We start from the raw sequence: 144,179 nt of genomic DNA on the forward strand, positions 1-144,179 counted from the left end.
TCCAATTATATTGGAATAGAGTTCTCAGAACATTAAAGCAATGAATTGGTTAAGTGGTCATCCATGTGGTCCTTAATTTTGAGTAAACAGCAAGATCTGGGGGTGGGTCTAGTGAGGATTTGAAGCAGTTAAAGGTATATCGAGGCACATGTCATCTGCAATCACTGTAATTCCATATGAAACATCCATAATTTCTACCAGTGACAAAATTACAGGCACTGGTAATTCGGCTGTGGCTTATTTCTTTCATTCCTGATCAAAGAGAGAGCTAGAGTTCATTAGAGATTAGTGAGTACAGAGTAGTAACTTTCCTCTCATTCAGGTTCATAGAGCTCCTGACTTCTATCCACAGAGCTCTGGGTTATAGAGATGATCATCACATTTGGGTAATTGCTCATTATCGCAGAAACCACGCTGAGGTAGATGCATGCTCACTGTTAGAAATGGAGGTTTGACATCCATGCATTTGCCATATCTATCCACGAATATTTTTTACTTAAAATTGCAGCTTTATTTTTTATTTATGTTCCTGTTGTTGAGGTGTAAGTTATATAGAGTAAAATGCACAGTTATGTAGTAGATGCTTTCAGGAAATTATGATGAACAGCGCCCCAGAAATTCCGCTCATGCCCCTCTCCGAGCCAACCCATCTTCTGATTATCATGTAACTGGAGAAGGACACCACATTTGGTAAAGTAGACGGTCAGGGAGTAAGAAGACCCTCAGTGAGATGGATTGACCCAGTGGCTTCAACAACAGGCTTAAGCATAACAATTGTGAGGATGGTGCAGGACCAGGCAGTGTTTTCTTCTGTGGTACATAGGGTTGCTATGAGTGACAACCGACTGGCCTGCATATAAGAAAAACAATAGCTTAGCTTTGTCTGTTCCAGAACTTGCTGAAACATAACTATCCAGTATGAACTATTCATCTGGCTTTACTCACTCGGGATTACCCGTGACAGTCGCCCATGCTGTCACATGGAACAGCAGTTTGTCCTTTTTCATGCCTGAATGACACTCTATCCTGTGAACCATCCTTCATATGACCGTAGAACAGGAACACTGGGTTGTTTCCAGTTTGGGGCTGTTTCTTAATCCAGCTGCTTTGAGTATGGCATTTTGAGTGTTGTTGTGGACTTGTTTTCATTGTTCTTGGGTAAATACCTAGGAGGGCGTTGCTGAGTGTATGGTGAGTGTGCATTTAACTTGATAAGAATCTGCCGTGTGGCTGGAAGGCCCCTGGTCTCACTGCCTGCCATTCCTGATTTTCAGGGTCTGCTGACTGTGTCTGCTGTTTACCTGCCCCTGTGCTCACCCTTGGCTCCCAGCCTCCAGGGCTGAAAGAAACCGGGCGAAGGGGAGAGTCCTACTGTTCAGTCTGCTGTTGGTGATGCCTGGTAGATGCCCTTCAGACACTCACCTGAGTTCAAGTCCCATAGGATTCCTCTAGCGGACGATCTTGCCGGAAGGAAATGATGGGAAGGACTTTGTTCTCGTTATTGTTAGGTGCCATCAAGATGTTTCCTACTTACAGGGACCCCGTGTACAACAGAACAAACACTGCCCAGTCCTGCACCATCTTCACAGTCCTTGTTATGTTTGAGCCCATTGTTGCAGCCACTGTGTCAATCCATCTCTTCAAGGGTCTTCCTCATTTTCACTGACCCTCTACTTTCTCCAAGGACTAATTCCTCCTGATGACATGTCCAACGTATGTGAGATGCAGTCTTGCCATTCTTGCTTCCAAGGAGTATTCTGGTTGTACTTCTTTCGAAACAGATTTGTTTGTTCTTTTGGTAGTCTACAGTATATTCGATATTCTTCGTCAACACCACAATTCGAAGGGGTCAATTCTTCTGTCTTTTTTATTCATCGTCCAGCTTTCCCACACATATGAGGTGATTGAAACACTACAGTTTGGATCGGGCACACCTTAAAAAATGACATCTTTGCTTCTCCACACGTTAAAGAGGTCTTTTGCAGAAGATCTGTGTGATGCAATGCATCTTCTGATTTCTTGACTGCTGCTTCCATGACTGTTGATTGTGAATCCAAGTAAATTGAAATCCTTGACAACTTCAATCTTCTCTCTGTTTATCGTGATGTTGCTTATTGGTCCAGTTGTGAGGATTTTTTTCTTTATGTTGAGGTGCAATCCATACTGAAGGCTGTGGTCTTTGATCTTCATCAGTAAGTGCTTCAAGTCCTCTTCACTTCCAGCAAGCAAGGTTGTGTCATTTGCATAACGCAGGTTGTTAGAGTCTTCCTCCAATCCTGATGTCCCGTTCTTCTTTATATAGTCTAGCTTCTTGGTTATTTGCTCAGCATACAGATTAAGTATAGTGAAAGGATACTACCCTGGTGCACACCTTTCCTGACTTTAAACCATGCAGTATCCCCTTGTTCCGTTCTAATGACTGCCTCTTGATCTATGTATAGGTTCCTCATGAGCACCATTCTGGAATTCCCATATTTTTCAACATTATTCCTAATTAGTTATGATCCACACAGTCTAATAGCTTTGCATAGTCAATAAAACACATGTAAACATCTTTGTGGTATTCTCTGCTTTCAGCCCAAATTCACCTGACATCAGCAATGATATTCACGGTTCCATGTCCTCTTCTGAAACCAGTTTGAATTTCTGGCAGTTCCCTGTCCATGTACTGCTGCAGTTGTTTTCGAACGATCTCTAAATTCAGGTGGGATATTCTCAAGGTCGTACTTTGGCTCTCGTGGACTTGTTCTAATTTTCTTCAGTTTCAACTTGAACTTGCATAGGAGCAATTGATGGTCCAATCAGCAGTTGGCCCCTGGCCTTATTCTGTCTGATGATACTGAGCTTTTCCATTAATTTGATCCCTATGTATTCCACCTGGATCAATGCATCCTGATTCTGTGTTTAATCAATTTCAGACTGCAGAAGCTGGTAAAAAAAAAGTTAACCCTTTATCTGAGATCAAGAATGAGCTGGTCTCCTAGCTGCCGCTCTGTTTCTTCCGTGAGTGAATCCACGTTCCATGGAGATAATTAGGATGTAGCCATCTAACAGCTGAACAATTTAATGCTGATGACCAGTCTCTGAGCTTCTGAGCTTTCTGTTAACACGTATCTGATAACCAGCCTCTTCCAGTACCACTGCCCCCATGCATTCTGCAAATACCACCTGGTGTGCCGGAGAGCAACTTAGTGGGGAACTTAAGGCGTTAGTAGAAAGTGAAGTGGAAAATTAATTCCTCTTACTTTTTCAAAAATAACACCGATGAATTAGTGGAAGCAATTTCCCTTCTTTGTGAAGCCTATGAATGTCCGTTGTACTTCCCATAAACGTTTCATTGACAAATAGTCTTGGAACAGTTCTTTCACCAGCAACAAACTGGAAAATTATACAAGTCCCTCTCGCTCTGATTTGGGAAAAAAGCATCTCTATGTAATGAGACGTTGTTTGGGGTAGTTTCTTTTTTTTTTTTAATTGAAAAAAATAAACGAGGCTGAATTTTGTTTGTAAAGATTGCAGCCTTAATGTTTCCATTTCCTCTGGCCAGACCACCTTGACCTTTATTCAGAGTGCCTCCTCTTTGAGCGAATTGTAATTTTTAAGTTTTTTTTTTTTAATGTATTTGAAGCAAACATAATATTTAATGGGGAGAAGTAGATAAGATATGACATATCACTGTTATTAAAACTGTTTTGTATTCACAAAAGAGATAACAGATAAGTGGTAACTTTGGTGAAGGGTAAGACAGTACACAATACTGGGGAAGCCAGCACAACCTGTACAAGGCAAGGCCATGTTAGCTCCATAGACACATCCAAACTCCCTGAGGGACCAAACTGCTGGGCTGAGGGCTGTGGGGACCATGGTCTTGGGGAACATCTAGCATTACATAGTTTATAAAGAAAATGTTCTATATTCTACTTTGGCGAGTAGCATCTGGGGTCTTAAAAGCCTGTGAGCAGCCATCTAGGATACTCCACTGGTCTTACCCCTTTGGGAGCAAGGAAGAATGAAGAAAACTAAAGATCCAAGGGAAAGATCAGTCCTTTGGATCACATCTACCATGGCCTCCGCCAGACTGAGCCCAGCACAACTAGATGGTGCCTGGCTACCACCACTGACTGCTCTAACAGGGATCACGATAGAGGGCCCTGGACAGAGCTCGAGCAAAACGCAGAACAAAATTCTAACTCAGAAAGAAAGACTAGACTTGCTGGCCTGACAGAGACTAGAGAAACCCTGAGAGTATGGCTTGCGGACACCGTTTCAGCTCAGGAATGAAGTTACTCCTGAGGTTTACCCTTTAGCCAAAGATTACACAGGCCCGTAAAACAAAACAAGACGAACGGGATACACCAGCCCAGGGGCAAGGACTAGAAGGCAGGAGGGACAAGAAAGCTGCCAATATTGAGCCCAAGGGTGAGAAGGGAGGGTGTTGTCATGTCCTGGGGTTGTTAACCAATGTCATAAAACAGTAAGTGCACTGTTTAATGAGAAACTAGTTTGTTCTGTAAACCTTCATCTAAAGTACAGAAAAAAAAGTAAAAAAAAAAAAAGTTTTGTATTTATGGGACTATTGCATTCAGAATGAATTTTAAGGATTTCAACACTGAACGTCAGAGAGCTGTGTGCAAGGCTGACTGGCACAGAATCCTACCAAATGCCAGGTGTCTTATCTAGTGCTGCTATAACAGAAATACCACAAATTGCCTGGCTTTAACAAACAAAAAATTAATTTTCTCAGTTTAGGAGACTAGAAGATGCCAAATTCAGGGTGCTGGCTCTAGGGTAAGGCTTTCTGTCTTCTCTGGAGGAAGGTCCTTGTGTTTCTTGAGCTTCCACTCCTGAGTGATCATGTGGCTTGCATGTGGCCCTCTCCCTGACCTACCATCTCTGCTTTGCTAGCTCTTTTAATCACTTTTGTATCTCAAAAGAGATTGGCTCAAGATACACCCTACACTATTCCTGCCTTATTAACATAACAAAGAGAAACCATTCCCAAAAGCGGTTATAACCACAGGCATAGAGGTTAGGATTTACAACACATATTTTGGGGGGGCATAAATTTTTTTTTTTAAGGGCAGTTCAAATCCACCAGGCGCTCCTTGGAAACTCTATGGGGCAGTTCTACTGTGTCCTATAGGGTCGCTATGAGTTGGAATTGACTCGACGGTACTGAATTTGGTTTTTTTTTTTGTTTGAATTCAATCCATAACATTGTACCTTTTGGTACCCCAAAATTCATGTTCTTGCCACATGCAAAACACTTTCACCTCATCACACCAGGTTGTGAATCCTTACATTTCTTCATCATTATTTGACCAGGAAAGAGCAAAACAGGGTGATTGCATAACAATGACCTTGTACTCATATTTAATTTTTCATGATGCAATCTAATCAACCAATCAATTGAAAAGGATTGTTTCCGTAGATTATGTTCTTCCTCCAAACTGTAAATAGGTATTTGGGCAGAACTCACTCTCTCTCTCCACTCTGCACCCTTTCTGTAGCCTGACCTACAGATCTTCAGACATAAACCTACAAAAGTCTCCAGCCTGCTGCCTGTCCCCACAATCAGGTGAGCCAATCTCTTAATTTTATCTGGTGGCACAGTGGTTAAGAGCTCGGCTGCTAACCAAAAGGTTGGCGGTTCAAATCCACTAGTTGCTCCTTGGAAACCCTGTGGGGCAGTTTTACTCTGTCCTGTAGGGTTGCTATGAGTTGGAATCGACTCCACAGCAATGACAGTCTTTTTTTGTTTTGTTTTTTAACCTGTATCCATCCGTCCACCTATCCATCTCTCCTCTATCTAGCGCTTATCCATTCATCTATCCATGTTAGACCTCCTGGATGATCCTGTGTCTCTCTGTTCTTGGCCTTTTGTTGTACTTTCTAGAACAGCCTTGATTTTACCTTCCACCCCGTCTTGGTCATCTAGTGCTGCTGTAACAGAAATACCACAAGTGGATGGCTTTAACAAAGAGAATTTTATTCTCTCAGAGTCCAGTAGGCTAAAGTCCAAATTCAGGGCATCAGCTCCAGGGGGAGGCTTTCTCTGTCAGCTCTGGAGGAAGGTCTTTGTCATCAATCTTCCCCTGGACTAGGAGTTTCTCCAAGCAGGAACCCCAGGTCCAAAGGATGTGCTCTATTCCAGTGCTGCTGTCTTGGTAGTATGAGGTCCCCCACTCTCTGCTTGCTTCCCTTTCACCTCCTGTAAGATAAAAGGTGGTACAGGCCACATCTCAGGGAAACTTCCTTTACAATGGATCAGGGAGGTGACCTTAGTAAGGGTCACCTTACTAAAATCGCACCCTAATCCTCAACATAATCTAATCTTGCCTCATTAACCACAGGCAGAGATTAGGGTTTACAACATATAGGAAAATTAGAATAACAAAATGGAGGACAACCACACAATACTGGGAATCATGGCCTAACCAAGTTGGCACATACTGGGGGACACAATTCAATCCATAATATACCCCTTCTACCAATGATTTGTCTTCTGACTTCCTAGAGCATTTTTTCTCAGTTTTGTTCCTGTAGCATCCTGTTGTCTTATGGATTTAACAGTTTTGTCTTTTCAACAGCTTTATCGAGATACAATGGATGTGCAATGAGCTGCCTATATTTAAAGTGTACGATTTGATGGGTTTTGACATATGTATATACAAGTGAAACCATCACAGCCAAGATAACGAAAGTATATCCATCAATCCCAAAGATTTCCTCATACCCTTTTATAAATCCTTCCTTCTCCACACCCCTAGGTGAACACTTATGTGTACCTAAGACAGTTGTTGTTGTTGTTAGGTGCAGTCGAGTCAGTTCCGACTCATAGCGACCCTACGCACAACAGAACGAAACACTGCCTGGTCCTGCGCCATCCTTACAATCATTGTTATGCTTGAGCTCATTGTTGCAGCCGCTGTGTCAATCCACCTCGCTGAGGATCTTCCTCTTTTCTGCTGACCCTGTACTCTGCCAAGCATGATGTCGTTCTCCGGGGACTGATCCCTCCTGACAACACATAATACAGTAGGTACTCTTTTATGTTTGGCCTCTTTTACATAGTAGAATGATTTTGAGATTCAGCCCATCACTGCTAGCATCAGCAGTTCATTGGTTGCTATGGCAGAGTGGTAGTCTGTTGCAGCGTCAGTGGCTCACTGGTCGCTATGGCAGGGTGGTAGTCTGTTGCAGCGTCAGTGGCTCACTGGTCGCTATGGCAGGGTGGTAGTCTGTTGCAGCGTCAGTGGCTCACTGGTCGCTATGGCAGGGTGGTAGTCTGTTGCAGCGTCAGTGGCTCACTGGTCGCTATGGCAGGGTGGTAGTCTGTTGCAGCGTCAGTGGCTCACTGGTCGCTATGGCAGGGTGGTAGTCTGTTGCAGCGTCAGTGGCTCACTGGTCGCTATGGCAGGGTGGTAGTCTGTTGCAGCGTCAGTGGCTCACTGGTCGCTATGGCAGGGTGGTAGTCTGTTGCAGCGTCAGTGGCTCACTGGTCGCTATGGCAGGGTGGTAGTCTGTTGCAGCGTCAGTGGCTCACTGGTCGCTATGGCAGGGTGGTAGTCTGTTGCAGCGTCAGTGGCTCACTGGTCGCTATGGCAGGGTGGTAGTCTGTTGCAGCGTCAGTGGCTCACTGGTCGCTATGGCAGGGTGGTAGTCTGTTGCAGCGTCAGTGGCTCACTGGTCGCTATGGCAGGGTGGTAGTCTGTTGCAGCGTCAGTGGCTCACTGGTCGCTATGGCAGGGTGGTAGTCTGTTGCAGCGTCAGTGGCTCACTGGTCGCTATGGCAGGGTGGTAGTCTGTTGCAGCGTCAGTGGCTCACTGGTCGCTATGGCAGGGTGGTAGTCTGTTGCAGCGTCAGTGGCTCACTGGTCGCTATGGCAGGGTGGTAGTCTGTTGCAGCGTCAGTGGCTCACTGGTCGCTATGGCAGGGTGGTAGTCTGTTGCAGCGTCAGTGGCTCACTGGTCGCTATGGCAGGGTGGTAGTCTGTTGCAGCGTCAGTGGCTCACTGGTCGCTATGGCAGGGTGGTAGTCTGTTGCAGCGTCAGTGGCTCACTGGTCGCTATGGCAGGGTGGTAGTCTGTTGCAGCGTCAGTGGCTCACTGGTCGCTATGGCAGGGTGGTAGTCTGTTGCAGCGTCAGTGGCTCACTGGTCGCTATGGCAGGGTGGTAGTCTGTTGCAGCGTCAGTGGCTCACTGGTCGCTATGGCAGGGTGGTAGTCTGTTGCAGCGTCAGTGGCTCACTGGTCGCTATGGCAGGGTGGTAGTCTGTTGCAGCGTCAGTGGCTCACTGGTCGCTATGGCAGGGTGGTAGTCTGTTGCAGCGTCAGTGGCTCACTGGTCGCTATGGCAGGGTGGTAGTCTGTTGCAGCGTCAGTGGCTCACTGGTCGCTATGGCAGGGTGGTAGTCTGTTGCAGCGTCAGTGGCTCACTGGTCGCTATGGCAGGGTGGTAGTCTGTTGCAGCGTCAGTGGCTCACTGGTCGCTATGGCAGGGTGGTAGTCTGTTGCAGCGTCAGTGGCTCACTGGTCGCTATGGCAGGGTGGTAGTCTGTTGCAGCGTCAGTGGCTCACTGGTCGCTATGGCAGGGTGGTAGTCTGTTGCAGCGTCAGTGGCTCACTGGTCGCTATGGCAGGGTGGTAGTCTGTTGCAGCGTCAGTGGCTCACTGGTCGCTATGGCAGGGTGGTAGTCTGTTGCAGCGTCAGTGGCTCACTGGTCGCTATGGCAGGGTGGTAGTCTGTTGCAGCGTCAGTGGCTCACTGGTCGCTATGGCAGGGTGGTAGTCTGTTGCAGCGTCAGTGGCTCACTGGTCGCTATGGCAGGGTGGTAGTCTGTTGCAGCGTCAGTGGCTCACTGGTCGCTATGGCAGGGTGGTAGTCTGTTGCAGCGTCAGTGGCTCACTGGTCGCTATGGCAGAGTAGTAGTCTGTTGCAGCGTCAGTGGCTCACTGGTCGCTATGGCAGGGTGGTAGTCTGTTGCAGCGTCAGTGGCTCACTGGTCGCTATGGCAGGGTGGTAGTCTGTTGCAGCGTCAGTAGCTCACTGGTCGCTATGGCAGAGTAGTAGTCTGTTGCAGCGTCAGTGGCTCACTGGTCGCTATGGCAGAGTAGTAGTCTGTTGCAGCGTCAGTGGCTCACTGGTCGCTATGGCAGGGTGGTAGTCTGTTGCAGCGTCAGTGGCTCACTGGTCGCTATGGCAGAGTAGTAGTCTGTTGCAGCGTCAGTGGCTCACTGGTCGCTATGGCAGAGTAGTAGTCTGTTGCAGCGTCAGTGGCTCACTGGTCGCTATGGCAGAGTAGTAGTCTGTTGCAGCGTCAGTGGCTCACTGGTCGCTATGGCAGAGTAGTAGTCTGTTGCAGCGTCAGTGGCTCACTGGTCGCTATGGCAGAGTAGTAGTCTATTGTATGGATAGACCATAATAAGTTTATTCATTCACCTGTTGATGGACATTTGAGTTGTTCCCCGTTTTTGACTGTTACAAATAAATCTGCTATTAAAAATTTGCTTTCATTTCTCTTGGGCAAACAACTAGGAGTGGAAGTTAGGATCAGATGTTTAACTTTTATCTAGGCTTAAATTTTAAGAAACCGCCAAGCTGCTTTCAACGTGGTTGTATCATTTTATATTCTCCCCCAGCAGTGTATGAAAGCTCCAGTTCTTCCATATTCTTGCCAACTCGTGGTCCGGTCATTCTTCTCACTTTAACTATTCTAATAGATGTGTGTGGTTGTTGGTAGGTGCCGTCCAGTCGGCTCCAACTCATAGCGACCTGATGTACAACAGAACGAAACACTGCCCAGTACTGTGCCACTCTCACCACCATCGTTATGCTTGAGCCCATTGTTGCAGCCACTGTGTCAGTCCATCTCATTAAGGGTCTTTTTCTTCTTTGCTAGCACTCTGCAAAGCATGATGTGCTTCTCCAGGGATTGGTCCCTCCTGATAACATGTCCAAAGTATGTAAGACGTAGTCTCACCATCCTTGCATCTAAGGAACATTCTAGTTGTGCTTCTTCCAAGACAGATTTGTTTGTTCTTTTGGCAGTCCATGGTATAGTCAACATTCTTTGGCAACACCACAACTTAAAGGCATCAATTCTTCTTTGGTTTTATTTACTAACTTTCACATGCATATGAGGCAATTGAAAACACCATGGCTTGCATCAGGCGCACCTTAGACTTCAAAGTTACATCCTTGCTTATTAACACTTTAGAGAGGAATTTTGCAGCACATGTGCCCACTGCAATGCATCTTTTGATTTCTTGACTGCTGCTTCCATGAGTGCTGACTGTGGATCCAAGTGAAAGGAAATCCTTGACAACTTCGATCTTTTCTCCGTTTATCATGTTACTTATTGGTCCAGTTGTGAGGATTTTTTATTTTCTTTATTTTGTGGTATAATCCATACTGAGAGCTGTGGCCTTTGATCTTCATCGGTAAGTGCTTCGTGTCCTCTTCACTTTCAGCAAGCAAGTTTGTGTCATTTGCATAACACAGTTTGTTAATGAGTTTTCCTCCAATCCTGATGCCCCATTCTTCATATAGTGCAGCTTCTTGGATTGTTTGCTCAGCATACAGATTGAATAGGTATGGTGAAAGGATACAACCCTGATGCACAACTTTCCTGACTTTAAACCACGCAGTATCCCCTTGTTCTGTTCAAACAATTGCCTCTTGATCCATGTACAGGTTCCTCATGAGCACAATTAATTCCCTTTCTTCTTAATTGTCTTAGTCATCTAGTGCTGCTATAACAGAAATACCACAAGTGGATGGCTTTAACAAAGAGAAGTTTATTCTCTCACAGTTTAGTAGGCTAAAAGTCCAAATTCAGGGCACTGGCTCCAGGGGAAGGCTTTCTTTGTTGGCTCTGGAGGAAGGTCCCTGTCATCAGTCTTCCCTTGGTCTGAGAGGATCTCAGCGCAGGAACCTCAGGTCCAAAGGATGTGCTTTTCTTCCAGTGCTGCTTTCTTGGTGGTATGAGGTCCCCATGTCTCTCTGCTCACTTCTCTCTTCTATATCTCAAAAAAGATTGGCTTAAAACACTGTCTAATCATGTAGAAGTCATCAGTATAACTGCCTCTAATTCAACTTATTACATCATAGTGATAAGATTTACAACACATAAGGAAATCACATAAAATGGTGGAGAATCACACGATACTGAGAATCAGGGCCCAGCTAAGTTGACAGATATTTTGGGGGGACACAATTCAAACCATGACAGCAATGTTATCCATAATGTTATAATCCACACAGTCGAGTGTCCTTGCATAGCCAATAAAACACGGGTAAACATCTTTCTAGTATTTTCTGCCATTAGCCAAGATCCATCTGACATCAGCTATGATATCTTGTTTCACAACCGTGTCTGAATCCAGCCTGAATTTCTGGCAGCTCCCTGTCAATATACTGCTGCTGCCTCTTTTGAATGATCTTCAGCAAAATTTTACTTGCGTGTGATATTAATGATATTGTTCGATAATTGCCACATTCGGTTGGATCACATTCTTGGAAATAGGCATAAATATGGATCTCTTCCAGTCGGTTAGCCACGTAGCTGTCTTCCAAATTTCTTGGCATGGACAAGTGAGTACTTCCAGCACTGCACCCGTTTGTTGAAACATCTCAATTGATATTCCATCAATTCCTGGTGCCTTGTTTTTTGCCAATGCCTTCAGTGCAGCTTGGATTTCTTCCTCCAGTACCATCGGTTCCTGATCATATGCTACCCCCTGAAATGGCAGAACATCGGCCAATTCCTTTTTGGTATATGACTGTGTATTCCTTCCATCTTCTTTTGATGCATCATTTAATATTTTCTCAATTTTTTTCTTCAGTTCTTTCAGCTTGAGAAATGCCAAGCGTGTTCTTCCCTTTTAGTTTTCCATCTCCAGGTCTTTGCACATGTCATTGTAATACCTTACTTTGTCTTCCCGAGCCGCCCTTTGAAATCTTCAGTTGTTTTACTTCATCATTTCTTCCTTTGGCTTTAGGTACTCGATGTTCAAGAGCAAGTTTAAGTCTCTTCTAACATTCATTTTGGTCTTTTCTTTCTTTCCTGTTTTTTTAAATGACTTTTTGCTTTCTATGTAATAGATAGGTAGTAATATTGTGGTTTTATTGGCATGTCCCTGAAGATGTTGAACATCTTCCCATACGCTCATCTTCTGTTTGTATGTATTTTTTGGTGACGTGTCCGTTCAAGTCTTTTCCTCATTCAAAAACATTGTTATAAAATATTTTATTGAATTTTGAGTTCTTCATGTATTGTGGATACATAACCTTTATCTGTGATTGGTATGTATATCACTAGTTCATTCCTTCACATTGGTGAGTATTATTCCAGTGTATGGCTGTCCCACAATTTGTTTATTCATTTACCTTTGATGTTGAGTCCCCCTGAAGTTATAATTAAAAAAAAAAAAATCCCGTTTTGTTCCTGGAATGATGTTTCCCGCAGAGTCATTCATTCATCCTTCATGACGCAGACTTTCCTAAGTACCCAGTGATCCTGGCCATCAAAGCTGTTTGGAAATGCTTAGTGGGAGTCTGTCTTTGTAGAGCCCCCAGGCTTTGCTAGGGGGAAGGCGACCAGCTGTTACGCTGGAGGATCCCTAAAGACCAAAATGTGCAGAATTTTTTTTTCTGGGATGCTAACACCTAGTGGTTCCGGATCTCCCCATAAGAAGAACCTGTTGCCGTCGTGTTGATGCCGACTCATAGCGACCCTAAGGAAAAGAGTAGAACTGCCCTATAGGGTTTCCAAGGAGTGCCTGGTGGATTCCAACTGGCAACCTTTTGATTAGCAGCTGTAGCTCTTAACCACTACGCCACCAGGGTTTCCTGGATCTCCCCAGGCAGTTAATTTTTACTTAAGAGAGAACTCCCCCCGCGCCCCCCCGCCCTGGGTTTTTGCCTGGGAATGGGCATATACCTGAGGCATGAGCATTGGTGCTGTGTGTAGGGCGGTGAGAGGGCCAGGGGATATACTGCCTCTGCTCTGTGAACAGCCTCTGGATCTGTCCTCTCTGTGGTTGCACATTTCAGCTCCACCCTGCATCAGCCCCCACCTCTGAGGACCTGCCCTGGGACAGGAAACACCCAGAACTCTCCAGGCCAAGGACCCTCCCACCCTGTGCCCTTAGGCCAGCTTCCCATGCCCTGGTTCATGAGCGATGGTGACTCACTTACATTGTCTTCTATGGGCCCATTCCTCTCCCATGAAAGTCCCTTACAGCAACTTTAATAGGGGCCAGATGGGGAGGGGGGAAGGAAAGGCAGATGTTCAGTGCATTATAGTAACGGAAGCTCACAAATGACCTTCTAAAACGCCTAAATGCAGTTACTAATAAAGAGGATTTTGTCCTTAAGGGAAGTTTCCTTTCCAAATCACCAAAGAGAACAAAGGAAGTTGTAAAAAAAAAAAAAAAGAATCCATAAAACATAAGAGATAGAACATTTCAGTGTGGCAATTAGAAGAGTGTGCAGTAACTTACTATACCATAAGGTGCACCTGGTGGCACGGTGGTTAAAAGCTTGGCTGCTAACTAAAAGGTCCAAAGTTTGAATCCACTTGCTGCTCCTTGGAAACCCTATGGGGTGGGCAGTTCTACCCTGTCCTACAGGGTCACTATGAGCTGGACGCAACAGCAATGAGTTTGGTTTGGTTAAAGCGGAGCGATGCTGTTTAATGACATATTAAAAAAAAATAATAATAAGACTGGGCAAAGGATTACCAGGTGTCTTGGATTGAATTATGCGCCCCCCCCAAAGTCTGTGTATCAGTTTGGTTGGGCCATGTGTGGTTGTCCTCCACTCTGTGATTGTAATTTTATGTTAAAAGGATTAGGGTGGGATTGTAACACCACCATTACTCAGGTCCCCTCCCTGATCCAAGGTAAAGGGAGTTCCCCTGGGGTGTGGCCTGTCCCACCTTTTATCTCTCAAGAGATAAAAGGAAAGGGAAGCAAGCAGAGAGTTGGGGACCTCATACCACCAAGAAAGCAGCACCAGGAGCAGAGTGCATCCTTTGGAAATAGGGTCCCTGTACCTGAGAAGCTCCTCAACCAAGGGAAGATTGAGGACAAGGACCTTCCTCCAGAGCCAAGAGAGAAAGCCGTCCCCTGGAACTGACACCTGAATTTGGACTTTTAGCGCACCTTACTGTGAGGAAATAAACTTCTCTTTGATAATGCCATCCACTTGTGTTACAGCAGCATTAGATGACTAAGACGCCAGGTGATTTACCAACAACAACAAAAGCACTCAGTGGCAACATTCTGATCAGAGCAGAATTCAAGGAAAGGAATATTCAACAGGAAGATCATTTTATACTGATAAAAGGAAACGAGTATTATGAAGGTCCACGAGTTCGTAAGTTTGTTGTACTGTGGTGGCTTTCACGTTGCTGTTGATTCTGGGAAGCTTTGCCACCAGAATTTCAAATACCAGCAGGGTCACCCTTGGTCGACAGGTTTCAGTGGAGCTTCCAGACTAAGACAGACTAGCAAGAAGAACCTGGTAGTCTACTTCTGAGAAAACTGGCCACTGAAAACCTTATGAATAGTAGTGGAACATTGTCTGATATTGTGCTGGAAAATAAGCCACTCAGGTTGGAAGGCACTCAAAATATGACTGGTAAAGAGCTGCTTCCTCAAAGTAGAGTTGGTGTTGATGACGTGGATGGAGTCACTCGAGTACAAATCAAATCAACTACATCTGTGGAAAGAGATGATGGGAAAGCTCAATATCATCAGTCAGAACAAGGCCAGGGGTGACTGCAGAACAGATCATCAGTTGCTCATATGAAAGTTCAAGTTGAAGCTGAAGAACATTAGAGCAAGTCCACAAGAGCCAAAATATGACCTTGAGTGTATCCCACCTGAATTTAGAGACCATCTGAAGATTAGATTTGATGCATTAAACACCAATGACTGAAGACTAGATGAGCTGTGGAATGACATCAAGGACATCATACATGAAGAAGGCAAGAGGTCATTAAAAAGACAGGAAAGAAAAGACCAAAATGAATGTCAGAAGAGACTCTGAAACTTGCTTTTGAACATCGAGTAGCTAAAGCGAAAGGAAGAAATGATGAAGTAAAAGAGCTGAACAGAAGATTTCAATGGGTGGCTCGAGAAAACAATTATAATGACATGTGCAAAGAGCTGGAGATAGAAAACAGAAAGGGAAGAACATGCTTGGCATTTCTCAAGTTAAAAGAACTGAAGAAAAATTCAAGCCTCAAGTTGCAATACTGAAGGATTCTACAGGGAAAATATTAAACAACGCAGGACACATCAAAAGAAGATAGAAGGAATACAGAGAGTCACTGTACTAAAAAGAAGCGGTCGATGTTCAGCCATTTCAGGAGGTAGCATATGATCAGGAACTGATGGTCCTGAAGAAAGAAGTTCAAGCTGCACTCAAGGCATTGTCGAAAAACAAGGCTCCAGGAATTGATGGGATACCGATTGAGATATTCTAACAACCAGATGCAGCGCTGGAGATGTTCACTTGTCTATGCCAAGAAATTTGGAAGACAGCTACCTGGCCAGCCGGCTGGAAGAGATCCATATTTATGCCTATTCCCAAGACAGGGGATCCAACCCAATGCAGAAATTGTCGAACGATATCATTAATATCACGTGCACATAAAATTTTGCTGATGATCATTCAAAAGACGCAGCAGCAGTATATCAACATGGAGCTGCCAGAAATTCAGGCCACATTCAGAAGAGAATATGGAACAAGGGATATCGCTGCTAACATCAGATGGATTCTAGCTGAACGCAGAGAACACCAGAAAGACGTTTACCTGTGTTTTATTGACTACCAAAGGCATTCGACTGTGTGGATCATTACAAATTATGGATTAACACTGCAAAGAATGGGAATTCCAAAGGAGTTAATTGTGCTTATGAAGAACCTGCACACGGATCAACAGGCAGTCATTCAAACAGAACAAGGGAATACTGCGTGGTTTAGTCAGGAAAGGTGTGCGTCAGGGTCGTATCCTTTCACCATACTTATTCAATCTGTATGCTGAGCAAATAGCCGGAGAAGCTGGAGTATACATAGAAGAACAGGGCAGGTGACAAAGCCTTGCTTGTTGAAAGTGAAGAGGATTTGAAGCACTTACTGACGAAGGTTAAAGACTACAGCCTTCGTTATGGATCACACTAAACATAAAACAAAAATCCTCACAACTGGACCAATAAGCAACATCACGATAAATGGAGAAAAAATTGAAATTGTCAAGGATTTCATTTTACTTGGATCCACAATCAACATCCAAAGAAGCAGCAGTCAAGAAATCTAAGGATGCATTGCACTGGGCAAATCTGCTGCAAAAGACCTCTTTAAAATATTAAAAAGTAAAGATGTCACTTTAAGGACTACAGTGCACCTGGCCCAATCCATGGTGTTTTCAATTGCCTCATATGCATGTGAAAGCTGGACAATGAATAAGGAAGACCAAGGGATTGATGCCTTTGAATTTACAATGTTGGCAAAGAATACTGACTATATCATGGACTGCCAAAAGAAGGAACAAATCTGCCTTGGAAGAAGTACACCCAGAATGCTGTGCACATACTTTGGACATGTTACCAAGAAGATCTTCAATGAGATGGAATGACACAGTGGCTGCAACAATGGCCTCACACATAACAATGACTGTGAGGATGGCCCAGGCCCAGGCAGTGTTTTGTTCTGTTGTACACAGGGTTGCTATGAGTTGGAATTGACTCGATGGCACCTTACAACAAGAAGTTAAAAAATTTATTAGGGACACATTTATAATAAACAAAATCATTAAGTACCTAAAGGAGTGTAGAAGACGTATATGAAAATTTTATATGGTTCTAGGAGCCCTGGTGGCACAGTGGTTAAGCAGTCGGTTGCGAACTGAAAGCTTGGCAGTTCGACCCCACCAGCCACTCTGCAGAGAAAGATGTGGCAGTCTACTTTCGTAAAGATTAGAATCTTGGAGACCCTATGGGGCAATTCTACTCTGTCTGTGAGTTGGAATCAATTCAACAGCAATGGCTTAACAGCTGGAGCAGCTCTACCGTGGATATAAAAGACTTCACACAATGAAAAGTTGAAATAGGCGGGAGGCTGATTTCATGGTTAAAACAATGGCATTGTTTGAATTTCTAGAGTGAAGAAGGGCCACTATAGTAGAGTAACAAAGGCGATTAGCAAGAACAACTGGACTTTTCACATTAATTTTATTAATCTATTGATTATCATAATTAACACAATAAGGACAAATAATATGCTAAGTTACTGTTTTCAGGACATGGTGGCAGTGAGATGTAACGTACACCAGAAGTTCTTTCCGTGTTAACCAGCCATTCAGGCTGTACATGTGAGCAGTAACAGCACCTCAAGTCTTATTTTGAAGTAACCCCAACTTTTGTACAAACCGGTCATTTACGGAAAAAGGCACCAATGGAAGTTACAGTCATGGTGAGTGAATCTGTCTGGATCTGAAAGACAAGCATCCTCCCCTGGAGGAATGTGCCTTCCAGAACACAGCAGCCCAAACACATCAAGACCAGCTCTGACTTCTGAGTTTTCCTGAGGAGATCAAGAGATGCCAAAGGTTATTGCTTTACGGATTCAAGCAACGATTTGATCAGAAAAAAGGGCCAGCATGTCTATGCAAAAACATTTTACCAAGTTTTACGAAAAGTTAAACATAGCCACATAAAATGTTTTCTGTGCTAATTGTAAAACCCTGAAGATTCTAAAAACCAGTTTTTGTTGTGTGCTATTGAGTTGATTCCGACTCACGGTGACCCTACAGGACAGAGTAGAACTGCCCCGTAAGGTTTTCTCTGTCACATAGGTTTGCTAGGAGTTGAAATCAACTTGACGGCGCACAACAACACAATGTTTACGGGAGGGAGAAGATCGCCAGGTCTTCTCTCCCGCCGAGCCACTGGTGGGTTCCAAATGCCAGCCTTTCAGTTAGTAGTATTGAGTCCCCAGGGCTTCTTGTGAAAGCCACTAACATGGAGGATATCGTTTATATATTAAAGCTGAGGTGAGGGGGCAGCCACTGGTTGGGGAGGCACCCAGGGCACGGGGGCTCTGTCTGGAGGGTGGCTGCATGTAGCACCATCACGGGTCCTGGAGCAAACACAGTGTCCTCACCTGCACTTCTCTCTGTCTGGCCCGGCAAAGGAGGCACAGAAACACACGTCATGTCTTCCGAGGCCCCGTGTGCAGTCGCAGTCGGAATGGAGGGGCCCCTTCCAAGGCACCGCACAGTATGAGCCAGGGTTCCAGGTCCCCTTGCTATCCTGACTGACTCCTGACGGACAGTCCCCAACTCCCTGGCAGCTGCCCGCAGGAAACTTTATTACTGCCATCCACCTCTGTGGCCTTTCAAGTGACGCTAGAGCAAGAAATCCCGTTTCAAGGCATCTTTTTGCAATATTGAGGGGTACTTAAAAAAACACAGTGCATTAGAAAATTCCCATTCTGCATAGATGAAAGGAAGACGACCAAAGGATATTCATGGTTCACTGAGAAGGTGGCCAAATGCCGTCCTGCTGAGCCAGGGAAGGCCTGCTGTAGGGCCAAAGGGTTCCTTTCACAGAGGACGATGGTCCTTATGAAATCTTCCCCCCCACCAATGTGTGCAGGGGCAGGAGGCCTTTTGTTTAGGCCTCAGGCGGGCTCAGGGGGCTCCCTTCTCCACCCCCAGTCCTCCGCCTCTGCAGCACCCCACAGTGAAGAAGGCCACCCCCCGCCACCTGGGTCCATGGCTGCACCCAGGAACAGCTCAGGCCTCTCCAAGCTCCTCAGGACGAGTGGGGTATGGGACAGTGATCCTGCCTTTTTGTGGGGCTGAGGGGGACAATGATGCCTTTGGTCTTGAACCAATCACTGAAGGGGGCTGTAAAAGGGGTGGGGAAATTTGTTGGTCCATAGGCCATCAAAGATGGCTCATGAATTCTGCTCTCATGAACACTTAGCCACACATAGCAAAAAAAAAAAATGAAGAGGTAAATTCAAAATCAGGAAAACCATCAGCAGGAATCACCCAAAGCTTGTGACCCCTCACCCAGTACACAGCCATCTGCATTTGCGTTTCATTAGTTTGTGGTTAGGTAACTCATACGTTTACTTGGGAAAAAATCCCCAGAGCATACCCGGAAAAAGACAAAGGAAAATTACATAGAAAGGCATTCATTTATATTAGTCCCTGGGGAAGAATCACTGAAAATCTTCAAGTTGAAGATAATTTCATTGACAATGTACTTAAAACAAAAATGGAAATAAAATTTTTCTGGACTTTGGATAATCTTCAAACTTCTCAAGGTACCACCTAAAATAAGGAAAGAAAAATGTTTAAAAAGGGAAGTAACTTTATCACTTAAACAGTTAAAGTTTTTAATTAATTAAATTTAAGTAAAGTTAATTTTGCTAACATAAATGACAATATTTCTCATTATAAAGGAGTTCTAAGCTTTTTTTTAATAGTTGAAATCAAGACTTTGGTATTTCAGACACATACTGTAATTTTCTCTGTATCATGAGTAAATTGTATCTTGTTATAGAATCCACCATTCATCTGTCAATTTATTGTACTGTGGTGGCTTGCATGTTGTTCTGATGCTAAAAATTATGCCACCAGAATTTCAATATTTCAAATACCAGCAGGATCACCCACGCTAGACAGGTTTCAGTGGAGCCTCCAGACTTAGACTAAAAAGAATTGGTCAATGAAAACCTTATGAATAGCCGTGGAATATTGTCTTGTATAGTCCTGGAAGATGAGCCCCTCAGGTTGGAAGGCACTCAAAAGATGACTGGGGAAGAGCTGCCTCCTCAAAGTAGAGCTGACCTTAATGACATAGATGGAGTAAAGCTTTCCGTATCTTCATTTGTTGATGTGGCATGACTCAAAATGAGATGAAAAAGCTGCAAAATTCATTAATAATCGGAATGTGGTATGTAGGAAGTATAATCTAGGAAAATTGGAAGTCATCAAAAGTGAAATATTATGCTTAAAGATCCATATCTTAGGCATTAGTGAGCTAAAATGGACTCGTATTGGCCATTTTGAATCGGACAATCATATTGTCTACTATGCCCAGAATGACAAAGTGAAGTACAATGCTGCCAGTGATGGGATAATATCCCATATACCCGCAATGATCCATTTTACTTGGATCCACAATTGACACCCATAGAAAAAAAAAAGCAGGGGTCAAAAAATCAAACCACATGTTGCATTGGACAAATCTGCTGCAAGAGACCTCTTTAAAGTGTTAAAAACTGAAGATGTTGTGCCTGGCCACAACCGATGACTGCCCTGACAGGGAGCACAACAGAGAACCCAACCCCTGAAGAAGCAGGAGATCAGTGGGATGCAGACCCCAAATTCTTATAAAAAGACCAGACTTAATGGTCTGACTGAGACTAGAGGAATCCCGGTGGTCATGGTCCCCAAACCTTCTGTTGGCCCAGGACAGGAACCATTCCCGAAGACAACTCATCAGACATGGAAGGGACTGGACAATGGGTTGGAGAGAGAAGCTGATGAAGAGTGAGCTACTTGTATCAGGTGGACACTTGAGACTGTGTTGGCATCTCCTGTCTGGAAGGGAGATAGGAGGGTAGAGAGGGTTAGAAACTGGTAAAATTGTCACGGAACGAGAGACTGGAAAGGCTGACTCATTAGGGGGAGAGTAAGTGGGAGTATGGAGTAAGGTGTATATAAGCTTATATGTGACAGACTGACTTGATTTGTAAACGTTCACTTAAAGCTCAATAAAAATTATTAAAAAAAAAAAAACTGAAGATGTCACCTTGAAGACTAAGGTGTGCCTGACCAAAGCCATGGTGTTTTCAATTGCCTCACATGCATGTAAAAGCTGGGCAGTGAATAAGGAAGACAGGAGAATTGACACCTTTGAGTTGTGGTGCTGGGAAAGAATATTGACTATGCCATAGACTGCCAAAAGAATGAACAAATCTGTCTTGGAAGAAATAGAGCCAGAATGCTCCTTAGAAGCGAAGATGATGAAACCTTTCTCACTTACTTTGGACATGTTATCATGAGGAACCAGTCCCTGGAGAAGGACATCATGCTTGGTAGAGTAAAGAGTCAGAGAAAAAGAGGAAGACCCTCAATGAGATGTATTGCCACAGTGGCTGAAACAATGGGCTCAAGCATAACAATGATTATGAGGTTAGCACAGGAAAGGGCAGTTTTTCATTCTGCTGAACACAGGGTCACTATGAGTCGGAACCAACTTGATAGCATCTAAGAACAACAAGGAAGACAGTTAATAAAACTGTTATTCAAGTCTATGTACCAACCACTAATGGCAAAGGTGAAGAAATTGAAGATTTTTTACCAACTTATACAGTCTGAAATTGATCAAACATGCAATCAAAATGCATTGATAACTACGGGTGATTGGAATGTGAAATTTGGAAACTAAGAACAAGGATCAGTAGTTGAAAAAATACGACCTTGGTGAGAGAAATGACACCAGAGATTGCACTACAGGATTTTGGAATATCAATGATGTATTTATTGGAAATATCTTTTCTGAACATAAACAGTGACTATACTTGGGCCTCACCAGTTGAAATACACAGGAATCAAATTGACTACATCTGTGGAAAGAGACAATGGAGAAGCTCTGCATCATCAGTTGGAACAAGGCCAGGGGCCAACTGTGGAACAGACCATCAATTGCTCATATGCAAGTTCAAGTTGAAGCTGAAGAAAATTAACTCCAAAAGAGTCAAAGTAAAACCTTGAGTATATCCCACTTGAATTTAGAGAACATTTCAAGAACAGATTCAACACACTGAACATTAACGATGATTTGTGGAATGACATCAAGGACATCCTACATGAAGAAGGCAAAAGGTCATTAAAAAGACAGGAAAGGCCAAAACGGATGTCAGAAGAGACTCTGAAACTTGCTCTTGAACATAGAGCAGCTAAAAAAAAAGGAAGAAATTATGAAATAAAGGAGCAGAACACAAGATTTCAAAGGGCAGCTCGAGAGGACAAGGTAAAGTATTATAATGAAATGTGCAAAGACCTGCAGTGGAAAACTAAAAGGGAAGAGCATGCTCACCATTTCTCAAGCTGAAAAAACTGAAGAAAAACTTCAAGCTTCAAGTTGCAACACTGAAGGATTCTACGGGCAAAATGTTGAACGATGCAGGAAGCATCAAAAGAAGACGGAAGGGATACACAGAGTCGCTGTGCCAAAAAGATGTTCAGCTGATGTTCGGCCATTTCAGGAGGTACCATATGATAAAGAACTGACAGTGTCGATGGAGTAAGCCCAAGCTGCACTGAAGGCATAGGTGAAAAACAAGACCCAGGAATTGACAGAATACCAACGGAGATGTTTCAATAAATGGATGCAATGTTGAATGCACTCACTCATCTTCGCCAAGAAATCTGGAAGGCAGCTACCTGGCCAGCTGACTGGGAGAAATCCGTATCTGTGCCTATTCCTAAGGAGGGCGATCCAGTGGGATGTGGAAATTATTGAACAATATCATTAATATCATACGCAAGTAAAATTTTGCTGAAGATAATTCAAAAATGGTCGCAGCAGTACCTAGACATGGAACTGCCAGAAATTCAAGCCAGATTCAGAAGAGGACATGCGATGAGGGATATCACTGCTGATGTCAGATGGATTCTGGCCGAAAGCAGAGAATACCGGAAAGATGTTCACCTGTATTTTATTGACTATGCAAAGGTGTTCCACTGTGTGGATCATAAATTATGGATAACATTGCGAAGAGTGGGAATTCCAGACCATGCAAGTGTTCTCAGGTGGAACCTAGACATGGAAAAAGAGACAGTTGTTTGGCCAGAACAAGGGGATGCTTTGTAGTTTAAAATCATGAAAGGTGTACGTCAGGTTTGTACCCTCTTACCATATTTATTGTTGTATGCTGTGCACACAATCTGAGAGGCTGGACTGTATGAAGAAAAACAGGATGTATTGCATTGGGCAAATCTGCTGCAAGAGCCCTCTTTAAAATGTTGAAAAGCGAGGATGCCAGTTTGAGGACTAAGGTGGGTCTTACCCAAGCCATAATATTTTCAATCGCCTCATATGCATGTGAAAGCTGGACCAGAAGAATTAATGCCTTTGAATTCAGCATTGGCGAAGAATACTGAATACACCACGGACTGCCAGAAGAATGAACAAATCTTTCTTGGAAGAAGTACAGCCAGAGTACTCCTTGGAAGCAAAGGATGGCAAGACTTCATCTCACACACTTTGCACGGCATCTCCTGGCTCTTCGTGAGACTGTCATAAACTCACTGACTTGCGAGTTATTTTAAGTTTTTATATGCCTGGTAGTGGCCTAATGCATTCATCATTAAAACACTTTTAGGAGTGTCCCTTGAGTCCATGGCTCTCTGATATCTATCCATCCTCATGGCTCTCTGACATCTATCCATCCTCACGGCTCTTCTCTGATATCTATCCATCCTCATGGCTCTCTGACATCTATCCATCCTCACAGCTCTTCTCTGATATCTATCCATCCTCATGGCTCTCTGACATCTATCCATCCTCATTGTCCATATGTAAAAGTGCCAAGCTTGCTGGCACACGGAGTCTCAACAAAACGCAGAGTGCTTGTCTCAGGGACAGCCCCAAATCTCAGGCTTCTGTTGGCATTCCTCCACAAACATGAGCCAATCCCCTGCTCCCCAGTGACCTTCCTCCTTCATCACTTCCAAAAACAACCCTGTGCGTCTTTAAGCAAACAGTGAGGCTGGGAAATAAGCCCAGGCACTTTGACACTAAGAAGTCTGCACCTTTTTTTTTTTTTTTTCCACCATGATATCAATCTGGTCTTCTTTTAGTGTTTTATCTCTGTCCTTATCCCACAGGGGACGATGCGCTCCGTGAAGCAGGATGATGTCACCTATTTTTGTACGCCTGGCCGCATGGCAGCACTGGAGACTGAGAGATCCTTCTGAGTGAACCGTGCGGGGGAAGTAAAAGAATGTGAGTCACAGATGCCAACACCGGTTAAGGCACCGGCCAGGCCAAACCACCACCGTCAGCTGCCATGGTCAGATATGAAGAATGCAACCACAGACAGGCGCAGCACTGGGAAACAGACAGTGGAAGGTCTTGCACATTTCCATGAGACAAACCTCCACCTGGCCCCTGGCTTTGTTCCTGCAGCTGTTTCTTTAACTACTAGATTAGAAGATGCTCTCTAAGTTCATCTCAGCTCTAACATCCTTTGAGTTTTTTTGAGTTTGCTGGTCAAATGGATCACAGGCCCTGTTGAGGATCTGATAAGGGCTAAGCACCCGCTCTCTGGACGACAAGGGCATTTCAGGGGTGCACAGCACACCTGCCGCCTGCCAGGGACCCGAGGCCCAGCGCTGGGGCCGAGTCACCCGCAGCTCAAGAACTTGTGATGAGCCAGCCCTGTGGGCATAGCCTGATGGTGCAGTGCCTCTCCATCCCCGGGGCTTCTCCTGACTGCAGGCTTCTATGTTCATGTGTCACTCAGCCGTTTATCTCCATTTCAATCAGCAGTTTTCAATTCTGACCACTGAATCCCTGCCTCAGAGTTAACTTGACACTTGGGTTGAACAGCATGAATTGAAAGTGGCAGAGAACGTGGTACAGAATGTTGTGATGCTGACGGAGACCTCATGTTTCCTTGTTGTTGCTGCTGTCGAGTTGCCTCTGACCCACGGCAACCCCATGCACCTCAGAAGGAAACACTGCCCAGTCCTGCACCATCCCCATGATCGGCTGTAGATCGGACCGTTGTCCTTGGCTGATTTCTGGAAGGAGATCTCCAGGCCTTTTTTCCTAGTCTGTCAGTCTGGAAGCTCTGCTGAAACCTGTCCAGCATCACAGCCACACGCAAGCCACCACTGACGGATGGGTGGTGGCTGTGCAGAAGGTGTGTTGGCTGGGAATCGAACCTGGGTCTCCCAAATGGAAGTCAAGAATCTACCACTAAGCCCCCTGCTGCTCCCGATATTTCCTTAAAGCTGGGTTATTCTGCAGACATTTGCTTAGTTTTGTACTTTTTTAGCTAAAGCATGGTATAAACAGATTCAGTAACTCAAGTTAACATTAACAGCTAACTAACCTGCAAGTTATGATAATAAAGTGAGAAAACAAATTACAAATGCCAAAAGTGTTTTGAAAACTTACCGGTGATGCTGTTCTGCTCTGGAGGATAAAATACAAAATGTGAAGAGCGCAAAGGCCCCGCCTTGGGCAGACCAGCTGGCCAGCGCGTAGCCACACCACTCAACGATCTCGCCGAAGTAGTTGGCCGCGGTCACGTACTCAAACAAGCCTCCTATGAGAAACACAGGCCACAGTCGGGCATGTATTACAAAATGGTACCCACTGAAACGCTGGCTCAAGGGACGTGTGTGAAAACTTAGCTGGAGAACAGAAATTCAACAATGGGAAAATGCAGCCCACACAGAATTTCCATCAGTGAGACACATCCAACGTTACAAGGCTTACTCTTTCACATCGCAACCTCCTATCAACTATCTATCTACGTCAGCAGGCTCTATCTGAATAGACAAGTCAACCATCACTGTGAAAGACTTTAATACCCTGGGGTGGGGGGGCACTTGCCCCTGGGCCCAAGTTCAAGGGGGTGCCAGATGAGGCGCAGGGTGACATTCCGAGGCGCCACAAATATGAAGGGTGCCTGACTGAGAAGCAGGACAAGAGGGGGGAAGGCATTTCTGCTGACACATCACCGCTATCAGTGTCTATTCATCTTGAAATGGTGGGAGGAGGCATAAATTAAGAGATTGCCTTGGGGGCTTGCTATCCTCCACACGCCCCGTAACATGCCACTTCCCTAGTTAAAAAATAGAGCCACAAAACCCAAACAGAGAGCGAGAATACTGAGGAAGAGTCAACAGTGAACAAGCTTAACACAATGGACCTGTATTGAACCCTAGACCAACAATTGAAGAAAATGTCTATTTTCAAGCACAGATCCATTCGTTCGTTTGCCAAATCTTCAAAAGTGCATCAAGCCTGCCTTACCCAAGGCCCGTCCTTGGCACCTGGGAAGCACCCATGCACAATGCAGTGCAGCCTTCTCCACCTCAACAACCTCAACTAAAGACCCTCAATAAGAGGGTCTCTGCGTGGTGCCAACAGTTACATGCTTGACTGTTGGTCGAAAGGCTGGTGGTTCTAATCCAGCCAGAGGTGCCTCAGAACACAGGCCTGACAATCTGCTTCTGAAAGATCACAGCCTTGGAAACCCTATGGAGCAGTTCTACCCTGTACACATGGGGTTGCCATGAGTTGGAAATGACTGGAAGGCAACTAACAATCAATAAGGAAAGTGTATAGTCTAGGGTGCTGAGAATTATGGAAAGCAGGGCAGGGCAAGGGGCCCAGGATGTGGGGGTGTGGTGGAGTGCTGCCCCAGTCAGAATGGTCCAGAATGGGCCTCACCCAGAAGGTGAGATTTGTGCCAAGGTCTGCGGGGGAGGGTGGGACCGGTGGTAACTGGGGGATATGGCTCTGGGCCAGAGAAAGGGCCACAGCAATGGCCTCAGCCCGGAGAGCCATCGACATACCCCAAGAGTATGGGTGACTGGGTGAGGGTCTCAGCAGATCTGTCCTTGGGGGTCACAGTAAGGGCTATATCTTTCCCACGGGGAGAAAGAGGAGCCAATCAGGGTGTTATACAGAGCCCAGGCCTGACCTGCTCCGGGATCCACCGTGCCATCTGCTAAGCCAAGAATATTCTGTAGAGGTGTCAGGGTAGCACATTAAAAAGAGAAGTGCTCACACCCTAAATCTAACACCTGTTTTAACAAGTGTCACAGACTAGCACACAGATTACACCTCTGAGCACACGCAGCTGAAGACCACTAGGCTTCCACCGGAGTCCAGACACGGTGTTTCCCAGAAAAAGGAAATGGCCAGAGCCCAGGGTACCATCATGCTCAGGTTGGAGGGGCGGGCGGGGGGCAGGGCCTCTGCAATGCAGCACTCTCTACTCTTGAGCAGCTTGATGTAACTCACAATTTTAAAACGATGCCCATGTTCACTGACAAACTTCTTATGATAACACACAGCCCGTCTGAACGCTCTGATGGCATTCAGGTAACGTGTGGGAGGCATAAGTAGGAGAAGAGTCTGCAAGGATGCTCACCAAAGTGCACAGAGTGGCGTTCCCTCTGAAGGTGGAGCTTCAGATCAGCGACAGTGTCTTATCTACAGATTTCTATACTGCTTCAGTCTTACACCTGTGTGTGTCACATCCTCTGTGTCTGTGTCATTAGGTGTCATTAGGACAACACCTGAGAATGAACCCATGCCCTCAGGTGCTGGTGAAAGCCTGAATATGAGGGGCCTGAACAGCTCAACCCCAAGGGGGGAGCCTGGCCACCCTCTCAGTCGGCAACACTGCTTTCATCCTGAGGGTGGACGGCCTCAGGCTGGGGTAGGGGCAGTTGTCTAACTGGTTCCTTCTGCCTGCATCCCATTTGCTGATTTTAATCAGTGAGCACACCATAATTGAACCATGCAGGTGGGCTAATGGGCTTGGAATTTTTTTTTTTATTATTTTTATTGTGCTTTAAGTGAAAGTTTACAAATCAAGTCAGTCTCTCATACAAAAACTTGCCTTGCTATATACCCCTAATTGCTCTCCCCCTAATGAGACAACCTGCTCCTTCCCTCCACTCTCTCTTTTGTGTCCATTCTGCCAGCTTCTGATCCCCTGTGCCCTCTCACCCCTCTTCCAGATAGGAGATGCAAACATAGTCTCAAGTGTCTACTTGATCCAAGAAGCTCATTCTTCACCAGCACCTTTTTCTATCCCATTGTCCAGTCCAATCCCTGTCTGAAGAGTTGGCTTTGGGAATGGTTCCTCTAACAGAAGGTCTGGGGGCTATGACCACTGGGGTCCTTCTAGTCTCAGTCAGGCTGTTAAGTCTGGTCTTTTTACGAGAATTTGGGATTTGCATCCCGCTGCTCTCCTGCTTCCTCAGGGGTTCTCTGTTGTGTTCCCTGTCAGGGCAGTCATCGGTTGTAGCCGGGCACCGTCTAGTTCTTCTGGTCTCAGGCTGATGTAGTCTCTGGTTTATGTGGCCCTTTCTGTCTCTTGGGCTCATAATTACCTTGTGTCCTTCGTGTTCTTCATTCTCCTTTGCTCCAGGTGGGTTGAAACCAATTGATGCATCTTAGATGGCCGCTTGCTAGCATTTAAGACCCCAGACGCCACTCTTGTGGAATTATTTAAGAAAGCCCCAAGAAGCCAATCTGCTACAAGACATTCCCTTGAGACAAGATGGGTCAAGAACTACACATTGCCAAGCGCAGTCAGTTGGAACCTTTGGAAAAGGAGTGGCAGGAAGACTGGTTTCATGGCATCTCTGCTCTGTGCTTTCATGGACGGCTTTCCTAGGCAGCCCCTCAGGCTGCCCTCTGTGGATCAGGAAGGCCTCTCCCATGGGTCCTGCTTCTGGAAGGACGTCCTCTCTTAGAAGGGGCGCTGTCCCAAGTCTGCCACTTTTGTGACCGCTGGCGTTCTCTACATCTTTTCATCCTGCCATCTCTAGGGCTTGCGCCCTGCCCCTCCTTGGCCAGGCACAGGGCCGTACCTCTGGCCTGGCCATTCTGCCTGCTGAGCTTAGGAATCACGTTGTTCGCTGCACAAGAGTGCCGGGCCAGGGGAGCGGGTAGGGCCGACAACCGTGCTTGCCCTCCACCCTCCAGGCTGTGTGCTTTGATTTGAGACTGCACCCCTCCAGAGAAAAGAGAGCCTTCTGGTAACTGCACAGTCTGCTTGCCCACCATGCACCCAGGAGAAGCTACCTTCTCAGTATACTCAGAGGTCCTGGGCGCCATGGGCAGCCCGTTGGAGACTCCATCGCATTTCCCTTTTCCCCACCACATCCATCGCACTGCTGCGACTTCTGGAGGTGGGTTCTGCTGATTTTGGGTTCTCTGGGTCACACTTTGGAAACTCTGGTGGTGTAGTGGTTAAGTGCTACTCCTGCTAACCAAAAGGTTGGCAGTTCAAATCCACCAGGTGCTCCTTGGAAACTCTATGGGGCAGTTCTACTCTGTCCTATAGAGTCGCTATGAGTCGGAACCGACTCGACGGCAACGGGTTTAGGCAACACTTTATGTAACTTGGGGTCTGCAGGTGTTCTGTTCATTGCTTTGTTTTTGTTGTTATTATCCTTGTATGGTTTCCAGGAATACAAGTGGGAGGGTTCTAAACTAAGCAAGGGCATGTGCTCACCAGCTCCCTTAGATTTTCTGCTTTACCTCCTGGACGTCTCATTTTTAGAAGCTCCCTTGGCTCCATTTTATAATTTTTTAGTCAAGCTTGGCTGCTAACCAAAAGGTCAGCAGTTCAGATCTAGCAGTTGCTCCTAGGAAATCCTATGGAACAGTTCTACTCTGTCCTGTAGGGTTGCTATGAGTAGGAATTGACTTGATGACAATGGGTTTGTCTGTCTTTTTTTTTTCAGTCATTTTATAGCATCTTACTCCTTTTTAAGCACTCATTTCAGAATCTGTGTCTATTAATTCTAATATCTAAGACCTTTCATATTGAGTCATGCTCTTACTCCTGGTGCTGCATTTCCTTATGGGTTCTGGGACTTTTGAGTGTGGCCTCTTACTCCCTGGAACTTGATCTGTTGGGATTTTTGGAGGGCTACAGCCTCTTGGCTTCGTCTAGGGGAGCTAGGCTTGCTTTGTCCAGGTACGCAAGTACCTGCCACCCTAGCATCACAGGGAGTGTAATTCATGGTTTGCGGTTTCACAGACCATCCACTGGTGTGACTCTGGGCTGCAAAGCAGCATGAGGACCAACTAGTGGTTACAAATTCTCACAAGATGCTCTCTGGCTTGTCACGTGCTCTTAGATTTTCCCTCTGGAGGATTACTTCTCCTTTCTTGATCATAAGAATTGAAAAGATTTTGTTAAAAAATGTTTCATCCAACATCTTTAACTGTTTTCAGAGGGAGGGTCAGTCAAATATCTATTTCATTATATTGCCAGAAACGGAAGTATTAGACGCCTCTGATAAACCATAAATTCGTCCTCACACTCTCTTCCCCAACAAAGACGTAACCAGAGTTTCCTTTCTGCCTACTAACCATTCAGGGGGCCAGAACTGGTTCTTCTGGTGTTCTAGTAAAACGCTAATGACACCCACCGCTATTAATACTAGCAGCTCACACTGAAAACTCGCAGCGAGTAAACACTGCACTCATTCAATCTGCCAAAACTAAAACAGCAAGACAAGGCACTGTGCGACGCAATTTTAAAATAAAGTTCTCATTTCAGTACGTACCCCTTGGTATTTTGTATCCAGTCTCCCCGGGTTTCCTGAGATTCCTTAGGATATGATCTGAGTGGATGTTTATCAATATGCCCACTAACCACAGGGCAAAACCTAAGGAAGAAAACACAAGACTGTGCTGGTTAATGAACTACAACATTCAAGAACCCAGGTCTGATTGAACAGTACTATTGTAATTCTTCACTTTATAATTATTAGTACAACATTTAAGCCATAAACCCATTGCCATTGAATTGATTGTGACTCATAGCGACCCTACAGGACAGGGTGGAACTGCCCCATAGAGTTTCCAAGCAGCGCCTGGTACATTCAAGCTGTTGAACTATTTCGTTAGCAGCCATAGCTCTTAACCACTATACCACCAGGGTTTCCATTTAAGCCATAATAGGTGATAAAATCATTCAATATGTGTTTGTCCTTTATTTGGAAAGATAGATAAGGACTGCTGGCAAGTATGCTAAATTGGGCTTTTTCTAATATACTAATAAGGGATCTAATCCACTCAAAACGTTTGACTTCATGGCCGAAATAAATGTTTGTAGGATGACTGGCAAGTCATTATTAGCTGTATCTAGATGAACGAATCAGTCTTGGAATATACCCAGACTGTTTCTTAGAAGCGAGGATGGCGAGACGTAGGCTCACTTACTTTGGACACGTCATCAGGAGAGACCAATTGCTAGAAAAGGACACTACATTTGGTAAAGTAGCGAGTCAGCGAGAACCAGGGAAACCCTCAATGAGGTGGGCTAACACAGCAGCAACAACAATTAGCTAAAACATACCAATGACCATGAAGATGGTGCACGACCAGGCAATGCTAAGTTCTGTTGTACATAAGATTGTCACAAGTTGGAGCCAACTCAATGACAAGTAGCAACAAAAACAACAAGAATACTGAGTATACCATGGACTGCCAGAGAATGAACCAATCAATCATGGAAGAAAGAGGGCCAGAATGTTCCTAAGAAGCGAGAATGGCGAGATTTCGTACAACTTACTTTGGACATGTCATCAGGAGGGACAAAATGCTGGAGGAGGACATCATTTTCAGTAAAGTGGAGGACCAGTGAAAATGAGGGAAACACTCAATGCAATGGACTGACATGGTGGCCACAACAATGAGCTCAAACATACCATTGATGGTGCGAGCAACATTTTGTTCTGTTGTACATAAGGTCACCATGAGTCAGAGCCAACTCAGGGGCAACTAACAACAGCGAAAGGACCTTACTTAGGGCATAGTAGTTTCTTGGAGTTCATCTTTGGCCCTCTTCTCATCTTTCTTTGCAAACTTGGTTAGAATGACTTAATGCACACCCATGGCCTCCCCCAGCACTGATCTGCCAACTCATCAACCAGCAAACCTAGGGCAGCTTCTCTTCCTCAGTCCAGACCAGATGCTCACCTGTCTGCCTCACCGCTCTCCCCAGACATCCCACGGCATTCTGAATATATTGTTTCTCCTACTCTCACACATCCCCGGGGCTTTTCATCACTTACAGGAGATTTCTTAGTATCACACCAAGTAATTCCAACCATTAAGGCACAATGCCAAAGTATTACTTTATAAAAGGAATAACTCAGTTCGATATTATGATGTTAATTTGATTCTTCTGAGATCTTTAAAAAAACGTGAGTGTTTAATGGTGATATTCAATTCAATATCAAAGAAATGTACATCTTGGGTAACATAATTAATTATCCGTCAGCTATCCCAGTGACCTTAAATAATTTTTCACAGCTACAACCAGGCATTGAAAGCCTTCTGGTCTACAGTAAGGCTTTCAAGATTTCTTCTTTCAGATTTCACCATCGCAAGCAGCTTTCTTTTCTAAGCAGTTCAAGTCAAATTTTGTAATAGGTTTTATAAACCACGTATTTGATCCATAAACTCATAGTGGGTGAGGTGCCTTTTCTGGATCTCAGTATGTCACCCCAGGTGATTTTGCTTCCAATTTAAGGTTCTAGAGAAAATCGTGTCCTCAAAATTCTATGCTTACTTTTCCTTCTAGGCAACACACTTCCTTTATTGCTGAAATTGGTAACAAAAACCAGTATTTCTGAAGATGGCTGACTAGGTAGAAGCTACCTCGGATCCCTCTTGCAACAAAGACTCGGAAAAACAAGTGAATCGATCACATACATGACAATCTACGAACCTTGACCATCAAACACAGATCTAGAGAGTTGACCTGAGTGACAGAGACTAAGAACGAACAACCATGGGGAAGCAGCGACTGTTTTCAAAGCCTGGAGCCAGGGTCCCAGTCAGGAAACCTTGGTGCCGGGCTTTAGACTGGGTGCAGGGGAGCTGAGCATGGCATCCTGAGACGGCGCAAACATGGGGCGCAGCCCTAGCCCCCTGAACTGACCTTGGGGGAAGCCCAGCCAGTGCACACAGGCAGCGCAGCGATGCAGCTGACAGGAGGAGAAGTCAATGGGAGGCAGCGCCCGGAGTGCGGCGACCCAGCCAGGGAACCTTGGCGCTGGGCTTTGGACTGGGAGCGGAGGAACTAACCGTGGCTTCTGAGACAGCGCAAGCACGGGACACGGGCCTGACCCTCAGGGGCAATCTCTACCCAGCCAGTGCACACAGTCGACGTGCCCCCCTCAGGAATCTCAGATAAAACAGTCATCCCAAGCAAGATAAGTAACTTTGTCTATATTCCGGGGTGCTACTCTCTCCTATTTATCTGAACCCTCCCCTCCCCTTCCCAGATGGCTTCATTAACATTGGAATTTCCTGAGCCAGAAAGTGAACTGCTCTGCGGTTTTTCTTTCTTTTTTTTGGTCTTTTCCTAACCCATTCTCCTGGCCTGAGAGAAGCAGCTACAAAAAAACCCAGGGACCAAAAATCCTTCCCTAATTGGACTAAAAACACAGAACCAGCTCCAGCCAAGCATACGTGATCCACAGTCTTGGGCTTTCATCCCTACAGGGAACAAAGTGGCTATTATGATGCAACTGTAATTCTGATAGGGATCTGAATGTAATTGTTTTAGAGGATTACTGGAAAGACAAGTTCCCCAGGTATGATATCTCTGCGAATTCAACAGAGCCCTCACTGACCCACAACAGGGAACTGAGGGCTGAAGCTCTCACCAGACCACCTAGCCTCCTGCCTTAGGGGTCTAAGGAGGGTGACACCTACCAATCTGTAGAGGTACTTGCATTGGGGGCCTAGGGTACAGCTGCAGAGCCCACCCACCAAAGTGCTTTAGGAATAAAGACACACCTACCTCACTGGCACTTGGGGGAAGCCTGTCAACATCCTACCCCCCGAGTGTGAACCCCTGCTGCTACTAGAATCTGGTACACACAACTATCACCACTACTCCTCTAAGTGAATAGGTGACAGTCTACACCACACACTTGGAGACCCAAAATCAGATTCTACTCAAGAATAGTGAATGGACCCTTAGGCTTATATATCTGGTAACAGCCCAAACCAGCTGGTAATAGGACATAAGTGACTCAAGGGCTACAACAATCAAGACATCACAATCTAGTAGCCCATCTATGTATATTGAAAGAAAACAAAACAAGATTAGACTCAGTGAGCGAATATAGAATAAATCACTACAATATCTTAGAGATGGCTCAGAGACAGCAGTCAATATCAAACCACATAAAGCAGCAGACCATGACAGCTTCTACAACCCCCCAAACTAAAGAATCAAAATCTTTTCCAAATGAAGATACAATCCTGGAATTGCCAGATGCAGAATATAAAAAACTAATTTACAGAATGCTTCGAGACATCAGGGATGACCTCAGAAATGAAATAAGGCAATCTACAGAAAAAGCCAAGGAACACACTGATAAAGCAGTTGAAGAACTCAAAAAGATGATTCCAGAACATAGTGGAAAAATTAATAAGCTGCAAGAATCCATAGAGAGACAGCATTCAGAAATCCAAAAGATTAACAATAAAATTACAGAATTAGACAACGCAATAGGAAGTCAGAGGAGCAGACTCGAGCAATTGAAATGCAGAGTGGGAAATCTGGAGGACCAGAGAATTGACACCAATATAGCTGAAAAAAAATCAGATAAAAGAATTAAAAAAAATGAAGAAACCCTAAGAATCATGTGGGACTCCATCAAGAAGAGTAACTTGCATGTGCTTGGAGTCCCAGAACAGGGAGGGATAACACAAAACACAGAGAGAATAGTTGAAGATCTGCTGGCAGAAAACTTCCCTGACATCATGAAAGACGAAAGGATATCTATCCAAGATGCTCATCGAACCCCATTCAAGTTTGATCCAAAAAGAAAATCACCAAGACATATTATCATCAAACTTGCCAAAACCAAAGATAAAGGGAAAAGTTTAAAAGCAGCCAGGGATAAAAGAAAGGTCTCCTACAAAGGAGAATCAATAAGAATAAGTTCAGACTACTCAGCAGAAACCATGCAGTCAAGAAGGCAATGGGATGACATATACAGAGCACTGAAGGAGAAAAACTGCCAGCCAAGGATCGTATATCCAGAAAAACTCTTTCTCAAATATGAAGGCGAAATTAAAACATATACAGATAAACACAAGCTTAGAGAATTTGCAAAAACCAAACCAAAAAAAAAAAAAAAAAAAACAAAGCTACAAGAAATACTAAAGGAAATTGTTTGGTCAGAAAACCAATAATATCAGATACCAGCACAACACAAGGTCACAGAACAGAGCACCCCGATATCAACTCAAATAGGGAAATCACAAAAACAAATTAAGATTAATTTTAAAAAGAAAAAAATGCTCAAAACAGGGAATCATTGAAGTCAATATGTAAAAGATCACAATAATCAAAAAGAGGGACTAAATACAGGTGGCATAGAACTGCCATATGGAGAGGGATACAAGGCGATATAGGACAATACAAGTTAGGTTTTTACTTAGAAAAATAGGGGTAAATATTAAGGTAACCACAAAGGGGTATAACAACTCCATAACTCAAAATAAAAACCAAGAAAAACATAACGACTCAGCAAACATAAAGTCAAATACTATGAAAATGAGGAACACACAATTTACAAAGAAAAATGTCTCAGCAGAAAAAAGTATGTGGAAAAATGAAACTGTCAACAACACACATAAAAAGGCATCAAAATGACAGCACTAAACACATACTTATCTATAATTACGCTGAATGTAAATGGACTAAATGCACCAATAAAGAGACAGAGAGTCTCAGACTGCATAAAGAAACACGATCCGTCTATATGCTGCCTACAAGAGACACACCTTAGACTTAGAGACACAAACATACTAAGACTCAAAGGATGGAAAAAAATATATCAAGCAAACAATAAGCAAAAAAAGAGCAGGAGTAGCAATATTAATTTCTGACAAAATAGACTTTAAAGTTAAATCCACCACAAAGGATAAAGAAGGACACTACATAATGATTAAAGGGACAATTGACCAGGAAGATATAATCATATTAAATATTTATGCACCCAACGACAGGGCTGAGAGATACATAAAACAAACTTTAACAGAACTGAAAAGTGAGATAGACACCTCCACAATTATAGTAGGAGTCTTCAACACACCACTTTCGGAGAAGGATAGGACTTCCAGTAAGAGGCTCAACAGAGACACGGAATAACTAATTGCTACAATCAATCAACTTGACCTCATTGCCTTATACAGAACGCTCCACCCAACTGCTGCAAAGTATACTTTTTTTCTAGCGCACATGGAACATTCTCTAGAATAGACCACATATTAGGTCATAAAACAAACCTTTGCAGAATCCAAAACATCGAAATATTACAAAGCATCTTCTCAGACCATAAGGCCATAAAAGTGGAAATCAATAACTGAAAAAAAAGGGAAAAGAAATCAAATACTTGGAAACTGAACAATACCCTCCTGAAAAAATACTGGGTTATAGAAGATATTAAGGAGGGAATAAAGAAATTCATAGAATGCAACGAGAATGAAAACACTTCCTATCAAAACCTCTGGGACACAGCAAAAGCAGTGCTCAGAGGTCAATTTATATTGATAAATGCACACATACAAAAAGAAGAAAGAGCCAAAATCAGAGAACTGTCCCTACAACTTGAACAAATAGAAAGTGAGCAACAAAAGAATCCATCAGGCACCAGAAGAAAACAAAAAATAAAAATTAGAGCTGAACTAAATGAATTAGAGAACAGGAAAACAATTGAAAGAATTAACAAAGCCAAAAGCCGGTTCTTTGAAAAAATTAACAAAATTGATAAACCATTGGCCAGACTGACTAAAGAAATACAGGAAAGGAAACAAATAACCTGAATAAGAAACAAGATGGGCCATATCACAACAGACCCAACTGATATTAAAAGAATCATTTCAGATTATTATGAAAAATTGTACTCTAACAAATTTGCAAACCTTGAAGAAATGGATGAATAACCCGAATAAGAAACAAGATGGGCCACATCACAACAGACCCAACTGAAATTAAAAGAATCATTTCAGATTATTACAAAAAATTGTACTCTAACAAATTTGCAAACCTTGAAGAAATGGATGAATTCCTAGAAAAACACTACGTACCTAAACTAACACAATCAGAAGTAGAACAACTAAATAGACCCATAACAAAAAAAGAGATTGAAACGGTAATCAAAAAACTCCCACCAAAAAAAAAGCCCTGGCCCGGACGGCTTCACTGCAGAGTTCTACCAAACTTTCAGAGAAGAGTTAACACCACTACTACTGAAGGTATTTCAAAGCATAGAAAATGACGGAATACTACCCAACTCATTCTATGAAGCCACCATCTCCCTGATACCCAAACCAGGTAAAGACATTACAAAAAAAGAAAATTATAGACCTATATCCCTCATGAACATAGATGCAAAAATCCTCAACAAAATTCTAGCCAATAGAATCCAACAACACATCAAAAAAAAAATTCACCATGATCAAGTGGGATTTATACCAGGTATGCAAGGCTGGTTTAATATCAGAAAAACCACTAATGTAATCCATCACATAAATAAAACAAAAGACAAAAACCACATGATCTTATCAATTGATGCAGAAAAGGCATTTGACAAAGTCCAACGCCCATTTATGATAAAAACTCTTACCAAAATAGGAATTGAAGGAAAATTCCTCAACATAATAAAGGGCATCTATGCAAAGCCAACAGCCAATATCACTCTAAATGGAGAGAACCTGAAAGCATTTCCCTTGAGAACGGGAACCAGACAAGGATCCCCTTTATCACCGCTCTTATTTCATGCTTGAAGTCCTAGCCAGGGCAATTAGGCTAGACAAAGAAATAAAAGGTACCTGGATTGGCAAGGAGGAAGTAAAGCTATCACTATTTGCAGATGACATGATCTTGTACACAGAAAACCCTAAGGAATCCTCCAGAAAACTACTGAAACTAATAGAAGAGTTTGGCAGGGTCTCAGGTTATAAAATAAACATACAAAAATCACTTGGATTCCTCTACATCAACAAAAAGAACACCGAAGAGGAAATAACCAAATCAATACCATTCACAGTAGCCCCCAAGAAGATAAGATACTTAGGAATAAATCTTACCAAGGATGTAAAAGACCTATACGAAGAAAACTACAAAGCTCTACTATAAGAAATTCAAAAGGACATACTTAAGTGGAAAAACATACCTTGCTCATGGATAGGAAGACTTAACATAGTAAAAATGTCTATTCTACCAAAAGCCATCTATATATATAACGCACTTCTGATCCAAATTCCAATGTCATATTTTAAGGGGATAGAGAAACAAATCGCCAATTTCATATGGAAGGGAAAGAAGCCCCGGATAAGCAAAGCATTACTGAAAAAGAAGAAGAAAGTGGGAGGTCTCACTCTACCTGATTTCAGAAGCTATTATACAGCCACAGTAGTCAAAACAGCCTGGTACTGGTACAACAACAGGCACGTAGACCAATGGAACAGAATTGAGAACCCAGATATAAATCCATCCACGTATGAGCAGCTGATATTTGACAAAAGACCAGTGTCAGTTAATTGGGGAAAAGATAGTCTTTTTAACAAATGGTGCTGGCATAACTGGATATCCATTTGCAAAAAAATGAAACAGGACCCATACCTCACACCATGCACAAAAACTAACTCCAAGTGGATCAAAGACCTAAACATAAAGACTAAAACGATAAAGATCATGGAAGAAAAAATAGGGACAACCCTAGGAGCCCTAATACAAGGCATAAACAGAATACAAAACATTACCAAAAATGATGAAGAGAAACCCGATAACCGGGAGCTCCTAAAAATCAAACACCTATGCTCATCTAAAGACTTCACCAAAAGAGTAAAAAGACCACCTACAGATTGGGAAAGAATTTTCAGCTATGACCTCTCCGACCAGCGCCTGATCTCTAAAATCTACATGATTCTGTCAAAACTCAACCACAAAAACACAAACAACCCAATCAAGAAGTGGGCAAAGGATATGAACACACACTTCACTAAAGAAGATATTCAGGCAGCCAACAGATACATGAGAAAATGCTCTCGATCATTAGCCATTAGAGAAATGCAAATTAAAACTACGATGAGATTCCATCTCACTCCAACAAGGCTGGCATTAATCCAAAAAACACAAAAGAATAAACGTTGGAGAGGCTGCGGAGAAACTGGAACACTTATACACTGCTGGTGGGAATGTAAAATGGTACAACCACTTTGGAAATCTATCTGGCGTTATCTTAAACAGTTAGAAATAGAACTACCATACAACCCAGAAATCCCACTCCTCGGAATATACCCTAGAGAAATAAGAGCCTTCACACGAACAGATATATGCACACCCATGTTTATTGCAGCTCTGTTTACAATAGCAAAAAGCTGGAAGCAACCAAGGTGTCCATCAATGGATGAGTGGGTAAATAAAGTGTGGTATATTCACACAATGGAATACTACGCATCAATAAAGAACAGTGACGAATCTGTGAAACATTTCGTAACATGGAGGAACCTGGAAGGCATTATGCTGAGCGAAATTAGTCAGAGGGAAAAGGACAAATATTGTATAAGACCACTATTATAAGATCTTGAGAAATAGTATAAACTGAGAAGAACACATACTTTTGTGGTTACGATGCGGGGGAGGGAGGGAGGGAGGGAGAGGGTTTTTTACTGATTAATTAGTAGATAAGAACTACTTTAGGTGAAGGGAAGGACAATACTCAATACACGGAAGGTCAGCTCAAATGGACTGGACCAAAAGCAAAGAAGTTTCCGGGATAAAATGAATGCTTCAAAGGTCAGCAGAGCAAGGGCGGGGGTTTGGGGACTATGGCTTAAGGGGACTTCTAAGTCAATTGGCAAAATAATACTATTATGAAAACATTCTGCATCCCACTTTGAAATGTGGCGTCTGGGGTCTTAAATGCTAACAAGGGGCCATCTAAGATGCATCAATTGGTCTCAACCCACCTGGAGCAAAGGAGAATGAAGAATACCAAGGTCACACGACAACTATGAGCCCAAGAGACAGAAAGGGCCACATGAACCAGAGACTTACATCATCCTGAGACCAGAAGAACTAGATGGTGCCCAGCCACAACCGATGCCTGCCCCGACAGGGAGCACAACAGAGAATCCCTGAAGGAGCAGATCAGTGGGATGCAGACCCCAAATTCTCATAAAAAGACCAGACTTAATGGTCTGACTGAGACTAGAGGAATCCCGGTGGTCATGGTCCCCAAACCTTCTGTTGGCCCAGGACAGGAACCATTCCCGAAGACAACTCATCAGACATGGAAGGGACTGGACAATGGGTTGGAGAGAGATGCTGATGAAGAGTGAGCTACTTGTATCAGGTGGACACTTGAGACTGTGTTGGCATCTCCTGTCTGGAGGGGAGATAGGAGGGTAGAGAAGGTTAGAAACTGGCAAAATTGTCACGAAAGGAGAGACTGGAAGGGCCGACTCATTAGGGGGAGAGCAAGTGGGAGTATGGAGTAAGGTGTATATAAGCTTATATGTGACAGACTGACTTGATTTGTAAACGTTCACTTAAAGCTCAATAAAAATTATTAAAAAAAAACAGTATTTCTGCTTACCTAAGTTAAACATAGAGCCCTGTTGGTACAGTGGTTAAGAGCTTGGCTGCTAACCAAAAGGGCTGGCATGTTCAAATCCACCAGCTGCTCCTTGGAAACCCTATGGGGCAGTGCTACTTGGTCCTATAGGGTCGCTATGTGTCAGAATCGACAACAATGGGTTTGGTTTTTTTGTTTTTGGTTTAAGCTAAACATACTTACTCAACCTGTATACTGAGAAAACATAACATACTTATACCAACATAAACAAATTTATTCAATCTGCATGCTGAGCAAATAATCCAAGAAGCTCAACTAATTAAAGCATGTGGCATCAGGATTGGAGGAAGACTCATTAACAATCTGCATTATGCAGATGACACAACCTTGCTTGCTGAAGGTGAAGAGGACTTGAAGCACTTACTGATGAAGATCAAAGACCACAGCCTTCAGTATGGATTACACCTCAACATAAAGAAACCAAAACTCCTCACAACTGGACCAATAAGCATCATCACGATAAATGGAGGAAATATGGACACTGTCAAGGATTTCACTTCATTGGGCCCACAATCAATGCCTGTGGAAGCAGCAGTCGAGAAAGCAAACAAGGTATTGCACTGGACAAATCTGCTGCAAAAGACCTCTTCAAAGAGTTAAAAAGCAAAGATATCACCTTGAAGACTACGGTGCGCCTGACCCAAGCCATGGTGTTTCCAATCACTTCTTACGCATGTGAAAGCTGGATAATGAATAAAGAAGACTGAAGAAGAATTGACACCTTTGAATTATGGTGTTTGCAAAGACTACTGCCAGAGGAACGAACAAATCTGTCTTGGAAGAAGTACAGCCAGAATGCTCCTTCGAAGCAAGGAGGTCTAGACTTCGTCTCACATACTTTGGACATGTTATCGGGAGGGACCAGTCCCTGCAGAAGGACGTCATGCTTGGTAAGGTACAGAGTTGGCGAAAGAGAGGAAGATCCTCAATGACATGGTCTGACAAAGTGACCGCAATGATGGGCTAAGGCACAGCAACGATTCTGAGGATGGTGCAGGACTGGGCACTGTTCCGTTCTGTCGTACACAGCGTTGCTATCACCCGGAATGGACTCGGTGGCACCTAAAAACGCCAATAAGCTAAACATGGAATTCTCTTTTTAGGAAGTTTAAAATCTTTGCATAAAATCTGTTAGATTAACCATTTTTAATGGTATGGAAATTTTTTGTTAGAATTTTATTTTTTGCTTAGCTATTTATAGTATCATAGTATACTATTATAGTATAATAAACAACTAATTATTGCTGTAATTTGATATTTGTCTGGTAACAAAAACTATAAAATATACAAGTAAAACAAAAAACTTGACCTAGTTTGTTTCCCAGTGTGGCACATCTTTAATAAAATTATTGTTTCACTGCCAGTGGTAGGAAATTGTAGAGAAGTCAAGAGGTCTTTGTACCATTGATTGCTGTATTAAACTTTTATACCAGGTTTAGCAGCTTCTCTGGGGCATGAGGTCTACTACTACAGAGCTACTTTAAGTGACATTTAAATTCACAGACCAAAAGCACTTGTTGGTCATCAAAAGTATCCACACACACACACAAAAAAGCATCATAGAAATGATTCCTCTAAAAATGTAAAATAAATACTTAAAATCCCTATTTTTAGGTTTTGTTCTTTGTTGCCTACTTGTGGGGATTCAGCCTGGTGAGGCGGTTGGGCCATTCTTTGCTATCCACCAGCTGCAGACCTCGGGCAAGCTGTCCACCCGCTCTGCCCTCTGGCTCCTCATCTGAAAAGGGCACACTTTCTGCCCCCTGGGGCTGCAGGGAGGCATGGAGCGTGGAGGACCACCTTCTGCATGGGGGCTGAGGGAAAGCTTGTTCTTGTTCCGTCTGAGGGTGGGGGTGGAAGAAAACAGCAGGAAGACACGTGGGCACCCACCGTGCAAAGGAAATGGCTGAGTCTAGCATTTCATGGAGGCATGGGGTTCTGGAGCTAGAAAAGGACCCCAGGCTTTCCCAGCCAACCTCATTTGACAAACGAAGACACAGATCCTCCATTGCAATTGTTCTTGGGTAAGAAGGGGGCACTGCTCGTGGAACAGAGTCAAAATTCACAGAGAAGAAATACGGCAGAGAAATGAGAAAGTGTTTTTCAACAACAAAGTACAACGTTAGGTTTTCTTTCTATTATCATAAACTCACGTCCAGAGAGAAAAAGCAGAATGGAAGGTGAGGTGACGTTATGCAGCTCTGGGTGAAGAGCAGCAGGGAGCCCTGAACGTGGGGTGGACCAATTTAGAATCTTCCCATGAGACCATGGGGGGAAGCCACACCTGAGCAGGCTGTGACTTCTAAATGATAGAAGGCGAAGCTAAATAAATACATGGAAGAAACTTTACATGTAAGAGCTGCAAGATTATGTATTTTTAATCCTCTTGCAAATATATATATATATTTTAATTTATTTATTGTGCTTTAGGTGAAAGTTTACAAATCAAGTCGGTCTCTCATACAAAAAGCCATACACACTCCACCGTGCACTCCCAGCTGCTTTCCCCTTACCGAGATAGCACATTCCTCCTCTCCATCCTGAATTCCCCGTGTCCGTTCAGCCAGTTCCTGTTGCAAATATTTTTTATTACTGACGTTTTATTTTCAGTTTTGCTCAGAACTTGTACAGCTATAACTGTTGTTGCTGTCATTAGCTGCTGTCGAGTTGGCCCTGACTCATGTGACCTCAGGCACAATGGAAAGAAAATGCTGCCTAGTCCTGCACCATCCCTACCATCAGTTTCTGATGGGACCATTGTGATTCCTGGGGTTTTCACTCGCTGATTCCCTGAAGACTGCCGGACCTTTCTTGCTTTTTCACCGTCTTAGTCTGGAGTCCCCGCTGAAACCTGAGCAGCATCAGAGCAACGCTTAAGCTTTCACTGACAGACGGCGTGACCGTCCCTGAGGTGCATTGGCCAGGAATTGAACCCAGGTCTCCTGCATGGAAGACAAGAATTCTACCCCTGAGCCACCAATCCCTCAACAAGATTGTAATTAGAACTTTAAAATGTACGTGAATTTACATTAATTGGGACAAATAAATAAAATGTCAAGGGTTTCTCACACCTACACGTTTATCCGTTTATCCGGGTCAGTGAATCATAAAAGTGTAACAGCACTGTTGGGAGGTAACTCAGTCCGACTTTTTCTCATGCTGCAGCAGAGACAAAGTGGGAGGATTGCTGACCATCTTGGATTACCAGCAGATTAGCGTCGTCACCTCAGGTTCAGCCCTCTGCTCCTCCTGCCACAACATGCGGCTATTTCAGGTCTGCGTTATGAACAAGCATTTGTAGCTTGGTGCCGGCCAGGCAACGGTGCACCTGTGCGCCCTCCCCATGCCTGGGACCCCCCTGAGCTCCCCCCACGCCGCCCTGCTGCCCCCTTCCTGGCAGCTCCCTGACCGTCCCAGATGCCCCACTCCCTCCAGGATCTGGGCTTTCTAACCCAAACTCCTGCAGCGTGAAAATACAGGGTACGGTCAGCCCAAGCCGGGGTCCCCAGTGTTGCCACTCACCGGCCAGAAAGCGGGGATCAGTGACCCAGTCTTCAGCATACTCCGCGTACTGGCTCAGGTACCTGCCTTGCAGGTAGCCATTACAGACACAGAACGTGAACGCCAGCGCACACGTATACAATGGCATGGGTTTTCCACCTCGGATCAGAAATGGGAAAATCAAGGACCTGAGGAACACAAGAAACAGAAACAGGGTTTCAAAATAATGTCTTTCTATCATTCTATCTTGAATGTCTTGGATTATGATCACTTGCTTCCTTGTACAGAAGTCATCCTCAGTAATAATCAAACTGCCTTTACGTTAAAAGCAGAGTTTCTTAGATAAAGGATTAACCATGTTTCCGTAATGCACACCACTGTGCAGACTCAGGAGTCTAATTACGCAGAAAGTGAAATAGATGCCTTGCATTAGAGGACACTGGAGGCTTCAAGATGCTCAATTTCCCCTACGCTAAAAAAAAAAAAAATTTTTTTTTTTTTTTAAACCACCACCTGTGATAAACAGAGAAAAGATTAAGGTTGTCAGTCCTGTACCATCCTCATAATTGGTGCTACATTTGAGCCCATTGTCGCAGCTACTGTGTCAATTCATCTTGTTGAGGGCCTTCTTCTTTTTCAAGGACCCTCTGCTTTAATAAGCATCATGTCTTTCTCTAGGGACCGGTTTCTCCTAATAACATGTCCAATGTATATAAGATGAAGTCTTGCCATCCTCCCTTCTAAGGAGCATTCTGGCAGTGCTTTTTCTAAGACAGGTTTGTTCATTCTTCTGGTAATCGATGGTATATTCACTATTCTTTGCCAACACCATAATTTAAAGGCAACAATTCTTCTTCAGTCTTCCTTATTCATTGTCCAGTATGCCCATGCCTATGAGGTGACTGAAAATATCACCGGTTGGGTCAGGCACACTTTAGTCCTCAAAAGGACATCTTTGCTTTTTAACACTTAAAAGAGGTCTTTTATAGCAAATATGCACAATGCAATACATTGATTTCTTGACTGCTGTTTCCATGAGAGTTGATTGTGGATCCAAGTAAAATGAAATCCTTGACAACTTCAATATTTTCTTCATTTATCATGATGTTGTTTGTTGATCCACTTGTGAGGAATTCTATATTCTTCATGTTGAGGTGTAATCCATGTTGAAGGCCGTGGTCTTTGATCTTCATCAGTAAGTGCTTCAAGTCCTCTTCACTTTCAGCAAGCAAGGCTGTGTCATCTGCATATCCTGCATATCGCAGGTTGCTAATGAGTCTTCCACCAATCTTGATGCCCTGTTCTTCTTCATATAGTTCAGCTTCTCAGACTATGTGCTCAGCATATAGATTGAATAAGTGTGGTGAAAGGATACAACCCTGATACACACAGTATCACCTAGTTCTGTTCAAACAACTACCTCCTGGTCTATATGAAGGTTAAACATGAGCACAATGAAGTGTTCTGGAATTCCCATTCTTTCCAATGCTACCCATAATTTGTTACGATCCACGCAGTTGAATACCTTTGCATAGTCAATACAACGCAGGTAAACATCTTTCTGGTGTTACCCGCTTTCAGCCAGGATCTATCTGACATTAGCAATGATATCTGTTGTTCCACATCCTCTTCTGAATCCAGCTTGAATTTCTGGCAGTTCCTTGTTGATGTATTGCTGCAACCTCTTTTGAATGGTCTTCAGCAAAATTTTACTTTTGTGTGGTATTAACGATATTGTTCGATAATTCCCAAATTCTGTAGGATCACCTTCATTTGGAATGAGGACAAATATGGATCTTTTCCAGTCACTTGGCCAAGTAGCTGTTCTCCAAATTTCTTGGCATAGACGAGAAAGCACCTCCAGTGTAGCATCTATTTGCCGAAACATCTCAGTTGGTACTCCATCAATTCCTGGAGCCTTATTTTTCACTAATACCTTCAGTGTAGCTTGGGCTTGCTCCTTCAGTACCATCAGTCCTTTATCATATGCTGTGTACTGAAATGCCTGAAATGGTTGGACATTGACCATTTCTCTTTGGAACAGTAACTATGTGTATTTCTTCCATCTTCTTTTGATGCTTCCTGCCACATTCAACATTTTGCCCATAGAATCCTTCAATATTGCAACTGGAGGCTTGAATTTTTTCTTCAGTTCTTTCAGCTTGATAAATACTCAGTGTCTTCTTCCCTTTTGGTTTTCTAACTCCAGGTCTTTGCACATTTCATTATAATGCTTTACTTTGCCTCCCGGAGCCCGCCTTTGAAATGCTCTGTTCAGCTCTTTTACTTCATCATTTCTTCCTTTTGCCTTAGCTACTCGACATTTAAGAGCAACTTTCAGAATCTCTTCTGACATCTATTTCAGTCTTTTCTTTCTTTCCTGTTTTTTTCATGAACTCTTGCTTTTTTTATGTATGATGTCCTAGGTATAATCCCACAACTTGTTTGGTATTCAGTCTTTTGCATTCAATGCATCAAATCTATTCTTGAAATGATCTCTAAATTCAAGTGGGATGTACTAAAGGTGGTACTTTGGCTCTCACAGACTTGCTTTAATATTCTTCAGCTTCAACTTGAACTTGCATGTGAACAATTGATGGTATGTTCCGCAGTTAGCCCTTGTCCTTGTTCTGACTGACAATACTGAGTTTCTCCACTGTCTCTTTCCACAGATGTAGTTGATTTGATTCCAGTGTACATTATGGACATTTACGTTATTGACAAAAGGTCTTTTCAATGAAAAAGTCATTGGTTTTCCAAAATTCTATCATGTGCTCTCCAGCGTTGTTTCTATCACCAAGTCCATATTTTTCCAACCACCAAACCCTTTTCTTTGTTTCCATCTTTCGCATTCCAATATCCAGTAATTATCAATGCATCCTGATTGCATGTTTGATGGATTTCAGACTGCAGAAGCTGGTAAAAATCTTCCATTTCTTCATTTTTGTCTTTTAATGATTGATGTGTAAATTTGAATAACGCTTGTATTAACTGGTCTTCCTTGTAGGGATGTGGATATTTTCCTATCACTGGCAGGGCTGTACCCCAGGAAAGATCTTGAAATGTTCTTTTTGACGATGAATAAAGACACCATTCCTTTTGTCATTCCCAGCATACTGAACCACATGATTGTCCAATTCAAAATGGCCAATACCAGTCCATTTCAGCTCACTAATATCTAGGATATCGATCTTCAAGTGTTAGATTTCATTTTTAACAACCTACAATAATCCTAGATTTGTATTTGTACATTCCATGTTCCTGTTACTAATGGATGTTTTCAGGTGCTTGTTCTCATTTTCAGTCTTGCCACATCAGCAAATGAAGGTCCTGAAAGCTTGACTCCATCTACATCATTAAATTCAACTCTACTTTGAGGAGGCAGCTCTTCCTCAGCCATGTTCTGAGTGTCTTCCAACCTGAGGGGCCATATTCTGGCAGTATATCAGACAATGTTGTGCTGCTATCCATAAGGTTTTCACTGGCCCTTCCTTCTAACCTGTCTTAGTCTGGAACCTCCACTAAAACCTGTCCGCCATGGTATTTGAAATATTGGTGTCACAGTTTCCAGCATCACAGCAACACACAAGCCACCACAGTACAACAAACTGACAGATGAATGGTGGTATGAAATTCTAGAGAAAGCAAAACTAGAGTCTGGGGAGAGTAACTGCAAAAATGCAGGTGGGTATGTTTTAGTGTATACAACTGTTTTGTATCTTGATTGTGTGGTGATTACGCGACTAAATACAATCACCAAAATCATCAACTACATACTTACACAATACACAATCACACAATACTGGGAATCATGACCTAGACAAACCAATACACACATTTTTGGTGGACACATTCAATCCATAACAGTGTATGCTTCTCGGACCACTATAACCAGTTACCATGAAGTCGCCCCTGACTCGTGGTGCCCTCACGTGGGTCAGGAGTGGAATCGTGGTGCCCTCATGTGTGTCAGGAGTAGAATCATGGTGCCCTCATGTGCATCAGGAGTAGAACTGTGCTCTATATGGTTCTCAATGGCTGATTTTTGGAAGTAGATCACCAGGTCTTTCTTCCAACGTACCTCTGGATAGACTCTGACCTTCAACCTTTGGGTTAGCAGGCAAATGTGTTAAGCATTTGTACCAGAGTCCAGGGAACTCTAGACCAGTATACCAAAAAAAAAAAAAAGAACAAAAACCAAGAGACCAAACCAGTTGCTGTACAGTTCGCGCCAACTTATGGTGACCCTGTATGTGTCAGAGTAGAACTGTGCTCCGCAGGGTTCTCAATGTTGATTTTTTTGGAAGTAGACCACTAAGCCTTTCTTCTAAGGTACCTCTGGTGGACTCCTTGAACCTCCAACCCAGCACGTTAACATTTGCAACTCCCAGAGACTGTGGTCCAGTACGCGCTCCCTTAAACACAGGCAGAGCTTTTGGCTTGTAGTGATCTGGCGCTGTTGTCATGTACTTTTCCCCTTGTGGGACACCATGGGTTAGACTCCATAGCAAACAGAATCGATGGCAGAAGACAGAATGGTCCTCACTCTGACCCTGAAGCCAAAGGCTTGAGAGGCACCAGGTGGAGCAGCCACACTTTGGAAGTCGGCTTAGGGGCTCACTAGCCATGGCAGAGTAGGAGAGGGGCAGTTGGAGAATGCTGAGAGAAAGCTTCCACAGGAGTTATTGGTACCATGGAATTTTCCAGTAGACAAGTAGCAGAATAGGGCAAGAAAGTCTTTGAATTCTGATGCGATTGGAGAAATACAGAAAAAAGAGCAGGAAATGAAAATTTTGGGAGACCAAAGGCCTGGACTGGGTTTAAAAAGGTGCCTGTTAAAATACGGGTTTTTGGGTGTTAAAGTATAGAGTCCTCAGTTCCTAGGAAATTGGGGCTGTTTACCAGGACTGAGTCTATCCTAAACTCAGTATAGGGTGATAGAAATGCAGGGGCCAAAAACGGAAAGATTAGGAAGTTTGACTAACACAGAATAGATGCTGAAGAAAGCGGTCTGAGGAAGACTGGGCTGTGTGCCACCAATTTATAAATTATAGATGAATGGGGCGTTAAAGCAGCAACGCTGAGCAAACCTGCGGGTCTCTGGTAGGCTTTCCCTCCAGGATATAAGAATCATGCCCAGCGAACTTCAGATGATTCCATTTCGAGCTCAAAGCTGAATTCTGAACAACTGTATACAGTGGTTGGCACCTTACAAAGCTGAAACCCAGACCTCTCTCGTTTTGCTTCAAACTCCTTGTCTTTACCCGTCACTCCTGCTCTGTGGCTGTGACAGCAATGAGTCCAGCTCAGGTGTTGGCAAGCAGGTGGGCCAAATCCCATCCACCACCTGGTCTTGTATAGCCTGCGAGCTAAGAATGGCTTTTACATTTTTAAATAGTTGAAAAGAAAATCAAAAGATTATTATTCTGCAATACATGAAAAAGAAGCCCTGGTAGTGTAAAAGTTAATTGCTTGACTACTAACTGAAACATCTGGTGACCTGTCTCCATAAAGATTACAGTCTAGGAAACTACGGGGCAGTTCGACTCTGACACGTGGGTTTGCTATGAGTCAGAACCGACTCTGAGGCACGCAACAACAATGCATGAAAATTATATGAATTTCAATTCTTGGGGTTTAAAACTAAAGTCCTATTGGAACACAGCCTTGGCCATTCATCTACATACTGTTTACAGCTGCTTTCGTTCTGTGATCGCAGAGTTAAGCAGCTGCAGCTGAGGCCACGTATGGGGCTCTCATCGCTCTGTATTGCTGCTTAGTGTACTACAAATCCTGGTGACGCAGTTACAACTCGACTGCTTTCTGAGTCCCTTGCAGATCACCGTACCACAGCATCTTATGTTATCTTATTATCACTGCATAGGCATCATGTCTAATCAAGAAAAGTGCATTTTGCCTCTTGGGACCAAAAATTAGTTTATCCTAATAAGTAAAGCCTGTTTGCCTTGAGCACTGTGCTCTTTTAAAGAACTATCTACATGAGATCAAATTGATGACAGAAACTTGAAAGGTTGGATGAGAAGCGAACACGACAATGAGTCTAAGTCAATGGTCATGGAACAATTTGGAGGAGGAGGGCAAGAACGTTTGCACAACTTAAGGTCACTAAGTCGTTCGCGTGGAAAATATTGAAATGATGCATGACTGCATATTTTCACCAAAATTAAAAAAAAAAAAAGTGAACTTCAAATGTCATGTCATGCTTTAAGGTACAGTGGGGTGTGGATTGTTTTGTTACTGCGTTAGACCGCAGGGCTTTCTTTGCGCGCGATATCACTGTCCCTGTGCTAAAAGAGCACACTCAAGGTCAACGCTACCGGACGGAACACTCATCACACATTTCCCACCCACAGGAAAACTGTGGTCAGAGGATGGGAAAATTTAAAACAATCTCATCACAGCAGGATTTCTCCACAAAGGCGAGGTGCGTGGGACTGCAAAGTTAGTTACCACATGGCTCGTTTGTCAGCAAAGTGAGGAAGGTATCTGGTGGTGGTGAGTTAACAAGCTACAGCAGCCAAAGAAACATGTCCAGAGATGACAAACTTGTTTAAGATGATTAGCCTTTGGGTGACAGCAGTTGCTCGAGGAGGTGAGAACCTTAGAGGTAGCATCAATAGTCACTTAAGAAACAAGTCCAGTGATTGAGTGGTCATCCTTAGTTCTTGTTGAGGCCACAGGAGTTACCTATGTGGCTCAGCTTTGTTGTTTTAGGAGTCAATGGTAAGCTCAAAGTGACTGCTGTTAGTTGCTGTCAAGTCAGCTCCAACTCATGTCAACCTTATGTATAAAGGAATGACACCTTGCCCCGTCCTGCGCCAACTTCATAATCATTGGTATGTCTGAGTCTGTTGTCGTGGCTAATGTGACAATCCATCTTATGGAGGGTTCCCCTGGTTTTCACTGACCCTCTGCTTTAACAAACGTGATGTCTTTTTCTAGTGACTGGTCTTCCCTGATGACATGTCCAACGTAAGCATGCCAAAGTCTTGCCATCATCATTGCCAAGCAACATTCCAGTTGTATTTCTTCTAAGGCTGATTTTTTGATTCTTCCAGAAGTTCACAACATATTCAATACACACTGTCAACACCGTGACATGCTGTCAACACCGTGACATGCTGTCAACACCATGATTCAAATGTGTCACTTCTTCTGTTTTCTTTTTTCATTGCCCAGCTATCGCAAGCATGTGAGGTGATTGAAAAGGCCATGGCTTGGGTCAGGTGCATGCTAATAATCAAAGTGACATCTTAAAACTTTGAAAAGACTGAAAAACTAGCCTCTATAAATAATCTCCATGACTTGTCTGTCAGTCTGTTGTGGTGGCTTGCATGTTGCTGTGATGCCGGAAGCTATCCTACTGGTGTTTTAAATACCAGCAGGGTTACCCATGGTGGACAGTTTCAGTGGAGCTTCTGGACTAAGAGAGACTAGGAAGAAGGATCTGATGATCTACTTCTGAAAAAAACGGCCAGTGAAAATTTTACTGAAGATTATTCAAAAACAGCTGCAGCAGTATATTGACAGGGAGCTGCCAGAAATTCAAGCCAGATTAAAAAGAGAATGTGGAACGAGGGCTATCATTACTAATGTCAGATGGCTCCTGGCTGAAAGCAGAGAATGCCAGAAAGATGGAACATAACAAATTATGGACAACACTGCAAAGACTGGGAATTCCAGAACACTTAACTGTGCTCCTGTGGAAGCTGTCCGTAGACCAAGAGGCAGCCATTTGAACACCAACAAGGGGATTGCACATTATTTAAAGTCAGGAAAGGTGCGTGCCAGGGTTGTATCCTTTCATCATACTTATTCAATTGGTATGCTGAGGAAATAATCCAAGAAGCTGGACTATATGTAGAAGAACAGGAATGAGGACTGGAGGAAGACTCACAACCCTGCTTGCTGAAAGTGAAGAGGACTTGAAGCAATTTTTATAAAAGTGCTGAAAAGGTTTATTTAACATGTCATAAAATACATGGAACCTGTTGTTAAAATCAAGAGAAGTGCTGATTCTTTCTCTTTGGGTTAAAATTTATGTTAGTATTTCCTCTTATGTTTTTGCCTAATATCAGACAACAAATGCATAATATTATGTCATAATTTTATTATTTCTTTATTGCTAACTTGGTTCAAACTTTATTTTTTGAATCTAACATCATCAAAGCCAATAGTTTTACTGGAAAATTCAAATCATTTATCTATGAAGTTATTTTTTTTTATTACTATTCAGGTATTTAGAGACTTGATAATCTTGGTATATTCTTAGTATATTCTGACTATATTGTTTTATGTCTCAAGATTATTATGTGTTATGTCTGAAGTTCTTTAAAAATATGGTTATTAGTGGGTATATTTAAAAATACTTTATCTAAAGTGTTCTTTTTTTAACTGATTTTACTTGGCCTTTATATTAGGCTTGTAATTAATTTCTATCAGGTCTTTGACCATTGAGTTATGTTTATAAATTAATCATGGCCATAATAAGTTTGGAAACCCTGGTGGTGTAGTGGTTAAGTGCTACAGCTGCTAACCAAAAGGTGGGCAGTTCGAATCCGCCAGGCGCTCCTTGGAAACTCTACGGGGCAGTTCTCCTCTTTCCTATAGGGTCACTATGAGTCGGAATTGACTCGATGGCACTGGGTTTGGTTTTTGGTTTGGTATAATAAGTTTGGTCATCTACAGATAAATTTTTACTTTGCTGATTTTCTGAAAACATTTGACCAGAATATCTCAACAAAAAATATGGACTGTACTGAACTTGCAAATAAAGACTGTGACTAGACTCAGTCAAGATTTCCGGAACTCTATACAGAAGCTGATGGTTTTGCAAACTGCAGTCATCCAGAATCACCTGCAACAGAAGTTAACTACATAAGACTGAGTAAACGAAACGATGCTATGGGTTTTATGTAAAAATATTTCTAAAATTTTGAAGTCTTTCTGGAAATAATGCTTTAAGGTCCTACAGTCTAGATATAAGAAATCATTTTCCTCTTTTCTCCTAAATTATCTACCTAATGGGTTTAATTATTTTAACTCTTGAATTACAAGTTCCTTTTTTTTTTTTTGGTAAACTTAACAAAGTTGTAAATATCATAACTAGAAAAGTGTCTAAAATTTGAACTATGATTTTAGAAATTAGAATAACATCAGATTTTCTATTAGTTCTCTCAAAGAATAGTTTGTTCCTTAATAGATAAATGTTGTTGTGTTTATAGTAATATACAATCTTAGGTTTGAGAGAATGTAGTTGTTACTGAGACACATGAAAAACAGCTACTGATGCTACTTATGGGTAAACAAACACCTCATGAGATTTGTTCCCTTGGTTCAAAGACCTTAGAGTCATGGTTTCATTGATTATTTCAGACAATTGGCCTAGGGTTACTGTTTCTCTTCTACCTCCTGATTTACCATATGGTGCCTGGGATCTTAAAAACCACATAGTGCCCAATTACTATTTATTAAACATTTTTGATCTAAGATTCTATTACAAGATCCTGATCCAAAGGGGGAACCATGAAAGACTGTATATAATTTTCCTAAAATCCAGATTTCTGATTTTCATAGAGGTTGGGACAACCTACTTAGGCCATTGCCTTTGGGTATCCTTTCAAACCTTGAACTTTGAGAAAAAAAACTGATTCCTAAAGTCACTACTGGTCAAACAATTGTCCAGATAAACTAACAAGACCATTTTGCTCCAGACGTTATGCTTTTTTTTTTGAAGAATTCAGTCTGTTTTGAGAAACTGACTCTAAAGATCAGTAAATAGAGTTATATTTAAGGTAAATCAGTAATTGGTTTAATCAGTTTTCAAGACAATGTTGTATGAAATACCTGTCTAATGCTTGTAATCAAACTCTTACCCTCTTGCTATATAGAAAATTATGTACCTTAAAGAAATCAGGTTCTCAGAGATCAACCTCATGACTCAGACTCCCATTTTGTCTTAAATTCCACTTGTGCTTTTGAGAAAGTGACCCATGACTTAATAAGTAAACCAGTGAGAGACAGCTTGCCCTCAGGGAAAACACTTAATATGTTTTAGACAGATCAACTATAGACTTCCAACAGAAGTCCATCCTGTACTATCTTGCTAATCACGTATTCTTTAATAGAAACTTGTTTGTCATATATAAATTTTTCTATGCCTTCTGTTTTCTCTAGACAAACTTTGTGTGCTTTATAGATGATATGTTTTTGTGTGGTAGATCCAACTAAACAAATTTAGATGATGCCTTTCCAACTAATAGCGAATTTACATACACAATCTCTTGTTTAGATTCCTAGCTAATCTGGGCAATGAATAGGCTTTGAGAACTTTAAGATTATCTTTAGATATTCGTAGTAAATACTAGAACAGTAATGTTAATTTGTTATCCTTTATAAAACCAGAGTCAGAAGAAAGCCCATTGGTCCAACACTCAAGGTATGGTTGGTAAATTTAATTCCTACTTACGGTATATTTGAATTGGAGAAATCTTTTTAAGAAGTTTATCAATCACTATGTGACAAATAACAGACATAGTGATGTTGCTAGTGACATAGAAACACAACAGTGATCTCTACCTCTTTAAGCCAAGGTGACATGAGATAACAAAATAGTCTTAGATTTTTATTTATTGGTCCAAGAAAGTGTACTATGTGCTGTAGCAAAGACCTCTTATTACATTTAGATAAATAACACAGGAGAAATAGAACAGGATATATATAACATTAGATAACAAGCTACTTGATCACACACTGTAATACCCTTACAAACACCAGATTTATTTGTACTACTATAAGTAATATTCTTAGTCTACATCCTGGTAATATTAGGCATAATAAAAACTTATCCTATTGTCTTACACACCTAAAAGATAAAAGAAGGCCTCGGGCTAAAAGGTTGGCGTACATTTAGTCTGCTCACTTCAACAATACAATTAATGACAACTTTGCTCTTAAGATCCTGGTGAAAAACTAGATGGTCCCAACCCATTATCCGGTGGAAAACCAGCACCGTGAGTTTAAAGAACCTGCCATGGTCGCCATCTAGAAGCTTGACTAAGTCCAGATATTGATCACCGATGTGGTTTTTCTAATCTCCGACCAAAAAGAAGAAATGACTAATATTAGAGTCATTATTACCTGTCCTTGAGCATACAGAATGTGACCCAGCTACAGCTGGACTCACAAGGGCACATCAACTGGGCCCTGGGGTATAAAGACAATAGACAGAATTAGAAAAGGTGTTGTAGGGAAACTTTCACAGAAGCCAGAACACAAAAGACTTTCCACTCGTATCTTTTTCTATTAACATCTAGTAAATGGAAATTTGTTGGACTAATGAAGACCCACCTGTCATTAACTGAAACCTGTACCAATGATGACTAAAAAAGACGATTCGAAATATGAGATCACAGGTTCTAGCCAATTTGTGAAAAGGTGAGGCTTTCAATGGTTTTGCTCATTTTATACCCTTTTTAATATTCTTAAGGCTTGAAAAGACATGACTCTAACAACATGTTTGTCTACTTCCCACTTTTGCCTTTTTTAAAAAATATGAACCAGTGAAAAGACTTAAGAGGCTATTCAAGAGATGAAACAAAGATGGGTAAATAAGTACCATAAAAATGAGTACTATAAAAGTATTAAGAGTTCTTTTTGCTCTAGCCCTTTTACTAATTTCTGTTTTAACCTTTGCTTGTGTTGTTCCTCTCTCCAGACAAGCTTCTGTGTCTTGGTGTATGCCTTAATGAGTTGGTGCCTTCTCCCCTGAAGGGTAGAGTCATTTCAAGTGATTCAAAAGTTCCAGCTCCAAATGGTGGTTGCCCAGAAATTTCGACCCATCCCCCATCAAGAAGAGAGGCAACAGCCTAATAAAGGGCCACTATAGATTTTTTTTTTTTATAGATACAAGAGAGATACAGTGGTTTAACGCAGACAGCACAGGAGTTCCACTTCCCTAACCCTTAGGAATCTACGCCCCCATCCAGCAGGACGCACCTAGAGAGACACAGCTCCGTTTCCCAAGATTGAGAAACCTACAACAAAAAGGGGGGATTGAAACAGGCCGCTCAGCCATATTGAAAACCCCAATCAACACCACTTCCCCCCCTCTTTGTCTTGCTAACCACAAGCTTATTTTGAGCAGGAAGCTGCAGCAAGTAGTGGCTCCATCCACTGAGTAGCCCTAGTTTACACCTCGAAGCATGCACAGATTGAAATCACATTTTTTAACTGACCCCCCCCACCCCTAAATATAGGCATGGGAGGGCTAAAGGCAGAAAATTCTGGGTACCAAACCCAACCCGCTGACGCCACTGGAAACAAAAAGCTCCCCGGCCCCCTTAGTCAGCAAGCACGTGGCCTTAAGGTCACTAGACCCCACGCGCTCCTTGTATGCACAGACAATTAACTTGCCACTTTCTGTTTCCCTTGCAATCAGCAGTGTCCGCCTTATTTCCACTGGCTAATAAGACAGGACAAGAACCCGAGTGGCGTTTGGTTACAATTGTGGCGAAGAATATTGAATACCCCATGGTCAGCCAAAAGAATGAACAAATGTGTCTTGGAAGAAGTACAACCAGGATGCTTCTTAGAAGGGAGGATGTTGAGACTTCGTCTCACATACTTTGCACATGTTAGCAAGAGGGACCAGTCCCTGGAGAGGGACATCATGCTTGGTAAAGTAGAGGGTCTGCGAAAAAGAGGAAGACCCTCAACAAAATGGAATGGCGCAGTGGTTGCAACAATGGGCTCAAGTTTAACAATAATCATGAAGATGGCACAGAACCAGGCAGTTTGTATACAGGGTTGCCATGAGTCAGTACCAATTGGATGGCACTAAACACCGACACAGAAACTTCACACCTCATGTCTGAGAGACACCAGGGATATGGGACACGTTTGGTGATGGGGCCCACCACGGACCTCCAGAAGCCAGAGCCTTGGCGGTTTGGGGGACCTGGATGGTCTGCTGTCTGTCTCTTTTCTGGGTAAGTTTACAGGCTTAGACAGAACATAAAAGTGCTTCTGAGTAGTTCCTGACAGAAGCGTTTCTAACAATTACTAATTCTATACAAAATGTCCTTTTTACACCATTATCTCTGTTTTGCAGGTCAGGATATGGAGGCTTAGAGGAACACAGTTATGTGTCCTTTTGAGGTCCCATGCTTGAGGTGGCAGGCTAGAATGTCACCTTCCTGGCTGCCTTTAGAGCCCGCTTCACCCACCACATCAGCAGGAGCCAGGGGGAAGGTGGCCTGGGGTGAGGTCAGGTCCTGCTCATTCTCTCCATGGCACATTGAAGAGACGCTAGAATCATTTTTATTGTTTTCATTACCTCAGAAAGGTGCTCATGCCATTTTGTTAAGTGAAGAAGTAGGATACAAGACCATGTAAGCACATGCGTGTGTGTACATACGCGCGTGTGTGTGTACACGTGCACGAGCATCTTTGCAGCTTAGAAGAAGGGATCAAAAAACAAAAGTCCAGACTTTCTGGTCCAACAGAGACTGGAGGAACCCCCGAGATTATGGCCCCGGATACCCTACTAACGCAGAACTGAAGCCACTCCCGAAAGCCCACTTTTCAGACAAAGATTAGACAGGCACATGAAACAAAAAATAACACGCGTGAGGGATGAGCTCCTTAGGTCGATCCGTTATATGAGACCAAATGGGCAGCTCCTGTCCAAAAGCAGGACGAGAAGGCAGGGAGGGACGGAACTGGATAAATGGGCACGGGGACCCAGGGTGGAAAGTGGGAGGGTGCTGTCACATTGTGGGATTGCAACCAATGTCACAAAACAGTGTGTGCATAAATTTTTGAATGAGAAGGGGGAGGAAAGAAAACATTAAGAATGAGGAAAAAGACAGAAAAGAAGTGCCAAAATGCTGTCAGCATTATCTCTAAGCCCTGGAACTAGAGGTGGTCTTTATTTTCTTCCTTGAATTCCCGTGTTTTCCAAGTTTTCTATGATGAGCCTGAAGTACTTCTGGCTCCCTACAAAGGAAGCTGGGAAGTGGTATTTGCTGAAATTCCCATGGCTCTGAATTCTATGCTAGCTCGTTCCCAGGGTCGGAAGGGAAGGCGTGAAGGCCTCAGACCTACGGCCACCTGGCTGGGAGGCTTTCACTGTGACCGTTCCCACTGCTACCAATTCAGTAACTGGAAGCCCAGGAAAAGAGGCCTGAAACCTCCCGGGGAATCCAAAGGCCTGTCCTAACCTCGCATTGCTTCAATCCAGTTAAGCGCCCAAGATAACAGTGTGAAACCTCCTGACCCTGCTTACGTGAGGAGGCCTCTCAAGCTGGGAGGACACAGCCAGGCTTCAGGTGTGCCTTTCAACAGGGCAGTGCTATGGACTGAACTGTGCCCCCACCTACGTGTTGCCATCCCACCCTGTACCTGTGGGTGTAATCCCACCTGAGAACAGGATTCTCTCTGTTATGCTAATGAGGCCGTAGCACCATAGGGTGGCCCTAAACCTAATAATTTCTGATACAAAACGAACAGATTAGTCATGGAGTGGTGAGGACAAAGCATGGGGAGGCAGATGCCAACGAAGATCTCCAAGTAACCCAGAACAGAGGCTGAAAGAGACCAGGGTCTTCCCCCAGAGGAGACCAAGAGAAAGAGAGCCTTCCCCTAGCGCCCGTGTCCTATATTCAGACTTCTAGTCCCCTGAACTATAACAGGACAAACTTCTGTTTGCTGAAGCTGCTGGTTTGTGGTATTTCTGCCACAGTGGCACCAGGAGACTAAGACAGGAAAATTACACAACTGCCAAAACCAAACCAAACCACCGCTGTCCAGTCGACTCTGACTCATAGCAACCCCAGAGGACAGACTGGCACTGCCCCACACAGTCTTCGAGGCTGTGGAATCTTTACGGAAACAGACCGCCCCGTTTCTCTCCCCCGGAGCGGCTGGGGTTCAAACCACCAACCTTTCGGTTAGCAGCCAAGTGCTGAACCACTGTGCTACCAGGGCTCCTTAACAACTACCACTGCAGGTACGATAATAACAGCATAAAACATACACAGACCTGCTTTGGTCTTCCAGGTCAGGTAGAAGCCCAGGCACAGAACTGCTCCAGCACCGGTGGGCTTCCCGGAAGCGGCTAACAGGGCAAACATGCCCAGGCACCAATGGGTGGCAGAGAGGGGTGACCCCGAGACCTTGGGTGGGATAATTCGGTCTGCAGCTGCCTTCCTTTACTCACTCATCCTTGTTGTGGGGGCTCACTAATAATCTCCAAGTCAAGAATCGTAGGAGATAAAGCCTGTGGTATAATCACTTTCATTTTCATGAAATAAACCATGTTAACCAGTTGTTGCGGAGTCAGTTCCAACTCATGGTGACCCCACATGTCAGAGCAGAACACTGCTGTGCAGGGTTTTCAGTGACTGATTTTTCAGGAGGTAGCATATGGTCAGGAATCGATGGTACAGAAGGAAGTCTAAGCTGCACTGGAGGCACTGAAGAAAAACAAGGCTCCGGGAATTGATGGAAAACCCACTGAGATGTCTCAACAAATGGACGCAGCACTGGAAGTGCTCGCTTGTCTATGCCAAAAAATTTGAAGACAGCTACCTGGTCAACCGACTGAAAGAGATCCCTACGTATGCCTATTCCGAAGAAAGGTGATTCCAGTGAATGTGGAAATTATAGAACAAATATCACACACAAGTAAAATTTTGCTGAAGATCACTCAAAAGCACCTGCAGCAGTAGATCAACAGGGAACTGCCGGAAATTCAGGCCTGTTTCAGAAGAAGACGTGGAACCAGGGATATCATTGCTGATGTCGGATGGATCCTGGCTGAAAGCAGAGAATACCAGAAGGATGTTTACCTGTGTTGTATTGACTATGCAAAGGCACTTGACTGTGTGGATCATAACAAACTATGGATAACATTGTGAAGAAAGGGAATTCCAGAACATTTAATTATGCTCATGAGGAACCTTTACATAGATCAAGAGGCAGTTGTTCAAAGAGAACAAGGGACTTCTGTATGGTTTAAAGTCAGGAAAGGTGTGCATCAGGGTTGTAACTTTCGCCATACTTACTCAATCTGTATGTTGAGCAAATAATCAGAGAAGCTGGACTATATGAAGAACGGGGTATCAGGATTGGAAGAAGACTCATTAACAACCTGTGTTATGCAAGTGACACAACCTTGCTTGCTGAAAGTGAAGAGCACTTGAAGCACTTAGTAATGAAGATCGAAGACCACAGCCTTCGGTATGGATTCCACCTCAGCATAAAGAAAACAGAAATCCTCACAACTGGATCAATGAGCAACATCATGATGATCGGAGAAAAGACTGAAGTTGTCGAGGATTTCAATTTACTTGGATCCACAATCAATGCCCACGGAAGCAGCAGTCTAGAAATCAAAAGACGTATTGCACTGGTCAAATCTGCTGCAAAAGACCTCTTTAAAGTGTTCAAAAGCAAAGATGTCACTTTGAGGAATAAGGTTCATCTGACCCAAGCCATGGTGTTTTCAACCGCCTCATATGCATGAGAAAGCTGGACAATGAATAAGGAATATCGAAGAAGAATTGATGCCTTTGAATGATGGAGTTGATGAAGAATATTGAACATACCACAGACTGCTGAAAGAATGAAAAGATCCGTCTTGGAAGTACAGCCAAAGTGCTCCTTGGAAGCGAGGATGGCAAGACTTGGGTCTTACGTACTTTGGACATGTTATCAAGGGGGATCAGTCCCTGGAGAAGGACATCATGGTTGGTAAAGTAGAGGGTCAGTGACTGACCCAGTGGCTGCAAAGATTGGCTAAAACACAGCAACGATTGCGAGCACTGAGTGGTGTTTTGTTCTGTTGTAGACAGGGTCGCTATGAGTTAGAAACAACTCGACCGCACTTAGAACAACAGCTCTGTTTAAAATGGTGATGCACACACGAAAGAGTTGGCCATTGTGCCTAACTACAGAAACTCTCAGTGGAGGTCTTTTTATGCACAGGTCACATATCACTGCAGGTGGCTTTGTCTGCACACGGTATCCACACTGTTTTAAGTCCTGTATGTAACACATTCAGAAATTCCTAGAGAACGGCCTGGAAGAAATACGCGGAGGAAGGAGGTTTCCTGCACTGAAAACCTGCATCTGCTGATGAAAGTGCTCAAAGGATCACGCGAAAGTAACCAACCCAGCACACAGATCATCAGGGAGAGTGTCTGAATTTAAGGAAAAAGGAAGTACCCTACACGTGCCCAGGAGTAAAAGTGACGACCAAGAGAACAAAACTCACCAAAGCTGGCCTCCAAGTGCACTCGTGCTGACCTAGAGAAGACCAGAGATCTCCAAGGTTTTCAGTCCTAAGCAGTACTTGAATGGCTTCTCAAGGATTCAAACCAGCAGGATTAATGCTACATTAAAACCAAGTCATTGATGAACAACTGTGCCCTTCAGCTAAATGTGATCAGCTGCAAGAGTAAAAACTCAAGAGAAAGCATTGGGCTACAAGGGTCACATCCATGCGACCACTTGGGAGCCCAGTGGCATAATGGTAGAGCACTTAACTGCTAACTGAAAGGTTGGTAGTTCAAGCCCACTAGCCAGTCCACAGGAGAAAAGACCTGGTAATCCCCTCCTGTAAAGATGACAGCCTAGGAAATTCTATGGGAGAGTTCTACTCTGTCTTATAGGGTGCCTGTGAGTCGGAAAAAGTGCCCTGGTGGTGCAGTGGTTAAGCACTTGGCTGCTAACCAGAAGGTCTGAGGTTCCAACCCACCGGTACATAGACCAACAAGCAGTTTTTGAACAGAACAAGGGGATATTGCATGGTTTAGAGGCTGAAAAGGTGCGTGTCAGGGTTGTACCCTTTTACCATACTTATTCAATCTGTACGTTGAGCAATGAAGTCAAGAAGTTGGATTATACGAAGAAGAATGTGGCACAGGGACTGGAGGAAGACTCATTAACAACCTGCCTTATGGAGATGACACAGCACTGCTTGCTGAAAGTGAAGAGGACTTGAAGCACTGATGAAGATCAAAGACCACAACCTTCAGCATGGATTGCACCTCAACATAAAGAATACAAAAGTCCTCACAACTGGATCAATAAGCAACATCATGATAAAAAGAGAAAATATTAACACTAACACGTTAACATGAAAGCGTTAAAAGCAAAGATGTCACTTTGAGGACTAAGGTGTGCCTGACCCAAGCCATGTTATTTTCAATCACCTCACATGCATGTGAAAGCTGGACAGTGAACAAGGAAGACTGAAAAAGAACTGATGTCTCATACCATGGACTGCCAGAAGAACGAACAAATTTATCTTGGAAGAAGCACGGCCAGAATGTTCCTTAGACGTGAGGACGGCAAGGCCTCGTCTCATGTACTTTGGACATGTTATCAGGAGGGATCAGTCCCTAGAAAAGGACATCATGCTTGGTAAAGTGGAGGGTCAGCAAAAAAGAGGAAGACTCAACAAGATGGATTGACATAGTGGCTGCAGCAATGGTCTCAAACATAACAAGGATTGTGAGGATGGCGCATGGCCAGGCAGTGTTCCGTTCTGTCGTACATAGGGTCACTATGAGTCAGAACAGACTTGCCGGCACCTAACCAACAATAACCAACTTGGAAACTGGTCATGGGGATGGTACAGGACCAGGTAACATTTCGTTCTGTTCTACATGGGTCGCCATAAATTGGGGCTGACTCGATGACAGCTAACAGCAATCTTGGAAATGAATGAATTGTTCTATGTTCGCAGCAAACTACCAGAACTATCTTTTGAAATACTTCCCCAACAAACCAGAATACTGACAGTACCCTAGTGTACCAGTGGCCTAAGGCTGTCGTAACAAAGTACCACAAAGTGGTGGTTTATAAATGACCGAGATTTATTTTCCCACAGTTCTGGAGGTCAGCAGGCCGAGTTCAGGGTGCCCATAGCACCATGTCCTCTCCAAAGCTTCTAGAGGAAGATCCTTTTTGCCCCCTCTGGCTTTTGGTGGCCCAGGCTACAGCAGAGCATCAGGGTGACATGATGCTCTTCCCTTGTGTCTCTCCTTTTATAAGGACACCAGTCAGATTGGACAGGACCCCACCCTGCCCTGGTATGACCTCAAGTGAACTGATAGCATCTTCAAAGACCCAATTTCCAAACAGAGTCCTGTTCACAGGTACAGGGGTTAGGACCTCAGTGTATCTTTTGGGGGGACGCAATTCAGTTCGTAGGACCAGGACTCTGCAATGACACATTAGCATTCGGCAAATGATCTACCTCTTAAAGACAACTGGGCCTAATGCCCCGAGTTTGGAAACAATGAAATATCTGATTTGGTGATTTGGGAGTAACACTGGTGGCTCCTTTTAAATAATACCGAGACTGGCTGTTAACTCTAATGACTTTGTTACTTTTTTCTCAACAATTTGAGGTCGGTGAAATCTTTAGCGTTTTCTACATTTGCTAGGAATTGGGTTAGTTCCTCTTTCTTTTCTTTCTCTCTGCAAAGGACTCTCGTATTGACGACTCAGTTGCAAGGATCCCAAGAAACAGGTACATTAAGTGCTTCTTTGTTTCAAGGCAAAGTCAAGGTCACAATGAAAATTCCACTTTCTTTCATTGTATATAACTTTGTGAAAGATTTTCTTCTTTTCCCAAATGTTTAGAAGCCGAGAGGCAAGGGCCAAGGGTCCCCTGTGCCCTCCGTCCTTCCCTGCCCTAGTTCCCTTCTTCATTTTAGGATTACACAAGCCTAGGGGGCAAAGGGGGGCAACAGTGAGGACACATTTAAAGGTGCGGCTGGGGCCAGGCTTCCACAGGCGAGGCGAGGCGAGGCTGTGGATAGCACTGCAAAGAAGGGATGGATCTGAGAGGGGTGAGACTCCTAGAGCAGCTGTCCTCAGGATGACCACCAGTATGGGCTAGGCAGGTCTGGGAAAGAGGGGCCACGTGGGCGTTTGAAAGCCCACACTCTGGGGGCCATTGAGCAATCCCCCAGCTGCATGCACCAGCCAGGAGGAGGTCAGTCCCGAGGGGCCCCGCAGCAAGGGGACTACTTGTTAGTGGACTGACTCACAGCTGAGGGCCAGAAGGGAAGGCAGGCAGGGCCCAGGTCACACTGAACCCTGCTGGCCTGGGAGGAAGCAGTGGAGCCGGCTGTCAGAAAGGGGTTTACGGACCCTGACTTTTGGTGGGGCAGTTCTGACCTGTGGGGGGCGTATAGGAAACCTCCCCAGCTCTCCAGTAAAGCTGGATGTCAGGACTGAAGCAAGGAAGTGGCTTAGAGCCCCAGTGGGGGAGAGGGGTCTGGGCAGTGTGCCAGGCCAGGAATGGGCAACAATGGAGACATGGAACAGGTGGTTGGGGCAAGAGGTCCCTAGGTGGTACAAACGGTTTGCACCTAAAGGTTGGTAGTTCAAACTCACCCAACGGCACCCAGGAATAAATGCCTGGTGATCTGCTTCTATAAAGATAACAGCCAAGAAAACCCTAGGGAGGAGTTTTACTCTGTAATACACAGGGCTGCCATGAGTTGGTGTTAGCTCAAAGGCAACAGGTTTAGGAGTGTGGGGTGTGTGTGTGTGTGTGTGCGTGTAAAAGAGAGACAGGCAGAATAGGTTAAATACAGAGAACGTCACGGTAACCACAGTCAGTCCTGGGTATCTGAGACAGCAGTGGGAGAGGGCTTACAAAAGAGAGTGAAAAATGAGCCCTCAGGCTCGTGGGTGATACACAGGGGCCCGGTGGAAGGCAGTGAGGATGCAGTGGTCTCAGGTACCCTCTCAGACATGGTCCCAGACACTGCCCAGGCCCTGGGTCATTGAAGGACAGAGAAGATGAGGCCCAACCTGCCCCCTCCCATGAGGAAGAGGCCCCACACTGTAAAAGCTCAAAAACGTTCCTGAAACGCTCCCCTCACCCCTCCATCCTCGGAGCAGCTAGAGAGGGTCTGGGCCTCTCCACTGAAGCTCTCCCTTCCCTAGGACATTTTCTAGGACGTGTTTCCTGTCTTGACTCCATAGATAACAGTCTCCTCTCTCTCCTCCAATAATCAGTAGGGCGTCTGGTGTGTGCACAGCCCTCAGGGAGTGTTTGCTGAAAGACTAAATAAAACCCACACTTTCCAGCTGATGTCAGTAAGCACTCTGCTCCGTTCATCCCCGTCTCCCCTACCCCCAGCTATCTGCCCTGTCTTTATTGTTCTGGGCACTGCCAAATCTCTGGGAAGAAGAGCAGTGTGTCCTTGCTGTCTCCTGTGTGTCCCCACATTGCTGGAAGCCCCTCCATCTGGCTGCAGCTCTTGCACCCGCCTCAAAGCAGGTCCCTGTCCTGCTCCTCCATAACCTTATAAACTCAGGGCTGAGCACCAGCCTCTGGGGACATCTGGAACCTCTGGAAGCCGCTCCCCGCTCGCCTCAGTGTCCCTCCCTCCCATTCTCCCAGCCCCTGGTCCCCTTTCTTCTACCTCCCTGGTGCTGGCTGGCAGGAACAGCGTCCTCTCTGTTACTGGTCTTTCTGCACCTGCAGCGGTTGGCACAAAAAAGAGGCTCGACGGACACCCAGTGCATCAACTCGACAACATTACAAAAGGCATCAAGTGGTGTTTCTACTTCTCTTCTCTCCAGAGTGCTCATTAACTTAGGCTGGGTGAGTGCTTAATAAACTAGCTGCTTGGTAACACAGTTTGTAAAGTTTATATATCCTACTTTGGTATCATCCAGGGTCTTCAAAGCTTGTGAGCAGCCATCTGAGATACTCCACTGGTCCCACCCCGTCTGGAGCAGAGGAGAATGAAGAAAACCAAAGACGCAAGGAAAAGATTAGTCCAAAGGACTAATGGACCACAACTACCATGGCCTCCACCAGACAGTCCAGCACAACTAGATGGTGACAGGTACCACCCCCAACTGCTCTGACAGGGATCACAATAGAGGGTCCCAGACAGAGCTGGAGAAAAATGTAGAACAAAATTCTAACTCACAAAAAAAAGACCAGACTTACTGGTCTGGCAGAGACTGGAGAAACCCTAAGAGTATGGCCCCTAGACACCCTTTTAACTCAGTACTGGCCACTCCTGCAGCTCACCCTTCAGCCAAAGATTACATAGACCCATAAAACAAATGACAATACACACAGCTCGATACAGGAGACTAAACAAGCATACCAGCCTAGGGGCAAGGACGAGAAGGCAGGAGGGGACAGGAAAGCTGGACAAATGGAAACAGGAAACCCGAGGTTGAGAAGGGGAGAGTGTTGACACATTGCGGGGTTGGCAACCAATGTCACAAAACAATGAGTATTGTTTAATGAGAAACTAATTTGCACAGTAGTATGAACGATGGAAACCCCGGTGGCGTAGTGGTTAAGAGCTACGGCTGCTAACCTAAAGGTCGGCGGTTCGAATCCACCAGGTGCTCCTTGGAAACTCCAGGAGGCAGTTCTACTCTGTGTTATAGGGTCACTATGAGTCGGAATCGACTCAACGGCAGTGTTTTTGGTTTTTCTTGGTTTAGCATGAACAACTTCTAAATAAAAAGTCCAGCAGTTTGATAATTTTTTTTTATTGTGCTTTAAGTAAAAGTTTATAAATCAAGTCAGTCTGTCAAACAAAAACTTATATACACCTTGCCGTGTATTCCTAACTACTCTCTCTGCAATGAGACAGCACACTCCTCCCCTCCATCCTGTATTCCCCGTGTTGGCTTTGGGAATGGTTCCAGTCTTGGGCTAACAGGAGGTCCGGGGACCCTGACCTCTGGGGTCCTTCTATTCTCAGTCAGACCATCAAGTCTGGTCTTTTTATGAGAATGTGAGGACTGCATCCCATTGTTCTCCTGGTCCATCAGGGATTTTCTGTTGTGTTCCCTGTCAGGACAGTCATTGGTGGTACCTGTGCACCATCTAGTTCTTCTGGTCTCAGGCTGATGTAGCCTTGAGTTTATGTGGACCTCTCTGTCTCTTGGGCTCATATTTACCTTGTGTCCTTGGTGTTCTTCATTCTCCTTTGCTCCAGATGAGTTGAAACCAATTGATGCATCTTAAATGGCCTCTTGCTAGCGTTTAAGACCCCAGAAGCCACTCGCCAAAGCGGGATGCAGAATGTTTTAATATATTTTATTACGCCAATTGACCTAGATGTCCCCTGAAACCACGGTCTCCAGGCCCCCGCCCCTGCTACGCTGGCCTTTGAAGCATTCGGTTGTATTCAGGAAACTTCTTTGCTTTTGATTTAGTCTGGCTGTGCTGACTTCTCCTGTATTGTGTGCTGTCTTTCCTGTCACCTGAAATAGTTTCTGTCTACTATTTAATTAGTGAATATCCCTCTCCTTCCCTCCCACCCTCATAACCATCAAAGAATATTTTCTTCTGTGTTTAAACTGTTTCTTGTGTTCTTATAATAGTGGTCTGATACAATATTTATCCTTTTGCAACTAGCTAATTTCACTCAGCATAATGCCTTCCAGATTCCTCCATGTTATGACATGTTTCACAGATTGATCACGGTTCTTTATTGTCCAGCACTTTAATAAAACATGTCTGACCCCACAAACCTTCTGGGAGCAACATTTTAAAGCCACTGGTCTAGGTCCACTGGCTCTCATCCGATGGCCTCAGGTAGTACACCTGAGCAGGTGCCTCAGCAGCCCCATGGGATGAAGCCATGTTTTTAGGCGCTCCAAAAAAAAAATTTTTTTTGTTTTTTTTTTACTCTGCAGGTGGAGGAGGACTAAAGAGCATTCCACTCAACGTTGTAGGTTCAAAAGCTTTCAAACAGAACCCTGGAGAGTGACCCCTTCATTCCAACGCCCTGCTTCCAGAAGTACTTACTGGCACTCTAGGCTGGTGGCAGCTTGTGCCCCATGCAGAGCATGTACAAAGACATGGCCATACACGTGGCGATATAAAATCAGAACGTTTATTGTTTACCGAGAGTGCTGTTGTACCTGCCCTGTGCAAACATCTTACGGAGTTAACTCCATTTATTGAATGCTGATCCCACAAGGCAGTACCATCTTTCTGCACATGTGGGAGCTCTGGTGGAGGGCAGCTTAGTAACTCCACCCAGGTTCAGGAGATGGGGTTGGGATGGATAGCACCCGAGAGTCTGACTTCAGAGCTTGCTTTTAGCCACTAGAGAGACAGACAGACAGGCAGACACGGGCTCTGGCATACTGATGGAGTAGTACTCACGTTCAATCGATTACAAGAAGTCAAGCAGTCACTTTACCTGGGCATTGCGAAGTCAATGGAACATGCTTCCTTAGGAGCTGCGTCAGGCTCCTGGTACTCAGGAAGTGTCTCTTCCATGTGGGAGCTACCACTCTATAAAGTGGTTGCGTAAAAGCAGATGGGGTGATTCATGCACAGGTGAGCAAGACAGGCTGAGCCAGGTAACCTGTAAGTCCCTGGGATCCTGGGGGTGTTGTTCTAGGCACTGACGCCACAAAACCTGTCCCAATGGGGCTTTCTCCCCGTTGAACTGTGAGACTCCAAGGGAAAAAGAGAAACACACACATGCACACTTATTCTTCCTACTTGTCTGTGAAGCGAGTGTTTTAAGGTGTAACCCACGCTCAGAGAGATTAAGTAACCCACCCACGCTCGCACAGCAGGCAAGCCCAGATTCCAGGATGCAGGGAGTATCGTCTTTCACTACACACCTTTTTGAAGTTTGAATGAGACTTACACTTTCGAGTGTAAACTTTGTTCAGCCTTTTGTTTTAGTTGTGGGAGAGCAAAGGGCTCTGGCCAGGGGTCGCAGGCAGAACTGGAGAGAGGCTGCACTCCCACCAGTAGAAAAGCCAAATGCCTTAGACAGCCATTTTTCAAAACCCTCACAGAAGCCACAAGACATGGAGGTCACCTTAATTTTATCTGTGTTTAAGGTCACTGCCCACAACCACCTGCACGCACACAAGTGAACTCTGGGCCCCTTGTATAATGTGGGGTAAGAGTCTCTGAAAGCCATCAATGGATTCAAGTCCAACCGAAACCACAAAGCATTCTCAGGAAACCGGGGTTTCAAGGTGCAACTGGACCATGCGGTTGGGAGACAACAGCCCCACCTAGAACAAAGACAAAGCAGCCAAAGCTGGAAAAACAAACCTGTAACAATGGTGAGGACAACTGGAGGCCATCCAAATTAAATCTTTGAACCATAAACCTACAGGAGAAACTTCAGCCTAGATCTAAGGACAGAAACCGAACCCACTGCCATGGAAAAGATTCTGACTCACAGGGACCCTACAGGACAGAGCAGAACTGCCCCATAGCGTTTCCAAGGCTGTAAATCTTTTAAGGAAGCAGGCTGCCACATCTCCAGACTGCTATAGCTTCCTGTGGCAGAGAGGAGGTACCCCGATCTTTCAGTTAGCAGCTAAGTACTTTAACCACTGTGTCACCAGAGCTCCTTAAAGGAACAAACTGCAGAATGATTATACAGATAACACTTCCCACTTTAGATTTACAAGAAAAAAAAAGACCTTTTTTTTATTGCTACCTTTCAGTTTTTTCTAAGATAGCCCTGGTGGTACAACGCTTAAGCCCTGGGCTGCTAACCCAAATGGTTCCAAAACACCCAGTGGCTCTGGGGGAAGAAAGACCTGGCAATCTCCTCCTTAAAGATTAAACCAAACCAAACCTGTTGCCATGGACTTGATTCCGACTCATTGCAACCCTATAGGACAGAGGAGAACCACCCCACAGGGTTTCCTAGGTGGTAATCTTCATGAAAGCAGACTGACACGTCTTTTTCCCTTCCCCGGGTGGCTGGTGGGCTCCAGCTGCAGACCCTAGCAGCCCAGCACTAACCACTGTACCACCAGGGCACCTTCCTAAAGGTTACGGGCTAGGCAACCCTACGGGGGCAGTTCTAGTCTGTAATAGGGTGGCTATGACTTGGGATCCACTGAAAGTACAAAACAGGAATCCTTCCTAACCATCTCCCCCTTCTTCTAGAATAATTCATACTTATTTTTAAACCAACTTTCTGTGCCGGGGGCTATAAGAAGAGAGCAAGGGGATCGGGGACCGACCGGCTCAGAGAGGACCCGGGAGTAGGGACTGGCTGGTGAGGGGTCAGCAGGGGAGGGGGCACGCAGGGTCAGGGCAGGGGGATGGAGGAGGTCGCCACAGGGAAAGGGCACAGGGGCGCAGAGAGAGGCGCCGGCAGTGCGGTGTCCGCAAGGAGCGGGCCGTGGAAGGGCAGGAAAGGGTGCCAAGGGGCCGCAGAGAAAGAGCGCCCAGGGACGGGGGAGGGGAGACCTGGGAAGAGGGGGCGCAGGGTGGCAGGGTTCACGGAGGGAGGGAGCCAGGCCGTGTTCACAGGAAGAAGATGCTACGGTGCAAGGGGGACAGGGATAGGAGACTGGGGATGGGGTGACCGACGGCTCAAAGAGGGCGCCAGAGTCGGGGGCTGGCTAGTGAGGGCTCAGCAGGGAAGAGGGCACAGGAGAGGGCAAGGGGATGGGAGAGGAGAAGGCCACAGGGAAATGGCGCCGGGGCGCGGAGAGCGCACTGGAGTCCGAGGGATACCCAGCTGGCGTGGTGGTTAAGAGCTACCGGTGCTAACCAAAAGGTCGGCAGTTCGTGCGTAATTTCAAGGAGAGCCAGAGCGCTAGAAAGGAGAGGGGACCAGGAAGCGGGCACCAAAGGACAATAGGGAAGAACGTGGGCGACCAGAGGCAAGTAACTGCCGGGAACAGGGGACCAAGATGCGGGGCCAGTGGGGTGCTGGGACTGCGGGACCGCGGTGGTGCGGGGACAGGAGGCGGGAGGGAGTGGAGTTGGCGGGGCGCGGGGCCGGGCCGGGGCGCGGAGCCGGCGGGGCGCGGGGCCGGCGGGGCGCGGGGCCGGCGGGGCGCGAGGCGCGGGGTCGGACCGGGGCGCGGGGTCGGACCGGGACGCGGGGCCGGCGGGGCGCGGGGCCGGGCCGGGGCGCGGGGCCGGGCCGGGGCGCGGGGCCGGGCCGGGGCGCGGGGCCGGCGGGGCGCGGGGCCGGGCCGGGGCGCGGGGCCGGCGGGGCGCGGGGCCGGGCCGGGGCGCGGGGCCGGCGGGGCGCGGGGCCGGGACGGGGCGCGGCGCCGGCGGTCGTTACCGGTAAGCGTAGTGCACTAGGAACATGACCAGCAGACAGGCGTTGGGCGGGCAGCCCAACTGGCCGGGGGCGGCGCGGGCGCACTCCAGCAGCGGCACGGCCAGCGAGGGCAGCTCCTGCAGCACCCAGGCCAGCCGTGCCGGCACCCACCAGCGCACCAGCGGCGACGAGTACCGCCCGTAGGGCGAGCCGAGGCGCCGCAGTATCATGAAGCTCAAGAAGGCCATGACGCCTTGCGCGCCCGCCAGCGCATCCAAGAACCACGGCTCGCCGAGCTCCATGGCCGGGGAACGCGCTCCATGCCCGGCGTTGGCTCTTATACGCCGCGTGGTGGTGGCGCGGTGCCGGGGCTGGCACAGGCCAGGGGCAGGGCGGTGCGGCTGGGGGTCGGGCTCGCCGGGCGGGCCACGCCCCCAAGCCCCGCCCGCCCTCCTGCCCGGGAGGCTCCGGTGTGGCGAGTCACCTGCGCGGGCGAGGGCTGGGGGCGGGGCCTCCGCCCGGAGGTGGGGCCTCGGGCTCGGGGGTGTCACCTCGGGGGCGGGGCCTAGGTGATGGGGCGTGGCCTCGAGCTCGGAGTCGGGGGCGGGGTGTCGGGGCCGGGCCTCAGGGCTCTGAGACAGCGGCGCCGGCTCAAGAATCGCGCCTAGGCGGGGCGTTGGGGGCGGGGCCTCGTGTATGGGGCGGGGCCCCAGGGACGCGCCGGGGAGGCCAATCTCTCCCGCCCATGCCGTTGGAGCCCCCGCCCCCTGCCCGCCCCCTTGCAGCTCTGCGCAGGCGCCGATGCCAGCTGTCCGCGGCGCTGCCTGAGTCCGCGCGGGAAATCCCGGCGCTTTCGCGCGAAAACAGATTTCGGGCCTCTGTGGCGCCGCTTTCCTCCTCGGAGCCGTCAGTGGTGTTCCGGGGGGACAGGTCGTGGCGCTATTGGCTGTTCTCCTGCCGGTGCAGGCAGGCCATAGACGGACCCAGCCCAGGCGCGCGGGGCCTCGGCCGTCCCGGAAGTCTGCGGCGGTCAGGGTGGCGGGGGCTCTGCGTGGACTCGGCGTGGCGCGGACGCTGCGGGCGGCGTGGTCGGCGATGGGGCGGCGGGCGCGCGGACGGCGGCTGCAGCAGCAGAGACCCGAGGGCTCCGAGGGCTCGGAGGACGCCGCCGGGCGCGGCGGGAAGCGGGGCGCCGCGGTAGGGGAGAGCGGCGAGCGAGGGAGCCCGGGGCCTGCGGGGGGACCTCGGAGCGGGGGGTCGGCCGCTCGGGGGCTCGGGGTGACGTCCGTGTCCTTCCTCAGGGCTGGGAAGGCGGGTACCCCGAGATCGTCAAAGAGAATAAGCTGTTCGAGCACTACTACCGGGAGCTGAAGATCGTGCCCGAGGGCGAGTGGGACCAGTTCATGGGAGCGCTTAGGGAGCCCCTCCCGGCCACCTTCAGGATTACAGGATACAAAAGGTAGGGCCGTCCCTTACTTCAGGGAGCTGGTTGGGGCTAGGGATGCCCAGGCCAAGCACCAGGGGTCTTTCCCCGGGAAGTGTTAAAGGGCCAGAGAATGCTGCGTTTCAGGAGTCTGTATGCGGATTCTGGAAGCACTGAGGAGGAAGCACGAGGGGCCGGTCAGGTAGACCAAAGAGTTCCTGCATTAGGTAAGGTTGCAGTTGGGAGCCCACTGTTAGCTACCATCGAATGACCCTGGTTCGTGGCGACCCCGTGCACAACTAGACAAAACGCTGCCCAGCCATGCACCATCTCCGGCATTGGTTGCAGATGGGACGGTTGTGATCTATAGGGTTTTCAAAGGATGCATTTTAGGACTGAGATTTCCAGGCCTTTCTTCCTACTCTGCCTTAGTTTGGACGCTCCGCTGACACCTGTTCAGCATCAGAGCAGACACAAAAGCCTCCGCTCGCTGAAGGGTAATGGCTGCACGTGAGGCGCATTGGCTGGGAGTTGAACCCCGGTGTCCTACATAGGAAGTGAGGACTCTGCCATTGAATCAGGAATGGCTGGCGGAAACCTGGAGGAAGAATGAAAATGCAACCTGGGGATTAACAAGCAGAGGATGCCTACCTCTTAAGGACAGACAGCAATTTGTGGTTGAGCACTTGGTTGCTGCTTGAAAGATTTATGGTTCAAACCTACTCAGTGACTACAGGGGAAAGACTGGGTGATGTGCTGTTATAAAGATTACAGCCTTGAAAAAACCCTCCGGGGCAGTTCTGCCCTGTCACATGGGGGTCACTATGAGTCAGAATTGATTAGAAGTCACCTAACAGCAATTTGGAAACTGGTAATGTAGTCGTTAAGTGCTGCGGTTGCTAACCAAGAGAGGGTTGCTAACCAAGAGAGGTCCGGCAGTTCACAATAGCCAGGAGCACCTTGGAAACTCTGTGGGGCAGTTCTGCTCTGTCTTGTGGGGTCACTGTGAGTTGGAATCAACTTGATGGCAGCAGTGGGTTTGGTTTTTTTTTTTTTTTTTTTTTTGGTGGTGTAGCCATTAAGTGCTATAGCTCCTAACCGAAAGGCAGTTCAGATCTACCAGGCACTCCTTGGAAACTCTATGAGGCAGTTCTGTTTTGTCCTGTAGGGTCGCTATGAGTTGGAATAGACTCGACAGCAGTGAGTATAATATAGTTTAACAGCAATTTGCATAAAACTCATTTTTTCATTTAGGAAAAGTCTTGATGAGTTGCCAGTATAGTGAAATTGTAGGTACTGTGAATTGAACCTTGTATGAGCCAGACCTCAGCGAGACTGCCTTGTTTTTTAGGTCTCCTGGGTTTTCCACCTTTGAGTGGTTACAGTCTTACCACTTTTATGCTGCTTGTTTTAGTGGAAATTTCTTGAGTTTTCCTTCTTTGACAGGTTTCCGACTTAAACAGATTATGGCTTTCACAGGTTTTACTGTGTATTTAGGCAGGAAGGAAGTAGTACTGCGTTTAGTAGTCAGTGAGGAACATTTAAATTCTGAGGGAAAAGAGTAGAAAGGCAGACTAAAGAATAGTTTCTCTCCGTGCTAGGCTGGTTTTAGTTTTAAAACACTTGAAACTTCAAAAAAAAAAAAAAAAGATACGGTATATTAAATTCACTTTTCAGACCAGTTAGAAACTTGCTTGTTTTTTCAATAGCCACGCAAAAGAGATTCTCCACTGCTTAAAGAACAAGTACTTCAAGGAATTGGAGAACCTGGAGGTGGACGGTCAGAAGGTTGAAGTTCCACAACCCCTGAGCTGGTAGGTGAAACAAGGCTTCCTCACACTTGACATTTCTTTTGGAATTTTAATCTCTGTCCGCTTGAGTGTGTTTTTTGGTAACGTGTTTGCTGTCTGCACAAAAGTTAGCCTGAATGTGCTCTCCAGGTAGCCTGATGTTCTCTTACTTGGTGCTTCCGTCGATATGCCTTTATGTTGGTTTGTACGCTTTGTATGTGTGATTTGCAGTTCTTTGTATTTGAGGGGAAGACCCTCAACGAGATGGATTGACAAAGTGGCTGCAGTGATGGGCTCAAGCACAGTGAGGATTGTGAGGATGGTGCAGAACCAGGTGATGTTTCATTCTGTTGTGCGTAGGATCGTTATGAGTCGGAACTGACTTGACGGCGCCTAACAACAATGTATATGAGCCACTAAGTTCAGTTGATTCTTCCCAGGAAATCCAGCCCCTTTGGCGCCAGTGGTTAAGCATTTGGCTGCTAACCAAAAGGTGGGCAGTTGGAATCCACCAACCATTCCTTGGAAACTTATGAGGCAGTTCTGCCCTGTGCTATAGGGTCACTGTGAGTTGGAATCGACTCAACAGCAATGGGTTTGGTTTTTTGGTTTGGTTCCTTCCTTGGCGTCACCACTTCCACCATTTCCACGTAAAGCCCTTATTTGCTGACCTCAGAGCTGTTGCAGGATGGCTTCTCTCCCTTTAGAAGAAGGGCCAGTAGGGCCACCACTACCTGCTGTCAGCATTTCCTGGGGTTTGCCAGCGCAGACTGTTCCATCTCTTACCTACTGTGTAGAACTCCCGGGCGCTTCTTAGTCACTCAAGTTCCAAGTGTTTTTCTCTTCCCAGTCAGAACGAAGGCCATCCCTTGTGCTCCTGACTGGGACACAGGCTGTCTGGTCAAATGACTTGTACCCAAGCGCAAAGTGGAGGCCCAGAGCCCTAGGTGAATTTATAAATACCAGACTACAAAACCGGCTGCCACCGAGTTGACTCTTGGTGACCCTGTGTGGGTCAGAGTAGAGTTGTGCGCCACAGAGTTTCTAGTGGCCGATTTTTCACAAGTAGGTCTTCAGGCTTTTTTTCCGAGGAGCTTCTGAGTGGACTTGAACTGCCAACCTTTTGTTTAGCAGCCTAGCGCTTAACCGTTTGCGCCACCAAAGTCATTGAAGCAAATTTATACAGTTCCACGCATCTCATTGCCAACTGGGGCATTGAAAGCTCTGACAAAATTTGTTTTTAATTTGCTGTAAAAAGCTGAACTCGACAAGCATTTTCTGGCAATTTTTAAGGCTTTGGATGTTCAGGTGCACAGCATTATCTTTTTTACACGCTCTTCAGATGGTACCAAGGCATCCTGGGGGTGCAGGCGGCTAAGTGCTTGAGTACTACCCAAATGGTTGGCAGATCAAACCCACATAGGGGCACCGTGGGAGACAGGTCTGGTGATCTGCTTCTGTCGGGCCACAGCCTTGCAGATCCCATGGAGTAGTTCTGCTCTGTACACGTGGGGTCACCATGAGACAGAACTGACTTGGTGGCAACAACAACAGTGAGCACTGATCAAGGTGAGGTTTTCATTAATTAGGGGCAGTTGATTTACTTGTTTTCCTTTCTTTCTTCGCTGTGGGGTTTATAGTAACTTGACCAAAAGAATTTGGCTTTTGTCCTTGGTTCCTGAGATAGTCTCCAGAACCTTGGAATTTCTCCATTGATTAGAGTTTTTGCTAAGCTGTGGTTATTTGTTGTGTACCACCCAGTCCTGTAGCAACTCTGTACAGGGCTCACGTCACACCTCAGTGGTTATGCTCACGAGGTGCCTCTTGGGTGGGAGCCGGTCAGGCCACCAGCCCTCCTCGTGGGGGGTGCTGGAGCTTGAGTTCAGCCACATGGGCCTTGATTCAGTCATGCTTTTGGTGGTGTGCTAGGCTGTTAACCAAAAGTTTGGAGGCTCAAGTCCACCCAGAGGCACCTTGGAAAAAAGGCCTGGCAATCTACTTCCGAAAAATTAGCCATTGAAAACCCTTTGTCTGCCCTGACACACGTGGGGTCACCATGAGTTGGAGTTGACACCATGGCAACTGGTTTTTGTTTTTTTTTTTCCTTTAACAGTGCCCCAGTCAAGGCTCTGAATACGGGAGTTCCATGGGCTTTCTGGTTGGTGACAGCCGTGGGATGTGGAAGCTCCATGTTGGGAACCCTTCCCAACCGTGCCTCTGCGTTGTTCTTGTGGCGAGAAAACTGTGAAAAGCGTAGCGTTTTACTGGTTCGTTTCACTTGTTCTAGAGCCCTAGTGGCGCAGTGGTTAAGTGATACAGCTGCTAACCAAAAGGTTGGCAGTTCAAATTCTGCAGCCGCTCCTTGGAAAGCCTATGGTGCAGTTCTGCTCTGTCTTCTAGGGTTGCTGTGGTTGGAATTGACTTGACAGCAGCAGGTTTGTTTTTTTTTTTTTTGTTTCACTTTTTCTAGTGAATTTTTGGGCTCTTGAGCTTACAGCTCGCATCCTGAAGAGTAGAGGAAACTCCTGAATTTGTAGCCAGCAGATCAGAAGTGAGGGTGTTTCGGGGACCCCCGAGCTTTGGGCTGGTGTCTGAGGTCTTGGGCAGTCTGGAGGACTGCCCTTCCTGGTGTAGATCTGACCCAGCTCCCGTGGTGAGGTGAGAGGAGGGACTGCGTTGGTGCCAGAGAGGACATTTTGAGTTGTTCTCAGAGAAGGGCAGAAGGACAGAGAGATGGCCCCCGCTCCCCCCGCATAGAGGTGGCCCTTTGGGTTCCCAGTGTCTGTGTCGGAGAGGTGCCTGGGACATGCATTTGAATGACTGCCGAGTGGCCAGGTGCTGAAGTCAGTCCTCAGTCGAGGTGAAGTCCGAACATCACCGCCCCAGGATGTGTTTCTGGGTTATGGGTGTCAGGCTGTAGTCTTACACAGAAAAGTTTACTTATGGTTTTTATGAAATCTTTTCCTCAGATTTTGACAGCCTGGCCCTTGCAGCGTAGGAGCTGTGGCTCAGGCTAGGTGCTGTCGGCATCCATTGCAAGAGAGTGAAGGAGATGCCGGCGTGGCCGCGGCGAGGCAGGGGGCCCAGCATGCGGTGAGGCTCCGTCAGGGAGCTGTGTCAGTGTGAAGGCGTGGATGGTGGCACGGATGCGGGATTGTCAGCCTCCCTGCTGAAGCGTGGCCCTGCCTACAGTTAGTGCATCTGGCATTTTCAGAAGCAAATTTGAGGCTGTCTTCATGCGTACTGTTATTCCTAGTCGTTTTGCACATACTTCCCACCCAACGTGTTGCCGCTAAATCAGTTCTGACTTATAGCGACCCTGTAGGACAGAGTAGAACTGCTCCGTAGGGTTCCCAGGGAGTGCCTGGTGTATTCGAACTGCCAACCTTTTGGTTAGCCGCCTAATTCTTAGCTACGATGCCATCAGAGTTTCCAGTCACCTGAAAACATGTGGCCCTTCAGCCTTGGATCCGGAAGTGAGGCACGGGCAGGGCCATCGGCTGTAAGATGGGCAGTCCGACCTTCCGTCTGTGTATCCTGCCTGGTGAAGTCTGGCAGGGGATGTTCGGCAGGAATCGTGCATAAAGAGCCGCGCTCTCGAAGCACATCATTTGGATAATTTTCTGCTGCAGGTTCCACCAAACTCAGAAACCAGGGTTGTTAGTAAGTCTTGCTATTATTGCTGTCTGCAAACTACAGTTGAAACTTTTGTTTGGCCAGCCCTCGCAACGTGTAACAGCTGCTTCTCCATCTTGTATGTTGAGCATCTCGTGTGGGTACATGAAAAGGCAGTCGGAAATGGCCAGAAAGCCCTGTAGGTTGTCTTCTAGTTGAAGATTGAAAATGAGTCAGTCAGCTAACAGCCAGTAATTCTTTCACATTATTTCCTGCTGTAACTTTTCTGAACACAAAACCGAAGGGTGTGAGCAGAAGATTGTGGGCTTTGGGCTCCTAACACTTAGCGCTTTTCCATTTCAGAGACAATTGGCGTGACAGCTTTATTCTGTAAATGCTGATTCCGGCACACTTGAATTTATCAGCTATGATACCCATAATCTGTCAGCAAGCAAACAAAGCAGAAACTCTCTAGGACTTCTGGCTGTATCTTGCACCCTCCAAATGTCTGACTCGCTAGTTACAGAAATAGCTCAGATCGTATCCTTCCTAACTTCGTTGTGTGTAGCGGAACGGCACCCACGTTTAGAAGGCGTGTTACATACAGCATGCATGGCTCGCGCCAGTGTCTCTACTTACCTTCCGTAGACTCAGCGCAGTACAGGATCGTCCTAACGGGTTCTGTAAAAGCTTTGCTTTGGCTACTGGTTGTTGGGAACACTTTCTTGTTATCATACTATTGGTGGGGTTTTTGATGTCTGGATTGAAGGTGGTTTGTCATAGATATTGTGTGGATTTCGGAGGCCTTTTTTCTTGTGAATTTTTGAGGTGCAGAGATGATGTGGGGTTTTTAATTTATCCTCGAAAGTCGTGACAGATTTCCAAATAGAGTTTTTTATTAAAAGACTGTGGTCTGGGTGAAATACAGTTCTTTAAGATGCTTTTGTTTAATGTAAATTTACTGGCTTAAAAAAGATGAAATTATTCCTGAAGCTATATGGGCAACGTACTTTTTATCATTTGATTGTCAGTCTGTTTTTGTACTTAATCGTTTGAGAGTTCTTAAATATTTTTAGTCACAAAGTTTAATAGCTTTTGCAACTGTAATTGCAGTAGCATTTCCACGTTGGGCAAATAAATGGTTATTTAACCACTAGGGACTCAGCCCGTGAAGCCCAGGAGGAGACACCCGCTCACGCTCTGTCTGGAACGCATAGAGGTGAAAGTTCATCTGTTTGTAGTGAATGGGAATGGCATGCAGGCTCACGCCGGTGATGTTCTGGTGATTCCGTATGGTGGTAACCTACTGTCCTCATCCCAGCCCAGCTCCGGGTTGCCAGCAATTCCACAGAAGTAGGTGTCGGGCTCTTCATGTCCCAGAGGCTGTGAGGGAATTGCAGGTTTTGCTGAACATTGTGTAGCAAAAGCCGGATTTGAGTGCATCCCCACCATGTCACCCCAGCGCAGTCAAAGAGAAGGTGTAAAACTAAATTTTCTTTCCTTTTAATCGTGTTTTATATGGAGGTTTACAGAGCAAACTAGCTTCTCATTGAGCAATTCATACACATATTGTTTTGTGACATTGGTTGCCAACCCCATGACATGTCAACACCCTCCCTTCTCAACCTTGGTTCCCTGTTACCAGCTTTCCTGTCCCCCTCTTGCCTTCTAGTCCTTGCCCTTGGGCTGGTGTGCCCCTTTAGTCTTGTTTTGTTTTATGGGTCTGTCTAATCTCTGGCTGAAGGATGAACCTAAGGAGTGACTTCATTACTGAGCTGAAAGGGTGTCCGAGGGGCACCAGTCTCTCTCAGACCAGTAAGTCTGGTCTTCTTTTTTCTGCGTGTGTGAGTTAGAATTTTGTTCTACATTTTTCTCCAGCTCTGTCCGGGACCCTGTGTTGTGATCCCTGCCAGAGCAGCCAGTGGTGGTAGCCGGACACCATCTGGTTGTGCGGGACTCAGTCCGGTGGAGGCCGTGGTAGATGTGGTCCGTTAGTCGTTTGGACTAATCTTTCCCTTGCATCTTTTGTTTTCTTCGTTTTCCCTTGTTCCAGATGGGGTAGGACCAGTGGAGTTTCTTAAATGGCTGCTGACATAAATTTTATTTTCATTGCTAGGTGAACAGTTGATTTTGGTTCTGTAGTTTTGAAGCAGGTTGAAAATTGAGGAGGGAGCAAGGCATAGAAATGAGGATCAAGCACCGGGACGTTTGGAGCATGGCAGGTGAACAGATTCAGTCGGTTGAAACCTTCATTATTTGGCAGAAAATAATTTCTAAATACATCTTATAATGGCATGACTGTTGAGCAGTGCCTTAAAATGTTCAGGGCCTGAGTTTTTCCCTGTCAGCTCAGCATTTCAGGGCACTTGAGCATCATGTTTTCCAAATGTTCTGGTTTCGTTTTCATCGCTAGTGCTGTAGGTGGAGTTTGGCGTGTGGGAACCTGGTGTCCCTGTCTTGCCAAATCAAGCTCATGAGACTTAACGAAAAAACCAAACCCTCTGCCGTCGAGTCAATTCTGACTCATAGTGACCCTACAGGACAGAGTAGAACTGCCCCATAGAGTTTCCAAGGAGCGCCTGGCAGATTCGAACCGCTGACCTCTTGGTTAGCAGCCGTACCACTTAAGCACTACGCCACCAGGGTTTCCGAGACTTAACGGTAAGTGCTAAAACGGCAGTGGAGTTTGTCGCTGGCTGCTCAGCTGGCGTTCCGTTGAGCATGGTGCTTGTGGGCTGCGTTAGTTCACTCAGTTGTGGCAGGTCAGTGGACAGGCGTCCCGAGCTCACACGGCCTGACCGACCTTATCCACAGCGGAGCTTGTCTCAAGTTAGAACATGTTCACAGGCATGGCCAGTAGTGACTCGCCCTTGGGTCTGGATGAGTGACAACTGGCTGAGATGCTCGTTGTTGATGCCAGTGTGTTTTCATACATGAAACATTTCAGTACGTTGCTGCACTGATTTGTTTTAGAAATAGCGAAAATACATGTTGTTGTTAGGTACCGTCAAGTCGGTTCCGACTTGTAGTGACTGTAGGCACAGCAGAACAAAACACAGCCCGGTCCTGTGCCGTCCTCACAATTGTTGCTATGCTAGAGCCCATTGTTGCAGCCTTGTGTCAGTCCATCTCGTTGAGGTTCTTCCTCTTTTTCGCTAACCCTCTACTTCACCAAGCACGATGTCCTTCTCCAGGGACTGATCCCTCCTGACAACATGTTCAGAGTATGTGAGACGCAGTCTCGTCATCCTTGCTTCTAAGGAGCATTCTGGTTGTACTTCTTCCGAGACAGATTTGTTCATCCTTTTGGCAGTCCTTGGTATATTCAGTATTCTTTGCCAACACCGCAGATCAAAGGTGTCAGTTCTTCTTTGGTCTTATTCATCTTCCTGCTTTCACATGCACACCAAGCAATTGAAAACACCATGGCTTGGGTCAGGCAGACCTTAGAGTTCAAGGTGACATCCTTGCTTTTTGATGCTTGAAAGAGGTCTTTTGCAGCTGATTTACCCAATGCAATGTGTCATTTGATTTCTTGACTGCTGCTTCCATGGGTATTAATTGTGGATCCAAGGAAATTGAAATCCTTAACAACTTCAGTCTTTTCTCCATTTATCGTGATGTGGCTTATTGGTCCAGTTGTGAGGATTTTTGTTTTCTTTATGTTGTGGTGTGGTGCAATCCATACTGAAGGCTGTGGTCTTTGATCTTCATCAGTAAGTGCTTCAAACAAACATTTGATTGGAATTCCTAAGAACTAAGTGAAAATACATAGTTCTTAGAAATTCTGACCAAATGTTTGTCAAACAGCCTGACACCCAAAGGGTTGGGAACCTCCCTTAAAGGCCTTGCTCTGCGAGGTGACTTTGGGTGTTCCGATGAACCCGAGCAGAATACCAGCAGACCACCAGAAGCCTCTGCGCCTTGCTGCCAGTCACGTGCTCCTCTCCTCTGGCATTCTCGCCTCCTGTTCCTTTTCTGTCCTCAGTTCTGATCATAGGGAACTTGATCCTTCTCAGAGAGGTCCGCGGCCCAAAAAGTTAAAAAGACACTGCCCTATTGTGTTGTTTCAATTCCGTGCAGTCTAGCTCTTCTGGTTTGAGTAATTCCTCAGACTGTTAGGACTTTTTCTGATGACCTCTATGCCATTGTTAGCTTACCAGAGTGGTGAACAGAGGAGACTTTACTTTCTCACATGATCGTCAGCATTTCATCATTATAATTTTACGGTATGCGTCTCTTGTAATCTCTGTATCACGATCTAACGATGTATTTCTTGTATGCATCATATGATATTACTGTGTATCATGTCTCTAATAATCCGTGTATGTATATTGCCATGTATCTCTTATAATCATGTGATGTTACTGTGTATCATGTCTCATAATACATGTATATATGATATAACCATGTATCTGTTGTATGCATCATGTCTTACTGTGTATCACGTGTCTTGTAATCCGTGTACATATGATATAACCATGTATCTGTTGTATGCATCATGTCTTACTGTGTATCACGTCTCTTATAATCCGTGTACATATGATATAACCATGTATCTGTTGTATGCATCATGTCTTACTGTGTATCACGTCTCTTATAATCCGTGTACACATAACCACGTATTACGCCTTTTATTATCACGTGTGTTTATCTCCTGTAACTTCCTGTGGCGCTCCTGGTTTTGATGGGGCCCGATGGAGCTATAAGGAGGCCCCCTGTACCCCACTAATGTCCCTGAGGGCGGGCTGTACTTGACAGCAGCAGGGACAGGAGCAGGTGGCACATACTGGGAGTCACATGCGGCGTATGACCTGTGCATGCCAGTGCTTGTAAAGAACACTGCAGTGTGTGTAATGTGTAGTTGTTTCGTTTTCTCTTTCGTCAGGTATCCTGAAGAACTTGCATGGCATACAAATTTAAGTCGGAAAATCTTGAGAAAGTCCCCACAGTTGGAGAAGTTTCACCAGTTTCTGGTCAGCGAAACTGAGTCTGTAAGTAGACGTCTTCAGGTTTGTCTGTCTCCTTGGAGCCGTGAGTGCAGGGGTGTGTCGTGGGGCACGTGTGCATGCTGTGTGTGTGTGTGTGTGTGTGTGTGTGTGTTTCAACCACACTTGTCAGTGAGAGCAACTGGGTAGGTAAGGCACACTTGCAGACACACTTTAAGTATAAAAAAAGTATAGGTGATATTAATCTGTGATTGTATGTATCCGTTCTTTTGTTCAGCTTGCATAATTATCAGTCGAGGAAGAATGTCATCTCACTTAATTTGATTTCTTTTTAATATTTTAAGTTAATAGAGGCTTCTTTTGATTTATGATCACCCCATTTGCAGAATTTTAATTTCAGAAAGTAGATAAAAGTGGGAAATACATATATTTGATACTGTGTCTTAAAAGAAAAATTTGAAACATTAGAGTATATTAAAGCTTAAAAGCAAAGCAAAACCGTTGCCATGGAGTCTATTCCAACTCCTAGAGTGAGTTCAATGCTAATGAGTCAGTAATGTATTAAATAAGTGTCTTTAAACAAACGCGTGTATAACAAGGTTATGTGTGGGTCAGCTGACAGAAATGTCACCAGAGGCTCACGGGAACCTCACCCTTTGTGCCCCTGGAGCCGAGGTTCAGGGTTGGCAAAACCAGTGTTGTCAGTGACTTTACAGGACGTAACTACCTGGAGTAGCAAGAGTCAACTGAAATGGGCCCTTTAAAAGGAGCTGAGTGACTGAGCGGTTGTCTTGTGAATAATGCCCCGTCGGGCGGGCTGCTCTGTTCACCCTATTCCCACAGCTCCACACATCCACCTGGGTAACAGGAAACACACTTAATGTACTCTGAGCTTTAATATTCTTATCAGTACTAGAGCTTAGAGTGTTTTAAATTTGTTACATGTGTTAATAAGCTTTAATACTGACATGAGTTAAGTTTAACATGCTCTGCGTGGCACTATAATACACTATACATGTTAATATTAAATTTAATACACTCTAAGCTTTTTCTTTTTTTTTAAGCTTTAGTACCAATGAGAGTATTAAAGCTCAGAGTGTATTAAGGGTGTTTCCTGTTACCCAGGTGGATTTAGGGTGCCATGGAACTGGGTTGAACAGAGCAGCTCACCTGACAGGGCATTATTCACGAGACAACCACTCAGTCACTCAGCTCTTCTTAAAGGGCCCATTTCAGTCGACTCTTGTTACTTGAGGTAGTTACGTTCTGTAAAGTCGCTGCCAACACTGGGTTAGCCGACTCTGAACCATGGCTCCCGGGGAACACAGGGCCAGGTTCCCATGAGCCTCTGGTGACGTTTCTGTCAGCTGACACACACGTAACCTTGGTATACATGCGTTTCTATTTGAAGCCACTTGTTTAATATAGTGCTGACTCATCAGCACTGAACGCACACCACTAGCCCTGTAACTCCCTGAGCGAAGCTTAGCTGATGCAGTGCTTTTCTGCATGAGGCACATCACAGCCCTTTTCTACTTAGGACCCTAGACAGCACTTCAGCACTATGCCTGGGTTGGTAGATTTCCTTTCTGATTGTTTTCCAACCCAGAAAAACTCTCCACCAAAGTAGAAGAGAAGGAAAACAGTCTTAGATAAGCTAAACCACCATGTGCAGACCACCTGCTGAAAAGGTTCAGGGAGCCACAGAAGGTTATCCTTTGTGGAGCCAGGCCACCACCATCCGTCCGTCTGTTGTACCATCACAGCTTGTGTGTTGCTGTGAAGCTGGAAGCTGTGCCACTGGGTGTTTCAGAGGCCAGCAGGGTCCCCCATGGTCGGCAGGTTTCAGCAGAGCTCCAAGACTGAGACAAGCAAGAAGGGCACTTTTTCTTTTCCACTCTGCATCTCTGAAACCGTTTAATGGAATTATTGAGCTTGCCTGTTACTTACAGAAGCTGCAGCAGTTTAGAACCCTTTTGTCTCACTTCCATTGTTTGCTCAGCCCTCAGCTGTTTCCTGCTGTTGGGGTTCTCTGCCCATCGGGTTTCTCTGCCCATTTAGTATCATCCCATTTTAAAGCTATTAAAATGGGTTCACGCTTGCCTGACCACCCCTCTCCTCCCCCACCGCAGCCCCCTGTAGTAAGGAATAAACCAGAACCAAGGGCTGCCCAATGCTCATGGGACGTCCTGCTCAGCTTTCCACCCAGACAGCTGGCCAGGAAGCAGGACAGATTAGTACTGTAGAAGCAGGGGGTGTGGGGTGCTGTCATGCACGCTTGGCTGGGTTTGAAGAGCCAGGTGTTGGTGGCGTTGAGAGTTGGAGGAGGGGTGTTTGTTGTTGGTAGTGGCAGCTGTAGGTGCTGCCTAGGTGTTTGATGAGGAATTGGCACAAAGAGAGCTCTCCTGGGGTTAGCAGGGACACCTTCTGGGTTACTCAGCTGCTTCAAAGTGTTGACTAGCCAGGTGACCACATGCTGGGACATCAGAGGTCGAGGGCCTGGAGCTCCAGCTTACCCAAACCTGTGTGAAAACAGAAGGCAGGCTCATGGGAATCCTGTATGCATCAGCAGGGAGATGTGGAAAAGTCCACCTTCAGATTTGGAACATCAGGTGCGAAAGATGGGTGGTGACTGCCTGCATCACCGTCCAGGTACAGAGACCTGGGTTGCAGTTAGTGGAGCAGAAGCCTTGAATGGGCCATGTGCTTTATAGCTTTTTTTTTTAAGTATCCCATTTTAAAGCTATTAAGGTAAAGTTGTGATTGAGGCAAGTCTGGACCATATCAGGACAGCTGTCTGAATTAGAATAGTTATACATTTTAAAAGATACACAGGCCTACTCCAGAACCAGAGGACAGTTCATACAGTGATTAGCTGCAGATACCATTGACCCTCAGAACAGGAGAGAAGTGGCTGAGGCCTTCATCTCTTTGAAAGGCAGTTCTGTGCAACGCAAAGTGGACATTGGCTGCCCCTGAAGACCAAGAAATAAAAGCTACAATTTTAGCTCAGGGGGAAATGTACCAACAAAAGCTGCCTGTACTGCGCTAGGTTCAATGCTCACTGTTGCCAAAGGCGTTTCGTGGCCATGCCTGCCTCTGAGAGCTGGTCCGCCATCTTCAGTACTTAGTCAGATAGAGAGTCGGGACTGTGAAGCCTTGAATTCCTTTTATGAGATTCAGTGTTGTACCAGTATCTTTGATAGTTCAGCAGTAAAGTGTGGGGCATTAATGAGCAGTCGGTCCCCAACTCATGATGACTTCACTCACAACAGAAGGAAACGCTGCCAGGTCAGTCAGTTCCTGAGTCATGGTGACCCCATGCACAGCAGAAGGAAATGCTGTGAGTTACGGTGAGCCCATGTACAACAGAAGGAAATGCTATGGGTCACGGTGACCCCATGCACAGCAGAAGGGAACGCTGTGAGTCACGGTGACCCCAGGCACAGCAGAAGGGAACGCTGTGGGTCACGGTGACCCCATGCACAGCAGAAGGGAACGCTGTGGGTCACGGTGACCCCAGGCACAGCAGAAGGGAACGCTGTGGGTCACGGTGACCCCAGGCACAGCAGAAGGGAACGCTGTGGGTCACGGTGACCCCAGGCACAGCAGAAGGGAACGCTGTGGGTCACGGTGACCCCATGCACAGCAGAAGGGAACGCTGTGGGTCACGGTGACCCCAGGCACAGCAGAAGGGAACGCTGTGGGTCACGGTGACCCCATGTACAGCAGAAGGGAACGCTGTGGGTCACGGTGACCCCATGCACAGCAGAAGGGAACGCTGTGGGTCACGGTGACCCCAGGCACAGCAGAAGGGAACGCTGTGGGTCATGGTGACCCCATGTACAGCAGAAGGACATGCTGCCTGGTCCTGCACCATCCCTGTGATTGTTTGCAGGTCACACCCTGTGATCCAGAGGGTTTTCACTAGCTTATTTTCAGAAGTAGATCACTAGACCTCCCTTCCCAGTCCGTCTTGGTCTGGAAGCGCCACCGAGACCTTCTCAGCATCACGGCAGCACACAAGCCTCCACTGACAGACGGATGGTGGCCGCACGTGAGGTGTGTTGGCTTGGAATCGAGCCCAGGTTCTTGTATGGAAGGCGAGGGTGCTTCCACTGGACCACCACTGCCTCAGCCAGTAGGTGGCAGCAGCGGGATCCACCAGCATAAGAGTCTGTCGTACTTATTTAGAGTCTTGAGGGTGCTTCCACTGGACCACCGCTGCCTCAGCCAGTAGGTGGCAGCAGCGGGATCCACCAGCATAAGAGTCTGTCGTACTTATTTAGAGTCTTGAGGGTGCTTCCACTGGACCACCGCTGCCTCAGCCTGTAGGTGGCAGCAGCGGGATCCACCAGCATGAGAGTCTGTTATACTTACTTAGAGTCTTGCCATGGTACTAATTCCTGAAGATGGTATGGTCAGTTTTTCTGTTGCATTTGAAATAACAGCCAACGTTAAAGTTTTCTATTTTGGGTATAGCTGCTGATGCTTTTCTCTCTCTTAAGGGAAATATCAGCCGTCAGGAAGCTGTTAGCATGATTCCGCCCCTGCTGCTCAGCGTTCAGCCTCATCATAAGGTACTGTAGCCGACAAGAAATTGGGGGAACGGGCTGCTGTCAGTCTTATGCGTGTTTGTTGCTTTTTTTTCCCCCCTTTGCACTTTGGATAAAATAAACCAAAACCAAACCCGCTGGCTGTTCAGTCGATTTCGACTCACAGCACCCTGTAGGGTTTCCAAGGCTGTAGTCTTTGTGGAAGCAGACTGCCATACCTTTGCTCTGTGGAGCAGCTGGTGGGTTCGAATCACTGACCTTTCAGTTGGCCGCTGAGCACTTAACCAAAGTGCCACCAGGGCTCCTTTTTTTTTTTTTGGCTAAAATAAAGTGATACATATTTTGTCGTAGACTCTCCCTTTTTTTTTGGCTAAAGTAGAAAATGGTAGATATTTTATTTCAGATCCCTTCCTTATACTGTCTAAATTTTTACAATTCAGGCAGCTGTTTTCTTCCTTTCAGAAGTTTGGATTTATTTGGTAAACGTACAGCTCTCCCTCAGTGGTCTTGCTAGATGAGTTTGAAAATCAGAGCGAGCGTGTACCAGGAGTTCATTGTGTGTGGGCATGCTGCGATTTTACGTGAATTAGTTCATTTTATCATCTGCACGCTCTGTGAGGGTAGGTACTATTACTGTTCCCATTTTTCAGCTCAGGAGAAGGAGGCAGAGACATTAAGTAACTGGCCCAGGGTTGCGTAGCCCCTGAGGGGCCGAGCTGAGACTTGAGCTCAGGCTGCTCGGCTGCTGACCTGTCGGGCCACTGTTCCCTGGGATTGATGTCTTTACTCGCCCGTCTGTGTTCATCGCTTTCCCTGGCTTCTAGTGCCATTCTCTGCAGATGGTATCTTTATCAGCCTGATCTCGGGGGAGAATTACATATTGTGGTATCCTTTAAGCAAAACAGGTCATGCTGTGGTCAATCTATTAAAAAAAAAAAATATGCAAACCCACTGCTGTCAAGTCGATTCCAACTCATAGCAACCCTATAGGACAGGATAGAACTACCCCATAGGGTTTCCCAGGCTGTAATCATTACAGAAGCAGGCTGCCACATCTTTCTCCCGTGGAACGACTGGTGGGCTCAAACCGCTGACCTTTTGGTTGGCAACTGAGTGCTTTACCTACTGTGCCACCAGGGTTCCTATTATTCAGTCTGTAGAGAAACATTCAGACCTTGGGATAGCAATCAAAATACCAGAATGAGTCATAGCAGTATTCTACATTAAATGCGGCATGTTTCGTTTCTTGACATAAAAGCCTGGACGTCGTCATGCTTTTTTTTGTAGATTTTGGATATGTGTGCAGCCCCCGGATCGAAGACCGCCCAGCTGATTGAGATGCTGCATGCTGACATGAACATCCCCTTCCCGGGTAGGCCTGGAGCTTGTGCCCCAAGGGGGAGGGACCCTGCCACAGGCGGTGCCGCGTCCTGAAAGCAGAACACTGTCCCCTGTGCTCAGCACCGCACTTGTCCATGACTGGAGCACAAGCATAGCGGGGGTAACGTGACCCTGACTCTTGGCGACCCCATGTGTGTCAGAGCTGGACTGTGCTCCATAGGGTTTTCATGGCCATCACCTTTTGGAAGCAGGTGGCCAGGCCTTTCTTTTCAAGTACGTTGGGTGGGTTTGAACTGTCAACTTTTTGCTTAGTAGTGGCTTAACAAACCGTTTGCACCATTCAGGGACCTTAGTGGGGACATGGTGAACTCAAAGTAATGGTTGATCTAATGGGTCTTCACGTTTTGAAATTGCAAGTGTCCATGAAACCCCGTGGGGCACCTGGCTCCTTTTTGGGGCCCCTCTGCCTTTCTGGCAGATCCTGAGCTCAGGTCCTAAGTCTGGCATAGGGATAGCTGCTTCTCACCCCCCAGCCTGGAGGTTGTTTCTTCCGGGAATGGTCCCGCTCAGGCTGCCTCTCCCCTGACGTTACGATCGCACTTTCACAGAGGAGTTTGCAGGCTGCCTCTCCCTGACGTTAGTCGCACTTTCCCAGAGGGGTTTGCAGGCTGCCTCTCCCCGATGTTACAGTCTCACTTTCCCAGAGGGGTTTGCAGGCTGCCTCTCCCTGATGTTACAATTGCACTTTCCCAGAGGGGTTTGTCATCGCAAACGACGTGGACAACAAGCGCTGCTACCTGCTGGTCCACCAGGCCAAGCGGCTGAGCAGCCCGTGCATCATGGTGGTCAACCACGACGCGTCCACCATCCCCCAGCTGCAGATGGACGTGGGCGGGCGGAAGGAGGCACTTTTCTACGACCGTATCCTGTGCGACGTCCCCTGCAGGTGTGTCAGCCAATGCCCCAGCCTTCGGGACATCACGTGGCCTGTAATGCCATCTTGGTGGCGGCAGGGGGAGCCTGAATCAGAAGACAGACAGCCGCTGGGGTATCCCTCTAGGGATAGACATAGTGACAGACCACGTGCAGGCGTGAGGCACTGTGTGGAGGTCCCTGGAGGGGTGTCAGGAAACACCCGAGAGCAAACTAGAACCAGAAGCTGTCTTTGTGATGTACATCAGGACGTTGTTGCTTGGAATGGCTTGCTGATCTAAGAACTCATGTCTGTATTTCCAGTGAGTGAAAAAAAACCTTTGTCCTGGAGTAATACTTCATCATATTGGGTTCTCAGGACAAGCTAATACCTGTTGTTGGTTGTTGTCGGGGGGTGATTCTGACCCCTGGCTACCCCGCGTGTTACAGAGTACAGCTGCACCGTAGGGTTTTCTTGGCTGAAGTCTCCTCACAAGCAGGTCTCCAGGCCTGTTATTCCGCTGTACTGCCGGGTGGTTCCAACTGCCAGCTGTCAGGTTAGCAGTTGAGTGCAAGCTGTTCGCCCCACGCAGGGTATTTAGCTGAGACCGAGGTGGCGTTATTTAGCACAAAAATGCATTTAGCAGTTCAGATCTTTGCGGAACCATTTACGTGTATTTTTCCAGATACCTTTCTCCGTATTTTCACATAAGCTTTAGATTTTATGTATGAAGAATCTTGTGGCGACTGAATAACTGCATTTTCAATAAAGGAAAGCACGCTGACCGTGTCTGTTAAAGCCCAGAGGAGTGACGTGGACCTCAGTCATATGGCACGGGTCGTGCATCCTCAGTGGCACAGGTTTGCCGAGAGCAGAGCACAGGAAAGCTGCCTCTGAGGCTGCACGCCGGCACCAGGCGCAGCGGTCGAGTCAGCGCCGCGGACGAAGAATTCCACTTTGCTTAAACAGGCGGCAGATCCCAGTGCGAATAGCGTAGCTGGTAGCAGCAGGTGCGGCCGAGTTTTTAAATACCTGGAAGATTTTCTCGGACATAAATATTGAAATAAGTCATGAAAGAAGCTCTTTTTTTTTTTCCTGATTGTAGTTTTTAAATTTTGTTTTGGGTCAGTGTTTTCCCATACTTGTCTTCTTTTGGTCTGAGAAAAAACTCATTTCTTAACATGTTTTGAGAACGAATGACGTTACAGTCAGTCACAGGCTGAGGAATTCTCAAAATTATGGTAGAGTTTTAAGTCACCATGTAAGTCAGGAAGGGCTGTGGTGGTGCAACTGTAAAGCGCCTGGCTGCTAACCAAAAGGTTGACAGTCCGAACCTGCCAGCCACTCTACTGGAGGAAGACCTGACTATCTGCTCCTGAGAAGATGACAGTTTTGGACACCCTGTGGGGCGGTTCCAGTGTGTTCTGTAGGGTTGCTGTGAGTCAGAATTGACTCACCAGCTCAAGGTTTGGTTTTGGTATATAAGCCGGGGCAGTCATTTGAACGTAGGAATGAACTCACCTGGGATATTTCCATCCTGTGACCTTTACATCAAGGATCTTGCAACTAGACTACCAAGTAAGATGAAACTGCAGGAAAAATCAGCAAAGGGCAGGAGTTACACCTGGAGAAACTTGGTAGGTAGAATTTGATATGGACAGAAAGATGAATGAATCAAGTCTGTAAATATAAAATTTACATGGAAATAATTTCTGTTAATTAAAACGTGAAAGTAATTTCCATTAAATAAATGTAAAAATCAGAATCGTTTAACTGTGACATGTAGGAAATACAAGGTGAAGACGTTAAGTCAGCTTTAATGGAGTTTGCTGTGGACAGTTTCTCAGGAGTGGAAATTTATCATTATTCATCTAATTCTGATTAGAATGTCATTGTTGATTAACCAAGTTTCAAAATAGCTGGATCAAAACATCTTCTGTTCACTCAAGATTCCGTGCCCCAGCACTGCAAATTACTGCTGCTATTATTTTTCCCAAATGGAAGCAGCTTAATCTCTCTTTAAGTGTTAAATGAGATTTCCTGTTCAAGTCTCATTTCTGTATTGAAGTGTAATTAAAAAGTACTTCGCATTAGAGCATCCCTGAAACGGGGATAGAAGGTTGATTTGTAGGTGGTGAGAACTGACGTTGCGTTTTCTAGTATTTATAACACCTGTTTGGGATTTGAGCTTGAATATGACATACCTGTTAAGTTTCGTCATCGGCTTATACGACGTTTTAAATTTTTACCCTTTCTTCCCAGTGGAGATGGCACTATGAGGAAAAACATCGATGTTTGGAAAAAGTGGACAACCTTGAATAGCTTGCAGCTGCATGGGTAAGTCAGACTAGGGAGCGTGGCTTGAGGAAATAGAAATGGCACCGAATTTCCAGGTCTTTGATGGTCTAACTCAGCATCTGAGAGTGCTGATGGCACCTGTCTTAAGAGTTTGCTTCTATTATGTATCAGAATTTAAGGATAGTGAACTTATATGCCTTCCAAATACACTTTCTTTTTAAAGTGCAATTTATGAAAATGTTCTGTAACATTTCAAATGCATTTCTCCACAAAATGACCATTTACCCCTTTGTGGTGTTATGGTTATGTGCCATCGAGTCAGCTCTGATTTATGGCGACCCCGTGTGACACAGTAGAACTGCCCCCTAAGGTCTTCTAGGCTGTAATCTTTACGGAAGCAGATCACCAGGTGTTTCTCCATGGAGCAGCTGGGGGTGGGTCCCAACCACCCACCTTTCTGTTAGTAGCCACTGCACCACCAGGGCTCCTTAATAATGTCAACTAGTAGCTGAGTGATTAACTACTGCACCACCAGGGCTCCTTAATAATGTCAACTAGTAGCCGAGTACTTAACCACTGCACCACCAGGGCTCCTTAATAATGTCAACGAATCGGTCTCCGTTTTTTTGTTACTTTCTGCTGAGTGATCGTTTCACTTAACATTTTGCTCTGTTTTTAGAAATATTTTTTGGTTGGCTTTTTTATAATGGAGCGTTCATTAAAAAAATTGGGAAAATTTATGAAAGTACAAAGAAAAAGACAATCTCACAACCCCTACAACTGCTGTTTCCAGCTGGGGTGTTCCAGTCTTGTTCTGGACACGGAGTTTTCTGAGTGTTTTCAACAGCTGTGATTATACCGTCTCTACATTTAGCATTAAACGTTACCCATCTCGTGGATGATCTGAAGTTACTAAGACGTATTCCTCAGCAGTCGCTCCAGCAGGAGCTTGTCTTTGTTAAATACTCTTACTACAATGTGTGTTGGTGAAACAGGTGGGAGTTAGATTTAGAATATACAAGGGAAATGAATTTTGATGGGAAGAAAAATCACACGTTTGTACAAGTGTGGAGGCTTTTTTATTTGGTAGTTATCCATCGAGTAGTGAAATCCATTTAATATGCTCATTTGTCTATTAATCAGCTTTGTTTTACTTGTTGACACGATGGAAAAGATTAACAGGATAGTAAAAACACGTAATTAGGTATGTTACTGTAACTTGTTACTGTTGTTAGTTGCTGTCGACTAGATTTCCACTCATAGCTGCCCCCCACAGCAGAGTAGAACTGCCCCCCAGGGTTTTCTTGCCTGTAGTCTTCACAGAAGCAGGTCACCAGTCCTTTGTCTAGCAGGGCTGCTGGATAGGTTCCAACCACCAAACTTGGTTAGTAGCCAAGAGCTTAACGTTTGTACCACCAGGGCTCCTTATCTAACTTCGCTCAGAAACCCTAAAACTTTTTTTTAAAATTATAAGGAATTGTTGATGTTACCCAGAGTATTCTGGTTTTCTTATAAGTCTACTGTAATACTTGCAATGAGTGTGTGCCATGGTGGACGTTAAGTGTTTATAAAACATGCGCATGTGGATACGTTCGGTCTGTGGTAGCCTCATGTCTTCTCCTCAGCCTGCAGCTGCGGATTGCAACACGGGGTGCCGAGCAGCTCGCTGAAGGTGGGCGGATGGTGTACTCCACCTGCTCCCTGAACCCCATTGAGGACGAAGCCGTCATCGCATCTCTCCTGGAGAAAAGCGAAGGTAGGGATGGACGCAAGCCTCCTAACAGAGTATGCTTTGCAGAAACACTGTTTATTGCTGTGGTGTGTATTCCTTCAAACCTTTTCCTGGACGCTGCTTACATGACTTGTAACTGTAGACCTTAAAACAACATATTCCTCATTAAAACCAGGCCTGTAAAATGGATTTGTCATGTTTTATGAATCATGAGGGATTTGAAAATAAAAGGACTTTTGCCCACTTTTGTTTCTCTGAGATTGAAAGGTTATGTTAGATCCCTGTTGTAATGTTTTGATGTCAAATAATATTTCTCCCTTGACGTTTCCCTGAGATGTTAACTTTCCCGTTACATTCTTGTTAGGTGCTGTCAAGTTGGTTCTGACTCACAGGAACCCTGTGTACAACAGAACGAAACCGCCCAGTCCTGTGCCATCTTCATGACCATTGTGGTGCTTGAGCCCGTTGTTGAAGCCACTGCGTCAATCCATTTTACTGAGGGTCTTCCTCTTTTTCGCCAGCCGACCTCCTACTTTGCCAAGCGTGATGTCCTTCCCCAGGGACTGGTCCTTCCTGATAACATGACCAAAGTATGTAAGATGCAGTCTCGCCATCCTTGCTTCTAAGGAGCATTCTGGTTGTACTTCCTCCAAGACAGGTTTGTTCCTTCTTCTTGTGGTCCATACTGTATTCAGTGTTCTTTGCCAGCACCACGATTCAGAGGCATCAGCCCTTCTTCGGTCTTCCTTATTCATTGTCCAGCTTTCGCATGCATGTGAGGTGACTGAAAACGCCATGGCTTGGGTCGGGCACACCTTAGTCTTCAAGGTGACATCTTTGCTTTTTAACACTTCAGAGAGGTCTTTTACAGCAGATTTGCCCAGTGCAATGTGTCTTTTAATTTCTCGGCTGCTGCTGCTTCCATGGGTGTTGATTGTGGATCCAAAGAAAAGGAAATCCTTGACAACTTTCATCTTCTCTGTTTATCATGATATTTGTTATTCGTCCAGTTGTCAGGATTTTTGTTTTCTTTATGTTGAGGTGCAATCCATACTTAAGGCTGTGGTCTTTGATCCTCATCAGTAAGAGCTTCAAGTCCTCTTCACTTTCAGCAAGCAAGGTTGTGTCATCTGCATAATGCAGGTGGTTAATGAGCCTTCCTCCAATCCTGATGCCCCGTTCTTCTTCACAGAATCCTGCTTCTCAGATTATTTGCTCAGCATACAGATTGAATAGATATGGAGAAAGAATACAACCCTGACATACACCTTTCCTGTTTTTAAACCACACAGTATCCACTTGTTCTCTTCAGTAAGTGCCTCTTGGTCTATGTACAGATCTTGCTTGAGCACAATTAAGTGTTCTAGAATTCCCATTCTTCGCAGTGTTATCCGTAATTTGTTACAATCCACGCAGTGGAATGTCTTTGCATAATCAACAAAACATAGGTAAACATCTTTCTGGTATGCTCTGCTTTCAGCCAGAGCCTATCGGACATCAGCAGTGATATGCCCTGTTCCACGTCCTATTATGAATTCTGGCAGTTCCCCTTCAGGGTACTGCTGTAACTGCTTTTGAATGATCATCAGCAAAATTTTACTTGTGTGTATGGTATTAATGATATTGTTTGATAATTTCCACATTTGGTGGGATCACCTTTCTTTGGAATGGGCACAAATATGGATGTCTTCCAGTCTGTTGGCCAGGTAGTTGTCATCCACATTTACTGGCACAGACAAGGGAGCCCTTGCAGTGCCGCATCCATTTCTTGAAACATCTCAGTTGGTGTTCTGTCAATTCCTGGAGCCTTGTTTTTTGCCAGTGCCTTCAGTGCAGCTTGGATTTCTTCCTTCATTACTATCAGCTCCCGATCACGTTACCTCCTGAAATGGTTGAATGTCGGCCAGTTCTTTTTTGGTAATGTGTATTCATCCAGTCCTGATGTCATATTCTTCTTCATGTGGTCCAGCTTCTCGGATGATTTGCTCAGCATGAAGACTAAATAAGTGTGGTAAAAGGATGCAACCCTGACACACCTTTCCTGACTTCAAGCCAGGCAGCATCCACGTGCTCGGATCAAATGACTGGCTCTTGGTCTACATACAGGTTCCTCATGAGCACAGTGAAATGTTCTGGAGTTCCCCTTGAGCAGTGTTATCCATAGTTTGTTATGATCCACACAGTCGGATGCCTTTGCACAGTCAGTGAGACACAGGTAAACAGCTCTGTGGCATTCTCTGCTTTCAGCCAGGATCCATCTGACAGCGGTAGCGATGTCCCTGGTTCCACGTCCTCTTCATGATCTGGCGTGAACTTCTGGGAGTCCCTGCTGATGTACCGCTGCAACAACTTTTGAATGATCTCGGCAAGATTATATTTGTGTGATACTGATGATACTGTTCAATAATTTCGGCCTTCTGTTGGGTCACCTTTATTGAAATGGACACAGATGTGGGTCTCTTCCAGGTGGTTGGCCAGGTAGCTGCCTTCCAAATCTCTTGACATAGATGAGTGAGCACCTCCAGTGCTGCGTGCATTTGTTGAAACATCTGAATTGGTAGTCCATCAATTCCCGGAGCCTTGGTTTTCGCCATTCCCTTCAGTGCAGCTTGGACTTCTTCCTTCGGTACCAACAGTTCTTGATCATATGCTCCCTCCTGAAATGGTTGAATGTCAACCAATTCGTTTTGGTGCAGTGACTCTGTGTATTCCTTTTATCTCTTTTTATTCTTCTTGCATTGTTCAGTATTTTCCCTGTAGAATCCTTCAGTATTGCAACTTGAGGCTTGAAGGCACGGGAACCGCTTCATCAGTAACATGGGCCGGCTCCTTACCTTGTCCCTGAACTGACTCCAAACTTGGACGGGAAAGATGGGAAAGCTTGAGAAATGCTGAGTGTGTTCTTCCCTTTTGGTTTTTTAACTCCAGTTCCTTGCACGTTTCATTATAATAGTTTGCTTTGTATTCTCGAGCCACCCTTTGAAGTCTTCCGTTCAGCTCTTTTATTTCATCGTTTTTCTGTTTGCTTTAGCTACTCTGTGTTCAAGTTTCAGAGTCTCTTCTGACATTCATTTTGGTCTTTCATGTTTTTTTAATAGTCTCTTGCTTTCTTTGTTTTTGATGCCCTTGATGTCATTTCAGAACTTGTTCAGTCTTCAGTCATTAGTGTTCGGCCTGTCAAAGCTATTCTTGAGACGGTCTCTAAATTCAGGTGGGATACACTGAAGGTTATACATTGGCTCTTGTGTGAACTTGTTCTAATTTTCTTCAGCTTCAACTTGAACTTCCATACGAGCAGTTGATGGATGGTCTGATCCACAGCTGGCCCTGGCCTTGTTCTAACTGATGATATTGTCATTGCCTCTTTCGACAGATGTAGTCAGTTTGATTCCTGTGGATTCCATATGGCGAGGTCCATCTGTATAGTTGCTGTTTATATTGTTGAAAAAAGGTATTTGCAGTGAAGAAGTTGTTGGTCTTGCAAAATTCTATCATGTGATCTCCCCGTTGTTTCTATCACCAAGTCCATATTTTCCAACTATCTTCTTCGTTTCCGACTTTCACATTCTAATCACCAGTAATTACCAATGCATCTCAATTGCACGTTTGATGAATTTCAGACTGCAGAAGTTGGTAAAAATCTTCAATTTCTTCACCTTCGGCCATACTGATTGGTGCCTAAATTTGAATAATAGCCATATTAACTGGTCTTTTTTATAGGGATATTATCCTATCACTGAGAGCACTGTACTTCAGGATAGATCTTGAAATCGTTTTTTTTTTTTTTTGACGTTAAATGCAACACCATTCTTCTTCAAGTTGTCATTCCCGGCATAGTAGACCGTATGTTCGCCCAATTCAGAATGGCTAATACCTGTCCATTTCAGCTCGCTAATGCCTAGGACGTCGATGTTTGTGCACGCCATTTCATTTTTGATGATTTCCGATTTTCTTAGATTTGCACTTCGTATATCCCACATTCTAATTATTAATGGATGTTTGTAGCTGTTTATTGTCATTTTGAGTCGTGCCACATCAGCAGATGAAGGTCCGGAAAGCTTGACTCCATCTGCATCATTAAGGTCGACTCTACTTTGAGGAGGCAGCTCTTCCCCAGTCATATTTTGAGCGCCTGCCAACCTGGGGGGCTCATTTTCCGGCACTGTATCAGACAGTGTTCTGCTGCTATTCATAAGGTTTTCACTGGCTAATGCTTTTCAGCAGTGGACCGCCAGGTACATCTCTGTAGCCTGTCTTAGTCTGTAAACTCCGCCGAAAACCTGTCAGGCATGGTTGAACCTGCTGATATTTGGATACTGGTGGTGTCAGGGATTGAATTGTGTCCCCAAAAATGTGTCAACTTGGTTAGGCCATGATTCCCAGTATTGTATGGTTGTCCTCTATTTTGTGATTGTAATTTTATTTTCAAGAGGATTAGGGTGGGATGTAACACCCTTACCTAGGCCACATCCCTGATCTAGTGTACAGGGAGTTTCCCTGGGGTGTGGCCTGCACCACCTTTTGTCTTTCAAGAGATAAATAGGAAAGGGAAGCAAGCAGAGAGTGGGGGACCTCATACCACCAAGAAAGCAGTGCCAGGAGCAGAGCTCATCCTTTGGACACGTGGTCCGTGTGTGGAGAAGCTCCTAGTCTAGAAGAGGATTGATTAGAAGGCCAACAGAGAGAGAAAGCCTTCCCTTGGAGCTGATGCCCTGAATTTGGACTTCTAGCCTCCCTTACTGTGAAAAGATTAATTTGATTGTTAAAGCAATCCACTTGTGGTATTCCTGTTACAGCAGCGCTAGATGACTAAGACAGGTGGCATAGCTTCCAGCATCGTGTGTTATTTTGCCATACTGTGGTGGCTTTCCCATCATTCTGTCCTTAAAACAAATAATGAGAAATTTTAAACTTATTGTGTTTCCAAGATAGAATACTACAAAATCCACGACACATGTGGGAAGTATGCTGAGGTGAGTCTGTTGGAAAGGAACGCATGTGGGTTTCCTGGGCGCAGCGCCTGCCACCACCCCCACCCCCACTCCCCCAGTAGTGTGGTCTGTGCTGTACTGTGAGCCCTGCGGCTGTTTCGCTTCAAGGGCCTTGGTCTTGAACCTGGTGTCCTGCATTTACTTTGGTTTCCTGTACATTATAACTCCACATCATTCTAAACGATGCTCACTTTGGGTAGTTAGGATCGTGTTTTTGGTAGTATTTTATTTTAGAAGGCGTATGATGAAAGGGACTATGGAGGATATAATTTAGTAAATTTCATTGTAATAAAATTACACCTACAGGTATGTAAACTGGGCCAGATGTTAGAACAATGGAATGCCGTAGTAACTGGCTCAGATTTTGGTGTGCCATAGCTAGGAACTTCAGAAAAATAGGATTCCAGGTAACTTGAATAACACAAATGCCTGGTCTACCCTGGCCCCCATCTGCACGTACATCTCTGAGGTGCAGGAGGTAGCTTTGTGTGCACCGTTTGTGTGCCCGACTGCTGATCAGAGCCAAACTGGGGGGCCACTCCTTGTGGAGCTCTGTCCAGGGGGATCTCCTGCTAAGAGGTTTTCTTTACCTGCTGTAGGTGGTCGTGGTCCCATTGTGGCTACTTGGCTTCATTCTGCAGGTTCTTTGCACACCAAGCACCCTGGAGTCGACCTCCACAGGGGCTCGCACGTCACGTCCCTCTCACGTCTGCCCAGCTTTCTTTTACGTATTTAGCCTGGGGTCCCCAAGACATTTGCCACATGGCATCTCAGAACTCCAAGCATGTCCACCACGTGCAGGGCCCTCTGTGCGCCCTGGCTGGCTATTGTGTGGAAACAGGCTGCTCCCCTTGGGACTCTTGCAGCCTTCCCACGTGGAGCCTCAGTCCCAGCATTGAAGGGACTACCCGTGTCAGACGGGTGCTTATATGGGTGGAGTATGGGTCCTTGCTCCTACTTCACTGGGGAGCATCAGCCTCCTGAAACCCACAGAAGCTCGCACAGGTCAAGCCCAAATGTCAGCAAGGGCAGGAAGAGCAGGGCAGGACAAGGAGGGGGTGCAGCGTGAGGACCGCAGCGCCTCCTGGGTGGCCCTGCCTGTCTGCCCAGCGAGCGCCGCTTTTGTCTGCGATGGGTACTGCGGCTCGTTGATTCCCAGCCAGCTTCCTCCCTGGCCTGTTTTTGGGATCGTGTTGCTGGTTTTCTTGTTGGATGCTGAGCATCTTTTCACAGTCCACATTTCTAGGCCATTGCTGGCTTCATTTCCTTACGTGTGTATTTGCAGGAGGGACAGGTCTTTTTTGAGAGAGCTCAATAAATAGCCCCATCTTTCCCGTCCAAGTTCTGAGTCAGTCCAGAGACAAGGTAATGAGCCGGCCCGTGTTACTGATGAAGCGGTTCCTGTGCTTTCATGCACTCAGCTCAGGCGGCTCTGTCCTCCTCCTGGCATAGGTTAGGACGGATGGGACATGGAGCTCCCCTCCCAGGAGAGGCATGATGTGGGGAGCAGGTGGGAGATGGAGCCCCTGTCCCAGGAGAGAGAGCATGGGGGGCAGGAGGGAGATGGAAGCCCGTCCCAGGAGAGAGAGCATGGAGGGGCAAGTAGGAGATGGAACCCCCCCTCCCAGGAGAGTTAACATGGGGGGGTCAGGTGGGAGATGGAACCCCCATCCCAGGAGAGGGAGCATGGGGGGGCAAGTAGGAAATGGAGCCCCCCCCCCAGGAGAGGCAACATGGCAGGGGTAGGAGGGGGATGGACCCCCCTCCCAGGAGAGATAGCATGGAGTGGGGAAGGAGGGAAATGGAGCACCCTCCCAGGAGAGATAGCATGGGGGAGGGCAGGTGGGAGATGGAGCCCCCCTCCCAGGAGAGATAGCATAGTGGGGTCAGGAGGGAGGTGGAGCCCCCCTCCCAGGGAAGTATGAGTGAGTGGTAGTTCGGGGTCTGTGTTTGGCGACCTAGTTCAATGATGAAGGACTTTCTTATTTAAAAAAGAAGTTAAATGGATTCTTTCCCTTCAGATACCTGCGTTGACTTTTGCCTGTTAATGGCGGTGGACTTTATTCCTCCACATGAAAGCCTTTGGTTCTAACGTAGGGCGTCTTTGTTTTTCTGTTGAAAGTAGAACTAGGGGGAAATCATCCGTTTGTTACTTTTTTTTTTTGCAGTATCTTCTGCCGTTCTTAGACCGTTTAAGAGTTTTGATTGTGTATGTCTAAATTTTTATGCCGTCCAGTGAACTTACTGTCCCAACGTATCACAGTAGCCTTTCCTGTGGCTGACAGGTTTTGGGACCAAGTTCCTGGCAGCACGTTGTTTCTGAGTAGGTCTCTTCTTCAGTTACTTTCCTGTTGTGCAGGTGGTGGTGTCTGGCTTGTCCAGCAGCAGCCGTCTTTCTGGCTGTGGTGGTTTCAGACCGTGAGGGCCCTTAGCCTTGGCCCTCGCACAGGGTCAGTGGTCGGCTCTGTCTGAGGCGTTGTGCATAGACTGGGCCCCATCTACGTACTTGTGCTCAGGCCATGCAGTGTCGGGGTGTACCCTGAGGGACAGTGCCCCACCTGACAGTCCTCAGAAGCTTAGCTGGAAGAGGGATGAGTCAGCATTGGTGCCTTCTCATGCAGCTGCTGGTGGTCGGTCTTGACCAGCTCAGCTCGTTCACGAACCTTCTGGACCGGGTCCATCGAAAGCCTGACGCTCCGGCACCCTAATGGAAAGCGAAAGTGTTCAGGCAATCATGGAGGCTGCTGAGAGACTTCTCTGACGGGCCCTCCCTGGTCCGTGCCTACCTCAGAGCACCTTGTTCTGTTGTGATAGTTGTCGTGTTGTCTGCAGCTTCTCCGTCTGTGGAGCTTTGTTAAGGTTCCCCTTCCCTGAGGCCATTGAGCCTGTGTCCGTGATGGGTGGGTGGCAGTCAGTTAAAGAGGTTTCCCATCGTGGCCCCATCTCAGTTCTTTGTACTATCGATGCTGTAGGCCTTGAAAGTTGGGCTCGTTATGTCCTGAGGGACAATTCTAGAAAACTTAACGTGGGCCAAAAACTATATGTTTAACATTTTGCACAGTTCATCTTAAATGTTCGTTTTGGTGCTGGTGATGTTTGCAAGAAATAAGGGTGTGAAGTCCAAGACCCTCTAACTGTGATGTGGACGTGAGGCGACTCGCCCATGTGGAGTCCTGGCCTGGTGCTGCCCAAGGCCACCCCTGTGAGGAGCCCAGCCAGCCCCGGGGCTCTGCGGGTATGTGCAGTACCCTTGGCACCCAAGGCCACCCCTGTGAGGAGCCCAGCCAGCCCTGGGGCTCTGCGGGTGTGTGCAGTACCCTTGGCACCCAAGGCCACCCCTGTGAGGAGCCCAGCCAGCCCTGGGGCTCTGCGGGTGTGTGCAGTACCCTTGGCACCCAAGGCCACCCCTGTGAGGAGCCCAGCCAGCCCTGGGGCTCTGCAGGTGTGTGCAGTACCCTTGGCAAAAGCCCGCCTGAGGTATAGTTTACATACTCTGACATCCACACATTGTAAGTGACTTTTAATAGATGGACAGAGCTGCGTACACCCCCAGAGTCCACCTCTAGACCATTCCCACCATCCCATGGTCCCGCAGGCCAGTCTCGGTAACCGGAGCTATGAATTCTGTCCCAGTGCATCCACCTTTGCTGGACGCCGTGTGTGGCCAGAACGGCACGGTGCGCCCCTCGCGTACCATCCTGTGTGGAGCCTTTGTTAACCGCAGTTTTTGTTGTTTGCTCTTTTGACTCCAGGCGCTTTGGAGCTCGCCGATGTGTCTGCTGAGCTGCCGGGGCTGAAGTGGATGCCTGGGCTCTCACACTGGAAGGTAACTGTCCTGGAGGGCTGTAGTCCAAACAAGTTTGATATTTAATGTTAATTCTTAAAAAGTTTAAAGTGTTTGTGTTTGCCGACTTGAACAAATGCCACATTTGCTGATATAGTTCAGGCTTAATTTCAAAATTGTATTCAATGACAAAGGGTGGGATTCCAGTAATGTTTTTTCTTTGTAAATGGAAAAGTTTTCCTGCCTTAACTCTAAATATGGGAACCAGCTTTGTTTATCCTTGTCCCATAAGTATAGCTGCACCTTATTTTCTTATTGGTTGAGATTCAAGCTTCGTTCCCAACACGAGAGAAGCCACTCTTCAGTTTTAAGTCAGAAATAATCTGAAGTTTGTTGGAAAAAACAAACCTGCATGAAAAATGCTCTTTTGTAATGGTTATACTGGTTTTTCGAATAATAGAATTCTAACTTTGTCTTTAGCAGAGTGTATGTAACATTGGCTCACCTGTGAAAATTGTCACAGTGTTGTATTTGCAAGTGGCCTCCCACCTTTGTGGAGAGGTGCGAGCCTACGTGTCACACGGGAGCACTCCTGCTCCATGGACAGGTGTAAGCCCATGTCATACTGGGAGCACTCCCACTATGTGGAGAGGTGCAAGCCCGCGTGTCATACTGGGAGCACTCCTGCTCCGTGGAGAGGTGCGAGCCCCCGTGTCACACTGGGTGCACTCCCACCACTGCCTTGTACTTCGTCACAGAGCTGACCTGCCTCTGTCCCTTGTGTCACAGGTCATGACAAAGGATGGGCAGTGGTTTGCTGATTGGGACAAGGTCCCGCACAACAGGAACACCCAAATCCGACCCACCATGTTCCCACCAAATGACCCAGAGAAGTTGCAGGCCTTGAACCTACAGCGGTGGTAAGCTTGGGGGTGGAAGTGGGGTTTTCTGGTGAGAGTATCACTGAGTTGTAGTGGGGTGTTGTTCTGAGGCCTGGGGGCTGACCCCCAGGGTCATGAACCTACAGGCAAGTAAGTCCTTCTCGTCCCTAAGAACTGCTGGCATCAGCTTTATAACGCATGAGATCAGTTAGGGCTAGCTAGGGGTATTCTGGGTGTTACATTAACTTAAAGATCATGTGTGCCGTTCTGTGAGCGAGGTTTGTGTGAATATTCACACTAAGATGTGACTTAGCCCTGGCGGCACAGTGGTTAAAAAGCTCAGCTGCTAACCAAAAGGTCAGCAGTTCGAATCCACCAGCTGCTCCTTGAAACCCTATGGGGCAGTTCTCCTCTGCCCTACAGGGTCGCTAGGAGTCAGACTTGACTCAGCGGGAACAGGTTTGGGTTTTTTGGGTTCCTATCTCAGGTAATCTTTGTTGTATTGCTTTAATACTAAAAGAACACACTTTAGCTGAAAAGTAAATTTTGTTTGGTTTTAGCCTTAGGATCTTACCACATCATCAGAATACTGGAGGGTTCTTTGTGGCAGTGTTAGTCAAAAACTCTTCAATGCCGTGGAATAAACGCCAACGAAAGGTATGGGTCTTTGTCAAACTAGCATCATAAGATCCTTGAGCTTTTTATAAACTTAGAGCAGAGCCTACAGGACGGGCATGGAGGAATGTGTTCAGAGGTAAAAGGAGTGGGGGGGCTGGGGGAAGGTGTTCAGAGGTAAAAGGAGGGTGGGGAGGGCTGGGGGAAGGTGTTCAGAGGTAAAGGGAAGGTGACGGGTCTGGGGATGGTGGGGAGAAACTGGGGAGGGTGTTAGAGGTAAAAGGAAGGTAGGGGGAGCCTGGGGAAGGTGTTCAGTGGTAAAGGGAAGGTGGGGGGGGGTGGCTGAGGAAGGTCGGGGGAGCCTGGGGAAGGTGTTCAGAGGTAAAGGGAAGGTGGGGGGGGAGCTGGGGAAGGTGTTCAGAGGTAAAGGGAAGGTGGGGGGGGGCTCGGGAAGGTGTTCAAAGGTAAAGGGAAGGTGGGGGGAGCCTGGGGAAGGTGTTCAGAGGTAAAAGGAAGGTGGGGGTAGGGAGCCTGGGAGAAGGTGTTCAGAGGTAACAGGACAAGCGGGGGGGAGGCTGGGGGAAGGTGAGGGCTGAGCGTGAAGGAATGGGAACTTGTTCAAGTTTTGAGTTTTCCAGAAAGCAGACTGTCTTACTGGGGAGAAAGAAGCAGAAAAGACAGTTTTGAAGGACTTGTTCCTTCAGCATCTTAAATCCAGGTTAATGTTTCAAAATGGGAAAGACTTGGACCTGGCTCTTGGGTCAGAACCAAGCTCCTGGGCTTCGGTGGCCCATGGGGTGGGCTCGTTTCAGCCAGGTGCAAGTCTCATCTAGCCAGCCTTCCTCATCTTGAGGCCGGGGAGACCGCAGGCCTGGCTGGCGGAGCGAGGCGCAGGCCCTGTCTCTGAGGGCCCCCAGCTGCCTACTCCTCTGGGCGTGGCCCTGAAGCCAGTGGTTAAGATCCAGCTGGGCTTGGCTGTCTGGACACAAAGTTGAGCCTGTCGTGGTCCTCCTTGTCAGCACTGGTGATTGGAGTCACACAGCGTTGACTGGTATGCCAGTCTGAGGGTCTGTATTGCTTGAAGACCCACGCTTGGAAACGAGGACCAGCCATGGTTCCCCAGCCCCTGGAAGAGCAGAAAGGAAGTGATTCCTCCAAGAACCTCCACAGCATCCTGGGGTGCCACTCATTCAGAATTGTACAAGCAGGGTCTCACGGTTTCGCGTTAGGTCAAAGTATTATCTCAGAGGCTGGAAATCTGTGGTCTTTGAATGCTAAAAAACCAGAACTGTCGAGTTGATTCCAACTCATGGCAACCCCGAGTGTGCCGGAGTAGAAATGCCGCCCCTAGGGTTTTTGTAGCCATGGGCTTTCTGAAGCAGATCACCAGGCCTTTCTTCTGAGGCGCGTCTGGACTTGGTAAATCAGGGTGGCCTTTTGAGGACTAGAGCTGTGGTGTGGGGGCAGCACTGGCTCATAGAAACAGTGCGAGCACATGTGAAATTTTTCTAGTAGCCATGTGAAAAATAAAAATTTTAAGGAAGTGTTTAATTAAGGAACCCTGGTGGCCCAGTAGGTAAAGTATTTGGCTGCTAGCTGAAAGGTGGGCGGTTCAAACCCATCGGCTGCTCCGTGAGAGAAAGGCATGGCCGTCTAGTTCTGTAAAGATTTACAGCCTTGGAAACCCCATGGGGCAGTTCTACTCTGTCCTATGGGGCCACTAGGAGTCGGAATCTACTCAGTTGCAAGGGGTATATGTTTTGGGTTATTTATTTATTTAATTCCAGTATATTCAAAACATTTTTTGCATGTAATGGGTGTAAAAAAAATATTAATATTTTGTATACGCGTTGCACTGGGCATATATGAAGACCTCTAAAGTGTTAAAAAGCAAAGACGTCACCTGGAAGACAAAGGTGCACCTGATCAGTCGCGTCATAAACGTGAGAGCTGGACAATGGATAAGGAAGGCTGAAGAAGAATTAACACCTTTGATTGTGGTGCTGGTGAAGAATAACGACTATACCATGGACTGCCAAAAGAACCAACAAATCTGCCTTGGAAGCGGTACAACCAGAAGGCTCCTAAGAAGCAAGGATGGTCAGACTACATCTCATGTGCTTTGGACATGTTATCAGGAGGGACCAGTCCCTGGAGAAGGACATCATGCTTGTTAAAGTAGAGGGCCAGCAAAAAAGAGGAAGACCCTCAACAAGATGGATTGACACAATGGCGTCAACAATGGGCTCCAGCATAGCAACAATTGCGAAGATGGCGCAGGACCGGGCAGTGTTTTGTTCTGTTGTGCATAGGGTCGCTATGAGTCGGAACCGACTTAACAGCGCCTAAGAACAGCATTTTATATACTTTTCCTTCTTCACACTAAGTTTTCAAAATAGTGTGTATTTTACGTTTTAAGATACGCCTTAATTTGGACTTGGGGCTGACTTGCTGGCAGTTGATGACAAGTGGTCGATAACCGTACACAGTGACTGTGTTGCCCAGCGCAGATTCAGGCCTGTCTGAGGTGTGCCCTGAGATTGTTTTCCCTCAGTGTGTCTCCTTACCTGCCTTCGGGGCTCTGCTGACATTCTGTGTGACTACTTTTCATGGTTCCCTGCAGTCCATCTCCTCCAACGAGGTCTTTTACTTTTTGGAACAGCTGGGTGTCCTTTGCTCACTTCGGTACTCATACTCCTGCTTCCTACCTTTATGTCAGCCCTGTGCACAGTTAGCTCAGGATGTGTGTTGTGTTGTCTGCCCTGTGCACTCACCCTCCGTGGTGGAAGGGACGAGACGTGTCACATGTGGCCAGGACTGCAGCTGGGAGCCCGTGCAGAGGTCCGTCGGTGTCTCGGGCAAGATGAGATCCCTGGTTAGGGCCGAAGAGGCTTCATGACAGCCAGGCTGTTGTGGTGGGCTCTGAGAAGCACGGCAGCATCTTGAGACATCGAGACCAGAGGAGGGAGGACACAGGCCTTCACTCACGTGGTGGGACATCTGTGTGTGTTCTCCCGGAGGCGGGGCTGTGCAGAGGTGAACCTCAGCTCCACTCCAAGGCCTAGTCAGCTGTGCTGAAGGACCCTGGTTCATAAACTCACTTCGTAAGCACTGGGAATTTTAGCCAGCCCTCATCATTTGCAGATACACATTTATGAATTCGCCTACTTGCTGAAATTTATTTGTAATCCTGAAGTCAATAGTTGGTGGTTTTGCAGCCATACGCTGACGTGTGCAGAGCAGAGCAAAATTTGAGTCTTCTGACGCACAAGGCCAGTTCCATTTTTGCTACTTCAGTGTTCGCAAGGGCTCATTCACAAAGCCAGGTTTAGACTCTTTGTTCTCTCAATTAATGAAGTTCACTCGTTCTTTAGCAGCTATTTATTTGGTCCCAGCAGTGGGCTGCACCCTGGGGCTGGGCTCTGTCCTCCTTCCAGTGTCCACGCAGCTCTGCAGACCCCTCAGGACGTGTTCACGGGCCTGCCTTGCGTTGCAGCTGTTTGTGTGCATCTCTCCTCTCTTGCCTTGTCTTGGGGATAATATGTGTTCCTCGTGCTCTCCAGCGCACCTCCCATGGAGCAGAGGGCAGCAGGCGTTCTCACACAAGTACTCGCTGGCATTGTCACTGTAGCTGTGAAGTAGGCCCTGTGTGGCCTTTGTGGGACCCTGAGGAAACTGCCCATGGGTCTGTTTATAACGAATGTGTTTAAGATTCTGCATTGTTGTCTCTGATTTGTCTTTCTCGTATCTGACGCCGTAGCAGAATCGAACTCACGGTTGATCTAGTTGACTGGCTACTCTGATTTCCTTGCAGTGGTGCAAAGTCAGTAATGCTTTTAATGAGGTGAACATCTCCCCTCTACAGCTGCCAGGGAGATCTGCAGACACCAGAGAAACTGTGCTGTCCAGCCCCACATATCTGACCAGCGGGAAAGCTACGGACCCTTCCCAGGTGGAGAGCAAGCCGCTTAGTGAAGCAGGCGACGCAGAAGTAATCCAGAGAGCCGAGGATGCAGAGAACGATGGCAATAAGAGAGATGGCGTGTGTGGGTGAGAGCCGGGCGTGTGTACGTGGATCCTGATATGGGAGAGGTGGTGCATCTGGGTGAGAACCAGGCGTGTGAAGGTCCTGAGGTGAGAGAGATGGCAGGTGAGAACCAGGTGTGTGAAGGTCCTGATGTGAGAGATGGCATGTGCGGGTCCTGATGTGAGAGATGGCATGTGCGGGTCCTGACGTGAGAGAGATGCCAGGTGAGAACCAGGTGTGTATGGGTCCTGGCATGAGAGAGATGGCGTGTGTGGGTCCTGACAAGGGAGAGATGGCAGGTGAGAACACGCGTGTGAAGGTCCTGACGTGAGAGATGGCAGTCGAGAACCAGGTGTGGGAAGGTCCCGACGTGAGAGAGATGCCAGGTGAGAACCAGGTGTGTGAAGGTCCTGATGTGAGAGACGGTGTGTGCGGGTCCTGACGTGAGAGAGATGGTGGGTGAGAATCAGGTGTGTGAAGGTCCTGGGCGTGAGAGATGGAGGGTGAGAACCAGGCATGTATGGGTCTTGATGTGAGAGAGATGGCATGTGTGGCTCCTAGCCTTAGAGAGATGGCAGGTGAGAACCAGGCGTGTGAAGGTCCTGACCTGAGAGAGATGGCAGATGAGAACCAGATGTGTGAAGGTTCTGACGTGAGGGAGATGACATGTGCGAGTCCTGATGTGAGAGAGACGGTGGGTGAGAACCAGGCGTTTGAAGGTCCCGAAGTGAGAGAGATGGCAGGTGAGAACCAGGTATGTGAAGATCCTGACATGACAGAGATGGCATGTGCAGGTCCTGATGTGAGAGAGATGGCAGGTGAGAACCAGGCATGTGAAGGTCCTGACATGAGAGAGGGTGTGTGTGGGTCCTGATGTGAGAGAGATGGCAAGTGAGAACCAAGCGTGTGAAGGTCCCGGTGTGAGAAAGATAGCGGGTGAGGACCAGGTATATATGGGTCCTGACATGAGAGAGAGAGGGGAGAGACAGTGTGTGCCGGTAGGAACTGGGCATGTACAGGCCCTGATGTCCTCGGCCCTTCCAACCCCTCAGATTGAATGTACTCCCTGTGCCACTCCTGTATTGGTCTTGGCTGCATGGCAGGCTCTAGGGCAGGGCTGCGCAAGCAGCTGGGGTGACTGTTCAGAGTCCATGGCCAGGTGGGGCTGAGGACGGGGGGGAGAGGTGCTTTGGTATTAATGTCATCACCCAAATTGTGGATTCATTTCTCTCGTTCCCACTATCTCTAGTCCTCCTCCATCAAAGAAAATGAAGCTCTTTGGATTTAAAGAAGACCCATTTGTGTTTATTCCTGAAGACGACCCATTGTTTCCACCTATCCAGTAAGGATTAATTTCTCCTTTTAAACTCCACACTGAAGGCCTTTACCATAGAGTTAGAAGTGCACACCTAGCTGCCTGTAACCATTGTTGCTTCAGGCGTGGCTCTGTGGAGCTCTTTACCCATTTAACTGCACATGAAGCTGTTCAGCCCAGCGTTAGGTGAGCAGGGTCCGAGTCAGATGACAGTGAGATGAAAAACCGGCTGATCCCCCGAGCCTCTGTGACTCACGTGGGGTTAAAGAGGCAGGGTCAGGCCGCTGGTTCAGTTCCCTCTTCGGGAATGCAGACGGGTGGGTCCAGCGGAGCCTCCTGAGGAACTCCACGGGTAGAAGCCAGGGAGCCGTCTTGCTGGGCTATCCTTTACTCATTACATTTCTGCACACATTTTCCAGAGTTGTCACTTAGGCTTGACAGAAATCTGTAGAAATCCCTCTTAACAAGTCTCCGGGATGGTATGGGTGCTGGGGTCGCAGTTGTGTGGGAGATGTGGCACTTGCTGTAGAAACCCCCGATCTGGGTGCAGCCCAGGAAACACCACATGGAGCTTCAGGTATGGCTGGATCACAGCGACAAGGTGGTGACTCTGAGCGCCTCAGAGCACCCCAGAGCAAGCGCTCGGAGTCTGGGGGGAGTGAGGCCTATGGAGACCCGCCGCCACCTTCTGACCTCTGCTTGAACGAGCAGCTCTCTTTTGTCTGTAGGAAATTTTATGCTTTGGATTCTTCGTTCCCCAAGATGAATTTGCTAACTCGCACGACAGAAGGGAAGAAAAGGCAGCTATACATGGTTTCCAAGGAGCTGAGGAACGTGCTGCTGAACAACAGCGAGAGGATGAAGGTGTGGGCCACAGGCGGGGCTGGGTGACAGGGTGGGGCCGGGTGACCAGGGGCAGGGCCGTGTTACAGCGGTACGGGTGTGTCTGCACCCCTGCACGTGTGTCATGGAGGAGCCAACCCAGCCGTTCTGCCGTGCTGCCTGATGGCTGTGAACACAGAGGCCGAGAGCACGGAGATCACCACGTTGTTGTCAGCCACCGGCCCTGACTCCCCTTAAGTGGGCGGAGTGGGCCTGCCGCCATCCTTCCTTGGTGGGTGGGCACTGGGAGCTCGTGGCTAGTGTTCTGGGAAAGACTGGGGCTGGGGGCTGGGATAGCTGCTGTGCTGGGCCCCTTGTTGCCAGCCTTCTGAGAAGCAGGCCATTTTCAGGCCCTGTGTTTGCTTCTGTGCCCCCATTTTCCCCACCTGTCCCCTTTTCCCTCTCTGTTTCATCCACCTGGTCTCTGTGTGTGATCTAGGGGCCTGAGGGTCCCAGAGTTCTTGTGGGGTCCACGAGGTTAAACATGTTCCCATAACAGTGCTTGGAGTTGTTTGCCACATTCCTCTCCTGGTCCCCCAGGGCCACGTGGGGTGGTGGTGTCCTCGCACTTTGTGGCCAGGAGGGTGTGTGCTTGTGTGCTCTTGTGCTTTGAAGGTCTCTCGGGATTAACGCCTTTTGTGGTGATTATCGGTGGATATGAGCCATGCAGACAGACGCCGCTTAGAGTGTATGTCAGTCCCGAGACCAGCAAGCTGGAGGACCTCCTTGCAGTCAGACTGCTTTCTGGGTGTCCCACTTTCTGCCCCTTTCAGGATGTCCCATGCTCCCTTCCCCTGTCAGGGTGTCCGTACCTCCTTTGCCCTTTCAGGGTGTCCCCTGCTCCCTCCCCCTGTCACGTTGCCTTCCGTCCCTCCCTGTCAAGGTGTTCCCCCATCCTTCCCTCTTTCAGGGTGTCCCACCCACTCCCTCTCAGCAGCTGGTTCAGCCCTGCCTCTTGGAGTAAAAGGAACTGTTTAATGGATTGTCCTGACTGTTTAAGTGTGTGTTTCGCCTCATTTTTCCCTTGCAGGTTACTAACACAGAGATAAAAGCCTTGTCCTCCTTTTTCCCTTGCAGGTTATTAACACGGGGATAAAAGTCTTGTGTCGCAGTAACAGCGGCGAGGAGTTTGCTTGTGCCTTCCGGCTCGCACAGGAGGTAATTTGGGAAATGGGCTTTGATAGCATTGGCCACGAGTGAATACCACATTTAACGTGAAAAACCAGTGCCTTCATACCTCAAGTATGTGCTGCTTTTTCCTTTATTGGTTTGCTTTGTTATTTTGTTTTTCCAGCTTTTCGTTTTTAACTAACTGGAACTTAAAAGGGGGGAGAACAGTGCAGACAACTGCCATGCCCTTTGTCCACATCCACCAGAGTGTGCACGCTGTCCGGCTGCTGTCGTCTGCCCTGTCCTCTGAGGGCACGTCAGGGAATCACCTCCTGTGCCCCTTTGATACTTGGGTGTCGTTTTGTAGTGACCACGGCCAAGAATAGAGCAGAGTGTGTGCTGTTACCCAGTCCACAGTCTGCATTCCAGCCCCCCCAGTCAGCTTCCAGGTAGCCTTGGAGCCTCTGCACCCGCCCTGAGGCGCAGGCACAGCCCAGCACCCAGCACTGGTTGACAGTGGGATTGCTCATCCCATTGGCTCAGCTCCTGGGCCTGGGCCATGTCCTCAGCGTTTGTGTGCCAGTCTCCTGCCCAGTGAGGGGTGGGCTAGCGTGGCTGCCTGCGGGGCTGTGCCCGGGCTGGGCCCACGGGAATTGTTGTTGCTAACAGTGACTAGTGACGTCATGGTGCTCTCTCCCTTTGCTGTCGTAGGGAATATACACGTTGTATCCGTTCATTAAGTCGAGGATCGTTACTGTGTCCGTGGAAGATGTTAAAACACTGTTAACCCAGGAAAATCCGTTTTTTAGAAAACTGAGCAGTGAGGCATACAGCCAAGCGAAGGACATGGGTAAGCAGTGGGAACCAAGTAGATGGAACTCGAGTTATCTGTAAACACAGTGAGGTTTGACCTCTTTATCAATCACGTATTTCAGTACTTTGCTGCCTTCTTTGACCAGCCACGTCATCATGCAGAAGGCTTCATAGAAATATAATTCAGCATTAGGTACATTAAGGGTCAGAAGCATGTTTGGGGACTGTTGTACTTCTTGGAAACTTTATGAGGCAGTTCTCTGTTCTGTAGGGTCACTATGAGTTGGAATTGACTCGATGGCACTGGGTTTGGTTTGGGCTTGCTATATTTCTCCTTGGAAATCCTGTGAGGCAGTTCTACTCTGTTCTGTAGGGTTGCTATGAGTCAGAATGGATTCGATGGCAACGGGTTTGGGTTTCTTTTTTAACACTTCTCCAAGGTCTTTCCTGGTGCAAATACTTAGGCGCTCGGCTTCTCACAGAAAGATTGGTGGCTCAGGTACACACAGTGTGCTATGGAAGGAAGGCCTGGCAATCTGCTTCGCTAAAGAGTACAGCCAAGGAAACCCTATGGAGCGGTTCTACTCTGTCACATGGGGTCACCATGAGTCGAAATTGACTTGATGGCAACGGGTTTATTTTCTTTGTTCTGGTATGTACTTCTTAGAAGTCCCCAAGTGGTGCAGGCAGTTAACGTGCTCACTGCTAGCTCATTGCTAACCAAAAGCTTGGAGGTTCACGTCCGTCCACCTAGAGGTGCCTCAGAAGTAAGGCCTGGTAATCTGCTTCCAAAACATGAACTACTGAAAACCCTATGGAGCACAGTTCTGCTCTGACACGTGGGGCCACCAGGAGTCGGGGTCAACGCGGCAGTGGTGGTTTTTTCCTACTTCCCCGCTCTGGTGGTGCCCTGGCACTGCCTGGCACCCTAGCGTGGTTCTGGGCTGGTGTCTGGGCCTGACTGCTGTTGAGCAGCTCCTCGGAGGCGGGGCCAGTCTTCTGGGCAGCCGTAGTGGCCACCAGCCAAACTCCAGAGCCGTCTGCCCTCCACGAGGGGCCAGGGAATGGCCTAGGTGGAGGCACAGTGACCAGGTCTGGGGTCCCGGGTCCCCACGTGCTGTAAAGACATGAGGCCGTGGGCATAAAGAGTCTGTTTGAGTTAGCATTTTAGTCCTCACAGCCCTGTGTTGCAGCGAGTCCGGGTGTGGTGCTAGCCGGCCAAAACAGGACTGGTTGCTCTGCTGCTTGCCCGTTCCACAGACTTAAGAGGGCTCTGCTGGCTTTCCCTGAGAGTAAAAATAACCCTCCACGCTATCCTGACTCTCTATTTCGCTACCGTTTATTTTTTTTGTAACTGATGGTTTAATGTTCCTGGCTCAATTTGATGCCAACTGCACAGATCAGCAATTGCGGCGGTTATCTACTCATCTCACTCGTGTTTACAGTTAAAGGTCTGGAAGCACATAAGGCATGCTTTGCTGGGTCTGCTTCCTCCTCTTGTCTCCTCAGACAAGAACCCTGGTTGAAAGTACACATTATCTTAAAGGAATAGGTAACTCCTTGTGCTTTTTATATGTATGTATATATATATATTTTTTCTTTTAATCCCACACTCAGATAATTGTCGTATGATTTTTGACAATTTTTATGTGTTGTTTCTGGGAGCTGGAGCTATTACTTGCTAGATCTTGAATTTTGAGTCTTAAACAGAGTTAATCCCTAGCCTCCTGCTTCTGATGGTGACTTGCTAAGTAGCCTCACCTTAAATCCTGGACAGGCTTTGGCTCAGTCCTCTTCCAGTGTGTCTTTACCGCACCCTTGGGCGCTTTGCTTGCTGCTAGCCTCACACATTTAGCAGTCTTGTCTCCGTCCAGGTCTGGGGCAGGCCAAAAAAAAAAAAACCCAGTGCCGTCTAGTCGATTCTGACTCATAGCGACCCTGTAGGACAGAGTAGAACTGTCCCGTAGGATTTCCAAGGAGTGGCTGGTGGATTCGAACTGCTAGCCTTTTGGTTAGCAGCCATAACTTTTAACCACTGCTCCACCAGGGCTCCAAGGGCGTATATTATTTGTCATTCTCATTCCTCAAAATATTTAACCAATGCTGGGCCCCCGAGTGTGCTTAGCAAATGTGTCCCCTGGCTGGGACACTTGGCAAACCCTGTCCGTTTCTCTTCCAGTGAAAGGGAGCATTGTCTTGAAGTACGAACCAGACGCTGAGTGAGTAAACACATGTCCTGTGGTGAGGTGGGTGGGAACTCTAGGGTGTTGAGTGTGAGTAAACACATGTCGTGTGGTGAGGTGGGTGGGAACTCTAGGGCGTTGAGTGTGAGTAAACACATGTCCTGTGGTGAGGTAGGTGGGAACTCTAGGGTGTTCAGTGTGAGTAAACATATCTTCTGTGGTGAGGCAGGTGGGAACTCTAGGGTGTTGAGTGTGAGTAAACACATCTTCTGTGGTGAGGTAGGTGGGAACTCTAGGGTGTTGAGTGTGAGTAAACACATGTGTGGTGAGGTAGGTGGGAACTCTAGGGCGTTGAGTGTGAGTAAACACATGTTCTGTGGTGAGGTAGGTGGGAACTCTAGGGTGTTGAGTGTGAGTAAACACATCTTCTGTGGTGAGGTAGGTGGGAACTCTAGGGTGTTGAGTGTGAGTAAACACATGTCCTGTGGTGAGGTAGGTGGGAACTCTAGGGTGTTGAGTGTGAGTAAACACATCTTCTGTGGTGAGGTAGGTGGGAACACCAGGGCATTCAGTGTGAGTAAGCACATGTCCTGGGATGAGGTAGGTGAGAACTCTAGGGCATTCAGTGTGAGTAAACTCAAGTCCTGTGGTGAGGTAGGTGGGAACTCTAGGTTGTTTAGTGTTCTCATTGGTGGGGGGATAGGGTAGAATGGTCTTGGAAACCTTTTGTGAACATTCCCCTAAAAACAGTATTGTGGACATTTTAGACCTGAATTGGTACTCTTGTGTGTCATCATGAACAGTCAGCTCAGGCTAAATGCATGTCTGTTGAGAGAATGAAGTGTATAGTACTTTCTTTGCATGCTTTAGAATTCAAATTCCAAATTTTGTCTTGCATAATAAATGTAGAGGTTGGAGAGTTTAAAGAGTTGGTGGACTCTTGTCATTTTTGTCATTGATTGAGCCAGTATCTGTTGGTGACCTGTCACACTCTGGGCCTTATTCCAGGCACTGGGATGTAGGGCTGGTGGTGATCAAGTCTTCACATGAACCCATTTGTTTGTAGGAAACCAGAGACCCTCCAGTGTCCCATTGTCATGTGTGGATGGCGTGGAAAGGCCTCATTTCGAACTTTTGTTCCCAAGAATGAGCGGCTCCATTATCTCAGGATGATGGGGGTGGAGGTGCTCGGAGAGAAGAAGAAAGAAGGGGTCATCCTGACCGATGAGGACACCACCAACTCTGGGCCAGCAGAGATTGAGATGCAAGCAAAGGAGGTTGGCGACCGAGACGGGGCAGCGGGCAGCAACACGGCTGGGAATGGCAGCCCAGATGGGGCAGCAGGCGGTGACACGGCTGGGAATGGCAGCCCAGACGGGGCAGCGGGTAGTGACGTGGCTGGGAATGGAAGCCCAGATGGGGCGGCAGCAGGAGACAGTAGCCCAGATGGAGCAGCAGGCGGTGACGTGGCCAGGAATGGCAGCCCAGACAGGACAGTGGGTGGTGATGCAGCTGAGGACGGCATGCCCCGGTGAGGCCAGGTCCCAGGGAAAGCATGGCCACACTTGGGGACGGGTTTACAATGGTGCGGCTCACACAGAACATCCGGGACTTTGACTTGGACATAGGTGGTTGAAAGGCCAGAAGCGGGTGGAAAGGGAAAGTGAGCCCGCTGCTTTTACAGGGAGCCCCAGCTGCTTCCATGTTGCTTGTTTTGCTTTGTTCCTTTGTCTGTGCTGGGTTTCATGTGTCTGTGGCTGGTAGTAGACCTTTACCGGTAAGGTCTTACTTCTACCTGGAAATAAAATAAAACTGCCCTTACAGAAATTTTCAGGCCCCTTTTGTTATGCCTATGTCGGTCTTAGGGTCCGGTATTTTAAAATAATTATTATTTATAAAAGAGTCTGTAAGTGCTTATGAACTCAGAAAATTATCTTACGAGCTTTAATAAATGTATCGAGCTGCACCTCACTGGTGTGACATTAACGTGCAGGGGGGTTAATCTGAGGCCTCGGATGACGTCGGTGCCTTCTGTAATAAAGGGTCCGGTAAGAGCCGTGTTGTGTGTCTTGACCTCAATTATGAGAGTGTTGTATGTGCTTTCATTGAATGGAGTGCTTTGCAGTTTTTATTTTTAAAGTGGGATTTGGGATCCTTGGAATAGGTAAATAAAGAGTTATTAATTATAAGGTGTATCTGTGTTTGACTTTTGTTCTTATTCCTGATGAGGCAGAAAGAAGAAACTTGCATGGGAGAAAGATGTGGCATTCTGCTTCCATAAAGATTTATAGCCTTGGAAACGCTGTGGGGCAGTTCTACTCTGTCCTCTAGGGTCAATATGAGTCGGAATCGACTTGATGGCAATGGGTTTGGTTTTGGGGTATACCGGAATATAATTTCACCAGATAAGACTTAGAGCATTTTAATAAATAACCTGAAGGTTATTTACATAAAGCCAACTTTTTCTGAAAACGTGTTTTTCTTAGAAATCAGAGTTTTCGGGGGAAAAGAGGAAACATTACAGCAAATTTGCTCAAACCTTCCTGGAGGGTTGTGGAAATGTTTGCACTCTCCGTTCACATTCACCAGTTGAAGCTTCTGAGGCAGTGTTTGTTTTCTGAACATTTTCAGAACCTGGAGAGGTTGGAAAGTTCTTAGAAGGGGGGATGCCAAAACAGTACTATGCGTTGACGTGAAGAACCAAAGAGAGCGACTAACAAAGCTCTGCTGAAGCTGCTTCTGAATTCTACCCCTGTTCTTCATCCATGCGTGCGAGTCTTGTTTTCCTGTGCCCAGTTTGTTTGAGCAATGGATTCTTCTAGAAATGGAAAAACTGGCAAGCCGTGATAAAACCCACTCTAATAACAAAGCTGAGCTTTTGATCGTTTTTCCGTTTGATCCTCTTTAAGGATTAAAATGAATAATGCCGTTAGTATACTAAAGAAAGGGAGGGGACAGAAATGATATTGAATACTTTATGTGATGTCTTTAATCTTAGAGGTATGGCAACTGATATTTTTAGGCTGGGGATCATTTTTTAATTATCTATAGTAAAATTCCTTCATAGAAAAAAACATCACGTGACTTGATTCAGAGCTTATTTGGATCCCATATTTAAGTATACTTACTGAGAAAGATAAATTTCAAACTATAAAACAGATTAGAAATAACACAGATCTCCTTACCCTGCCAGCCCAGTATTATTATGTGTTATTATCAGAAATTGTAGTATTCAATGACCTTATAAGTTTCTAGCTCTTCTAAGAACAAAGCCTCCAGAACAAAACAAAAATAAACTGAGGGAAAGAGAGAGAGTGAGAGTGACAGTATCATAGATTGAATTGTGTCCCCCCAAAATATGTATATTGATTCGACTAGTCCAATATTGTGTGATTATCCACCATTTTGTCATCTGATGTGATTTTCCTATGTGTTGTAAATCCTGTCTCTATCTTGATGAGATGGGGTTAGTGGCAGTTATGTTGATGAGGCAGGACTCAATCTACAAGATTGGATTGTGTCTTGAGCCAGTCTCTTTTGAGATACAAAAGAGAGGAGAGGAGCAAGCAGAGAGACATGGGGACCTCATACCACCAAGAAAGCAGCTTTGGGAGCAGAGCCGTCCTTTGGACCTGAGGTTCCTACATGAAGAAGCTCCTAGACCAAGGGAAGATTGATGACAAGGACCTTCCTCCAGAGCCTACAGAGACAGAAAGCCTTCCCTTAGAGCTGGTGCTCTGAATTTGGACTTGGCCTCCCAGACTGGGAGAGAATAGCTTTCTCTTTGTTGAAGATATCCTCTTGTTGTATTTCTGTTATAGCAGCACTAGATGACTAAGACAGACAGTTTGTCAGTGCTTTCCAAAGTCTTTAAAATGAAGTGATTCCTTCCTGGGTCCAAACAGTCTTCTTTTCAGCTGATGTCACCAAAGAATTCTGTGCCCAGCAATGGCTCCAGTGTGAGTGAAAGGCAACGGGGCCCTAGTTTCCAGAGACAGCTGCCTGTCCTTCCTGACGGGACATCTGAATCCAGGGCTACCTCCAACAAGTCTTCATGACACATTTTTAGACTTCTGCCTCAGTCCGAAGTCATTCCTAATGGCCCCACTTTTACTATAATCCATCCAATGGCTAGGCACCTGTGACATCTGGTCAAGAACTAAGGAAGAGCTGTACCCACTTCTGATACCCTGAAACTCACCACAGTAGACTTCGTTTTGCACTAGTGCCCCTCCCACACCATTCTTAAATCTGCGGTTCATGAAACCCTTTGCTGTCAAGTCAATTCCAACTCATGGCGACCCCATGTAACACAGAGTAGAACTGAGCTCCATAAGGTTTTCTTAGCTGTGATCTTTGCAGATTGCCGAGGCTTTCTTCCATGGTGTTAGTGGATAAGTTCAAACCGCCAACCTTTTGGTTAGCTGAGTGCTAACCATTTGTGCCACCCAGGCGATGCATTGTTCTTCCGTGCAGCAGCTCTGCTGGCCCGTGTTCTCACCACATGACTCTGCGTGTCAAGGTATACTTTGTCTATGAACACAATGTCTCCACCACCCTGTTTGCATGCCAGTTTTGGAGACATTTTACCATCACTAAAGGACTAACGGAGCATGTTATCCTGGCCATAACAGAGTAGCTCCATTTGTTGCTAGACATCCCACAGACAGCTGGGTTGGCCTGAGTAGCGAGCCACGGTGGTATATGCAAACAGGATGTGTTTCTCCCACAGTGCGTCTACTTCTGCATCGGTTATTCTTTCCCCATGACTTCCCTGAACGTCCCAGCACCAGCATTTCTCCAGCGTTTGAATAGTACCTGGAAGAACCACCGGTGACTCGCGATCTTCCAGAATACCTTCCAGTGGGCCAGGAACACAAAGCATAAAACAACTGAATGAGAATAATTCAAATAGACAAGATGAGGCTTTCCTCCTAACACATATCCCTTACGTGTATCACGAACTGGAAGACCAAAGTATAGAAGTCATCAACTTCATCACCTTCCCAAGCGAACCACCCCAGTCTGTGTGCTACTGCTGTGGCGTTTACCCCTCATGGTAAGTACCCCACCAAGGCCTCTCTTCTACCATATCCCAGAGCTTGCCTTAGTAGTCCAAATGGGGAAACCCAAGTGTATTATCAAAAATATACCAGTAGCCTGGCAATAACAACAAAGATGGACAATAGCGAGTGTTACTGGGGATTTGGGGAAATCAGGACACTCATAATATTGCTGGCCAGAATGTAGAATGGTGTAACCAATTTGGAAAACACTCTGGTGGTTCCTCAAAAATAGAGTTAGCATGTGACCCAATAATTCCACTAATAGCCAAAAAGTAGAAACGAACTGTGTTCATCAGTAATGAATGGATAAACGAAATATAGTGTACCCATACAATGGAGCAGTATTGAACTATAAAAAGGAATGAAGTACTAGTACATGCTACAGCATGGATGAACCTTGAAAACATTTTGCTCGATGAAAAATGTCTAATGTAATGTCACGTAAAGCCAAAAAAGGGAAGAAACTTGCTTTTGGCTAAATGGAAAATTTAGGACTGAAGTGTCCTTAGCTAGTAAAAGTCACACAAAGACCGCACTTTAATAAAGAAAGTTGTTTGGTGTGAAACACCCAAAGTACTTTGCTGTGGCTGAGTCTGTCATCCCGGAGGGTGGTGTTGACACAGGCAGCCATCCACGTGGGGGCCTGGCGAGACCCCTGATGTGTGTTCACACCGGGAACGCTGCAGTTACCAAAGAGGGGGAAGCTCACTATGTGTCGGGACCGAGCAGTCTCCAAGATAGTTCCGAGAGGAAGGCGAGATGCAGAGGGGTGTGCTTACTGTGCTGCCTTTGTGTAACGAGGAGGAAACGCGCACACACACACACAAACAGCTGTGTTTCCCATCCGGGAGGATACTGAGAAACTGGTAACATTGATTGCCCTGTGTGGAGAAGGACTGGGTGGCTTGGCCAAGGGTGGGAGAGAGATTTTGAATACTGGGCCATGGGAACGTTTGGCAGATTGAATAACTGAGGCATACAAAAGAGGGTGTGTGGGTGTGAGCCCAGGGCCTGGTTTCTCATGGGTAGCTGTGCTCTCAAGGTCTTGTATACATGTGCCCACATTCACATCAGTAGACAAATTCATGCTCAGTGCTTAGGAATGTACACGGTGGCCTGTCCACCCACCTAGGCTAGGGGTAACGTTGGCAAATGGTGAGCCTACCGTGCAGCACCGAGTGCTTGTGTTGTGTGCTTTCCACTGTGATAGCTGCCTTCTGGGTGGCCCCGTGATCCCAATTTCTGGTGTTCCCGCACCATGTGTTTCTCTCCTTATGCCCAGGCTGGGCCTACTGACTTGCTTCTAATGCAGAGAGTACGGCAAAAGTCGTGAATTCACCTCCAGTACAAGGTCATCAAAGACTGACTCTGGCTTGCTGATCCTCTCATGCTCTGTTGGGGCCCCCAAGACCACCCCCTGGCTCAGTGGTCTGCTGGGAGCACTCAAGGCCTTGGCACGTAGTTCAACTCCTGGCTGTGACTGATTACAGTGGAAGGATGCAATGCAAAGTCATTGTCATGGATTGAATTGTGTCCCCCCAAAATATCTGTCAACTTGGCTAGCTCATGATTCCCAGTATTGTATGATTGTCTACCATTTGGTCATCTGATGTGATTTCCCTATGTGTTGTAAATCGCATATCACCATGCTACTGTGGTGTAATGAGATGGATTAATGGCAGTTACACTGATGAGATCTACAAGATTAGTTCCTGAAGCGAATCTCTTGTGAGATACAAAAGAGAAAAGTGAACAGAGAGACTTGGGAAACTTACCACCAAGAAAGCAGTGCCAGGAGCAGAGTGTGACCTTTGGACCTGAGGTTCCTGTGCAGAGAAGCTCCTAGGCCAAGGGAACATTGATGAGAAGGACCTTCCTGCAGAGCCAAAAGAAAGCCTTCCCCTGGAGCTGACACCCTGAATTTGGACTTGTAGCGTCCTGGACTGTGAGAAAATGAATTTCTGTTTGTTAAAGCCATCCACTTGTGGTATTTCTGTCATAGCAGCACAAGATGACGGAGACAGTCAGCAAAGGGAAAAGGCATGTGTGGTGAGTCCAGAGGAAACCAGGCACAAGCTTCCAGAATGCTCTCCCGGTGGAGCCACACAGGATGTGCTTAATTCCTCCAGCAACAAATTGAAGCAACACATTTGACATGTTGTCTACCAGGGAAGCTCATGACAGACTCAGTGCCCAGGGTTTTTATGGGTCGGGGGCTGGTCACAGGCACCCTCTGCCCCATATGTACCAGAATTCCAGACACCCAGAGGGAAAGCAGTGTTCAGCATAAACCACATGATTTGTGCGAACAGTTCAAGCACGGTGAGCCACTATACATTTGGGGAACGGTGGGATCATTCTGTGGTCCAAGCTCCCAGGCACCAGCAAGCCTTCTAAGGACAGTGTCTCAGGCCAGCTGTTAGCGCTCTCCTGCACACCTGCCTTCTTGGCTTTCTCACTTGGCTGAAGCAAGGTGCTCTGTTGGAGAAGCAAGGAGCTGAGGCCCCTCAGACCCTGTCAACAACCGTGGACACTTCTCCACTTGAGCCTTGAGGTGGGTCCAACCAAGCCCTGCCAGGACTCTGCCTACAGACACTAGATGATCTTGTTCTTCCAAGCCACTCGATTCTGGGGCCATTTGTTATGCAGCTGCGGATAACTGATACGGTCACTTCTTGTGTTACTCAGCATAGTCATGGGCAAGTTCCTGAACATCTGCTCGTCTGTGAAACAGGATAGAGTAGCCGCCCCACAGGGTACAACAGGGATTGAATTGGGGAAGCTGTGCGGCACCCTGAGAAGAGCCCCTACAGTGAGTATTTGAGGCAGAAGTTGGTTTCTTTAGGCTGCTAACAGAATACATCTGGAATAAAGCCTTTTGATAGGGCAGTGGGAGATGAGGTGGGTGACATGTACACAGCCTGAAGTGTTGGTTTTGCTCACACCTTGCCTGCTGCGGTGGTCTTCAGCGCCAGCAGTGACTCATGCCGACACTTGTGGACTTGAAGCCCGTTGGACAAATTGCATGCCACAGGGTCACATGCCTTCGCTCTCGTTTCTTTTCAGTCGGGAAGGGGACATCTCGTGATGGCTTCCCTTAAGCCTTTGGTGGCAGAGCGGCCCAGGAGCCATATGCAGCAGGAACTGCGAAAGTTACACCACACCAATTAATTTCTCACACGGATTCCTGCTGCCTACTCGCCATGGGCTGCCAGAAGAACAAATCAATCAGGAAGAAATACAGCCAGAATGCTCCTTAGAGCAAAGACGGTGTCATGGATTGAATTGTCTCCCCCCAAAATCTGTGTCAACTTGGTTAGGCCACGATTCCCAGTATTGTGCAATTGTCCTCCAGTTAGTGATTGATTTTCCTGTGTGTCATAAACCCTAATCTCTGCCTGTGGTTAATGAGGCAAGATTGGGTTATGTTAAAGAGGATTAGGGTAGGATGCAACACCCTTACTGAGCCCTGATCCAATGAAAATGGAGTTTCCCTGGGGTGTCACCTGCATCACCTTTTATATTACAAGAAATAAGCGGAAAGAGAAGTGATCAGAGTTGGGGACCCCATACCACCAAGAAAGCAGTGCCTGGAGCACAGTACATCTTGTGAACCCGAGGTTCCTGTGCTGAGAAGCTCCTCGACCAGGGGAAGATTGATGACCTTCCTCCAGAGCCGACAGATAAAGCCTTCGCCTGGAGCGGACGCTCTAAATATGGCCTTGTAGCCTACTAGACCGTGAGAGAATGTATTTCTCTTTGTTAAAGCCATCCACTTGCGGTATTTCTGTTACAGCAGCACCTAGGTAACTAAGACAGATGGCAAGACTTCAGCTTGCTTGCTTTGGACATGTCATCAGAAAAGACCAGTTGTTAGAAAAGGACATGATGTTTCGTAAGGTAGAGGTCAGCGAAAACCAGGGAAACCCTCAATGAGATGGATTGACACAATAGTCACAAAAACGAACTCAATCTTACTAATAATGGTCAGGAAGATGGCGCAGGACTGGGCACGCTTTCCTTCTCTTACACATAAGGTCGCCATGGCTCTGAGCTGACTCTGCAGCAGCAAACGCCATCCTCCCACCCACAAAGCCGAACTTCAACGTTGAAGGCTGTTTTAAACTGTTGCTGTGAGGTGCCGTCCAGTCAGTTCCGACTCATAGCGACCTGTGCACAGCAGAACAAAACACTGTCCTGTCTGCGCCATCCTCACAATTGTTGTTATGCTTGATCTCATTGTTGCAGCCACTGTGTCAATCCACCTCATTGAGGGTCTTCCTCTTTCCACTGACCCTGTACTCTGCCAAGCATGATGTCCTTCTCCAGGGACTGATCCCTCCTGACAACGTGTCCAAAGTATGTAAGACGTGGTCTCACCATCCTTGCCTCTAAGGAGCATTCTGGCCGCACTTCTTCCAAGACAGATTTCTCTGTTCTTCTGGCAGTCTATGGTATATTCAATATCCTTCACCAGCATCAAAATTCAAAGGCATCAATTCTTCTTCGGTCCTCCTTATTCATTGTCCAGCTTTCACATGCATCTGATGCGATTGAAAATATCATGGCCTGTGTCAGGGGCACCTTAGTCTTCAAGGTGTTACTAGAATAAGATTCTTGCCTCTCACTGGTCAAGAATGAGCCAGTAAGGCACTTAGTTTTCCACGTGAGCAAAGCTTTATTGAACAGGCCTGCAAGCAGAGACGAGGAGGGCCTAGAGCAACGCTTATCCTCATCTCATAGAACAAAAGACAGGCCTGAGTTTTTAAAAGTTCTTGGGCGGGAAAAGGTTCATGTTTATTCATAGACACAGGTGGGGATATGTTAACTAAGGTGCGGGTGCAGCAGCTTTCCAAGATGGCTCCTGTCCTGGAGGCCTCTGGGATGCGTAGCAGGACTTATTATGGTATGTCATGCCTGTGCAGTCTCCTGCTCCATAGGTTCGATTCCCCGGCTGGGGCTGTAGCCCCTCACTGCCCCTGGTGGAAGGTCACGCAATGGTCACAGGTGGATGTTCTGTGCATGTTCCAGGGCCTGGTTTTCTCCAGCTGCTTCTGAAAGGCAACTTTAAAGAAGTTTAAGGACTATTTTTACATACCCTGCCCCACTGTTCTGGGGAATGGCTTTGTTTCTGTGCCCTGGCCTATTTCTTGTTATTTTGTTTGCAGATTTGGGGGCCCCTCTGTTCTCTGTCTCTGGTGGCATAGTGGTTAAGTGCTACGGCTGCTAACCAAAGGGTCGGCAGTTCGAATCCGCCAGGCGCTCCTTGGAAACTCTATGGGGCAGTTCTACTCCGTCCTATAGGGTCACTATGAGTCGGAATCTACTCGAGGGCACTGGGTTTTTCTGTTCTCTGTCTTACTAAGTCTCTGGTTCCACACTCATCCCCCTATTACCTCCCTGATGGTGTAGTCTATTTCTCGTTTCTCCTCTAACCACAGCAGTGTCTTCACTATTTCTCAGACAGGCACCCTCCGATCTCAGGGACTTTGCTCCCTGTCTTAAAAGTGACATCTTTGCTCTTCAACACTTTAAAGAGGTCCTTTGCATCAGATTGACCCGATGCAGTGCGTCTTTTGATTTCTTGATGGCTGCTTCCGTGGCCGTTAATTGTGGATCCAAGCAAAATGAAATTCTTGACAACTTCAAACTTTTCTCCATTTACCATGATGTTCCTTATTGGTCCAGTTGTGAGGATTTTTGTTTTCTTTACGTTGAGGTGTAATCCATACTGAAGGCTGTGGTCTTCGATCTTCATCAGTAAGTGCTTCAAGTCCTCTTCACTTTCAGCAAGCAAGGTTGTGTCATCTGCATATTGCAGGTTGTTAATGAGTCTTCCTCCAATCCTGATGCCCCGTTCTTCTTCACGTAGTCCAGTTTCTCAGATTATTTCATCAGCATGCAGACTGAATAGATACGGTGAAAGAATATACCCCTGACGTATACCTTTCCTGACTTTCAACCAATCAGTATCCCCTTGTTCTGTCCGAACAACTGCCTCTTAAACTGTGTAAAGATTCCTCAAGAGCACAATTAAGTGTTCTGGAATTCCCATCCTTTGCAATGTTATCCATAATTAGTTACGATCCACACAGTCAAATGCCTTTGCACAGTCAATAAAACACAGGCAAACATCCTTCTGGTATTCTCTGCTTTCAGCCAGGATCCATCTGACATCAGCAATGATATCCCTGGTTCCACGTCCTCTTCTGAACCTGGTCTGAATTTCTGGCAGTTCTCTGCCGATATACAGCTGTAGCCATTCTTGAATGATCTTCAGCGAACTTTTGCTTGTGTGTGATATTAATGATATTGTTCTGTAATTTCCACATTGGATTGGATCACTTTTCTTGGGAATAGGAATAAACATGGATCTCTTCCAGTCAGTTGGCCAGGAAGCTGTCTTCCATATTTCTTGGCATAGATGAGTGAGCACCTCCAGCACTGCATCTGTTTGTTGAAACATCTCAATTGATATTCCATCAATTCCCGGAGCCTTGTTTTTCTCCAATGCCTTCAGAGCAGCTTGGACTTCTTCCTTCAGTACCATCGGTTCCTGATCATATGCCACCTCTTAAACTACTGAATGAAAAACTAATAAAAACTGGAAAACACTGACCCATGTCAAAGGTGTCCAAGCACATAGGAATTGATGTCAATTTGTGTTCTCATTAGATTATTCAGAAGATTTTTGTTGGTATCAGGAGACCTGCTGCATGTTTTTCAATAAAGATAAATATCTGTGGCTTGTTTTTCCAGGTTATTGGATATAGCAAATAGCATTTCCCAGTAACAGGGTTTCTAAATATTCCAGTCAATTTTAAAATAGCATTTCCCAATAATAGGATTTCTAAATATGTCAATTAATTTTAAGCTGCTTCAACAGCACACAGTGTAAAGGCCCAGAGAGCGTACTAGTCAGGCATAACTTGTGTTGACTTAGAGATAGCCAGTCAATAACTGATGATCTTACATTGTTAACATTGTGCCAGCTTGCATATTAAAGTGTGTGTTAGAACTTGCTAGACTGTTCTTGCCAGTCTTTGAGACATAATTCCTAAGGAAGAAGAAACAAATATATAACAGCGTGGGGTCTGTGACTGCCCTTCATCTCAGCAACTCATGACTGGGTAGGAGAGAAGGTGAAGTGTGACAAGGAACCAGCCTGTCTTGGGAGGGAGGTGAGAGTATTGAGTAACTCTCAAAGTGGATGAACATGGTTGTTTTGGTGGGTTCCCAGGAGGCTTGCCTGCAGGCGGTTGGGGTCTGTCCCTGTGGGGGATGAAGGGGGTGAGCAGCAGCTGCTTGGGCTGAGGGAGCAGTGGGGTGCTGGCAGGCACCACAGAGGCCTCCGTACTTCCCACAGGAACCTCCAACTGGTATGGTTTGCAGAGTTGAGGCAAGGAAGCCAGACCTTCACACCCTCTTTTCCACCAGTCATTGATGCAGGAAGACCCTCAGCAAGCTGGATTGACGTGGCTACGACAATGGGCTCAAACATAGCAACGGTACTGAGGATGGTGCAGGACTCGCTGTCTCCTTGTGCTGTACATAGGGTCGCTATGAGTGGGAACCAACTGGATGGCACCTAAGAATAGTAACAACAGCCCTGGGGAAGAACCATGACCTTGGGCAGGGTGACTATCTGCAGCTGAGGGCAATTCCCAAGAGTGACTTGGCTGACAGCCCCGGGCTGCCCGCACCAGACCCATGGGGGTCCGGGTGGTACACTGCAGCATCCACGACACCATCTAAATGTGGCCATGATAGAAGAATGGTTAGGAAAAACAAAACCAGGGAGTATAACTTCCAAGTCAGTTCTGGGTTGAATTGCATCTCCCTAAAAATATGTGTTAGAACCTTAGCGCACCTGTGGATGTTATATCAGAGTCTCTATCAGTGCAGGTTGTGTTCTAGACCTGATCACCTGTGAGTGATAAAAACAGCAGAATAAACACACACACACACACACCCCGAGAAGACAGATACCACGGGAGGATCACCAAGGAGTCAAGCAACGCCAGGGGCTACCAACAAGGAAGGAGTCAGAGCTGCTGAGACCCCGATTTGGACTTTTAGCCTCCAGACCTGTGAGAAAATCAATTTCTGTTCTGACAAGCCAGCCACTTGTGGTATTTCTGTTAACAGCAGCACTGGGAGACTAAGATAAACCACTAGAGAAAAAAAAAAAAGTAAAATTCTATCACCTTACTAATAAAAGAGGGAAAGGAATTTAAAAAAGGATAGAGATAACAAGAAAATAAAGGGAAAACTCAAACTAGCTAAAAAAGTAGAACGGAGACTGACAGGGTTGAATGCTAATGAACATTCAAACAGTCACATAGTTGAATGCTAGTTAGTTAAACGCTAAGGAATGTTCACTTAGTTGAATACCAGTTTGTTAAATGCTTACAAACATTCACGTAGTGGAATGCTAGTTAAATGCTAATGAGCATTCCCACATTCACATAGTTGAATCTTTGGGGGTTCAAAAAAACCTCTCTCCCCCGTCTTAGTTATCTGGTGCTGCTATAACAGAAATACCACAAATGGGTGCTTTATTCGCTCACAGTCCAGTAGGCTAGACATCCGAATTCAGGGCGCCAGCTCCAGGGAAGGCTTTCTCTCTGTGTCGGCTCTGGAGGAAGACCCTCGTGATGCTTCAGTCTTCCCTTGGTCTGGGAGCATCTCAGCACAGGAACCTCAGGTCCAAAGGACGTGCTCTGCTTGCAGCCCTGCTTTCATGGTGGTGTGAGATCCCCCTGTCTCTCTGCTCCCTTCTCTCTTTTATATGTCAAGAGATTTCCTCAAGACACAATATCTTGTAGGCTGAGTCCTGCCTCACTAACACAACTTCTATCCATCCTCTCTCATTAACATCATAGAGGCAGGATTTATAACTTACAGGAAAATCACCCAATACCGGGGATCATGGCCCAACCCAGTTGATACATCTTTTGGGGGACATACTTCAATCCCTGACACCCTCCTTGACCTCCGTCCCCTTTCTTCTCACTGAAGAAAATCAGCTTTAATAATTTCCTGTTTATCCTTCCAGAGACGGTCTGTGCAGATACTGAAATGGGAGATACCGTTTCCCCCTTATATACCAATATTGACATCACCTCTTGCTCTGCTCCCAGCCTTCGTTTTTATTTGGTAGCAGAACTTGGGGATCATTTCTTATCGGTTCCTAAGGAGCTTCATTCTTCCCTAAGGCGGCAGAGGCTTCTGCTGAACCAGCCCCTTGTGAATAGATGCTTGGATTGCTTCCAGTCCTTTGCTGTTACAGAGAAGGTCCACGAAGAACAACGTTGTCCTTTCGTCTCAAATACTGGACAAATGCACAGGCTTGTCTGCGGGATAAATTCCTAGAAGCAGTACTGACCTTTCAAGGAGTGTGTGCATTTCAAATTACGATAGACCTTAGGTTTGGCAATATAAGTATCGTATAGAATCCAAGGCAAGAAGCAGTAAAGGGGAAAAACAGAGAGTTTACATATCTTATATTTGTAAAACTAATAATCCACAAACACATGTAATGCCCTTAATCTTTAAACACCTGACAACAAAACATTAAAAAAGCAAAAAATACTGCCAATATAGGAAGAAATTGATGCATCTACATTACATTTAGAAATTGTAAAATAGCAGCTATCGGAAATTGACAAGGCAAGTAGAATATAGGGATTTGAGTATCAGTTAACATGCTTGAGTACATAAAAAGTAATGAACCAGAACACGTACTCAGTAGGGTTGCTCAATACCTCAAAATCTGTTTTGAAAAAAAAAAAAAAAAAAACTGCCGTCGAGTCGATTCCGACTGATTTTATTTGAAAAGACTAATAAAATGGACAAATGTTAGGTAATGGCTCAAGGGAAAAAGAGAAAAGGACATTACGCTACTGGAGGAACTGATAAGCTTGCAAGAATTTGCTAAATCTACTTTCGGACCAATGGAGTTGTAGAGGAAATGGCAACGTCCAGGGAAATAGTTGCCAGCATTCTTTCAAGGTAAGAAGAGGCCTTGGTAGGAAGAGTAACCACAGAAAATAAGGAAAAGGCAACCAGAGAGCCTCCTCCTTCCACTGGCTCCCAAAAGAGGCTGTACCATCAAGCAGGTTTTCAGAAGCGGTTTGCCAAACTTTCAATAATCAACTATCTTCTGTGTTAAACTCATTTTATGGAAAACGTTGAAATGTTTTCCCAGTTACTTTGAGAAACCCCATGTTATATCCACAATATGTAAAAATAAGAAAAAGATATATACGCCTTGAGGTTGTTGCTGTTAGATGCCGTCGAGTGGGTTGTGACTCACAGCAACCCCATGTCCAACAGAACGAAACACTCCCTGGTCCTGCGCCGTCCTCACAGTCATTGTTATGCTTGAGCCCATTGTTGCAGCCACTCTGTCAACCCGTCTCCTTAAGGGTCTTGCTCTTTCTCGCTAACCCTCTACCAAGCATGATGTCCTTCTCCAGGGACTGATCCCTCCTGACAGCGTGTCCAAAATATATGAGATGTAGTCTTGCCATCCTTGCTTCTAAGGAGCATTCTGGTTGTACTTCTTCCAAGACATTCAATATTCTTCTCAAACACCACAATTCAAAGGCATCAATTTTTTATTCATCGTCCAGCTTTCACGTGCATAGGGGGTGATTGAAAACATCATGGCTTGGGTCAGGCGCACCTTAGTCTTCAAGGTGATATCTTTGCTCTTCAACACTTTGAAGAGGTCCTTTGCAGCAGATTTGTCCAATATAATGCGTCTTTTGATTTCTCGACTGCTGCTTCCGTGGCTGTTGATTGTGGACCCAAGTAAAATGAAATCCTTGACAACTTCAATCTTTTCTCCGTTTATCATGATGTTTGTCATTGGTCCAGTTGTGAGGATTTTTGTTTCCTTTATGTTGAGGTGTAATCCATACTGAAAGCTGTGGTCTTTGATCTTCATCAGTAGGTGCTTCAAGTCCTCTTCACTTTCAGCAAGCAAGGCTGTGTCATCTGCATAACACAGGTTGTTAATGAGTCTTCCTCCAATCCTGATGCCCCGTTCTTCTTCATATATTCCAGCTTCTTGGAGTATTTGCTCAGGGTACGGATTGTATAAGTATGGTGAAACTATACAGCTCTGACGCACACCTTTCCTGACTTAAACCACACAGTTATCCTCTTTTTTTGTTCAAACAACAGCCTCTTGATCTATGTACAGGTTCCTCACGAGAACAATTCAGTGTTCTGGAATCCCCATTCTTCGCAGTGTTATCCATAGTTTGTTATGATCCACACAGTTGGATGCCGTTGCATAGTCAATAAAACACAGGTAAACACCCTTCTGGTATTCTCTGCTTTCAGCCAGGATCCGTCTGACATCAGCAGTGATATCCCTGGTTCCACGTCCTCTTGTGAATCTGGCTTGAATTTCTGGCAGTTCCCTGTCGACATACTGCTGCACCCGCTTTTGATTGATTTCCAGCAAAATTTTAGTTGCATGTGATATTAATATCATTTTGATAATTTTATATATAGTATATAAATAATAAAATGAAATAATTATATAATATGTAACTGGACCAATAAGCAACATCATGATAAACAGAAAAGATTTGGGTTGTCAAGGGTTCCATGTTACTTGGATCCACAATCAATGGCCATGAAAGCAGCAGTTAAGAAATCAAAAGATGCATTGCATTGGGCAAATCTGCTGCAAAAGACCTCTTTAAAGTGTTAAAGAGCAAAGATGTCATCTTAGATGACTAAGGTGTGCCTGCCCCAAGCCATGGTGTTTTCAATCTCCTCCTATGCATGGGAGAGCTGGACAATGAATAAGGAAGACTGAAAAAGAACTGAGGCCTTTGGATTATCGTGTTGGTGAAGAATATTGAATATAGCATGGTCTACCAGGAGAGGAGAAGGAAGAAATCTGTCTTTGAACTACAGCCAGAATGTTCCTTAGAAGCAAGGATGGCAAGACTACGTCTCACATACTTTGGACATGTTATCAGGAGGGATCAGTCCCTGGAGAAGAACATCATGGTTGGTAAAGTAGAGGGTCAGCAAAAAAGAGGAAAACCCTCCATGAGATGAATTTACTGAGTGATTGCAACAATGGGCTCAAGTGTAACAAGGATTGTGAGGATGGTTCAGGATCAGGCAGTACTTCGTTCTGTTGTACACAGGGTCACTGTGAGTTGGAACCGACTCAACAGCACCTAACAACAACAACATATATATAATATACTAATAGTTAAAGGAGCCCTGGTGGTACAGTGGTTGATCATTCAGCTGTTAACCAAAAGGTTGGCAGTTTGAATCCACCAGCCACTCCTTGGAAACCCTATGGGCAGTTCTACTCTGTCCTATAGGGTTGCTATGAGTCGGAATTGACTCAACATTAATGGGTAATAGTGAAAAGTATATTTTATGGTATCAATGGACTTCAATTTTTTAGTTATCAAATTGACAAAAATTTAAAGAGTAATAACATGCAGTGATGTTGATCATGTGGGAAAATGGGTACTTTGGTTTTTCTGGAAGGCTGGGCCATGAGTGGCTTCCCACATGCTTCTGATGTGACTCTAGGCATAAGGGTCCCCAGGGAATCCAAGCAGACGTCACGCGCCCAGGCCGATGCCTAAACAAGCTGTGAGCGGCCTTGTTTAATTCTGTTCTCACAGAAAGTCTGTGAGGTGCCTTGTTAAGGGGTTTTCATCTGACCCCGGAGTAAACCAGCCCCTGAAGGGTGAAAGTTCTGCATTTAGAGCAGCTGAGGGGAAGACCTGTTGCTGTTAGTTGCAGTCAAGTCAGCAACCCCATGCCCAGTGGTGCAAAATGTTACCCAGTCACCATCTTCACAATTGTTGGTGCGCTCCAGTCTCCTGTTACAGCCACTGTGTAGGGGGCTCGCCATCCAGCACTATATTGGACAATATTCTGTTGTGATCCAAAGGGTTTTTACTGGCTAATTTTCAGAAGTAGATCTCCAGGCCTTTCCTCCTAGCCTGTCTTAGTCTGGAAGCTCCACTGAAACGTGTCCATCATGGGTACCCAGCTGGTGTTTGAAATACTGGTGGCATAGCTTCCAGCATCACAGCAACATGCAGGCCACGCAAGTATGACAAACTGACAGATGCGGTGAATATATATTCTTTGGGGTCTAATGGCATATAATTTAAAAAGCTTCTTTATTCAATGTTGTGAATATAAACCTTACATTTGGAAGATGAAAATAAAAACAGTTGTTTTCATAACAAAGTGCATAAAATAAAGTTGGTCACAATTTTCTTGGCCTGAGGGGCTGTCTGAAACCCTCCTTCCTGGGACATCTCCCTCCAACACCCACTTCACTCAACCCCCCGCCCCCTGGGGGTGAGTGCATCCAACTCTCTGGGAGAGTGAGGGTGGGGAGATGTTTAAGTACAGCGGTCTGTAGAGCATAGGGTGGTCAATTCCAGAAAGCCGGGGCTGGGAGTGTGGAAAACATGGGGTGGCAAGGCCGGGGCAGCTCGGTCAGCTGTGACGCCCCGCCGCCTCGACCTTCGCAGGCTGACGCGCTTGCGGATGGTGGTTCTAAACCCCGGATCTTGGGAGGAGCAGCCTCTAATGGAAGGAGCTGCGGAAAGGACTGCACGCCTGCCAGCCGCTGGCTCTGCTCTGCGCCCCGTCCTTCCCGGGGTGTGCTGTCCCGGCTGTGCTCTGCACCCCCATCCTTTCCGGGGTGCATTCACCCCCATCTTCCTGCAGTGCGCTGTCCAGCTCCGCGGCCCCATCCTTCTGGGGGTGCGCTCGCCCGGCCCGGGTGCCGACAGCCTCTCTGCGGGGGACAGCAGGAGGCGGCACAGAGCTGCTCCACGTGGGCGCTCCACTCCGCCGGACCGGGGTGGGGGTGGGGGGTACGCAGGCCGGGGGCGGGGCTGGGAGACACGACGCGACCCGGGGTCCCCGCTGCCTCTCCGAAGGAGGGGAGCCGGGCTGGCTCCTATGATGGATGTGAATTCGGGGTGCTCCAGCTGCGCAGTGTGACCAGGGCGCTCCTCTGGCACCTGGAGAGGCGGGTCCGTTCTGGGGCCAAGTGGGGAAGCCTGGGGGGCGGCAGAACTGGAGGGGACCCGCTCGGCCCGGAGAGGCGCGGACGTGGTCCTGGGCGCAGAGGCGGGACTTCCCGGTGGCCTGTGACCAGGTTGTCGCTGCCGCGCGGCGTGGACCGGAATAGACCCCTGGCACCTGATGCGCGAGAGCGACAGAGAAGGGAGGAGCGCGGGGTGCCGCCCCCCCCCCCCCATGCACCGCCGGTCTCGGATCCTCCCCCACCCGGGTTCGGTCCTTGGGCAGAAGGAGGAGGGCAGAGAGAATCCTCAAGGGCTCGGTTCACAGCCGCGCGGACTCCTCGAGCTGGTTCCCAGCGCCAAGTGCCTTGGCCTTCACCTAACGGGTGTCGGGGGGCTGGGCTCCCGGGGTACAGTGTCTGCAGAGAAGCAGTCATCTACCTGAGTTCGGGAACCTCAGCGTTAGAGTGTGGGCTGTGAGCGGGAGGCGCCAGGGGGTAAATGGTTCACAGGGCAGGGAAGACCAGCAGACAGCCAGCAGGCCACTGCCCCTCTCGGCCTGGGGCTTCTCCACGTCCACAGTCAGGGGTCCCAGGGGTGGATCCACAGAGCTGCAAGCCAGCAAAAATTAGTCCTCAGTGTCCAAAACGGAGGTTTCACAGCCACCGTCTTGCCGCCCCCACATGCTGGGCACACTGGGGTCCGGCAGCCCCAGAGTGAGCCCCACACACGTGCTGACGCCTTGGCTGGGTTCCCGCAGGGCCACGTGTTGGGGCGTGTGTGGCTCATCTCCCTCTGAGCCCCGAATCCTGTCCTATGTGTGTAGTTCTCCCAGGAACAAGCTTTTTTTTTTTTTTTTTTATTTTATCATTGTGTATAATTTCTTTCATTTATGCCCCAAAAGAAAAAATACAAAACATACCAACATACCTACACACAGGAAATGACAGCATAACTCTCCCACAGATATTTTTCTCCAATTTCATAAAGTATTCAAAGCATATCCTAAGCCATCTAATTTACACAATTTAAAGGTATCTTAATTTATGAGTGTGTTCTAATTGCCAGATGCTTATGAATATAGTTAAGGGTAATGAATAGCTCCATTAGTCTTAATCTTACTGTGAGCATGCCTAAAAAAAACAGTCAACATTCTTTTGTCACTTCTTCACGTGGTCTGAGAACAGTTGACAGACTAAACTTCCTTCTTCGCTAGGCTCCTCCCTAACTTTGGTATCCTAACAAATGTCACAGGAGATTGGGAAGGCAAGTTGTCTTAGTCATCTAGTGCTGCTATAACAGAAATACTACATACGGATGGCTTTAACAAAGAGAAATTTATTTTCTCACAGTCTAGAAGACCAAATTCAGGGTACTAGCTACAGGGAAAGGCTTTCTCTCTCTGCCTGCTCTGGAGGAAGGTCCTAGCCATCAATCTTCCCCTGGTCTAGGAGCTTCTCAGTGCAGGAACCCTGGGTCCAAAGGACACGCTATTCTCCTGGCTCCTGTCTCTTAGTCATATGAGGTCCCCCTGTCTCTCTGCTCACTTCTTTTATATCTCAAAAGAAACTGATTTAAGACAAAACCTCATCTTGTAGATTGAGTCTTGCCTCATTAACATAACTGCCACTAATTCCACCTCATTAACATCACAGAGGTAGGATTTACAACACATAGGAAAATCGTACGTATCCAATGACAAAATGGTGGACAGTCTCACAATACTGGAAATCATGACCCAGGCAAGATGACAGGTATTTTGGGGGACACAATTCAATCCCTGACACAAGTGTTTTGTCTATTACTTTGAAGTCAAACTGTTAACAGTTCTGTGTTCCTCTCCCCTCAGCTGCCTGCTATCCTGAGGCAGTCTGTGAACCAGAAGCGACAAATAAACAGGCAGGCAAGTGAGGTAACATCATTAGAATTTTCACATATGTTTTAACGCCACCGTGACAATGCTCTGAAAAGCAAGACCATTCCAAAAGTAGCAGCAGGCTTTCCAACCTTCATCTGCTTCCCCAAAATGCACTGACTTCAATTTTACAAGAACTCATTTTGATACTCAGAGGAAGGCTGGGTAACAAGCGCCTGTAACTGAGGATCAGACCTGGAGGCAGAAGATCCACATTTATACATTTATTGACCATGAACATTTTGAAAGCTGCAGACTCAATTTAAAGGTTATCTTAATTTATGTTTTTTGTTTTTTTTTTTTTAATTTATGAGTGTGTTCTAATGACATAACAGTTCCTTGGCTCTTTCTCACTGTGGGTGTTGCTAGAGGCTGCTGTGATAAGACTTTTTTTTTTTTTTTTTAAATTTTTATTAAGCTTCAAGTGAACATTTACCATTCCAATCAGTCTGTCACATGTAGGTTTACATACATCTTACTCCCTTCTCCCACTTGCTCTCCCCTTATTGAGTCAGCCCTTACAGTCTCTCGTTTCGTGCCAATTTTACCTTCTTCCCTCTCTCTCTATCTTCCCATCCCCCCTCCAGTCAAGAGTTGCCAACACACTCTCCCGTGTCTACCTGATTTAATTAGCTCACTCTTCATCAGTATCTCTCTCCCCCCCACTGACCAGTCCTTTTCATGCCTGATGATTTGTCTTCGGGGATGGTTCCTGTCCTGTGCCATCAGAAGTTCTGGGGAGCATTATCTCTGGGATTCCTCTAGTCGCAATCATACCATTAGGTGTGGTCTTTTAATGAGAATTTGGGGTCTGTATCCCATTGGTCTCCTGCTCCCTCAGGAGTTGTCTCTTGTGCTCCCTGACAGGGCAGACATCGATTGTGGCCGGGCACCAACTTGTTCTTCTGGTCTCAGGATATTGTAGGTCTCTGGTTCAAGTGGCCCTTTCTGTCTCTTGGGTTCTTAGTTGTCGTGTGACCTTGGTGTTCTTCCTTTGCCTTTGCTCCCGGTGGGTTGAGACCAATTAATGTATTTTAGATGGCTGCTTGTTGGCATTTAGGACCCCAGGTGCCACAATTCAAAGTGGGATGCAGAGTGTTTTCATAATAGAATTGTTTTGCCCATTGATTTAGAAGTCCTCTCAAACCAAGTTCCCCAGACCCCAGCCCCTGCTTCGCTATCCTTTGAAGCTTTCATTTTATCTCGGAAACCTCTTTACTTTTAATCCTGTCCAATTAGGCTGACCTTCCTTGTTTTGAGTGTTGTCTTTCCCTTCACCCAAAGCAGTTCCCATCTACAGATTGATCAATAAAAAGCCCTCTCCCTCCCTCCCTCCCTCCCTCCCCCCTTTGTAACCACAAAAGTATGTGTTCTTTTCCGTTTTTTCTATTCCTCAAGATCTTATAATAGTGGTCTTATACAATATTTGTCCTTTTGCAACTGACTCATTTCGCTCAGCATAATGCCTTCCAGATTCCTCCATGTTATGAAATGTTTCAGAGATTCGTCACTGTTCTTTATCGATGCGTAGTATTCCATTGTGTGAATATACCACAATTTATGTACCCATTCATCCGTTGATGGACACCTTGGTTGCTTCCAGCTTTTTGCTATTGTAAACAGAGCTGCAATAAACATGGGTGTGCATATATCTGTTTGTGTGAAGGGTCTTGTATTTTTAGGGTATATTCCGAGGAGTGGGATTTCTGGTTTGTATGGTAGTTCTATTTCTAACTGTTTAAGATAACGCCAGATGGATTTCCACAGTGGTTGTACCATTTTACAATCCCACCAGCAGTGTATGAGAGTTCCAGTCTCTCCGCAGCCTCTCCAACATTTATTATTTTGTGATTTTTGAATTAATGCCAGTCTAGTTGGTGTCAGATGGAATCTCATCGTAGTTTTAATTTGCATTTCTCTAATGACTAATGATCGAGAGCATTTTCTCATGTATCTGTTGGCTGCCTGAATATCTTCTTTAGTGAAATGTGTGTTCATATCCTTTGCCCACTTCTTGATTGGGTTGTTTGTCTTTTTGTGGTTGAGTTTTGACAGAATCATGTAGATTTTAGAGATCAGGCGCTGGTCTGAGATGTCATAGCTGAATATTCTTTCCCAGTCTGTAGGTGGTCTTTTTACTCTTTTGGTGAAGTCTTTAGATGAGCATAGGTGTTTGATTTTTAGGAGCTCCCAGTTATCGGGTTTCTCTTCATCATTTTTGGTAATGTTTTGTATTCTGTTTATGCCCTGTATTAGGGCTCCTAGGGTAGATCCTATTTTTTCTTCCAAGATTTTTATCGTTTTAGTCTTTATGTTTAGGTCTTTGATCCACTTGGAGTTAGTTTTTGTGCATGGTGTGAGGTATGGGTCCTGTTTCATTCTTTTGCAAATGGATATCCAGGTATGCCAGCACCATTTGTTAAAAAGACTATTATTTCCCCAATTGACTGACACTGGTCCTTTGTCAAATATCAGCTGCTCATACGTGGATGGATTTATATCTGGATTCTCAATTCTGTTCCATTGGTCTATGTGCCTGTTGTTGTACCAGTACCAGGCTGTTTTGACTACTGTAGCTATATAATAGGTTCTGAAATCAGGTAGGGTGAGGCCTCCCACTTTCTTCTTCTTTTTCAGTAATGTTTTGCTTATCCGGGGATTCTTTCCTTTCCATATGAAATTAGTGATTTGTTTCTCTATTCCCTTAAAGTATGACATTGGTATTTGGATTGGAAGTGCGTTGTATGTATAAATGGCTTTTGGTAGAATAGACATTTTTACTATGTTGAGTCTTCCTATCCATGAGCAGGGTATGTTTTTCCATTTAAGCATGTCCTTTTGAATTTCTTGTAGCAGAGTTTTATAGTTTTCTTTGTATAGGTCTTTTACATCCTTGGTAAGATTTATTCCTAAGTATTTTATCTTCTTGGGGGCTACTGTGAAGGGTATTGATTTGGTTATTTCCTCTTCGGTGTTCTTTTTGTTGATGTAGAGGAATCCAAGTGATTTTTGTATGTTTATTTTATATCCTGAGACTCTGCCAAACTCTTCTATTAGTTTCAGTAGTTTTCTGGAGGATTTCTTAGGGTTTTCCATGTATACGATCATGTCATCTGCAAATAGTGATAGCTTTACTTCCTCCTTACCAATCTGAATACCCTTTATTTCTTTGTCTAGCCTAATTGCCCTGGCTAGGACTTCAAGTACGATGTTGAATAAGAGCGATGATAAAGGGCATCCTTCTCTGGTTCCTGTTCTCAAGGGAAATGCTTTCAGGTTCTCTCCATTTAGAGTGATATTGGCCGTTGGCTTTGCATATATGCCCTTTATTATGTTGAGGAATTTTCCTTCAATTCCTATTTTGGTGAGAGTTTTTATCATAAATGGGTGTTGGACTTTGTCAAATGCCTTTTCTGCATCAATTGATAAGATCATGTGGTTTTTGTCTTTTGTTTTATTTATGTGATGGATTACATTAATGGTTTTTCTGATATTAAACCAGCCTTGCATACCTGGTATAAATCCCACTTGATCAGGGTGAATTATTTTTTTGATGTGTTGTTGGATTCTATTGGCTAGAATTTTATTAAGGATTTTTGCATCTATGTTCATGAGGGATATAGGTCTAAAATTTTCTTTTTTTGTAATGTCTTTACCTGGTTTTGGTATCAGGGAGATGGTAGCTTCATAGAATGAGTTGGGTAGTATTCCGTCTTTTTCTATACTTTGAAATACCTTCAATAGTAATGGTGTTAAGTCTTCTCTGAAGGTTTGGTAGAACTCTGCAGTGAAGCCATCTGGGCCAGGACTTTTTTTTGTTGGGAGTTTTTTGATTACCATTTCAATCTCTTTTTTTGATATGGGTCTATTTAGTTGTTCTACTTCTGTATGTGTTAGTTTAGGTAAGTAGTGTTGTTCCAAGAATTTATCCATTTCTTCTAGGTTTTCAAATTTGTTAGAGTACAATTTTATGTAGTAATCTGATATGATTCTTTTGATTTCATTTGGTTCTGTTGTGATGTGTTCCTTCTCGTTTCTTATTCGGGTTATTTGTTTCCTTTCCTGTTTTTCTTTAGTCAGTCTAGCCAATGGTTTATCAATTTTGTTAATTTTTTCAAAGAACCAGCTTTTGGCTTTGTTAATTCTTTCAATTGTTTTTCTGTTCTCTAATTCATTTAGTTCAGCTCTAATTTTTATTATTTGTTTTCTTCGGGTGCCTGATGGATTCTTTTGTTGCTCACTTTCTATTTGCTCAAGTTGTCGGGACAGTTCTCTGATTTTGGCTCTTTCTTCTTTTTGTATGTGTGCATTTATCGATATAAATTGGCCTCTGAGCACTGCTTTTGCTGTGTCCCAGAGGTTTTGATAGGAAGTATTTTCATTCTCGTTGCTTTCTAAGAATTTCCTTATTCCCTCCTTGATGTCTTCTATAACCCAGTCTTTTTTCAGGAGGGTATTGTTCATTTTCCAAGTATTTGATTTCTTTTCCCTAGTTTTTCTGTTATTGATTTCTAGCTTCATTGCCTTGTGGTCTGAGAAGATGCTTTGTAATATTTCGATGTTTTGGATTCTGCAAAGATTTGTTTCATGCCCTAATATGTGGTCTATTCTAGAGAATGTTCCATGTGCGCTAGAAAAAAAAGTATATTTTGCAGCAGTTGGGTGGAGAGTTCTGTATAAGTCAATGAGGTCAAGTTGGTTGATTGTTGTAAGTAGGTCTTCCGTGTCTCTATTGAGCTTCTTACTGGATGTCCTGTCCTTCTCCGAAAGTGGTGTGTTGAAGTCTCCTACTATATATGTGGAGGTGTCTATCTCACTTTTCAATTCTGTTAAAATTTGATTTATGTATCTTGCAGCCCTGTCATTAGGTGCGTAAATATTTAATATGGTTATGTCTTCCTGATCAATTGTCCCTTTTATCATTATATAGTGTCCTTCTTTATCCTTTGTGGCGGATTTAAGTCTAAAGTCTATTTTGTCAGAAATTAATATTGCTACTCCTCTTCTTTTTTGCTTATTGTTTGCTTGATATATTTTTTTCCATCCTTTGAGTTTTAGTTTGTTTGTGTCTCTAAGTCTAAGGTGTGTCTCTTGTAGGCAGCATATAGATGGATCGTGTTTTTTTATCCAGTCCGTGACTCTCTGTCTCTTTATTGGTGCATTTAGTCCATTTACATTCAGCGTAATTATAGATAAGTAAGTTTTTAGTGCTGTCATTTTGATGCCTTTTTATGTGTGTTGTTGGCCATTTCATTTTTCCACATGCTTTTTTGTGCTGAGACGTTTTTCTTAGTAGCTTGTGAGATCCTCATTTTCATAATGTTTAACTTTGTGTTTATTGAGTCGTTACGTTTTTCTTGGCTTTTTTCTTGAGTTATGGAATTGATATTCCTTTTTGTGGTTACCTTTTTATTTACCCCTATTTTTCTAAGTAAAACCCTAACTTGTATCCTTCTATTTCGCCTTGTATCACTCTCCATCTGGCAGTTCAATGCCTCCTATATTTAGTCCCTCTTTTTGATTATTTTGATCGTTTAGCTATTGATTTCCATGATTTCCTGTTGTGTGTATTATTTTGTTTATTTATTTATTTTTTAGAATTAGTCTTAATTTGTTTGTTTTTGTGCTTTCCCTGTTTGAGTTGCGTTGATATCAGGACGTTCTGTTTTGTGACCTTGTATTGTGCTGGTACCTGATATTATTGGTCATCAGGCCAAACAATCTCCTTTAGCATTTCTTGCAGTCTTGGTTTAGTTTTTGCAAATTCTCTAAACTTGTGTTTATCTGTAAATATCTTAATTTCTCCTTCATATTTCAGAGAGAGTTTTGCTGGATATATGATCCTTGGTTGGCAGTTTTTCTCGTTTAGTGCTCTGTATATGTCGTCCCATTCCCTTCTTGCCTGCATGGTTTCTGCTGAGTAGTCTGAACTTATTCTTATTGATTCTCCCTTGAAGGAAACCTTTCTTTTCTCCCTGGCTGCTTTTAAAATTTTCTGTTTGTCTTTGGTTTTGGCAAGTTTGATGATGATATGTCTTGGTGTTTTTCTTTTTGGATCAATCTTAAATGGGGTTCGATGAGCATCTTGGATAGATATCCTTTCTTCTTTCATGATGTCAGGGAAGTTTTGTGTCAGGAGTTCTTCAACTATTTTCTCTGTGTTTTCTGTCCCCCCTCCCTGTTCTGGGACTCCAATCACTCGCAAGTTATCCTTCTTGATAGAGTCCCACATGATTCTTAGGGTTTCTTCATTTTTTTTAATTCTTTTATCTGATTTTTTTCCAGCTATGTTGGTGTTGTTTCCCTGGTCCTCCAGAAGTCCCAGTCTACATTCTAATTGCTCGAGTCTGCTCCTCTGACTTTCTATTGCGTTGTCAAATTCTGTAATTTTATTGTTAATCTTTTGGATTTCTACATGCTGTCTCTCTATGGATTCTTGCAACTTGTTAATTTTTCCACTATGTTCTTGAATAATCTTTTTGAGTTCTTCAACAGTTTTATCAGTGTGTTCCTTGGCTTTTTCTGCATTTATCCTAATTTCATTTGTGATATCTTTAAGCATTCTGTAAATTAGTTTTTTATATTCTGTATCTGATAATTCCAGGATTGTATCTTCATTTGGGAAAGATTTTGATTCTTTTGTTTGGGGGGTTGGAGAAGCTGTCATGGTCTGTTTCTTTATGTGGTTTGATATGGACTGCTGTCTCCGAGCCATCACTGGGAAACTAGATTTTCCAAGTAGTCAGCTAAAAAAAAATGCAGTCAGATCCCTATCTGAATTCTCTCTCTGGCTCCGGGTATTCGGATGTTAATGGGGTCGCCTGGGGAGGGTGGGGGAGGGATCTGAGAGCTAGGAGTGTAGCACCACAGAATATAGAGCTGAACACCACGTTCACGCTCCGCCCCCGTTCGCCAAAATCCGGGCTGGACGGGTCCCTGGCTAGGACACTGCTTTCCTTGCTCGGAAACCAGTCCCTTCCTCCTGGGGACTTCCTCCGGTGCGCGGCACCGCTCGTGGGCACTGGGTGGGCGTTTCCCGCACGAACGGGTGGGCCCGCCCCCAGGGTCTATTCAGGCGATTATAATTAGATCCCGCGGTCACGTCCCGCCTGTGCGCGCGCCCAAATCCCAGCGGGATGACTTCCGGGTTGAGACGCTGCTTTCCCTGTTCGGGAACCAGTCACTTCCTCCCCGGGACTTCTCCTTCCGGAGCGCCACACCTCTCGCGCGAACTGGGTTGGCGTTACCTGCACGGCCAGGTGGGCCCGCCCCCTGGGTCAATTCAGGGCAATAAAAATGGACTCCGTGCTCACGCCCCGCTCGTGCGCGCGCCCAAGCCCCGGCAGGACGGAACCCCGTCTGGGACGCTACTTTCTGCGCTTCCGGACCAATCAGTTCCTCCGCACGGCCAGGTGGGCCCGCCCCCTGGGTCAATTCAGGGCGATAAAAATGGACTCCGCGCTCACGCCCCGCCCGCGCGCGCCCAAGCCCCAGCAGGGCGGCACTCTGTCTGGGACGCTACTTTCTGCGCTTTGGGACCAATCAGTTCCTCCCGGGGACTTCTCCTTCCAGTGTGCCGCACCTCTCGCGCAAACTGGGAGGGCGTCACTCGCACGACCAGGTGTTCCCGCCCTCTGGGTCAATTCAGGGTAATAAAAATGGACCCCGCGCTCATGCCCCGCCCGCGCGCGCGGGCGCGCGTGCCCAGATCGCAGCGGAATGGCTCCCCGTCTGGGATGCTGCTTTCCCTGTTTTGAGACCAGACACCTCCGGGGATTTCTCCCTCTGGTGTGCCGTGCCTCACGCGCGGACTGGGTGCGCGTCCTCCCGCACGAACGCGTGGGCCCCGCCCTGGGGTCACTCCAGGGAAACACAGCTGACCCCCCCCCCCCGCGCGCGCCCCGTCGGCTTCTCGCCTAACTCCCGGCGGACGGCACGGCACCCCAGCTGGGACGCTGTTCTCCCCCCTCTCAGATCAGTCACTGCCTCCCGGGTGTTTCTCCCTCCGGCTGCGCCCCTACGCCGCCCGCGCCAACCTGCTAGGCTTCCTCCCGGGATGGGTTCGGGGGGGAAGGGGTGGGCCCCCTTTCTGTGCCGTCTGCCCCCCTGAGCTCTGCCCCAGATCGAGCTCCGAAGGTCACCTGCCTGGTGCGCTGGCTCCTAGTTCTGAAAACAGTCGCTGTCTGCCCGTATTTGTTCGTCCTCCGTCTCTAAGTCTGTGCTTGTTGTTCAGAGTTCATAGATTGTTATGTATGTGATCGATTCCCTTGTTTTTCCGAGTCTTTGTTGCAAGAGGGATCCGCGGGAGCGTCCACCTAGTCCGCCATCTTGGCCCCCCCTGTAGGAACAAGCTTTTTAAAGAATGTTTTCTAATCCCTTGAAAACGGATTGGCAGGAAAAGCGTGTCCCCCCTCTTGGCTTCCTGGCGTTTCATCGAGATCTCCAAATGCCTGCCCAAAGGCCACGTCTAAGGCACTGCCTTATTTAAAGTTCACTGAGTTTAAACTAGATTCCGATTGTAGCCCTGCTCGCTCTTCTCCGTCTCCCCCTCCCCCCACCAGAGTGAATGTGGGGTGGGGGGCTGGGGCAGAACTGGGGGAGACAAACCCAGGGCTCCCTTGGTCTGGCTGCCCAGGCCAGCTGTCTGTGTGACCTCAGGTGGTCAGTCCCCCTGGGGTCTCGGTTCCCTCCCTCTAACCAATGGACTGGCCTGCTGATGTTTCTTCCAGTAGAGAATCTGTAATTTTACGGGTAGGCATGAAGCCATTTAACTACCTTAGAAGTGAATCTTAGATGGCAGGAGCTGGGGCAGTCTGAAGCCAGCTGATCTTTACAGTCTTGGTAGGGGAAAGGTCTTTTAAAAC

At 46.1% G+C, this 144,179-nt stretch overlaps 2 protein-coding genes across 2 annotated transcripts; one reads left to right on the plus strand and one right to left on the minus strand.

The window, feature by feature from the left end:
- Positions 1-17,287: 17,287 nt before the first annotated feature.
- SRD5A1 (steroid 5 alpha-reductase 1) lies at positions 17,288-71,362 on the minus strand. Its single transcript, XM_064279749.1, has 5 exons — positions 71,093-71,362; positions 44,007-44,173; positions 30,375-30,476; positions 25,222-25,372; positions 17,288-19,355 (listed from the first exon to the last, which is right to left on the minus strand). The coding sequence occupies exons 1-5, from the start codon at positions 71,317-71,319 to the stop codon at positions 19,289-19,291; spliced, it is 714 nt and encodes a 237-aa protein (XP_064135819.1). The 5' UTR covers positions 71,320-71,362; the 3' UTR covers positions 17,288-19,288.
- A 789-nt stretch (positions 71,363-72,151) lies between these two features.
- NSUN2 (NOP2/Sun RNA methyltransferase 2) lies at positions 72,152-116,482 on the plus strand. Its single transcript, XM_064270471.1, has 19 exons — positions 72,152-72,268; positions 72,373-72,530; positions 74,204-74,308; positions 82,788-82,893; positions 87,357-87,428; positions 88,692-88,776; positions 89,499-89,691; positions 91,921-91,995; positions 93,582-93,712; positions 102,432-102,505; positions 103,253-103,383; positions 103,905-104,001; positions 107,825-108,009; positions 109,236-109,328; positions 110,030-110,165; positions 111,261-111,341; positions 112,005-112,143; positions 114,286-114,325; positions 115,356-116,482. Exons 1-19 carry the CDS (start codon positions 72,167-72,169, stop codon positions 115,822-115,824), a joined length of 2,472 nt encoding a protein of 823 aa, XP_064126541.1. The 5' UTR covers positions 72,152-72,166; the 3' UTR covers positions 115,825-116,482.
- Positions 116,483-144,179: the final 27,697 nt, after the last annotated feature.

This window comes from Loxodonta africana, chromosome 2, assembly GCF_030014295.1.
Source record: "Loxodonta africana isolate mLoxAfr1 chromosome 2, mLoxAfr1.hap2, whole genome shotgun sequence".
Classification (NCBI taxonomy): Eukaryota; Metazoa; Chordata; class Mammalia; order Proboscidea; family Elephantidae; genus Loxodonta; species Loxodonta africana.

Coding starts and splice junctions, on each gene's coding strand:
- SRD5A1 (XM_064279749.1), bottom strand. CDS start 71,319: ATGGCCTTCTTGAGCTTCATGATACTGCGGCGCCTCGGCTCGCCCTAC. Junction 44,174..71,092: donor CTAGTGCACTACGCTTACCG/GTAACGACCGCC, acceptor TGTGTTCCTCAG/GTCCTTGATTTTCCCATTTC. Junction 19,356..25,221: donor AGAGCAGAACAGCATCACCG/GTAAGTTTTCAA, acceptor TCCTTATTTTAG/GTGGTACCTTGAGAAGTTTG.
- NSUN2 (XM_064270471.1), top strand. CDS start 72,167: ATGGGGCGGCGGGCGCGCGGACGGCGGCTGCAGCAGCAGAGACCCGAG. Junction 108,010..109,235: donor AAGAGAGATGGCGTGTGTGG/GTGAGAGCCGGG, acceptor CACTATCTCTAG/TCCTCCTCCATCAAAGAAAA. Junction 112,144..114,285: donor CAGCCAAGCGAAGGACATGG/GTAAGCAGTGGG, acceptor TTTCTCTTCCAG/TGAAAGGGAGCATTGTCTTG.